Genomic DNA, 142,702 nt, shown 5'->3' on the forward strand with positions numbered 1-142,702 from the left:
GGAGCAACTGTTGCTGTCGTGATTGGGCGGGTGTGGGATCACTGATGACTACCGCTATTGTTGATGGTGCTTCGGCATTTGATTGGTAACCGAGTACCACTACAGTCGCGACTGTACCACAAATGCACCTGCCACTGTTAAGGGTAACATGGGGGGACTTTTGTCTAGGTTACCCTCTACCTTTAAAACCAGCCGAAAATTGCCTTAAACATTTGCAGACTAGCCTAGCACATGAAGGAGCTGACATGACGAGCACATGAGGTGCCTACAACATAATATTTGGTGCAAATGAACATGATACTAGAAGGGATATGTCGAAGTGTCTAGCGCACCAAATTCTCTCTTAACTAATATGCATTGAGGGGAGGGGCAGAGGAGTTGGAAGAACAATGGAGGGGGTACTCAGTCCCCCGAAAGTATATAAAGTAACGCTCCTTATTGCAAGGTTTGAGTGTGTCAGTGACGTATTTGGGCAGCCGGCTGTACATGTGTGACCTATGTATTGTCCGGATAGGTGCTTATGATTTTGTGCCGAACAGCGTGTTTAAGACGATGCCCATGTCGGCTACCTGCAATGTTCCACCTGTAACACTGCTTAACTCCCAAGGTCAGTTCACCGGCTCATTAGTGGCCTACGTGACCTCTCACATGCTGCGACACATTAACAATATTTTAATGGGGTGACGGGCTCTCACGTAATACCCATTTCGGCTACGATACACGCCACACACACTAGCGGTATTGAAGGTAGTGAGACCCATGGACTTCGGTGACATGTCGCAGAATTGGATTTGAAAAGCAAACTTGACGTTATCACTTGACCAGCCTGTTGAAATGTTTCAGTGACATATGCTTTACAAGATATTAATTTTTAAGGTCAGGGATGTAAGGAAGGTTAACAAGGTCGCAGTTTCCGAGCTTATTCGCGAGGTCGCGAATCAAGTGGCCGTTTGCAATTTTAGTAGATCCAGGGGATCGCCCGCCTTAAAATTATGTGGTGGTTTGATCATACCTAAGAAGTCACTGTATGCGTGCAAACCACGATCCGGTCCAACTTTCCAGACAACCCAGAAATGTCGCGACTTATTATCTGGTGATCCAAGTGACGTAGCAAACTTAAAAATCATGTGGACGTAATGAATACCAATAGACATGTGTGCAAAACCTGGCCTGAATCGGACATATCGTGCTGAACATGACTTGGAATTAGTCGTGAGATGGTTCAGTAGCAAGAAATTAATGTAACTCGACAAACATTTTGTTGCAGGTGAACACCGGGTGCTCTTGTCGCACGTGTGGTTCTATGGATTTTCGCCACAGTCATGACCGCTAAAGATGATTTTAAGAGCATCAAAATATAATACCATTCGAATATGACACAGGCATGCTAAAAGCCGTGTTGGAAAAAAACGTTACTATAATGCAATATCGTCCTCCTAGGCTGGAAATAAGAAATGCAAATCAATGCTCTGGTATGGCGCCTTTTAAGTGGACGAACTGAATCTCAGCCAACCTTTGCATTGTTTAAAAGACTCCACTTCCCAGCTCCGCTCTTTCACTGAACTGATAACGAAGTCCAGCAGGTCCATATATAGTCCCTATAGTCCATGCACGTCCATATAGGATTCAGACCTTTGGCGGAACTTCGGAGCAGACGATTTCTTCTAAAATATCTACCAAGGCAAGTGACAGCATGAAACGCTGCGGCACCAGCTTTGTTGTGGCAGTGCAGACCGGTGTGACACCAGCTTGGTTGTGACGGTGCAGACCGGTGTGACACCAGCTTGGTTGTGGCAGTGCAGACCGGTGCGGCACCAGCTTGGTTGTGGCGGTGCAGACCGGTGCGGCACCAGCTTGGTTGTGGCGGTGCAGACCGGTGCGGCACCAGCTTGGTTGTGACGGCGCAGACCGGTGCGGCACCAGCTTTGTTGTGGCGGTGCGGACCGGCGCGGCATCAGACCATATCACGGCACGGATGGCAACCCTCTGAATGCTGCCAGCTGTTTGGAGCAAAGCTATTTGCCAAGTGGTCCGCGCCTGTACTGTGTTGAAGAGGAGCCATGCCACCCGTTCTTCTGTTCACCCGGGAGGCCAGATGACGAAAGAGGAGTTGTCAGGGCCGCCGGGCGGGCGACGGCGCCGGCCAGGCTATTCTTGGCCCAAATATTCTTGGCGCGGCCGATCGGGGAGCGAGCGGGTGGCGGATAACACGCTACAGGCCTCGCGGCGCCACCCACACAACACTTGCATTCCTTATTTTCGGAACTAACGGCATGGTCCTTTGGCTCCACATGGTGACCGATGCCATCTCACCCGAAGATAAAGCGCGGTGGCTACCAGGCCGTATAGCCGACATTTTATGAAGGGGCGCGCCAGTGTCGAGTAACATTTCACAAGGCGTAAAAACCACAACACCGGTCCACGAAGACTTACGAGGACAGTCGCATTTCATCCAAGCCCCATTCTTATACAGCTATACATATTTATATCTATATTCATCTTGATATCTATCTCATCTTATATCATATCGAACCATATTTCTGCCGTCCAAAGGAAAACCCCATATGCTCATTTCTGGCCATTTTGCGTTTTTTTATGTCGTCTGCTTCATCTTCTCATGCTGAATTCAGATACTTAAACAAATGGCTCAAATTCGCACGTGCTTTTAGCTAAAAGAATGGGTGAAAATTGCTTGTGAAAATTTAAACTGATGGTTTTAATGACCGAATTCAGCATGAACAGACGAATCAGAGGACATCAAAAACGCAAAACGGCCAAGAAGTAACATATGGGGTTTTACCTTTGGACGGCAGATTTATCTTAATATCATTCAAGCCCCTCCCCGTGCATTTAACGGATGTGATACCAATTTCTTCGTGTGGTGGTTTCACTCATGTAATAGGTTCCGTTTCGAAGGACTTTAAACGAAGGTTTTTCCACCCCGAGTTCCTTTCAACATTAGGCGGCCTTGATACTCCATATCATGAAAGGGGCGGCCTCTTTTTCTCTCTCCCGCATCTTCAAACAGGAAGGGAAAGCGGCCGTGCAGTTCATTTTGACCCCTCCTCTCCAATGCTTTTGACATTAGGCTTGATGTGTCACTGCGGGAGGAGGGTTTGGCTCAACATTTGAGTGTGGTGGGGCATGACCCCGTTAAAGAGATGTCACTTCACCTATGGCCCCAAATATAACGACAGTTTCCTTTAGAGCCATGAATGTCCATATTGTCGGAGGCTGAGTCTCGTCCAACTTTACCCTGCTGGTTGAATGAAAGCGTGTTTCCAAAACAGATAAAATAACTTACATTCATCGTGGAAATAAGGTCATGCTGCTCTCATGCAATTTTATATCATATTGACGACAGCAAACTTGTATCGATAACAGAATTACGATGCATTGAGCTCAACGCGGCGGGGCCATGGGAACCTCTTATGAAGAGCGAACCATTTTCCGCCACGAAATTCGCCCATTACCGCAGCATCACGCTTCATGTATTGGGGAAGCTATGTTTGCATAGACTCACCAGGCAGATATTCGTTTGTGGGAAAAGCGCTCAAGTCATTCACATTTGTCCTCCAGATCACCCAAGCACACATAATGACATGAGTGCGTGCTTTCCATTAATAACATTTCCTTGGACGTCACAGGCGCCTATTCCAAACATTGAACATCTCACTTTTCACTTTTCACATAATATTTTTTGCGCACAGCCCGGACGCTCCAAAGGTCAGACGGGCAGCAGCGCCACGTATCTTGGGAATGTTGTTTCCTTAATTATTCCTGATAAGTTGTCACATTGAATCATTCAAGGAATGGTCGAGAGCAGGGGTGTCATTTTTCTAAAATCGGTTTGGAGGGATCAGCCGAAAACATTGATCTAACCGGCCTCCAAAACCTGATTGCTGCCCGCATTTCGGTCGCTTAAATTTGCATCCTCCATGCAAAAATTACAAAAAATTCAGTATTAAAAACTGTTTTCCTGCAGAGGGATGACTTCCCATTTCAAGACAATGTTAGCTGCTTTCGTGAAAAACTTATGATGGTACGTAACTCACAGAAAAAACATCCAAGCAAATTTGAGTAAAACTCGTTGATGACTACTGCTGTCGCTGATAGTGTGACATAGCCACCACAGCCACGATTATGCAACAAATACACTTACGGCTGTCGGTAAAAGATGTGTTAATTTTTATCTGGGCCACCCTGTACTTTTAAAAGCTGCCACATGTAGTAGTCAGTTGTTCTTTGTTCCAATCCAGGCGTTATCATTAGAAAAACTGTCAAACATGTGCAGACTGGCTTAACAGATGAAGGAGGTAGGATGGTCAAAAAATAGGTACCTACATGATAGCATTTGGTACAAAATCAGCGTGATGATAATAGTGATGTTGTCATGTACCTACTAACTAGTATACCAATACTTATTGTAACTGTTCTTTTTGCATTCGACCCAGTATTCTCTCTTTGCTCGCATGCATTGAGGAGGCTCAGAGAAGCATGGGGGGGGGGGGCACGAGTCAACATTGGGACTCAAGCTCCCCGAAAGTGTATAAAGTAGCGCCCCTGGTTACGAGGACATAATTGTTCATCTACGTCATTCTTGTCTAAATCTGACGATCTTATCACTTATACGAGCCCAGTGATGCAAAGTTAGTTGCACATGTAAGACTTCCACACACGCGGCAACCAGCAACGCTCCAAAATACTTGGCTGAGAATCACGCTCCAGCTACGCAGTTACTCCCAATGATGGTGTAACATATTTTTCCACGCAATGGCAAAGATAAGTCGAAACAGGAAACGTGCATTTCGAACGAAGCGCCCAGGCCAATCTGGAGGGCCCCTGAGCGATTGGAAGCGTCCTGACAGCTGGACATGTAGGACGCGTAGCAACAGCGTGGGGTCCTTCGATCAGAGCAGAATTAACCAAGGCCAATGCGACGGCATCCTGGGTGACCGAGAGTGGCAGGATGGAGCAACAGAAATGGCTTCGACAGAGACCCACGCAGATAGAGCACATGGGAGGTTCTTCAGCACATCAAATGTCTCGACATATTAACTTAAAGGCCCACCGACAGCAGGCCAGGATCTTCCGAGCGAATGGAAATAGTACAAAACCAACGGAAAACAGCTGGGGCAACCTGCTTGATGGACCTCAGTCACATTTTCCTGCGGAACAGGGGGGGGGGGGGGGGGAGTAGGGAGAGTTGCATCGGTTTTTAATCTGAGCTTCCTCGTGTTCTAACTAGTGAGCATAGGACTGACATTCTTATATCTGCAGACAGCTATGACCTTCATTTGCACATATAGCGAACGCGTTTTGGAGAACACGTCTTCGCGTTTTTGTACGAGATCTCTGAATTACCTCTTTTGAAATGGGCCACCCTGGGGTGAATTGTACAGCATGGTGGGGGAGTTATGGTTATGTTTTTGTTGTTGCCATACATTGATAGAAATATCTGCACTTTAAGTTACATGATTCGGTACCAAAGCAACACCCTGTTCAGGCATAATTTTACACAATGGAAGCAGGAAAAATTTCATCCTTATCTGGGAACCCGAGGTCATTAGGAGCTGAATAGAATCGTTTTCATGTTGCTGATGAATGATCGTACAACTTGTGGTAATATTATTCCCCATAAAATGATACGCTGATCCCTATACTATAGGGAAAGTCTACAAAATGTCCTCAAATTTCTCCCACTGATTGTGTTTTGATTCCAACCAGTTTTGGTTCCGTGGAATATAATGCTTGCCCGCATAGATTGCGTACAAATCGCCAATCAACCTGTCATCAACGTATTCACAAGCCGTGATTCTGTTTGGCAATATAACAACATTGCCAACTCAAAAGCTTATGCTGACTTATAAGTTGACTTTAAAAGTCCAAGTATTTGTTTCCAATATAACTCGCATATGGGATTCTGTGAAAATTGGTTAAAAAAGTAGACTTTGACTCCGCTCTCCAAACTATAGCCGGGGACATTTTCAGGTAAGTGCGATACATGTGCATGGAAAGAAACAGATCCAAAATCGCGATAGGCTTTCCTTTTAGAACGCTGCGTTCCTGCTGATGCCATCGTATTTACGCAATAACGGCATTGCTGCAGGCACCTGAGAACTAAATCATTGGATTTTTCAAGAGTAGCATTCGAATTGGTCTTGTTTTTTGACAGTACTGTACAATCAAAGGTGAACAAAACGGAAAAGTTTGAACTTACCTCTTTCGTGGTCCTCGGTTTTATTGATCGGAAGAGACGCACGCACCACATCCGTTGGCTCTCGCGTCAGCACTACTTGTTCACGCGCGCGCGTAAAGTGGCGCTTGCGACTGCAATTGGGGTACAATTTCTTGTGCACTTTCGGGCAGAGGATCTCTTGACACCGCTGCGTGGAATGATTTTAGCACTGGGCAGACATTTTTGTTAGTAGGTTGGGGAATCTTTTGACGCCAATTTGTAGAATTATTGTATTTTATATCGTTATTTCATTTTAGGTTCGGTGTTGGCATCAAAGACGATTGGGAACAACCTAATGCCTGAATGTTGGCATATTTCCATTTTATGTAGGTGAGTCAGAACAAGGGTCAGAATAAAGATGCAACGCTCATAAGAGTGCGGCGATGCTCTGTTATTAGTTCGTGCCACGGAGCGAAACTTTAAATATGTACCTTTTATTTACCATTAGAGGGGTACGACTCTATGCCGTCAGGTGGCTGCACATCATTCTAACCGCTGTCACGGTAGTCGCATGATTGTTTTCGTAAGACAGCTGTACTGTACCTGTCAGTATAATCAAATGTGTCAGTATAATCAAATGCGAGAATCACAGAGTCATTTAAACCCTACGGTAATAATGATTCCAGGATCAACAAAGAAACATTGGTTTATTGCATATAACGAATTAGAGAGTAAGTTTTGCTTTAAAAAATGCCTATGGCAAAATGCAAATTTACTCGCGGCAGTAATTCGGGCTACACCACAAAAAGCCTAGTGCTTAATTTTCTTAGTCATCCGTAAACAACTAATGTACTAAAGAATATAGGACCTCAAAAACATCCTTTTTCAAGAAAACACCGTTTGCATGCACAAAATTGGAATTTTATGGCATCAGCTGACACATTTATCAACGAACACCGAGCAGACTTCATATATTCATTTGTATGTACACTACCTTAAGTTGACACAGCGGGCTCATCAGAGTGAGGATCACCGAAAAATAAAGTCGCACACAGTTACGAAAGAGAACAATGCAAGAGTATTTAAGGCTCATGAGTACCTAAATAAACTATTACCGTGACTTTATGGTCTGCCAATACTCTGTCATGACACTTTGGCCTAGGCTTCGTGCTTGGGTTCATTAGATACGATGATAATCTATACACAAAAATTCACCCATATTAAGACTGCAGGAGACGGCAAGGACGAAGCTTGACGTGTCTGACACCACGAAACAAGAGGTCTTCGCTCGTGTGACCGTCCCCCAGCCACCAACACACGCCCAGTCCTCACGCCGCTGCAGATGAGCAGCCAAGGCTGAAGGCATTGATCGGGAGCAGCCGGATCGGCAGGCCCTGGCTGCTCGCCACCAGGAGCTGCTTGCCATGCCCGACGACGAGCGCACGGTGTTGAACCGCGCAGAGATTAGTCAAATCACGAATTTCCGCCTGACTTTCGAGACTGCTGAACGGGTGCCAGGGCTGAAGTGAAGGTGCTGTCACTTGGTAAGTGAGAGTACTTCAAGACTGACAGTGGCTGCGTTGGAAGCACCAATTGTCCGGCTGGTCGGCCGGTCCCACAATGTGAAAAAAGAAAAAGAAAACGTCATTTTTTTCTACAGAACGTACCTGCAAGCATTCACAGTGACTTGTACAAAAAGCTATGTAGGATTGGGTAATCAATGCAAAATTATGTACGGTAGATATGGATGTGTCCACAATCCTGAAGGTAACACAGCTCAGATAACGTTCAAAACATGGCGGCGTCATGCTACCACAGGGCTCTGAATATAGCATTACCATGGTTTTGCGTATTGGTCACTGGTAGCCACACCAACACTAGTCAAAGCCAACATGGTCATCGGCAAGCTGGTGGACACAGTGGCCGTCGCGCAAAGACACGTTATCAATAGGAAGATATTCATTTATCTCGGTCCTTCCAGCCATGTTTACATAACCACCGCGTGAGAGGATGTACGGAGAAGATGCGCAGGGGCCGTCGCGAGAGGCGGACCCGGTAGACGCAGAACGAGAGCGAGCACCACCGCCAGATAGCCGAGTAACGCAGCAGGTATGCAAAAAAGAACGAGTAGGTGCGTGGGCTAACCAGCACCAAGCTGCGCCGATGGCTGTAAAACATGCCGTCTAGTTTAGAGAGCGGCAGCAGCGGCGGCGGCGGCAGCGGCGGCAGCGGCGGTAGCTTGCTGCTACTCGGCTGTCACGGCTGCCCATTGGAACAGCCGCATGAGCTCGCGGCCTCTCAGTCCAGCGGCGCTGTGGACACATGAGGCCATAGGACAGTCACTCAACCGATGGTGTTGATGCAAAACGTTGGTTCTCAGTTCCCTAACAACATGTGAGGAATATTTTTGACATCATTTGCCATAATTATATTCATAGGTGTGCGCAAACTTACACTTTTGTGCTGTTAAAGGCGAAGCCAGAATAAGTATAGCATGGGTTGCGGCTTTTAACAAATAAATACCAAGAATCCATAACGCCATATTCACTGCAGACGCAGAATCGCCTCAAATGCGATACAAAACGAGCATACAATTTGCTTACCATTGGATAGAAATAGATCAACGTGCTAACAAACTTAAACAACTCAGCGCACCAGTAACATCCGGCAGCCCAGCGCACCAGTAACATCCGGCAGCCCCGTTTCTCACGGCAGTGACGCGCTATGTCTTCGGGATCATCCCAGCAGACCACGCTGCTGAAGACCATCAGTATCGTTGGGATCTCTCTTCTCACCACAGTCCAGCATATGGTCGATTAATGAGGTCCATGGTCGTCACCAAGAAAAAAATAAACATTTGTCGATTTGTACTCATTTGGGTGGATCACAGCCCCCCCCCCCCCCGTCCAATTTGATCCCCATTTGTGAGTATGACCTCTCCCAAACTTCTGGAGTCTCGGCATGTACTTGCAGGACATTAAAAGGCGAAAGCTCAAAGTTATATAACTTTTAGAGGTCTCCTATCATCGTTTCATCACCTGATCTCTTTATCACCTGATCTCTTTCAAAAAAGAAAGAGATCAGGTCAAACTTTCAGAGTTCTACCTGTACCACATCTACTGCACCATTTTCTGTTTTTGCTACATTCTGCATGTTTTAACTCCACAATTAATATGTTTTGTTACCTCTGATCCAGTTTTGTGATATTACCTGAGTGTTTTGGCATTATTCAGCGCTGTTTAAATTTCAAGGGGCTGCAACAAGCTGCATTCGCCGTGATACTCTGCCACGGCGTGTTATCGGAGGGTTAAAATAAGCCGGTTGAATATGAGCACCAAAAAAGGGTGGCAATTTACTAGCTGCTATGTTCAGGAGAACACTTAAAATGTGCCAACCTTCACTTTGAAGTCAAAATTCAATGAAACAGCTACGAAAACCTGATGATCGACACCACGTGACTAAACTGACAGTGGCAAGCGTCCGACAGTGATCAGCAGAACAACACTAGGCATTTCGATATGCCTGTCGCGAATGCTGCGTTACAGGCTGAAGCCGCCTGATGGCTACCTGACGGGGTTTCCCTGGCAGCCTTCAACAGTCGCGAACATCAACTTGCCCTCTACATTCCCGAAGTCATACACGTCCCACAACGTTTACAGGCGCGTAACATCGACCTTACGTCGATTATCGAAACCTGGTTTCGACCATCCAAGCCGAACAAAATGATAATAATGCTGACAGCAATTCCCGCCAAGACTGTGCGAGGAAATGTACCGGAGCGGGGCTGTGGTTACCTGTTCAGCTGGGAGAGACTCTAGCTCTCTAATTTTGAGGGCCAAACAGGTCAAATCCGGGAGAAAGACAGTTTTTTACTATATTTTTGGGCCGGTTTTGATTTCGCCGTTCAGCGCTCAAACCTGTTTTGCGAAACTACGCCCCTGTGGAGGAAGCTCCATGACCGGCACAAGCCACGGATTCGCCACCACAGTTCCTCACCATCCAGCTCACAGCTCCGTTCTCAAATGGAAAGCGTCTGAGCCAAGAGGCAAGTGGATCAAAATCACCGTGAGGTGATCGACAGCCTACAGTAACCACGTAACGGTACCAAAATATTCTAGGATTTTGACCGTATTCAAAGCAGTTTATACACTTCATCTGGTTCTCACATTGCACATTGCACAAACATGGGGTGCCGAATGAAAGGAATTGATATCTGCAAAGTTGTAACTTCGGATTCAAGAACGTGCACAATTAAAACTCATGAATCTGAAGACAACATTTTTGGAAAACAAAGTCATCAAATTTGGATCCATTTTTCAATGTCCTAAAACACCAGAGTGTATATCACTGAGACGAGAATGACAATAGAGCGTCGCTCAAACTAATAAAAACCTTCTCCTTTCCCGGAAAAGGGGGGATCTCGTTCGTGCTCAATCTAGTGAACCGAAACGAGACCAAAATGAAAAGGCCAACCCACGTTTGCCCAAGGACGTCGGCCTTCTCGCATAACCGAATAGTGAAGTAACTTACACAAACAAGTTTTAAGCCTGCGCTCGCTGTCTTAACAGCAAGAACACCGATGGGCACCGGGGTGCGGTTTTCATCAAATCGAGCGGCGTTGTTCACTGCAGATAACACCAGGCGTCGCGGGCCGGGTGCGTGAGAGCGATTGTGGCGAAATAATCATTTCAAAAACCTTTCAAAATTAATCTGCATAGTACAAAGATAAGCTTGGACACGTGCTTCACCTATATATTTCTTAGGTTGACCACCGAACAGCTTAATGGCTACATCAACACGAAACGTTGAAATTTTGCCCGTACTTTTCCAGTCCTACCCCCAGATTACAGCACCATTTCTCTGTGCTGGAAATTCAAATTCGTTGCTCTTGTCAATCTAAATATTGTGCAGGTGAAATATTTGTCCGTAGGGCCTTCTGAACGTACTGACTGATGTCCTAAAACGTTCAAAGGTGCTTTTTCAGATGGGTAGTCGTTTTCGTCCATCCGTTGGCCACCGCCTAGTGTTGGCCAATAGCCGACGCCGTGCAGCTTTGGGAAACTGCAACACTAGGGGCCGTTTTTTGTCCTGTTATCCCGATTTTTGTTGTTCACGATAGGTGGCTTCCGATAGAACATTAAAAAACGGCGTGGTGCGCGCTCACCGAGCCCTGGGCTTTTGCTTTAAAGGAGGTCGTCCACATTTAGATGTGGTTTTAAATTGAAAAAAGCCATTTTGAAGACCTTTTAATGCTGCTAACAATCCCATACTACTTAAGACTTAAACCCCTCTGGTTTCTGAGTTAAACGCCCGCGAAAATGGGGAAGGTATATCGGGGTGGGGGGTGGGGGGTCTTTTTAAACTCGCCTTGACATTCATGACGTCATAATAACTTCATTCAAATCCTGTCATTCTGTAAGCAGTGTGGTGATCACGGCCCAAAATAACTGGCTAGGCGTTCATATATGACGTTTGTAAGCGCTTTCCAGATAAAACGACCGCCAATTCGCTGTCAATTAATGTTGTGCAAGGTAAGCTATTGATCACGTAAGCTAACCACGATGCATTGAAGAGCATACTTACTAAACATATAATTTTGTTTTCTGCAGCAGTTTTCACTTTCCGTCATTTCTTATCACCAAAACATTTATTTACTACAGTGAATTAGTCCAAGGGGGCATTGAACGGATCCCAAAACCTTAATTTTAAGGGACATCATGATTTCTTTGCTTTCCATCCTGATCAAATTCTGCATCAACCCCTTTCGCAAAGAGGCACCACAAAACCATTATTGCGAAACATCACAACTAGTATGTAAGCAGGCCCTCGATTCCAGGAGACACTGCAATAGATCCCATACCATTTTTTCAAAGAAGCAACAAAGTTCAGGGGCACCCCGATGTTTGCACCTCCCCATGGACAACATCCACCATCGGTCTCTTCGGCGATGGGTCACCACAACCTTTTTTGAGGCACCATAACCTTTGTTTTTAGCAGGCACCAGATCCAAATGTGTCATTTCAACAACCCCAACATCTCTGCTTTCAAAGCGCACCAAAACAACTTCTGTGCCTTCCACCATAACCAAATCCTAAGTAGGACCTCTCGTCGAAGAGGACCCGATGTCCTTTATTTCGGGCATCATGATCTCTATTTTGAAACGGCACTTATTTCTAGGGTGACGCCACGAATGCCTCCAAGCGCTTAAAGTCCGAGGGGCGTCAAACTCCAGAGGACACAACAGCGACCTCTCTTTTTTATTTTCACGAGGAGCCGAGGACGCCACCCTCGGTTGACAGTGACACGCGCTACACCTGGTTGCCTTAGGTTTCTAGGCCCCGAAGTTCCGAGCAGCCATTTGGGCCAGAGGGAACGACGATCAAGGTTCCGATCGAAGGGTCCGAAGGGCAGGCCGGGAGGATGAAGGGACCTCAGCCAGTAGGCAATACAGAACAATCCGTCCCCACGCCGGTCTTGCCCCTTGAAGCCTCTTTCCTAAGTCGAAGCAGGGCTTGGCCAGCAAATGTTGATCCGGAAGATCGTGCATTGGTCTGGCCCCTGTGCTGATCAGTGGCCCACAATGCCCAGCAAGGGTGTTGTGTTGTGTTGGGAATGAGCCCAATGTCGACCATGGGCGCCTCTACTGAAGAGGGACAGGAGTGGGATCTCGAATGTCAAAAAGCCTCATGCGTTGGTCAGGACCCTCTTGACAATGACAGGAGACATGAGAAATGGTGATGCAGCGATTTGTACTCACAGTGAGACAGTAACCTGCGCCAGACAGATGTCGCGTGACCGAGCGAGGGGCCCTCCGCACCCTTTCAACCAGGAGCCAGGAGCTAGCAAGCGGAATTGGTGGCTCGGCGCCCATTGCACACTGGACTCCCTGTGCCGGTAAGGGGTCCTTTTACGTCAGTGACATGTCCATGTGCCGATCCTGTATCAGGTGCCCAGATCAGAAGGACCTGCCGCATCAGGGATGGGACCGGTGCATGATGTATCTCTATGAGCGCCTCCAGGTTGATCAGGGCACCCCGGTCTCCGTATCGCCAGAATACCAGTTGCTTGTTAATTCGAGCTGGGGCGAAAAGGCCCTTCAGCTCCTAACCAGGACGACTCATCTATGCAATTTCAAGGTAGAATTTCAGAACGGATTAACAGTAGCAGCATCACGAGAAACCGAGATTACGCCATCGCGTCATGAGTCCGTGATGCTGTACAGGCTAAAAACAATATGAAAATGCGTAGGCAACTGTGTCCGAAATACGCACGTATTGCGTATTGTGTGTTATGTATACTACACATAACAATATATACTCCTTTGCAAGCTTTTACTTTTTTGTGCTACAACTAGCCTATAGTTCACATACAAGACAACTTAACGTGCCTGGTACGCATTGTACCTAATATTCTAGTTTTGAACATCTACAACTCATATTGTTTATTTATCGTTTGTGTTATATTTCTCAATATGAATGCGAGAAACTAGTGAACTCCTTCAAGACGCTCAAAACATGCAGTACAAGATTTGAATATTTTCATGGTAACACACTAAAGCATGTCAGCTGTATGTTAGGGAACTGCTCGTATGTTTTGCTCCAAGAAAGAGTAGCGCGTCAAGTCTACGAATTTTAGCAGTTTCACCGCTTTTTGTTACCACCACCACCACCTAAATATTCGCGCATGACATGTCACTCGAGTGGCATTACGGGTTAGACAATGTGCACAAGTCAATGCTTTTACGTTAAGCCATTCATGGTGGAGATTGATTCCCAGAGTTGTCCGCCCTCTCTGCCAGGATGACAGATAGGCGTTGCTACGTAGTCTCAGAAGCACGTTAAGTCCCAATAACGCACGAACATTTTCCGTGAAGTTAGCGGCTTACAAACTGCAACTTTCTGTGAATTTTGCAGTATCTAAATCATTACAGTAAGTTATATATATATATATATATATATATATATATATATATGTAAATATATATATATATATACATTCATTTATCTATATTTATATCTATATATGCATATATATATATATATATATATACATACGTATATATCATGTTATAGTGTCTTTCTTTTATACTAAATTGTGATTCTCTACAAAATCTATCATTACCTTTACTTCAAAGGACTGATATACCGGGAGCCACGTTGCATACTGTGAAGGACAAGCGAAATATATCAGAGCAGTGGACCAACCATATATTGCGAGGGAACAGTCCAGCATTGGGGGGCCCAGCCCAACATTGTGGATCCAGCTCAACATTGGGGGACCATGACCCACCAAAGAGAGCAAAGTCCCACCCCTGATTGGATCCAGAACTCAAGCATTGCCAGAACTTCCGCGCTGTTATTGGGCTCTAGAGTTAGACCCAAGCAACCCGATTATCGCGCCACGAAAGGATCATGCCAGTCCTTTCACTGCGGTCCTCGCTGGGATTTCCACAGCATTTTCACATGATACAATACAACAACGTTCAGAAATAAAATAACACGATTAAAATTCACAACTAAGTAAAGTGAGGGTCAATTTATAGGATCAATGTCCATCCCTACGTATAGTCTGTACGTGTTTTGGCCTAATTCAGTTTACTTCAGCATTACTTTCTCCTATACAACACTCTGTTCACCAACAGTTATTTTAGGTGAAGATGAATTGCTTTCTAAAAAGGTTTATGTTATAACTTCAATCACTTTAACAGCTAGAAATTTAAGTTTTGGCGTATTATTTTCTGTAAACGTAGCGAAATGTGTTGTAGTTGTATGTTTGGCAATCTAGTAGCTTTGCGGAGGATATTATTCGTTCTTTTCACCGGAGACCCCATGACCGGCTGAGAAGTGCAGTGCGGGACCCGGTCGTCAAGCTAACAGTAAGCTTTAGAAAAGGGTCCTGTGGCATGCAAATGTACTTGATAGCTGCTGCCTTTCAGTGTCATGATTTGCTTGGCTATAAGAGTAATTTTGACGAATGATATTGGCAGATTTCATTCCGGGACCTTTTCTTCGATCTGTCGCAGCTTCGTCATAACTGTCTTAAAGCTTTTTAAGCGGAGATCAATATGCATCTCCGTGCTAAATTGTGAAGATTGTCGTAGAATACTGTTTAATACTGTGCTTTTGTGCCAGGCAGTGGTGTTGTACTCTGCTGGGACGATTACCTGGCTCTTAGCCTGGGTCATAGCATTGGAAATGAGGTCTCAGGCTTCAGTTGTCTACCACCATCTGTAATGTGCAGATCTAGAGAGAAAGTAAATGATGTGCTGAAGTCAAAAATTTTATGGCATTTGAAATTCATTAAGCAAAACCAATTATACTTGTACCAGAAGGGACAGTTGTACTGGAAGACTCTCTTTATCCTAATATTTAAGACAAAGTATATTGTATGGCCTCAAAATAAGACATACAGGGTTTTATATAAAAAGAAATAAGGCCACCAGTCTGTCATTCATGATGGATTTTGACAGGGCCTCATGATGGCACAACTTGGGTGGGGGCTGTAATGCAAGGCAGGATGTTAAACTACAGAGCTGGTTTTGGTGCATATTGGTGAAATCTGTGAGAATGGATTGGGGCCTCAGGGCAGGCAAAATGAAAGCGATGTGATCATTCCATGTTAAAGAATTCTGCAGGTTTCCCCAAAATAATTGTTCATAGCTGGGGCTCAATATGTTGATACTGCCATGATCACTGTAAAAATGTGTGATATTCTTTATTTTCAACTAACTTAACACCTTTTGTGTCTCAGAATGGTGCAGTGTTTCTTACTTCAAGTAATTAATGTCATAACCAAAATGTTATAATTATTTTATGCCAATAGTTGAACATTGTTAGCAAACTTGGCAAACATAATGAGATATAATGCAAATCATGAGGGATATATGGTGTAGCAAGGTTCCACAACATTTATCCCAGTTATGAATGATTAGCCAGTTAGTCAACTGGCTAGTCACGTATTGAAGAATAAGTGTACCTTATCCTAAGGTATATTAAAACTTGAGTCTTTAAGGTATCCTGCCTTATCTGCAAGCTGTAACCTCAGTGTTGTGTACAAATTACTCTTTGTTCAAATAATAATTTTGCAGAATCTAGATGGAAAACATGTTTTAGTGAGCTCTTTAAGGTTAATCTTTGGTAGCAAAGGTTCAATCATGTGGACACAGTATGCTGGCTTCTCACAATACTATGATCCCAGCCCAGTACATTAACATTATTAGCTGCCTGGCTTGAATGTACCTCACAGCATTTCATAGGCTGTTCATTGTTAGCTCATGACCATTGACAGTTCTGCATGTGTGAGTGTCTGGGCATATGCACTGGGAAAATAAACATGTCAAGAAAAACATAGCAAAAAACTTTTTGCCACACATGTGACCGTTCTAGGCTCTTTGGATGTGTAATTATGTTTGTTTTCTGGTACATGAATTGCTATTCTGGATGTTGCATATTATTCCACCTATCAAGCAGAAAGATCCTCTTAAACATTTAAGTGTCATGTTCCAATCACAGGTGGAATGTGTCCTCTTGTCAAACAACATCTGATACTGCTCTAGACACCAATGAGAAGTATGGACTGGAACAGTGTATTGTTCCACTTTCATCTTCTAAATGAGCTCAACTGGCTTTCATAACCTGTGACTAATTTACTGTGTCATTGTTGGTACTGGGTTTGAGGAGTTAACATGATTGAGCTTGGCAAAAATTGGTCAAGTTAATTTTTCACTTTTTATCTTGCAGCAAGATCAGCAGTTGCAGTCGGCACCCCAGAAAAGAATTTTTGTGGGCTGTGAGTTTTTTTGTGTTATTATGGGCATATGGCAGTGGCTATTGCAATGATATAAACCAAGGATGGCTGGAGGGGGTACTCTGCATATTAAAAGATACATGAGGTTTACTGACATTCATATTATCACCCACCAAAATGTTACTGGCTTCCATGTTTTGGAACAAACCCTCTGAGTGGTGCACCTTAATGACCATGTGTGTCATCTGGTCATGGCAGTGACTTAACTGTGTCCACTGAAAGGTGGGTTGTATTTCTGCCTGCAGGCACTCATCATGATCCGCTCAATGTTGGACACGGCCCGCGCCAGCCCGTTCCCGACCGTGGCCCAGTGTGAGCCGTCGGCGCCCCGCCGTCAGCTCGTCCACGGCCGCGATGTGGCCGCCTTCAGCACCGCAGGTACGGCACCCGGACGCCAACAGCAAGGGTCAGATATGGGCACTGGGACGTCTGACATGCTGGGGATGGCACCTGATGTTGGTTGCCGCACGACCGCGTTATACGCTCTCGTCGCCAGGTCACGTAATTTGCTACGGTTCATCGCTTCTGCGGTGGTCGCTAACCGACGTCCCCATTATCCGTGCATGACCATCTGACCACGTCTCGATGCGTACCTTGGCAGTGAGCTGGCTGATATCTGTTTTGCAGAGCCCGAGTACAGCTGCGAATACGGCTCACCCAAGTTCTTCGCGATCGCCGGCTTCGGCGGTATCCTGTCTTGTGGCATCACACACACAGCCATTGTGCCGCTCGACCTGGTCAAGTGTCGTCTGCAGACGAATGCCGACAAGTACAAGGGCATCTTCAATGGCTTCAAGGTTGAACAATACCAGTTTTTAACTCTTAGAAATAAAGTGGGCTCTAATTTTTACTACCTGCTGATGGTAGTTGTGACAACCAGGTCATGGCTGTTTGTGTTAGTTGAATGGAATGTTTCCTTAAACTGTGTCTAGCAATATATTCAGTTTGGCCTAGGATAATTTTTTGTATGCTTCTGCAGTGGCAATCTGGCAAAGTCAGTTTCACATCCATTGTTGGGGTGACGTATGTCTTGCCATGGACTAGATGAGCGATCAGTAGTAGAGGCAATTATAAGTTTTTAGGCACAGCCCATCTGGCGGATCACGTGTCTTATTACATCCTGATCTGTGAGTTTAGCAAGGTACCCAGTCAGCGCGTCGACGACAAAAGCAGTCAGCCGCTCGCAGCGGTAACTTTGGCTGAACGTTTCTTATTTTTGTTGTGGCAGTAGGCTGCTCGAGGGCAAAAGCACGGCTATGAGCTGTACTGACGGCTGCGTCCGCCCACTGCCTGCGGTGGTATGTCCGCTCCGCTGCTGACCATCCGCTGACGGCCGTGTGTGTGCTCCGCAGGTGACTGTCCGGGAGGAGGGCTTGCGCGGTTTGGGCCGCGGCTGGGCGCCCACCGCCATCGGATACTCGATGCAGGGCCTCTGCAAGTTCGGCTTCTACGAGGTCTTCAAGAACCTGTACTCGAACATGATGGGCGAGGAGAACGCCTTCCTGTGGCGCACAACGCTGTACCTGGCGGCGTCGGCGTCGGCCGAGTTCTTCGCCGACATTGCGCTGGCTCCCATGGAGGCCGTTAAGGTGAGGCTGCCAAGCTGGTGTGAGTGTTAATTGCGGCGGTGCAAGTTGTATGCACGGGGATTATTGCCCGCCAAATAGCGCGTGAAAGCTGCGCGCCGCTGTCGTGTCTGCACCCGAGTGTCGCGTCTCTTGACCGCTGTTGGTGTTTGGTGGTGCTGCTCACTGAGCGTGTGTTCGTGTCGGCAGGTACGGATCCAGACCATGCCGGGTTTCCCAGCCACGCTGCGCAAGGGCTTCCCGATCATCATGTCGCAGGAGGGCTGGTGGGGCTTCTACAAGGGCGTGGCGCCGCTCTGGGCCCGCCAGATCCCTTACACGATGATGAAGTTCGCCTGCTTCGAGCGCACCGTCGAGGCCCTCTACCAGTGAGTCCGCCGGCCGCGTGGTTGGCACGCTGCAACTGAACGACCTCAGGGATGGGTGGGGTGGCGAGTGCGCACGGCTCGCCCGCCGACCCGCACACGGCGTGCAACGATCCGTACGGAGATCGTTCACTGACGAAAACCAGCGTGCGCCTCAATCACGATGGCTGTTCAATGAGAAATTGCCTAATGACTGCATTAGACATGAGCTGAAGCATGGCAATGCATTTAATGGCCACTGAATGTGATTAGGCATCATGAAAGATCTGAAATTGTGCTCGCGCTGCTCAGGCCTGCTGGCTCTGGGGACTTCGTATTTCGCAGGATATAAAGATAGCCTAAACGTCACTAGGCAGATGTGGAGGTGTGCGATTTGTGACGCGTGACCCTCCGCATGTGAAACGAGATCAGATTGTAACAAAGGCGAAATGGGAATTTGTCATGGGCGCAAAATGACCACAGTAGTCGGCGCGCCCTAAAGCCCCAATCAACAACAACAATGGGAATTTGTCTGCTTTTTTAGCTTGCACGTGAGATATAGACAATGCTGTGTTTTTTTCCTTGGCTGTGTTTACTTGATAAACGTCATTGATTATAAAGATGAACGAATGTGGTCGTGGTAGCTCTAAAAGATTTGACTTAACATTGCGACCCATGGCCTTCTTCAGCCTTGCTTGCACTGCTTTCCATGTAAGCCATTTCTCCATAGAACATAGAATGCAAGTGAGTGCTGCCATAAGCAGTTCAAGCAGAGCCAGCTAGCTGTGTATTGTGCTTTGTGAGGTGTGAGAAGCCATGTGCCGCGGGCTATATCCATTAGTCACTCTCCTAGTCCTCAACCCAACATCGTCCACCCCGCCCTTGGCTGCGGAACTGAAAATGTCTTTTGTTTGTGTGACGCGAGTATGTGTGAAATGACAGACCCATCATTACACCCCGCAAAAGTTACCTACAATCCGAGCATGCCTCCTCCCTCCACTTCCTATCAACACACTTCCAGCGACTGTTCGTCATATTGACGCCGATTTGTGTCAGCGAGACGGGGTCGGCTATAAATAGACAACATTCCAATGCACCTTGAGACTAGGGCCACGCTATCTCTGATTGTGGCCAGCTACCATCATCCTATCTATAGCTCAAGCCAGGCGAGTTTCATAAAACTGAACATACAAACTTATCATTCGAAAAGCGCGGCGTGCCGTCGAAAATACAGCCATCGCTGTCATCGTTTTATTACGTGTGTCTAAAATTGTCATCATACGACGCGATTTCAGCGCTTTAAGTGCATTCAGTTACCTGGATATAGCCGTTCCGTCTATGCCCGTATACCCATTATACCATGACTGACCCATGTGACGGTGACCCGTGTGATCATGCGCCTGTCTCTGTTACCTGACTGTGCCGTCCGCCTCTCAGGTACGTGGTGCCCAAGCCGCGCGACCAGTGCTCCAAATCCGAGCAGCTGGTGGTCACATTCGCCGCCGGCTACATCGCCGGCGTGTTCTGCGCCATTGTCTCCCACCCAGCCGACACCATCGTCAGCAAGCTCAACATGGCCAAGGGCTCGTCCGCCGTCGAGGTGGCCAAGAGCCTCGGCTTCATGGGCATGTGGAAGGGCCTGACGGCACGTATTATCATGATCGGCACGCTGACGGCGCTGCAGTGGTTCATCTACGACGGTGTGAAGGTGGCTCTGCGTGTGCCGCGGCCGCCGCCGCCCTCCATGCCGGAGTCGCTGCGGCTCAAGCTGGCGGCCAAGCAGCAGTAGTGGGCGGCGCCACCGGCCCGCGAATGTGTGAGAGCGGCCGGGTGGCGCCACCACCCCGGGGGCCGTCCGGCCGCCGAGAGCTGTGAGAGCGGACGGGTGGCGCCACCACCCCGGGGGGCCGCCTGGCCGCCTAGAGCTCTTGGATGCGGCGCAGCGGTGACCGCGCGGCGGCTGGCTGACGCGTGTACACTGGGCTGGCCGCCGCCGAATATAGTTATCGGATGCGGGTCTGACTGGCTTTGACTGGTGCTGGAGCCAGCGGGTGGAGCGGCCAACACAGAACGGAACACGAGGTGATGTTCGTCGGTGTTACACGCGGTAAACGGTCCGGGGGTGATGCAAGATATTGCTGCACCTGGTTACAGGCTTGCAACATTTAAATGGCCGTTTTAACTTTTATTGGAAGGGTAGTGCTGTCTCCAGCAAGGAATAAGTGAGCAAAAAAAAAAAACATGACACGCGAGACCAATATCCAGTATTGAGCTGAAGGTGAATACCATTTTGTTATGCTGCAACGCGAATGGGTCCAGATTATTTCACCAGCATGCGTTCGACAGGCGGTTGTCTGTTGCATTACATTGGTATGCATGGACGAGCCGCGTTGAGTCGCCTTCCACAGCAGTATCGATTGTCCCGCTGCTAACCATCAGGCAGTCGGGTGTGTGGTGAGACGGGACACCACTCAGTCACGTGGTGGTCACGAATAAGAGGTTAACCGCGGGGTGGTGGAGGAGGGGTTGATCATGGGGCGGTCACGAGGGAGGCAATCGAATCGGGCGATCACGGGGCGGTCACGAAAAGAGGGGTGGACAGTCCGCTGCCGCGTTGCGCGGCATTATTTCAGGACACGCGACACTAGTGCATTTAGAATTGTCCCGACAAAATTCAGATGAGAATTTAGAGAATGCAGCCTTTAAAACCTTACAAATGTCATCGAATGAAGACGTTACCACGCATGAAGAGCCGCTAAATGGCGGGAGCGCGCGGGCAGACGGAACTAGGCCACTGATCTAGGGCGTATTGACCATCAAATTCTCAGCTGTCTTGTGTTGCCTGGAACACGCTTGGCAGCGGCGGTCTTCTCAGTGGTCAAACCCTCCGGCCGTGACCGGGGGACACGCCCCTATTTTCTTGCGGCAGGTTTATGGGCGTACTACCACCTCATACATTTATTGCGGATAGCTCACCACTGTCTGAATTCGTTCATGACATCGATGCTGCTAGTGTTTCATCCGAAATACGCAGCGAGCGCCAGGTTATGCATACAGCCATGACACGTACCGCTTTGGTTGATGCCATTTCCGTAGCCAGCATCTGTTAACGGAATTTTAGGGCGCGTCGGCCGCAAACGGTCATGCGGCAGCATCTCATAAAGGAGCTGTATTAATCCTCAGCTCATCACATTACTGTCTGCCGCAAGTGGCAAGTTGCGGCATGCCATTCACGCCAGTCCTGCTACACTCGCTATGATCCAGCCGTCCGGCGCTTTTTCTTGCCTTTGCTTTTCGACTTGGGCGCTGTCGTCTGGTCATGTGCAGTCTCGCTGCCCGGTGCTCTGTCAACACGGAGCTGGATGGAGCCCGATCCATTGAGTCCGTGGTGCTGGTCGGCCACCGCGTCACCACCACGGTGCGCGCTGAGGAACAGACCGGCCAGGTCCAGACTGTCGCTCGGTCGCTCCTTCGTCGGGAGAGGCGCTCCTCTTCGCTCCTTCGGCGGCGCTGAGGTCGCAGCGACCGAGGTCTGCCGCGCCACCGACCCGGCCGCCTGCGACGGAGCCCGCCGTAGCGCCTTCTCTGCAGCCGGCCGCGCAGCTGGCTCGGCCGCCTTCGCTGCGTTCCGGTGTGCCTTCGTGTCGGCAGTTGCTGGTTGCTGCTCCGTTTCAACAGCTGCCCGCCGCGGCTCTGTCTTGGCACCGCCTCGCCGCGACTCCTGGGCGGCGCCTTGCTGCTGCTCCGTCTCTGCGTCGTCGAACAGAGCGCGGAGCGAGAACGGCGCGCAGAGCGCCTGGCCGAGCTGGCCGGCGTCGGCGCCGCCCAGTAACAGCGGCCACCAGCGACCCTCCTCGAGCAGGCGCACCGCCTGCAGCGCCTCGACACCCAGCCGCCGGCTCTCCTTGGCCGACACGTTTTTGGTGACGTTCAGCTCGTGGTCGAGCGGGTTCTGCACGTACAGCTGACTGTCTGCCGGCCGCGGGAAGTCGCCGGCGCTCACAACCGACAACGCGCGCGTCTCCACGTCCTGCTCGGCGTAGAAGGCGAAGAAGCCGGCCAGCAGCTGCGACAGCGTCTCCGTGTTGGTTGTCGGCGGCAGAAGATTCGGATCGCGCAGGAACGAGTACACCGTGCCGTCCACCTCCACCGCGTCACACGGCCCTGCCAGCACGACGGGCGTTCAGACAGGGCACACGGTCGTCATGCCCGCCGCCCGTCGAAGCGAGCAAACGTCTAGCTGCCAGAGGACGGGGTTTACAACTGATTGCCACTCATTTCAAACTGATCGTGAAATCCTGATTACCTGTGCACCACTCTCGACTGCTATTCCGCGCAGATACCAGCTAAATCTCGTGCCGGGCTGTCATTCTTACAGGCTCAAATTTAAAACTTCCATGACTTCCACCGGAGTGAAAACTGCACCATTCTTTCTGATGAGTGCTCGGGTGCTTTCTCGGGGTTCTCCGGGTTCCTTTGGATGTCGACTCACACGGCAATGTGCTGCACCACGTGAAATCAACCAAACATCGGCCCCACCATCTCGTCTCCAGCTGCAGCCACGAATGTCCTACTGTCTCGACCGCCACCCTTCCACTACCGTCACGACGGAATATCACGTAATATTCCCTTCGTACGTATGACAAGTCTAACATCATCCGTCAACAGCTGTACGTGATCCAGATTTAACTGTTCGCCGGTAGGTGTCTGCGCAGTCAGACACTCACTGGCACGCCGCATCAGCTCGTTGACAGAAGGCAGGATGGGCACGGGCCGAGTCTGCAGGAAGTAGATAACCAGCAGGGTGACGCCGAAGTTGGAGATCCAGCGACCCGCCCCAGACGATCCCGATATGGCGTTGGTAAGACGCACCTGAAAACATCACAGCCGTCTAGCGGGCGCAGATGCCATAAGGTCCTGGTCATGGTGTGAACGCACCGTATTGCACTGTATCCCGTTACCATGCCGACGGGCTTACCGATGACGAGAAAAAATAACAGGCAAGGGCAAATCTTATCGCCCAAGGCTCAAAATGGCGCAAAGTTCAATATTCTAGAGCCGCAAACCACGCTGGAGGACAGATGACACCATCAGAGCTGCAATGATACGCAATTAAAACATCTCAGCAATACGTCCCTGTACTTTACCCACAAATGCTATTCCTCCGACGAGCGGCCTGAACATCTCATCACCAACCTCTCAATATAATGATTGACGGATTTCTACACAACACAACAGATAGCATTCATTCCAAACGCATGCCCCTACAACCCATAGGCTTTTTCGACGCACATATTGATGCGAATATTACCCAAAGAACTTGCAGCACATACAGCATGGACGGCAACTGGGCCTGAGGGCTGCTTTGAAGGGAAGTGACAGTGTTGTGGCCAACACGCTGTCGGCATCTATGGCTAGCCGGGCGCCAGTGGCGGGCGGCCGGGACGGCCGGACGACAGGATGTCCGGTCACTGACGGTACCTTCTCAGCCCAGTGTCGGACGGCGCGCACCAGCGGCGCCACGCGCCCGTCCAGCTGATCCCATATGTACAGCAGCTCCGCCATGTGCAGACCGCTCCTGGCAACGCAAGCACGCCACTTGAGGAGGTCATTCAAGTCGGGGGACATCAGATTCAGAGACAAACAGTCCGTTCGGGTCAGACCGGTGCAGACAATACCATGTGATGAGTGCTGGGCTGTGCCGAGCTACAGCCCGTCTGAGTCAGACCGGCGTAGACGATCCCACGTTCTGAGTGCTGGGTTGTGCTGAGCTACAGTCCGTTTGGGTCAGACCGGCGCAGACGATCCCACGTTCTGAGTGCTGTGCTGAGCCGAGCTACAGTGTGTCTGGGTCAGACCGACACAGACGATCCCATGTGCTGAGTGCTGAGCTGTGCTGAGCCGAGCTACAGTCTGTCTGGGTCAGACCGACACAGACGATCCCATGTGCTGAGTGCTGAGCTGTGCTGAGCTGAGCTACAGTCCGTCTGGGTCAGCCCGACACAGACGATCCCATGTGCTGAGTGCTGAGCTGTGTTGAGCTGAGCTACAGTCCGTCTGGGCCAGACCGACACAGACGATCCCATGTGCTGAGTGCTGAGCTGTGCTGAGCTGAGCTACAGTCCGTCTGGGTCAGCCCGACACAAACGATCCCATGTGCTGAGTGCTGAGCTGTGCTGAGCTGTGCTGAGCTGAGCTACAATCCGTCTGGGTCAGCCCGACACAGACGATCCCATGTGCTGAGTGCTGAGCTGTGCTGAGCTGAGCTACAGTCCGTCTGGGTCAGCCCGACACAAACGATCCCATGTGCTGAGTGCTGAGCTGTGCTGAGCTGAGCTACAGTCCGTCTGGGTCAGCCCGACACAAACGATCCCATGTGCTGAGTGCTGAGCTGTGCTGAGCTGAGCTACAGTCCGTCTGGGTCAGACCGACACAAACGATCTCATGTGCTGAGTGCTGAGCTGTGCTGAGCTGAGCTACAGTCCGTCTGGGTCAGACCGACACAACCGATCCCATGTGCTGAGTGCTGAGCTGTGCTGAGCTGAGCTACAGTCCGTCTGGGTCAGCCCGACACAGACGATCCCATGTGCTGAGTGCTGAGCTGTGCTGAGCTGAGCTACAGTCCGTCTGGGTCAGACCGACACAACCGATCCCATGTGCTAAGCTCAAAGCAGACAATCCAACGGCCGCGCAGCTTACAACTCACTCCATCAAGACGACGTTTCACCGAAGACTCAACATGCTAATCCAATCATGGCGTCGCCGTAGCAAAGCAAGCCATCTACACATTGTGATTTTCCCCAACACTGGCACCAACCTCTTCATACACAGGTCACAGTCGACGCCAGTTAACGACTGAGTAAACTTGATGATCGGGACTTTTGCCCTCAGGATTCTCCGCACCTGGGAAAAAGTGCATCAACAGCAGCAACAAAAAACACTGCAAGATATACCTTAACTTGGCTATCAAGTTCTACTACACTGTCCTGTTGCGATTATAACCACCAATTCACAAGAATATCTAAGTGTGGGGAAGCACACCCTTACTTTCATTCCCGTTGCCCAAAATTGAAACGCGTAAGTTGTTCAGTGCATTAGCGAGGAGCATTATTCACATAGATATGACAGTAGTATTAGCCTTATTCCTCGGAAAAATCAGGAGAATGGAGATAAAATTATGTTGATATTTCGGCAGCATGCATTTATCGAAAAAAACCTTACTTACCAACTTACTAACTAGAACTAATTTACTTCTGCTATTGTTTCGATAAAGGCATGTTGCTGAAATACCAACCGAACTATATCTCCATTCTCCTGTTTTTTTCCGAGGAATAAGGCTAGTACTACCGTCTTATCTATGAAAATTAAAAACCACAGAAAAAAATGGTGTATCATCATTTTACACGAAACCGAGCAAAACGCAGGCGCTCGATGGCCTGAGCTGATATGAACAATGAACATGCCTGTAGTGCTCAAATGTGCACCTCCAGCAAATCGTAGTCGAGTATGCAGATCCCAACTGCTAATCACTAACCAGGACCCCACAAGATGCAGGTTAGTTCGAAATGAGCATGAGGACCTCATCTGCCGAATTCATAGGATAGCAAATGCCATCTGCCTCCCTCTGACCGCCACACCAGCCTGACCGTGACTGCCGGACTCAAGAGGGCCAGCTCCACACCGTGCACTGCAGCCCCCCCCCCCAATATATCCTGACCGTGACTGCTGGACTCACGAGGGCCAGCTCCACACCGTGCACTGCAGCCCCCCCCCCCCCCCCCAATATATCCAGTGTGTCAGGCGGCAAGCTTTGACTGGGGCTCACCTGCTCACAGCCAGGCATTAGGTTGGCCATCAGATCGCTGATGACGGACAGGTAGCGGTGCCTCTGCACGTGGCTGTCGGACTTGGTCGCCATCGCTTGGAACGCCAGCCGGTCCGCCGCCTGTAGTGACATGGGTCGGGTTATCTCCGCATACGCCCTAGTGAGCTCCATTCCAGTTAATAACATCCAGTTCTTGCGAGCGAGAGCGAGAGCAAGAGCAAGAGCAGACAGCGAGAGCGAGAACGAGAGCAAGAGCAAGAGCAAGAACGACAGCGAGAGCGAGAGCAAGAGCAAGAGTGAGAGCAAAAGCAGGAGCGACGAGAGCGAGAGCCAGAGAGAGGGGGAGAAAGAAAGGGAAAAAAGAGGGAGGGGAGAGGGTAGAGGGTGAGGAGGGGAGAGGAGAGGGAGAGGAGAGGTAGGGAGAGGGGGGCGGAGGGAGAGGGAGAGGGAGAGGGAGAGGGAGAGGGAGAGTGAGAGGGAAGGGAGTGAGAGGGAGAGGGAGAGGAGAGGGGGGAAAGGGGGAGAGGAGAGGGGAGGAGAAGGGAGGGGGGGAGAGAGAGAGAGAGAGAGAGAGAGAGAAGAGAGAGAGAAGAGAGAGAGAGAGAGAGAGAGAGAGAGAGAGAGAGAGAGAGAGAGAGAGAGAGAGAGAGAGAGAGAGAGAGGAGAGAGAGAGAGTAGAGAGAGAAAGGAGAGAGAAGAGAGAGAGAAGAGGAGAGAGAGAGAGAGAGAAGAGAGAGAGAGAGAGAGAGAGAGAGAGAGAGAGAAGAGAGAGAGAGAGCTCAGCTTCGGCTCGAGGCTGCTGTCGTCGCGCGTGCGCGGCGAGAATTGCCTCTCAGCTCTGCTGAGCGAAGAAGTAGCGAGAGTCGCGCGAGAGCGCGCTTCCGCTCTGCGCCCGTAAGAGCCGTGACTCGGTAGAGCGCGCTCTCGTCGCCTCGCTGCTTCGCGCTCTCCGCTGAGAGAGCCGCTCGCGCCTCGCTCGCGCGCGCGCGATCGAAGCTCGGACGCGCGCTTCTCTAGCGCGAGCTCTCGCTCGCGCGAGCCGCGCCCTTCGCTGCCGCGCTCTCTGCCTAGGTCCCGCGCGAGCGCGGAGGAGATCGCGCGCTTCGCTCTCCGAAGCGCTATCGCGGAGCATAGACTAGGAGTAGATAGAGAGGGATAGAGAGAGAGAGACCAAACCGATTACACAACTTATTGACAGACAGGTTGAAATGGTGCACAACATGCCATAACTTATCATAATAAATACATAAAAAGTGTTAACAGATCTACCATGTCTAGCAAACATTAGTGCGAACCAAAAATGGCCATATTGCTCTCACACCATTGCAACATTTGGACCTGACAGCAGTCCATAGCCCAGTGCGGTTCTCCAACACGGCACCATTACACCCCTCGAGAACACCGACAGCCGCTCCGCCGCGCGCCACCACCAGGCCCGGCTCACCTCCGCTGGCCGCGGCTGCTCCAGCTCCAGCACCATGTCCACGTCACAGCCGTACCGGCCGAACCCGTTGGCGGACGAGCCGAACGGACGAACGCGCGCGTGCGGGAACAGGCCGGCCAGGCCACGCTCCAGCAGCTCGCAGGTAAAGTAGCGCAGCCGCGCACCCAGCTCGGTGAGTCGCGTCAGCTCGTAGTGGCGCAGCAGCTGCGCGTCCAGCTGTCAGCGGCCGCGGCATTAGTCGCACGGCGCGGCGACGCCCACTGCTGGGCGACAGTCGGCAGCAGACTGCGCTGCACTGAGGCCACGCATCTATGACAGTCGATGACTCAATGGACGCTCATCACGGGGCTAAGTAAAAGGAAGTGGAGTAAAAACGAGTCTAACACATCGGAGGTCCACAATTTATGCCAGTAAGGGCATGGGTGAGCAGCTCATATCAAAAGTTCCCTCATTGGGTCACATGCCAGTCGCCAGCCCGTCACCATCACACAAGCATAAGTATATACATGACGCAGGCTGGACTTCCCCGTATTGTAATAACCACTTGTCGACCGCGGAGGAAGCAAGTGGAGCGCGTCAGCAGCCGGCGCGCGTCTCCGCACCGTGGGACACTCAGTGATCTGCCTGGCGAGCTCGGCGTTGGTGCGCGCCACCTCCTGGATGACACGGGGCGGCGGCGGCGGGCCGTCCGGTCCGCCGCGGCCCGACGGTGAGCCGTCGGCGCGCAGCCAGAGCAACGGCGAGGTGACCGGCACCACGGAGTCCGGGTCCAGGTGGTGGGCGCGCGCCAACACCGCCTCCGCCTCCGCACGCGACGACAGCTCCACAAACAGAAAGTTCTGCCAGTACAGGTGATGGTGCACTTGTGAACATGAAGTTCCACTCTTGCAATCTCAGTGGTATGCAAACACTTTTGTCCACACAAGCCATGTCACCTCAATAAACAGACTTTCACAGATAGAGGCAACACAGTTTCCACAGACAAAAATATCTGCCAACATATGCAACATCTCTATAGAGAGAACCTTCTGCATACATAGTTGGGAACATCCTATGAACTGAAAAGTCTATCAATATTATCAGCTGATGGAAGTGACAACAACTCCACAAAGGAAATGCCTGCTAATGCATGCAATACTTTCTTATCAATGATCTGAAGATGCCTGTCCACCTGGACTACCTTTTTGTTTGTCTTGAAGTGAAACATCTTGATGATTGTTCCATATTGTTCCAAGTAAGATTCCAGTGGAACAGCTGAATTCACAGATTGAACCTGCACCAGTAGGCTTTGCTTTGCCTGCTTACGATGCAGTTCCCCAACCTCTTCAAATGTTAACAGCTTTCCAGGTCTACATGATGAGAATGTCTGTCCTTTACCTGAAAAATTGTAGGCTTGAAAACGGGCATGACATAGTTGCTAGGTTTAACATTATACCTCAGGCTTCCTTGCTTCCCTTATATTACTTCACTGCCTCGCATCATCTGCAAGACACATTAAGCATACAGAGGAGCAATGAAGGGACACAGTACCATTCATTTAGGGAACAGTTACTACATGCAACATGGTCATACAGGTATATCATGAGGGTGTGTTATTCATCATCAGTTTATATGCTAGTCTTCTTTATGAAACTTGGAATAACCTTCACAAATAACATTCTGACTGATAACACCACTACATAACCACACAACATTTTGGTCCTTTAAGTATGCAGTCATTTATATCAACCTATATTGTGTTTGTTGAATGAAAAATCTAGAGCAGTATGCCCCAGTCTTTTTAGGCTCATGTGCTCAAAGGATCAATTAAATTACTCCTTTCCTGGATCAAATTATTCACCCAGAACAAAACAACAAACCTCAATCCACATAAGCCATGTGCATACTTCCCTCATAACATGAACAAGGTTCCATAACCAGCTTAAAAGTCCAGAGTCCAGTCCAGTCCAGTCCTTTACATAGAAATTGTTTGCAAGCAACACACGTTAATGACAAAATTAAACTCTGGTATATCTCTAATGTTTGAATACTCCAATATCTGTGGAAGACCTGCACCTCTCTTTGGTTATTTTTGCAAGCAATTTATGGCTCATTGCATGAAGTGTACAAACCCACAAACGCTCGTGTCTAAATAATTTTCCAGCCAGCACTAATTTGTTAACAATGTCTGGACAATTATCTCTCTAGTCTTAAATATATGTTGACTGCTTCATGATAATTTAAATGGAACTCCCTCTCCCCCTGTTGAGACCTACTAATATAGGGCATCCACCTGTAATGTATATCAGTTTGATTCTAATAAGTACAAAGGCATCAATGGTAGCACATACATGTTCCATGGATACACAAATAAAGTACTCAAACCTAATCCAATATCTCAGGATCAATCATCCCTTTCACCATCTGTGGAAAAACATTAGCCAAGATTATGAATAAAAGAGTTATGTTGTTATCATGTTTCCAAAAACACTGGAATTATGAAAGATAGGTATTACACATTAACCTGACATGTTAAATATTTCGAAAATATTTCAACCGTAGATACTAAAAATACCATCACTGTTGTATCTTTATCCCTGTAATAAATACTAATACAACATACCCACTAGACGTACAGTGACACTTCACACCACACATAACATGTAAAAGACTTACCCCAGTTTCCCAGCCTCAAAAGCAGGAGAGAGTATCGGCGGTAGCAGGTTTGAAGGGCCATCACACGTTCTCAGATATGACCAAATACGCTTTAATCGAGACATCAGCCATCAAAACAAATCCAGAAAACTAGCCTAATACATCTGATGCAGTATAATATACCACACCACCACATGACATCTTGGCTATAATCTCCACACGTTATTTTTGAACCCCCCTCGTCATTCCCATATCAACGCTTCCTACCATCACACTCTAGGCACTAAACACATAAGCGAGCCGCATACAATGCAACAAAAGCGTCACAAATGTCATATAAAAGAATTCAGGTATTTCAGAAATATTTGGATTTAAAGAAAATTGTCATTTGTTTTCCCAGCTTTCGGTTTATGTGCTTCGTTCTGATTAAGAACATTATGAATTACTGTCATTTTTTGCATGTAGATTTTCTACTTATCCACCACGAAAAAGGCGATTTACAATGCAAATGGCACTGACCGAGTGAAAGCAGCGCAGATGTTTCAATTTCCGATCTCATCACCGTGATAGTCGCTAAATGGTGAAGGGTACCAAGTGAGGGGTGCGTGTACGCACGTTTATAAGGGTAAATAATACCGACATGGTTTTTGTTAGTCACCGCCCTGTGAAAGTTGCTGGTGTGAGTTTAAGACAACTCGCCAATCTTTTGCTAGGACTGTTTTAAGTCAGTCCTTGCCAAGAATGGCCCCTCGAACACACTGACAGCCATCGATCCTTGTCTCCATATAATTTAAAGCTGGCTTATTTTTTCCACAGTCTGTTAGGAAAGTATTTAGTACAAGTGTAATTATCTCAAGTGCATCGAGTAACTTAATTTTAACACATCATGCCATGCACATGATGTGCTAAAATTGGTATGGTCATGCACATGATTGCCTGGTGGTATGGCATGGACACTTATAACAACATTTTGTGCAAGATTAAACACTGAGCATGGGTTCTTGGATGTTGACCAAATGTGTATGACACTTGCAACCATATGTCTAGCTGTATGCCCACTGGGCTATTAACCTGTGGTGACAGCATGTGTCAATGAGGGCTTCCATTTTGCTTTACTCTCATGCCTGGCCTGAGTTATTTGTTGGGCACATTGCGCCAAGACAATGCTGGTTGAGGTCCTCATTATATTTGGGCAGTGGAAATATTCTCAGGAAAGCTTAGATCTCAGTCTGCTATCTTGCCACCATGATTCCTTCTGGTCTAGACCTTATAATGGATTGGTCACTTTGCTGCAAATCATCCATATTATGGCAGATCATATTACGGTCATATAGCTGTTTAACTTAGCCTGGTGGCCATTCATTGTCAGAACAGATCATCTCATTGGGATTTGTAGTCAAATGTTAGCAATTATGCTAAGCTGCCTGATTGGCCTTTTCAGGATCTGATTGATTCAAGTTTGCCTCATCTATAATAGGGGAGCCAGGAACATCTCAGCCTAACGGCTCAAGAGATGGAGGCAACTGAAGAGCTTGTTGGATCGGAGCTAGGCACTAAAGAGTTGTGAGTTTCATTCCACATTCAGAATTATCTTGAGCATTTTTTGTATTTAATGAGCCAGTTTATGTGGTTGTATGGTAGTATGTGTGTATAATAGTCTTTCATGCTTGCAGTATGCACAGAATACATATCATTGTTCTCCTGTTTTTTTCAGCTGGGATGCTACATACAGCCTGGAGATTGACAACTTTAAGTCGCACAAAGATGTAGGAGAAGTTTGGTTTGGGGAAGACTGCATGGACAGAGTCATCAGGTGTGCCAGAATCTACTCACAAACTGCTTTCTGTTGTCCATACCAACTTCATTTCCCATGAAGTTGGTAGTCCCTTGAAGTCCCTTCATGAAGTAGGGATGTGATGTACCAGCCACTTTTTATAATATTTTTGTAACAAAAATGTGTGCTTAAAATGTCTTGCTCCATGTTCAGGCATGGGGCAAGCTCAATGGCCAAAACAGTCCTTTCAGCAGTCCTGTCACCTTGTCGCCTTGTCTTGTCAAAGTCACCTTGTCTGCCTCATCCAAGGCGAAGCTACCTTTCTCTGTTGTGACCTCATTGATTAAGATTATGGTCACCCCAAAAAATCATTTCAGTCCACCCACTTGTATTCTGGGCACCCAAATGATGCTGCAGTTGCAGTATTCAAACCAGCCAATCCTCTGAAAGCCATGCTGCCATGGGATATATAGTATGATTCACCCCAAACAGACATTTACTGGGCAGATTTACATTACCTTTTTGGTCATTATAGCTAAGGGTGGATAAGACCATGCTACGATACTCGGCTAAAGGTGCCGATAGGGAACAGTTGCTGTTTATATCAGAATCAGTAGCTGTGACATGAGTGAAGATGACATTGAAACAGTGGTGTGTATGATGATCCCTATTTGAAATAGCTTTAACCTTATCCTGCTCTTTCAGGTATATTGAGAATAGCAGTGAAATAGCAAAAACATCCTCTATTTTAGACATTGGCTGTGGTAATGGGATATTTCTAGTCGAAATGGTGAGTAAATAATGTCCAGATCAGCTACATGTAAATGCTGATTAAATGAAAGTGTTGTGTCATGTTAGCAATGAGTAAACCCATTAAATATACAGGCATTGGCAATCATCATTGTAAGTCAGTGCAGTGATGATCTACTGGTGATTTAAGCCAAATGACCTTTTTGGTGATCATTGATCATGAAGTGAGTGCTCTAGACACTATGCTTTGCTGTGGACATTGTGGGCTATTCCTGACAGCCTTGATGTTTGTTCAATTGGTTCATTCCTCCTTTCGTGGCAGGCGTGTGCCGGTTATACAAACCTGACTGGGGTGGACTACGCAGAGGGTGCCATACAGCTGGCACGTATGGTGGCACAGGACAAGAAGGTGGACGTCACGTTTCAGGTAACATCTCACTGACATGTCTTGCTGGCATAGGGTCACTGGAAGCTGGAGAAGTGTCTGTATGCTTTGTGAGATATACATGACAGTGTTTGACGTCCATATTCACGATAATGAAAGCGATCCTAAACAAACACACTCTGCTTAAGAGGATACACAAGGCCGCGTTGCATATACACCGTTTACGAGATCTGAATTGTCAATCTGAAATATACGAACAATTAGGTATTCTTGTAATGCTATAAGTTGTGCTTAAAATGACGTATATCAAGTGGCCACCGTGCCTGGCTGGTGGTTGGCGCACAGGTGGCGCCATGGGCTGGCTGCGTACGGCGCCGACCTCGTCATGGAGCCATTCGCTGCCACAGGCGGCCAACTTCATGAGCGATCTGTCTGGTACGGAGCTGCCGGCCTGCCTGCAGCTCCAGTACGACGTCTGCCACGACAAGGGCACCTACGACGCCATCAGCCTCAGCCCGGAGCGGCCCAGGGAGCAGCGGCTCAGGTCAGTGTCGGTCCTGCCCCGCCCCAGCCGGGCCGGCCGCGTCCATCTGCGCGCTCCCTGGTATCACCAAACCAGTGACGAGCGGGGCTTCAGTTCGACGAACAACGTTCAGTTCAACGAACAATGGTCAAGGGCTGTCCACAAATTACGTTACGTGCCTGTGGAAATTTGCGACAAGCCGTTGTCCTTTGGTACCGGTTACGCCGGGCGAAACCCGGCCGCCTGGCTACGTTATGTCCCAAACAGGCAATGTGGGTTTAGTCCCAACCGATCTCGCAGCACGAAGTAAAGGCAAGCCTGTTGTTCATTTTGAGAGGAAGCCAACGATATCGCGCTTTAAGGTTTTAATGTTAAAAACTCACGTCAGGATAGAAGGTTACGCCCTATCATCCCTTCTGTATAATCTCTGTAAGACTTCAAATCGCCTCGTCACCGAGCTGGGCGCACGCGAACATGTGCAGACGATTTCGCCCCGCCCAGTTTGAATTCACCCAGAGATGTGTGACGCTCCATCACGCTTCATAAGTCATGGCGAACGATTTTAGCGTGGCACGTAACGCCTTGATAACGTCAGCCTTGTCCCAGACCGGCTGCCTCGGCCATTGTCAGCTGATGGTCAGACGGTCCACTCAAGCGATATTTGCGGGGCGTCAACCTGCGCACCTGCCACACATCATATTCAGTGTCAGGCTCCAGTGTGTGTTCTGAGCTGCTTGGACAACTTTGGTAGCGAAAAGCGAAGTGATTCATAACTCACATTGTATATTTTATGGAGGCGCATTGCACAGCAAAAACCTGGGAAGTTGAGCTTCGGCGGCCTGGCCACCGCTGACTCAGCCTCTGTATCCACGGCTTGCAGCTCCGAAATGGTCCCTTGATGTCGCGGTGATAAACCGCTAACTCACTTTTATCACTGTAATGCCATCTCACGCGCAGCCATAAGTAAAATGGTCAAATGTACCCGACTAGCCCCACTGGGCTCATTTGATGCGTTGGGTATTAAAATGCCCCCTCTGGCGTGGCCCGCCGCTTCATCAGTAAGCGGCTGGCTCGGCGCGCCTGCGCCGCCTGACTGCGCTGTGTCATGCGTGTCCAGGTACCTGGACAGCGTGCGACGGCTGGTGCGGCCGGGCGGCCTGCTGCTGCTCACCTCCTGCAACTGGACGGCCGACGAGCTGGTGGCGCACTTCTGCCCGGCCTTCAGCCGCCACCACACCGTGCCTGCGCCCAGCTTCTCGTTCGGCGGCTACACGGGCAGCGTCGTGTCTACGGTGGTGTTCCGCAGGCCAGACTGATGAGCGCCGTCGGCCCTGCGCTGCTCGGGTGGCGCCAGTGGGGAGCGCGCCGGCACCGCACACTCCGGTGCGGCCGTGACGTCCCAGGTGCACGGTGTGGGCTCGGCGAGGGCGCGCATGGCGGGACGTTGGCGAAGCCTCGGTTCGTAACAAGTTGAGTTGTAGACACGCCGGGACATCGGTCTTTACATGTACGTGCTAATGTACCGGAGGATGTGGAAAACAGATTGCGCCGAACTGAAGTACCTCTGCCCTATAAACAGCACTGCCTAAGATCCAGCTGTGACGCTAACTATCGCGCTGCGTGCAACGCCCGGCGGCCCAAGGTCCAAACATGGGTTTACCAGGATTTATAAATATTTAATTTTCTTGGAACGAGGATTACATTCTGATTCCAGGAAAAGTGTATCAACCTTGTGGTAGCCCCAGACACCTGAGGACGTCTGGAAATTTCGAGGACTAAGATAACGGGACGAAAGCCTGCTGAATGTGAGGTGTATCAAAATAGCCTATAAATATTGATTAGGAAATGCCTTAACCTCGTAATGAAGTGCGTGGCCGTCATTTTACGTTTGCAGCATTTCATGATTTCGTCCCACGCCACCAAAGCTGCACGCGTCAAAACAAGCAAAGGTACATGATGACGAAGCAAAAACATTTCCGTCACAAAATTTACCCGCTCCTTTGATAGACCTGACGACAAACAATGGACTTCTTCCCTGTTTATCCTGATGTTTGCACATTTGGTACCAAATTGGGTCATATTAAAGTGTCAGCATGAGAAGGCCTACAACGGAGCACTCGTCTCTGTGTTTGGAGGTCACGACGCAAAGAATGACACTAAATGCATGAGGACAAGCCTCAAATGTCTACATAATCGGCTTGAGCGAGACTTCGGTACGCGGCACGCATTCTTAGTTCGCAACGTCCGGGTGGTACGTATGTGCTGTTTCCAGAGATTGGTATGAGTTTGAATAAACAACCACTCATTGACCAACGTAAGGAATAGCTAGACCAATCCTGATGAAGACGCTCTTAAATGGAATATTCTACGTTTGAAGGTATCGAGGCAAGTATGACATGTGATGGGAAAATCCTCACTTGTAGCTTTTCGTATGTTTTTTTTTTAGTGCAGGCTGTTTAATAGAACGTGATTCCACTTTTGAATAAATATGCTCCTCATTGCGCCATCGTCAGATTCGTCATGGAGCGTCTCTATAAGGTCGAAGTCGTAGTCAGTCTTACCGTGTCAGAACTGTCTCTGCAGCGGACGGGCACTCATTTGCAGCACTTCAACTCGCTGCATGGTGGCTTGGTAATTTATGCGTGTGAAAACCCATGATCGTTACGTGCGCGTGTTTTGGCCCATACTGGTGGTGTTCCATACAGCCATTTTAGTCTGCGTGCCCAAAAGCCCATATCATTGTCGACGTCATCATAATTGTGGTGTTCTTGTATATTTTTCAGTGCCGATGTTTTTTAATTTCATTTGCATCCTCGGCTACGGCGCTTTTCTACGGCTACGGCGCTTTTCTACGGCTACTCTACGGTTATTTTACGGCGTTTTTCGATTCCCAACCTCATGTCCGTCAAACGGGTAAAACCGCCCAGCTGTTTTGTATAAAAAAAAAACGCTGCCTGTGACCGAAGCCTGCATTTAAGGCACGAAGCTGGTGCCCGTCGATGAGGCTTCGTGCTGACGTATTTCATGCACGAAAAAGCCGGTGGTCATACTTTTATTGACCTTGAACATAATATGGCCATTAATGAGGCGGACTTGTGTGGCATTTCTACGGCGTCACACATCTCTGGGTGAATTCAAACTGGGCGGAGCGAAATCGTCTGCACAAGTTCGCGTGCGCCCAGCTCGGTGACGAGGCGATTTGAAGTCTTACAAAGATTGCACAGAAGATTACAGCAGATGTACAGTCTTACAACTGTGAATTGCAGGAAATTGTCTTGAAAATGGCTATCTCAGTTCAAGGCCCTATAAAAGGTGAAACGGTGCCTTTAATGACGTGTTTATTTATTGTCACTTTATATATTTATTATATCACATATTTATTGTCACGCCACTCACTCCGCTTGATTCATCCTGTCCAAGTAACATTGATTTCGGCCGTGATGTCCCTTCGCTGGCCAGATGCGGAGATCAGTGAGTCATCATCACACACGTCAGGGGGCGCAGCGCGGTACTCTGCCGTAGTTTGGCAGCAATGAACGGAAAGAAAGCCTGCCACTCACAATGCACGTGATATTCCAGTCACCACCGACGCTCCCGCAACATTCATAAAATATGTTACGCGTAATCTGTACCACCAGCAGCCAGACTACCCGCGCCCACCTGCCAGTGACTTGCAGTGTGCACCGTTTCTATCACATAGTTGGACGCCCATGTCACACTGCTCACATGTCCCAGCCAAACGCCATCACAGACTATGGCGCGGTTTACAAACGCTGAGGAAATGTTGCACAATGTGCCTGATTAAACATGACTACATGTAGGTAAATGCTTCGGCCGCCCCCTGGCCGACACCGGCCGCTCCTGCCAGCCCGGATCACATCCTATGCCGACCGTCGGCCGTCAGCCGCTGACCTGGGGCGGGCTGTCGAGCGCGACGGCACGCAGCTTGGCCAGCAGCGTGTGCGTCGGGTCGTCCAGCGGCTCGGCGCTGGGCGGCTCGGCCGGCTGCTGGCGGCTGATGCGGTCGAACACGCCCAGCAGCTGACTAGAGGCCGACTCGACCGGCTGCGGGCGGCGGGCGAGGGCTGATCCGACCGGCTGGGCGGCGATCGTGTATACAGCACTGCAGACACTGCCTGCGCGTCGCGATGTAAACACCACACACGGACCAAGCTGCTCACGGTGGAGGCGCCGACCAGCTGGTGGAACGGTGCACGCGCCGGTCAAGTTGCAAGCATTGGACACTGATCACTCCATAAACAGTGACACTGGCTGTTTGGCAGACCTAGAGACAACAGGCCCCGTCCACACCGCCTGCACAGCATGCACGGACGAACTGACCATGGCTAACCAGCGGAGGTCCGCGGTGTGGCGTGGCGGGGCCCGTCCGGCTGGTACTGACCTGAGGCCGCAGCGCCTGCTCCACCTCGCGCACCATGGTGCGGTACCGTTCCTGCGCCGCCTCAGTCAGCTGCATCAGCCGCTTGAAGTTGTCCTGCGACCAGAGTGTGGCGTCATGCTCTGCCCCAGAGCAATCTCACGCTAGAAAAGGCACCGATACCACCAACTGCGCCCAGGCCGGCGTGCAGCCGGCGGGCCACCCCACACTCACCTCACTGCCCTGGTAGTTGAAGATGCCCACGCAGCTGACCGGCACCGGCTTCTTGCAGGCGTGTCCGAGAGCGCGCCGCTTGAGGGCGCAAACGAGTGGCACCTCGCGCTCCGAGGCCCGTGTCAGCAGGCTCTGCACCGCCTGGTCCAGACCGCCTGCCGGAGGCGCCGCCGGTCAGCCGTCTGCGCGGCCTGCCGGCGCGGCGCTGTCGCTCGCCGCACCGAGCGCCGCGTGACAAAGCGGAACATGCGTGACGGAGCGGACCGAAGGTGCGTGACGGGCGCGGGCTAAAGGTGCGAACGGGGCGGAGCTGAAGATGCGTGACGAGACCGGCTGAAGGTGCGTGACGAGATCGGCTGAAGGTGCGTGACAGCGTACTGAAGGTGCGTGTCGGGGCGCGTTGGAGGTGCGTGACAGAGCAAGCTGAAGGTTCGTGACGGGGCGGGCTGAAGGCGCGTGACAGCGTACTGAAGGTGCGTGGCGGGGCGCGTTGGAGGTGCGTGACAGAGCAAGCTGAAGGTTCGTGACGGGGCGGGCTGAATGCGCACACGCCATGCTACTGGGCGCGGCTCCTTCAGCCGCCGGGCAGGCGTGGGAGCGATGACGGTTTGGGGTTTCGGGCGCACGGACAACGCAAGCACGCGGTGCCAGAGTTCAGCAGCGAGATCACTCTGGAAAAACATCCTGAACTGGTTGAGCAACTTAGAAAGAAAAACAGGACCAGGGTTATGAAAGCAGCACGCCGCATTCTGGCAGGACAATGAATTTTGTAATATGCGAGTACAGCACAAAATGAGCACTTGTCATGTACCTTCGTTTTCGATTTTCTCGATGTTCGGGGCCAGAATGACGCAGGCCAACTTCTTTATCGCCAGATGCTTGGAGACCTCGCGCAGGCCATAGACGAGCCGCCGACGCGACCTGCGCGAAAGCCACACCCCGGCTGAATCAGGGCCATGCTACGCGTACTCTTCTCGATCACAGCCGTAAAGCCATCCTCATTCCGTTTGCAAGGGTTGGTGTTTGGGGTTTAGAGCGCCTCCTCCATACGTTTTTGCCCTAAAGTCATCCTCAATGTAGCCGTCTCGTTCTGCATGAGGACGATGCCCAGTTCTGGGCTCACGGCACCAGCTAATAACAGGACAGGTGACGCTCTAAACCAGATATTGAACATTCCAGCCGTCCACTTCATCCTCGGTCCCATGTACGGCGACCAAGAATGATAAAAACATCGAATTAACTCCCGAACCTACGGGAAAAATACAAAACGACTATTTTCATGCGAACACAGGGAGACGACCAAAACCAAGCTCGCACGGACCACCGAGACCTGGGCATGTCCGGAAACACCTCCCTGTCGCCAGAGGCGCATCGCTGCCGGGATTCGTTGCTGGTATGCTGGCTAAATGGTTAGTGTAACAGGTGCTATTGTCCGTCGGTAGTAAGTACTGGCCATAGATAAAATTGTGGGCCTTAGGTAGCATCTGCATGGTGATGACAAACGCTGATGATCTACACGGGGAGCCGACTCCGCTCCATCGGAGTTGAGCAGGTGTCTGGTAACATCATATCTTGTTTTGACCGCCGCTACACGAGCAGTAAAACCGCTGAACGTGCAGGTTCCAATGCGGTCTTTTTGCAGCTCGTGACCGGTTTAGGTACCTCTTATTTTTGACACGGAAAGGACTCCGCTGGAATTCATTCAAATAAGCCGCATCCTCTCGACTTGGAATCGCAGTCGGCTTGATGCTGGCTTGCGCTAACGGCCAGAGTTGGAATAAGTACAACGCGCTTTGAGGTGTAGTCGACTTCGCCGGGGCGGAATCAGGCGCAAGGCTGATGGTCACCGCCAGCATTGGCTGGCATTCGGCCCTGAATGTTAGACACAGAGCCACGAATAAGGCCTGTCAGAGCATCAATATGCGGAGGGTCTCAACAATGTGATAATAACTAACGGCCCAGAACACAGCAAAGCACCTCTCCATGGCTCGAGCAGTCTCCGCGCGCGACAGCTACCACACGTGTCACAGCAAGGAGCGAAGCAGCTCGCTGAGCGGTCTCGCTCTGCTGGCAGGGACCAGTGCGTCAGACTGTGGCTACGTTCGCCGGAGTGTCGACCACGAGTGTCGACCACGCAGTTTCCCGAGCGGGAGAGGTCCGTATCAACACGACAGCGCGCGTCATCCACCCCTGCGCCTTAACAAGAGTGTCAACTCCACATTGTCGAGTAGAGCGCAGAGCTTCCCAGTCTCCTGCACGATATCGTCTCCGTCCGCAGCATTTAGCGGCGGTGTCGGACAGCAGAGGGGCCGATTGCGGCTCGTTTCTCAGTCGCCTCGGCGGTATTCCGTTGGCGGCAGCTCGTTAATCAGAGCCTAGCGGCCACTATTGCCGCCGCCAGCTCCCGCCGGCTAACGACGTCGGCCCGGCTCGCCTCACCGCACCCAGCAGCTGACCACCGCACTGCGGCGCGCTCCGGTGTGACGGCTGACGATACTCACCGAGCCCAGCAGTTGACCACCGCACCGCGGCGCGCTCCAGTGTGACGGCTGGCGATACCCACCGAGCCCAGCAGCTGACCACCGCACTGCGGCGCGCTCCGGTGTGACGGCTGGTGATACTCACCGGGCCCAGCAGCTGACCACCGCACTGCGGCGCGCTCCAGTGTGACGGCTGGCGATACCCACCGAGCCCAGCAGCTGACCACCGCACCGCGGCGCGCTCCGGTGAGACGGCTGACGATACTCACCGAGCCCAGCAGCTGACCACCGCACTGCAGCGCGCTCCGGTCCGACGGCTGGTGATACTCACCGGGCCCAGCAGCTGACCACCGCACTGCAGCGCGCTCCGGTCCGACGGCTGGTGATACTCACCGGGCCCAGCAGCTGACCACCGCACTGCGGCGCGCTCCGGTGTGACGGCTGACGATACTCACCGCCCAGCAGTTGACCACCGCACGCGGCGCGCTCCAGTGTGACGGCTGGCGATACCCACCGAGCCCAGCAGCTGACCACCGCACCGCGGCGCGCTCCGGTGAGACGGCTGACGATACTCACCGAGCCCAGCAGCTGACCACCGCACTGCAGCGCGCTCCGGTCCGACGGCTGGTGATACTCACCGGGCCCAGCAGCTGACCACCGCACTGCAGCGCGCTCCGGTCCGACGGCTGGTGATACTCACCGGGCCCAGCAGCTGACCACCGCACTGCAGCGCGCTCCGGTCCGACGGCTGGCGATACTGAAGCGCAATATTTTTCGTACGTTGCCTATGCAACGGTAATCCCCTTATAATCTCTCCAAGCAGCGGGACGCAAGCTGGCGAGCAGGTGAGCAAGAAAGAAGAAAACATGCCTCCGCGTGACGACGGAGAGCCACGAATAACGTCTGAAGGCGAGGCCTTCGCCAGATTTCCGTCCGCGCGGCCGTTCGCGGCCCGGCTCGGCCGGCGGTGCGGGTTGCTGACCTGGCCTTGATGGGGTCGCGGCTGTAGAGCCGGTCCTGGAATCGGGTGAGGTCCTGCAGCAGCAGCCGGGCCGTGTCGTCAATCTCGGGACTCAGGGTCTGCTGACAGTATCCTGGCCGCCGGGCCCGCCGGGCACGCACCGTCAGCCCACACACGCCGTCAGACGCAGCCACGCATGCACACGGAGACGGCAGGTACAGCTGCTGCTGCCGACCACTTCTCGAAAACGGCACACGGCTTAGTGGATCCTCGGGAATGGTTTAGACCTACGGCAGCTGCCGGGCTACACACACCCACACCGATACGTGTCCGGCTGTGGTGGCAGTCATTGTTACACCAGCGCTCGGCGCCGGCGGCCACTCACTCCCTGAACTTGCGGCTGTGGATGAGCAGTTTGGGGTCGACGCTGAGGGTCGGCTCGTAGCTGGGACCGCGGCTCGGCGGCGCCTCCTCGTCACTGTCGACGTCCGCCGCCGGCGGCTCTGCCAACACCAGACACACCCGGCCTGATGGACTGCCTGCAGACCATGACGCACACAACACCGAAGCATGGGGCTCGAACATAACAAAACGCACAGAGGGGCATGTGCATTGCTGCACTGCAAAGATGGTACATCCTTCGCAAACCTAGTGCATGAGACAGTACAAGCCAAACACGATGTTGCAAAAAACACGATGTTATACAACGATGCTATACGATACAACATCCCACGATGTCATACAAAAAATAAAGAGAGCACGCCAGGAAATTGTTATTTTTCGTTTCTTCCTGTACACTTTCATTCTGTGCACCAAGCGGGCCATAACAGACCTGATAAATTAGTCCTGGTAATAGGCTGTTGGTCCTCCACGGGGGTTGGCCGCTCCTGCCTGGCTGCGCTGGCCGGCTGGACGTTCGCTGGGGTCGACTGCCGCTCTGTGACAACCGCTTGCGCTGCTGGTGATGCACACTGCTGTGCCGCTGCTGGGTCGCCCTGCTGAACTGGGGTCACAGGCTGTACTTTGGCAGGAGCAAACGGCTGCACTGTTGCCGCATTGGCCTGATGCGTTGCAGTCACCGGCTGGGCTGTTGCTGTGGTAACTGACTTGGGAGTTGCTACGGTAGCTAGTTCGGCCGCCGCTGGAGTGAGCCCGGGCTGAGCCTTAGCCAGTGTAGCCAGCTGAGAGTGAGCAGGCCGCGGCTCCGGCGCCGGGATTCCCTGCAGGGCCGCCAACAGAACACTCTGCTGGTCAGCTCCCGCCGGCGTCGGCTGCTCGACCGGCGCGACGGCGTCGGGCTCGTCGCCGCCAGCCTCGGCCGCCGGGCCGGCGCGGCGGCGCCGCCGTTCGGCCCGCTCGCGCAGGATGACCCGCTTCAACAGCGACGGCTTCTTCTTCTTGGGCACGAGCCGCTCCTTGCCGCGGTGGCGCACAAGCACGGTGGAGTCGAGCCGGTTGGCGCCGGGCCGCGTCAGCTGCACCGGCCGCCGGCTCGGCGCGCCGCCGCGCACGCCGTCCCGCCGCTTGGGCCGCGGCGCCGGCTGTCGGCACAGGCCGGACCGCCGTCACACAGCGCCCGACGCCGGCACAAGGCCTGCGCCGGCCACAGGCCGCCCGTCCGCACGCAATGGACACGACACACGCTGGCTCCACATCGGTACGCGCGTGGCCAGGCTCACAAAAAAGCTGGCTTAGGTAATACACTCAAAGCGCGCGTTCGTTTCATATAATTGCAAGAGTGATACTGTTGAAGAGATCTAACAGAATAAGGGCGACGCCGATGCAAAAACCTGATGCGTCATGCCTGCGCTACCACCATTAGTTACGCTGCAACTGCCACTAACCGTGCGATCCGCCAGATCCATGAGACTCATCTCAATCGGTGTGCGCTTCTTCGGGTTCTTCTTCTTCGTCTCCACCACCAGCACCTCGATGCTGTCCTCACCGGGTGCCGGCAGCTTCTTGGGCAGCTCCCGCAGCATCCTGCTGTAGGACTTGGGCGCGCTTTGCTGGCGCCTGACGGGCGGCGGCGACGGCGGCGACGCACCTTCACCAGGCTCGTCCGGCGCGCGCACCGGCGCCGTCGTCTCCTCCAGGCTGGGATACTGGTCGGCGGCGCGCAGATCGACCGCCTCGGCCGGGCCCCGCGCGCGCCAGCGGGCCGCATGTGAACCGTGTAGCCGCTGGAAGGCGTGCGCCGTCACCAGCTGCACATGCGTGTCTTTGCTGGCGTTCATCCGCGCCAGGATCAGCTGGCTTTCTTTCTTCTTGGCCTTCTTCAACGCCCGCTTCTCCTTCTTGCGGGCTGATGCCTCGTCCGTCTCGGCCTTGGCCCCGTCGGCGGCCGCCGGCTTGTCCCCGCCGACCACAGCGGCGGTGGCGGCGGCGGCGCCCCCGGTAGTGGGTGGCTCGGCCGGCGCCGGCGCCGTCACTGTCTTCAGCATGGCCACGTCCTCGCGGATATCCTCGCGGACTAGGTCGCGCCGTTCCGACTTCCTCGTCGCCTCACGCTTCGGCCGGCTGCGCGACACCGCCTCCGAGTAGTTGACGGCGCGGGTCGGCGCGGGCACCGGCGCCGCTGGTGGCGGCCGCAGCGGCGGCGCGGCCGGCGACGCCGCCGGCTCCGCCTGCTGCGCCATCGAGCGCAGCGACTCGTCCAGCTTGAGCGCCACACTGGCGCGGCGCCGCTCGCCGCCCGGCCTGCAGGCGTCGCCGTCGTCGGCCCGCAGGCTCGGGAAGTCTGCCTCCGAGCCGAGCGGCAGGTCGAACTTCGGCATGGTGAGCCGCGCGCCGCGCCGCAGCACGGCCACCGGCCGGTTCGGCCGGTCCGATGCCATGCTCATGGGGAACTTGGCGCCCAACCGCGACCGGTTGGCGGGCCGCGATTCCGGCTTGCGCGGCTCGGGAGTGTGGATCTGGCCCAGCCGGGTCAGCGCGAAGTCCTCGTCTCGCAGCATGGTGAGCGCCTGGCGGGAGCGCATCACGAGGTGCCAGTCCGGGTCCTTGCGCTCGGCTCGCTTGGGCGGGCCCGGCTCGTCCTTAGTGGCGCGCTTCTTTCGGGCGGCGGTGTCCTCCGCTGTCGAGTCCGGCACGGGCTTGGGGTGCTGGGTGGCGTTCCTGCGCGGACGCGCTCCCACCGTCATCCAGTCACCGTCGTTGTCCGGGACATCATTTTCGGCCATTCTGAGTGTTTGACTGAACTAAACCAGGAGTCGTTAAGGCGAGTTTGCCTTCAAATGGTGCACATATTCCCTCAAAATCTGAAACGGACAAGGGCGTCGATTTGTATTCAGTTGTAAGGGCCATAATTGCCGTCCCCAACGTTGAGCTGAAACTCAGCAATGTTGGCTTGTCCTCCCCTCCCCCCATATTTTTGTTCGGCCGGAACATTACAAAGGTAAAGTTCGAAAGAGAGAAGTTAAAAAGAAAGGCAAAATTGCAAAGGAAAAGTTAACGATCACCCCCAAGACTATCATCCTTAGTCCTCCAGCGCAGTGGCGTTCCCATGGAGGGTACAGCGGGGTTCCTTGACCCCGCAATTTCAAAATAAACCCCTCAGATGAGGATGACTTAAGATATTGCGGGTAAATCATTTTGTAGCTGACTTCTTTGTTTTGTCCGTCCAACGCGAGCCCAGACGCCTTTTCCCCGCAACATGAATACAATATTGACGTTACTGATTCACCGATCTTATGGACTCACTTACGAGCAGCGACATTTTATCTGCTACCCACCGTAGGCTACGGATCTAACACTTCCTTGAAACACAAATTTCTTTGTTGCAAAATCTCATGAGAAAACAACATCGGGTGACAGAACGTCTGCTGTTTTGGGGGCACGGCACCGTTAGTTCAGATTATAGGTACAGTTCAGCTACAAAGTGAGAACAAATACCGAAGATATCAACTGCTTGGACGGATTTTAAATCGGATTCCGTGCTGAGCTTAACTTATTCCTAGCGCTTCGAATTCACCATCTCCTTGTTCTAATGAAGGTTGAACGGGCCCATTTTGTTTGCGGCCCTTATCCAAAAAACGGGAAATCTTCGTTATGCTACGCAACTACGCGACTCTTGGTCGGCCTGTAACCAGGCGGACACTGCCATTCCAACGGCCGAAGGAACCTCTTTGACGAGCCATGTACGAACACATATTCAGGAAGGCAAATCTACTACCACGCGCTCCATCAAATCATGAATGTGGTCACCAGAACTTCAACGTTCTACCGAAGTTGGGCTCCGGCAATGCCGATTGTGCCCGAGCAGAAAAATACATCCTGTTTATGCGCGCATTTTACGTGTTCCAGCCAGCGGGAAGGTTGATAGGTGATGTCTGTAAACTGCCACTTCACTATTTGTGTCAAAAGATGTCAGCGCCAACACGTTTGGGGGCAAGCCTACGGCAATGGTTGAGTTTCATCTTACATGCTGTGCCCAATTTGTTTTAAACTGCTCAGCGGTATTAATTCACGTGTTCATGGAACTCATCGATTCAGATTGACACCCAACTTTCTGACTGCAAGGGAAAAGAGCATCACCGTGTGCAACAGAAAATGACACCATTTAACGATGCGCAATTTTACATATGAAGTCAAAGTTATTTTGTAGGCTGGTCTATTATCACCTTGAAATAGTAGGAGAGTTGAAAATTGTGGGCAAAATGACCTCGGCCATCGCGCGCTCATAAAGGGAGCACTCCACGTTTGTACAGGGCTCCACGTACGCTCCCGTTTGATCTGAAACAGCCATCTTCAAGAACATTCGGTGCAGTTCACAGCTCTGCCCTTCTTAAGCCCTAAACCCCTCTGGTTTCTGAGCTACGCACCCAATAAGAAGTGCGGAATATCTCATGCAGACTATCTCAAGGCCACCCTCACATCCAGACGCCTTGATGACGTCATTCAAATCCTGCCAGTCTATTGGTCATGCGGCAATCAAGGCCACCAAAATATAATTGTCGAGTCGTTCATGTCTAGCGTTCATGAGCACGATTCCTTGATATAACGGCCGTCAATTGGCTCTCAATCAATGATGTGCCTGGTACGATGACGCAACCAAGCAATGACGTATGGAGGATCATATTAACTGACCTGAGAAATTGTGTTCTCTGGAGCAGTCTCTTCCACTTAAAAGCACACCAATAGTTATAATGGAATTTGCTTTATAACATATGATCCTTGATTCAATATCTTCAAATGCGGAACCTTTCCAATATCTTCAAATTTGGAACGCTTCTTTAACTCCCTGTCACTGTCACTGTTTAACACTGTCATTCTTATAGCTCACATTAAAGAGCTTGCGTAATGACATATCTACATTGAACGGACAATTATGCGCACCTCAGGCGTGCAGCAACAAGTCAATAATAAGTGTGCCGCGGCGACCCTGCTAGAAGTACACACATTTCCGCATCACAGCGCCAACAAACGTACCCTCACCGCTGTTTTTAAGACGCATTTTTATGCATCTAGTTAACGCAGTTTGCGAAAAATAAAGCGGTCACAGAATCGAGTTGGAATGTGGTACGACGCGAAATGCAGGCCAATGTTTTTTTTTTACAAGCCACTTGCACATTGTACATAAATTGCAGCTTACATAAATCAGCATTGTTTCACGCGGGAGGTGCTATGATCCTGAATCCAGTGACGAAAAGGACATGAGAGTAGTTCGTGTAATTTGGTAGCATAGTTTGAGCCCAGATCATGTAGGTGAGTCTGTGGGTCCGCGAACACGCACCCGGGTAGCTGGTTGAATACCCTTCGCTCGGCTGGGAGGTCAATTTGGCGTCCTGAAGATTTTTAAAAAAGATAAGAGAACTAGAGACACCAAGACACCAAACTTACAAAATGTGTTGACCTCTACGTGAACTCACTTGTGTCACAATTTGAAATGCCTAGGTATTGACTGCCTGGTCAAATAAGGTCAAACAAGACCCAACTCCAAAATGGTGTCCAAAAAGCCCCGGCCTTCTCATGTAAACACCGTGGACCTAGATAACTGGTCTAAGCAAAATATTTAGGTTCGGAGGATCACGCTGACCCGTACCCAAGCGCGTGTTGATGTAGTCGGATGCTTCGTACCCCAAAGAAACGTGTGTTTGTCCTATATACCAGCACACTTACCCACACTACAACGCCCGTTTCCCTCCTAATAAAGTGCAGGGCTCTCATCGCCGGATACCAATCGTAACAGCTACGCGGATAAACGATGCAATAAACTGCACACCTACGACCAGAAGATGCACAAAAGTTTGAGTGGGTAAACTGGGAAGCTCCGGAGTATGTGGATAACCTAACCTAACATGTTTAAAGCTGACACTGTCCCCGTGCCATGCAACAACCAAAAAAACTACGTGCCTCCGCTTATGTGCGCCATAGAAGACCGCCTTTGGCACCCTTAGGCGGCCTCGAAAGTGGCGTCTTTTCCATCTAACCACAGCAGGCACATGCTTTCAGTGCCCCTGCCTGCCCCCACACTCTCGATCTGCCCCTGCCTGCCTTTACACTCTCAATCTGCCCCTGCCTGACTATGATGCCGCTTAAATTAAGTACTAAGGAGTCTTTCATGCATGATACAACATAAAAATCTCTATCATCTTTCCACAAAATAAAGTGGGCTATACATGTTGAAAGACATGGAGAAGGGGGAGCAGGTTGGTGAAGCCTTGGCTCACTCTCCTTTCATTTACAAAAATTGACATCCCTGGTAACAGATGCATAATGCTGGCCACCAGATACTAGCATGAACATCCTAAACAATCAGAACTAATATATGGGATATGCCATTCATTTTGACATTATGTCATGATTACAATGGATATTATTTTTTACAAAGGCAAAAAGTTAAGCTGTTAAGCTGAGTGCATTTTGTTGCCCTTCAAAACACATCTTGCTTTCTATAGTGATGGGACACATTAGCTGGTATGGTAGTAACATCACTCTGTACATTCCATCTGCTGGCAACACAGGCAGTAGTTATGACATCACAACTACTTCAGTTCACCTATTTTTGCACTTGCAGCAATCTGAAATGGAACATTCAATATTCTGGTACATTTGAGCTTTTAAATTTACATCTAAGATGCATATTCTCATCATGCCCATCAAATTTGGTTCCTACCCAATTATGCCCCAGAAATGCTGCTTCGTTAATGTTGCTACAGAGAAATGCATTGTGGTCTGCTGCTCCACTTATTGTTAGGAAATAATTGTTAGACAATTTTAACAAAAAATTACTCATCACTCCCTTGCTCCATCCGCACATTCCTCTTGATGTAACCTTTAACATGGTATGGATTTATGCATTATTGTTTAAACTCAGCATGATACCTGCGGCCAGTACCACAAATTTCTCACTTCATGAAAATGATGATCATTGAGACTTATGTTTTCTTCAGTGGCATTGTTATAGCACAGCCCAGTTTTCCCACCAGAAAGCACCACCTACTTGAAAACACCACTCACAAGGAGGTGTGCAAGAAAGCAATCCTATCTTTAATATAATGCTTCATACCAGTTTCACAACACATAACTCTCATGACAGTTATATATTAGCTGGTGGATGCAACTGCAATGGATCTGCCAAAAAAGGGGCCCCCATGCTGATTGTCTGCAACATTGATTGCTCTATTGTTAGAAATACCAAATGTATTCCAAAGATACATCCAGCTGATACTATGATGCAAGACAAAAAAGATACTGATACAAGATAACCAGTGCAGTATAAAGTACACATGGCTTACCTGTGTTTTGATGCATGATTGATACACCTGGCATGAAGGTGTCTACCAAATAGTACCAGGTAAACATACAGCTACTTTATAGAATCCTAGGCCTCACAATTGTCCAATATTGCCTCTGCTTCTAAATATAATGATAAAGAATAAAAATATGTGCAAAAATGCAGCTTAAAATCTGAGGGTATTTCTAACTGTGCAATTATCATGAGGCTGGTCCAGACAAATATTTATCCTAAAGGCAGGTTCACTGTGAACCCAAAAATTTCATAACTGTAAAATGCAGTCAGGAGGTTCAAAGCTAGTGAAGTATGTCCTTCAGGTGATATCAAATTTTTTAGTTGACTGCTCCACATCATTTTTCAATGTAGTATACTCTCATTGCAATTAGGGACCTTAGCCCAGAAGTCACCATTGGGCATACACTCAATGTTTTTCTTCAGTTACCAATTCTGACTGACCCACAATGCAAAGTCTATTCTGATGCTGAGTTCATGGGGTGAAGCCAAACTTTGAGTTGACCAATTCTTACTCAATGAGATGAAGCGGCCAAGCTGATAAGCTTACCTGTTCCGTGCCATTGAATAAAACCCTGCATATGGCACATGTGTGACTGGTAAGAGAATATTGCATCTTGTGTTCCATTCCCTTCATATCTGGTGGCTGTCAGAATGTAGATATCAGTTGTTGCTCTATTTTGTGTGTGCTCTATTATATTTCTGTTCTTGGTGTGGGTAAACTTATCACTAATCACAGCATGAAGGATTTACTTATGAAGCCTGTGAATGTTGTGACCCATCAACAGTATTTTTCTTTGTCTTGGCTTGGCCGATTTCACCATCAAGTGGTTGACAAGAGAGTGCTTGGCTCTGGCAGCATCTGGCTATTATCGTAGTCCGAGGGAATGCAGCCTTAGCAACATCCAGTTTAGCTAGCTTAAAAAAAGCAACTGTACACGCCCATCACAAAGACGGCATGTTGAGACAGCTTGCAGCGTCGTCAAAAGAAGGGACCATGGATGCCAAGACTCCCAAGAATGATATTTGCGGTGGAGCGCGGCCTGCAACACGGTCATTCGGCCTTACGGTCTCGGTCTCCAAAACATGACCTGCTGCTGACCTAAGTACCATAACTCGAGGGGTTTATGGTCCCACCACACGCATGCTCACCTGTAGTCGCATCAGCTGACCACCTTAGAACCTGCTAATTTTAAGAGTGTGTCCGTAACCAAATAGGCTTCCCTTCCTGATAAATATAGGCATTGGATTGCGTCCACAACACATCTACGCTATTTCGATCATGGATATGGTATTTTGCCACATATGTGCCATGATACCACCACCATTAGGCTACCAAATAGACCTTCGGCTTTTCGAGATGCTACGCCATTTCATCATACATGTCCACGAATTTGCATGATTGTCCTGAACCACTATAAAGCGTAACAGAATTACTACGGTCCGCCACATACAACGCAAGTTGAGCAACTTAGTCAAAATTGGAGTTGAAATACATAGTTTTCAGACAGCGCAAAAGTACCCCGAGCTTGCAATGTCCCTAAGTCGCACAGAGTAAGCAAATTCGCAAATTAACGGTACATGGGCAAACCAGAAACAACAACCCACTCTCAAAGGTGCATCTTGAAACGCTGACCGATTTACCATGGCTGCCTGAAAATACACCACAGACATATTGCGAACACCACTCATAAACTACATATTGCTGCCAACTCCCGCGAAGTTCTGAAATTCTTCGCCACGCAAGCAAGACGGGAAAGCAACAAGCCGGGTTGGCGCGCCCTGAATGATGGAACCGGGAGCAGCTAGACCCGGTCGTCTGACCAGGTCCGGCCGCCTCTCCGTCGAGCTGCCCATGGATTAAAGCTCGAGCGAGGATGGCGGCAGGGCGCGGCCCGCGACACGGCGCTCGGTCTTACGGGGGACGGGACTCCGGAACATAGGCAATGCATGTTTTATGAACGTGGCGCTGCAATGCCTGAGCAGCACCCACGCTCTGCATGACTATATCATGCCAGGCAGGTACTGGATTAATCGGCACGACTACCTCCGCCATAAAAGGTGCTCTCATCAGTGTATTTGTCATGCTAATGCGAGACCAATGGAAGAGCCCAGAACTCGAAGTTCGTTGACCTGTTTGTCGGACAGCCCATGTTCACAGTGCGGTGCATGGTGTGTGGTGCATGGCGTCTGCCCCGGAAGAATTTTGCTCGGGTACCACCTGCCGCGAATTAAACGTGTTGATCGGGAGAGTCGCATGCGTGATCGCAGGGCTTGCTTTCACAGAGAGCGTACTTTAGATATCACAGGGAGCTTCCAAAGCTGCTTCGCGGGTGATGAGAGTGTGTTTTCACGGGAACATTCCTAAATGTCACGTCAGCTGCTTCTCACTGTGTTGTGCACCGCACAGGTACGCTTGCGCCTATGCCACCTAGAGATCGGGCACGGAAGGCCCGACCATGCCTCAATCCTCATAACCAACCCTCCGTCGCATGTGCTGCGACCGTCCCCCCCCCCCCCATCAAGTGTGGTGCACCGGCCCCAGGCCGCAGCCTCCACGGCCCCCGTATTGACCGACGCTCCTCGTGCGCTGCCTCCCCGAGCCGCAGGCCAATGTAACTGTTCCCCCGGAGTCGGTGCTGACCGGCGCTGCCGCCCGCGCCGCCGATTGTCCGTGCCGGGTTCAGTGTCGGGCCCGTGCTGGAGTCCGTGCCGAGTTCTGTGGACGAATCCGTGCCGGGGTCCGTGCGGGGTCTGTGGCGGGTCCGTGCGGGGTCAGCGGCGGGCCCGTGCCGGGGTCCGTGGCGGGTCCGTGCCCGTCTGCGGCCCGTCTGCGGCGGATTCCGTGTCCAGGTCCGGCCGCAGCCGTCCGACGGATGGCGAGGTTCGAGCGCCGGACGGTGCGCTGGTCACACCGCAGTGTGCTCGCACCCGCGTCAACAAATCACGTACCCATGCATGTTCCTGTCGCTGTTGTGCCGGCTGTTCATTACACGGGTGTATCGACGTGTGTGCAGCGTCTTAGAATGAGAGCCCTGCGGCAGCAGCGGACGGATTTCTTATTTCTCCGGTCTTAGTATTCAGCTATACGATGGAAACGCCATTCAGAATGAATGGCGGGCGAACGTCTGAGGCAGAGTCGCCGCGGGCGCGGATAGCGCGTTTTGGATGTACGGATCGGCAGTGTGCCGTCGACACACGAGTCAGTGTACGAGATATACGAGTATCTTAGACAATGTAGATGACATCGTATAGCACTATTCTATATTTAGTGGATACAGTATAACGCTTATAGCGTTGTTGTCGAGTTACATCAGTAATCCGATGGCTGGGATAGAGGGGGGTCAACCGAACCAAGAACTTCGTCCCAATTACAAAACCTATGTCGATTAGCACTTAAAAGCTGGAAAAACTGGGCTTGTTTGACCAAGCGATCGGTTGTGATTCGAAAATCTTCGCTTCGTTATGACGGCATCGAAGACGTCGCTTCACCTGTCAGATTTTCAAATCGCCTTACCCTCACGCTTGACTTGCATCTCAGATTTGTCATGAAACTGATCAGCGACAATCACGCGCCAGAGTTCCATTCAGTCGAGCCGCGTCAGTCCCGAGTTCCGTTCAATCGACCCGCGTCGGTCTCGAGCTACGTCTAATCGAGCAGCGTCAGTCTCGAGCTACGTTTAATCGGGCAGCGGCAGTCCCGAGTTCCGTTCAGTCGAGCCACGCCGGTCTCGAGTTCCGTTCAGTCGAGCTGCGTCAGTCTCGTACACAGCTGCACGCAGTCCCTGACGCATCAGAAGACGCGGCCGCTGCCCACCGGCTCTCGGGAGCCGCCCAGCAGCGTCCCGCGCGGGAGAGTCCGGAGTGCGGCGTACCAGTCTCGTCAGTGGCGCGCTGCCACCGGGCCACGTGAGGAGTACGGCCGGGGCGAGCCGCCCTCTCCCGCAGGTCAGCTGGCGGGCCGCAGGTCAAACGAACGCGCGCGGCTGACCGGCGGCGGGCAGCGCAGTGGCGCCTGCGGTCGGCCGGCACTGGCCGGCAACGCGGCAACCGGACGCGCTCTTCAGCCTGGTTGGGCCCGGGAGGGGAGAATCCGGGACAGGGTCGGCAGCGGCGGCCTGGTCCCACGGCAGGGGGGGGGGAGGGGAGGGCAGACCGACGTTGGCGGACACTGGCACATGAAGCGGGTCAGCGGACAGGCCGGTCTCACTGCTCGAGACCCAAGCATGGGGAAGGACGCACGAGGTCCCACAGGTATTGCTGGTACGAGCGATAATGAAGCTGTTGCGGACACTGCAAGAGGAGCCGCGATCGCTTCGGGGCAAGAAAGGTATGGGCCAGGAAGCAGCACCGTTGCTGAACAAGAGCTACAACTTGTTCCGAGGAAAAATGGCATCCCCTGCGAGGAAAGTTTGTGACCCACTGCTTTTTAAGATTTAGCCAGAACCTTTTCATTGGAAAGCTTTTTAGGATCAGCGTCCTCACGAAACAATGCTTGTTGCGTGACCCCTGACCCCACCCATCCGATCATGTTCCAGGACACCGGCAGAATGATGACGAGTTTGACGTGCCGCAATGCTCGGCACGGTTCGTTCTGCCTTTCGTTTCGTTTCGTTCACCTGAGCTTCATTGCGGCTGCTGCCACCGGACCGAGGCCATCCCACTCAGGGACAAACAGCGAGTGCCTAAAGCGACTGGAACCTACCCCAACACGGGTGGAAGGATCAGACTGTAGGCGCTCTCATCAACTGAGCTGTCGGGACGGACAATGATGATTGACTGGTAACATAACTAACGATTTAATCGCTCTGTGTGGCAATGGCGGGGACAGTTGATGAGGTTTTCTGGCAACTTCAGGGGTGGCATAAGTTAGGAACTCAGCCTGCATATTTGTGGAGATGACCTTAAGGCTGGGGGTTAAGGACCGGCCCGGGGAGGTCACAGAACCGCCCAGCCACTAGAGTGACACAACTGAATACACATGAAGCGAAGCTAGGGTACGCACAGACCACGCTAAGAACAAATGCCAACGCACAGGGAGAGAAGGCCGGGCAAGGGAAAGGAGGCAAAAACCAGGCCACGCATTACATTACACACGGCGTTCGTACGTGCACACAAGTAGTACATGCACGCATTGTATTACAATATAAAAATTATTACCGTCACGATAAAGCAAACGATGTACAAGGATAAGCTCGTTTACAAGACGCGTAATTAGTCTCTCCTGAGTCGGGCTCCGTCGACGCCCAACTCTGAGGAGCAGGGCGCGACAGTCTGGCGGACTCCACTCCAAACTCCACTCCGCACATAATCGGAAAAAGCATCTTCGAAAGTCAAATGCCGCACAACTCCCGAAGCTTGGGCGTGACCCGGCCCGAGTCGAGAAGTCCACGAGCCGGTACCAGTCCGCAGGGTCCCGCCGCACCAACGGACCCCAACTCCGTCGTCCGTAGCAGTCCCCCGGCTCCAGTCAGCGCCCGCGTAGGCAACACGCCACAAACAGACCGGTCGGCCGGCGACCGGGCACGGCGGTGCCTGCCGGAGGCCGGCGGCGGCCCGCCCCTGCGGCCAGGCTGACACCGCCGCCAGTCCGGCACGCTGCGCGAGTGTAGAATGGGACGCGATCACACCATTGGTGAGCTTCACAAAACATAACAGCCTGAATCCTTTCCAAGGGCACGTCCTATACGCAGGCCTGAAACAGGACACTTTGGCCTAATATTTCCATAGACGATGAAAGTGAGTAGTTTTCGGTCCATGCGTCCATAATATGCCCATAAAAAGTGTCACTTCGAGTTGACTGACTTCAGAGCGCTGCGGCAGGATGTGTGCCGGTCCTCAGATCAGTGCCCGTCAGCTGCGATTGACGCCGCTGCATGCTTCACTGGCCTGACGCGCCGCACGGCGTGAGATATTGCGACGCTAATGACTCCAGCGGCGGCGGTCAGCAGGCCGCTGTGACGGCGAGGAGCGGCGGCGGCGGCGCCCATCGCTCGAGCCGCCAGCGCCAGCCGGTGCCCCGGCCGCCGGCGGTCGCGGCACCGCGCTCACAGCTCGTCGTGCAGGGCCATGCAGAGCGGCTGGCGCCGGTGCGGACCTGCGTTCTGCAGCACGCCGTGCGGAGCGCAGACCCAGGGGTCGTCAGTGCGCCACTGCCACGCCTCCAGCTGCCGGCGCAGACGCGCGAACGTGGCCTGCGGGCACGCAGCCCCGGTCAGGGCGGGCGCGCCGGGCTGGGGCGCTGAGATGCAGCACCAATTAGTCCCCGGGGCCATTACAAGTGCAGCTTATGTGGGCTTGGTGTCTAATCACCGAAACAACAATTTCGGATCGATGCGGCTTTTCCTGGGGTCCACATGCAGAACAGGCGCCGACAGTCTGCAGCGTGCCGTGACAAAAAAACAGAAGCCTAAAAGTCGCACCCGTCACAAAACAGAAGCCCACAAGTCGTAGCTCGTCACAAACAAGACGTCACGAAACAGAAGATCAAAAGTCGTAGCCCGTCACAAACAATTGGTTCCAAAACAGAAGCCCAAAAGTCGTAGCTCCTCACAAATAAGTCACAAAACAGAAGCTAAAAGTCGTAGCCTGTAACCGGTCAACTACCAGACACTGGTTCTTCGCTGAGCTACCACTCAACTACCACATGCCAGCAGAATTTTTAAAACCCGCGCTCTAGCCTACTCGGCAAGCACGTCTGCGGCAATGTAATAATACCACGGCCGAATAAACTAACTGCGGAGAAAAAAATAGCGGACCGACTGCTGATAACTCAATATGGGAGACGCGCGGTCCCACACGGGGCAAGGTCAGCAAGTGGTCCCACCACGGAACAATGCAGAGAAGGACGGACATTTCTAAGGCTAGGGGCCCTAGAGAAGATACAGGCAATCCCGCCCCTGGACAAACTTTGCAGGGACCATGATGCGGTCCATTTCTGGGATCAAGTGCACAACAGGCCCTTCTAAGCACCACAGTCTCAGTTGGGGACATCTCGGAAGACGATGGAAGGAAGTCAAATCATGCAACAAACGATTATAATCATGAGTACGTCCACAACCACACGGTCGGGGGGGGGGGGAGAGCTAGCGCGGGTCAGCCAGTCGAGCGCGTGCAACGTCCACAACCACACGGTCGGGGGGGGGGGGAAGCTAGCGCGGGTCAACCAGTCGAGCACGTGTAACGTCCACAACCACACGGTCGGGGAGGAGAGAGCTAGCGCGGGTCAGCCAGTCGAACACGTGTAGACGTTCTACGCCAAACAAACAATCTTATAGCACTAACGGGAGGAAAAATAATGACGGCCACCAATACGATTGGACGCGTCTAGCACGTACACGACAGTGACTGACTACATCGCTAGTGGACACAGCTTTTCAGGATCGCTGCAAGCCAGAAAGACCAAACTGATCAGAAACGACCGAGACCCGGTGCTGTTGGATGGCTTCCCCTCCGTTCTGATGACGAAGATGCGACGTACCACTCATTCGCTGACTGACCTGGTACGATGTCTTGGACGCCACGTTGTTCAGCTCCCATGGGTCCCGCTTCAGATCGTACAGCTCCCATTCTGGCCTGTGGTAATAGCCATGAAGCGTCTTGTACCAAGGCAGCTTCTCACCGGACAGGGTCCGATTCAGCAGGTCCTGTCAAACGGCCAAACAACGGTAGCGCGACGGCCAAGACGTGCCCGTCTGACAGGCCGACAAGCGCCGCACGAACGGAAACGTTTTGGGATTAGCTGGCACTCAGCGCCAAACTAAGCTGACATCCCGGCGTTACGGCCAAAGCACGCCGGTCTGTCCTCTGGCGGTCAGTGGCAGACCCAGCGGGTCCGGAGCACCAGTACCATGTGGGTTCGACGTTCACGAAATGTGTCGTATTCTCACACGGAGGGGAAACCTCTACCACACGCGGCCCTGTCGCTGCTTTCACTGCGCGTTACAAGTTAAGGCTTGTGCACAATGCGTGTCTTGAATCATACATATAAAAATGACATCTAGTTTGGATTTCCGGCAGGTAATATACCCAAACAGATGATACTTGAGTCAGCAAACAGCGATGTGCGTCTCGATCTCGGCCACCAAGCAGCCTGGACCCCGAGTCGCGTCTGTGCACCGTTGCGCAGCAACATCGCGAGCGGAGATCGTGCGGCTTCCACTCTTCTCTGCGGAGTTGGCCGGCTGCGGACGCACCGGGCGACCCCGGCCGTTGGCCGCTCGCCACCAAAGGAACACCGATCTGGATAGCACGACTTGTGGCGCGCGAAATCGACGGAAATCCAGCGCAACTAAAATTGACCCTCCGGGCAAAATGTAATACAAGGGTACAGAACCCTAAAGCGGGTATAAGTCGTCCAAGACAGCGCTGATGCTTATCAGGCCGCCATTTGCCACACGGCCGAACATCAGTGGAACCCAGAAAGCCGCCCAGTGGAACTACCGGCCAGCGCGCATCGACTCCAGACAGTGCCGCGGTGTCATCGACTCCAGACGGTGCCGCGGTGTCATCGACTCCAGACGGTAGCGCGGTGTCATCGACTCCAAACGGACGGACTCCAGACAGTGCCGCGGTGTCCCCGGTAACGGGTGGACAGCGCAAGCTGTTGCTCTCAGGGCGTAGCGACCCTGCCGGTACGTGAGCTCCTACTCCTTGTCCCGCCCGCTCCTTTCCAATTACCCGCTCTCCCGCATCCGGCCCTATCACCACTCCTCATCCTCGTTTTATCGGGGTGCCGTGCCTCCTCGCCCGCGTCCCCGGATTGATTGGATCCTGGTGACTGAGGGGCGCGTTGTGCGGGTTAGTCACGGCGCGTCCCAACGCTCCACTTTGGCCGGGATATCCGGGGGCGCGGAGGGGGGGGGGGGGGGCGTGGGGCTCCACACGGGCCTAGCGGCTTGTCGCTCGCGCTTCGGCTGGGTGCTCCTTGCGGGTCTCCGCTTGGGGCGCCTGGCCGCGCGCAGCGGCTTAAGGCGTTAAGGGGCGGCGGCGCTGAACCACGGTCAGGACGGGGAGGAGTCTCCCCGGGTACACGTGGCCATGTGGGAGGCGTCGTTCGCCCCGTATAGCACCGGAGTAGCCCTGGCGGCGACCACCTCCGGAGGGAGTGTTGGGCCGTCCCCCAGTTGCGCTCCGAGGTGGATGGGGAGCCCCGGTGCCGAGATGAAAAGCGCTTTTTATGGCGTCTTCTCACCTTGAAAAACCCTTCCTACGAAAGGTAGGCGGACCTCGACAACCCCAGGGTGCAGAGAAGAATCTGCGCCCCCCGGTCCACGGATCCTGATCTTTGGTAGTGATGAGATTAAGCTGGCTTCCCTCTCACCGTTTCAGAGGCGGAACGGCCGCGACAGGTTTGCGAAAATCACCAGATGTGACAAACTCAGGGATGGAAAAATAGCAGTAGAGTTCGCTAGTCGTCCGGAGGCGAGCAGGGCTGTGGCAGCCAAGGAATTTACGTATAGTGTTCGGGATGAGACTGGCATGCATGAAAAGTCGGTGTCCATATCAGCAATACCACATAAGACCAAAAATTCGTCCAGGGGTTCGTTCGTCCAATTCGTCCATTCGTCAATTGTTTCGATCTTCGTGGCGTCGCTGAGGACGAGACAGTTGAAGAACTCTCAGAGTTTGGCGTGACGAGCGCTCGCAGGATTCTCGTCAGACGGGGAGGAGACCTGTTGCCCACCAACAACCTCATTCTGACGTTTAGTTCCACTGATTTGCCGGCCGCGTTATGTGTGGGATACGCTCGAGTGAAGGTTCGCCCTTATGTGCCTAACCCCATGCGGTGCTACCAATGCCAGCGATTCGGCCACACCAAGCTTCACTGTCGTAACCGCCCAGCATGTGGTAAATATGCGTCATCCGACCACCGGCGAAGGATTTCATCCACCGGGTGACCGGGGAGAGACCGAATTCCCGGCAAGAGCCCTCGCTAAAAAGTGCACTCACCTGGAACGTAGGGGATAAGTAGAAATCCTGGTCAATCGGGAACGGCAGGCGGTAGTTGAGGTTGTGGATCAGCTTGGTGTGTGAGTCACGCACCACTCTCATTGGGTAGGTCATGGTTACCTCATGGAACGTCTGGCTGGCGAATATACTCCTCTCAACTTTGACCCCTGCAATACAGGCCAGGCAAATGTCAACGTGGCGCCAATCACATGGAAAACGACAAGAGTGGAAACGATTACAGGGATCGCAAGAGCAGAGGATGATTTCAATTCCAAAGATGATTGCACGAAATGTGTTGCCTTTGTATGAGAATGCGAAACGAGATAACCAGATCATAGGGCACTAAAAGATTTACACAAAATGCGTCTATTGTTAGTTTCAAAACCCTACATTTTCTCAGGTTGGCGATTAAGCTTGCTTCAAAGTTGCTTTTAGTTTGTTCCCGCCACATCCCCGACAATCACGCCACACAAAAGCCCCTGCCTCATTCAGAAATGTCAGCACCACGGTTGACGAAGGGCTCCCACGGGTGAAAAGCCCCCTCCCCCCCAAAAAAAACGAATTTGATCCACTTGATGTCAAGGTCCTATTTCCTTCGCTTTATTTGTTACCTTCTTCAACTGAAGTATAAACCAGAAGCTGCCAGAAGAAGGTACTGTGTTTGTATTTCGAAGCCAATAGATTGGAGGAAGTATGCATTAAATGACCTTATCGAATAAACGCTGACCCCAGACATGTTAAAAGGTTTAGTCGGCTGTTTCTAACTCGCAAACAATCTAGAGTCCCTGGATTTTTCGATGTTCTACAATGGTATTGAGAATCCCGTAGATTGCATGTAGACCAAAATGGGTCATCTTACATAAGACTTGATTAGCGGAAAAATGATATAGCACAGCTTTGAGCATACGCGCTCGCAAGTAACGCCTTAGAAACAAAAACGCCGAAGCCCGACGTTGCAGTCTCCATAGGCCATGCGCGTCATGAACATCCGAACGCTCTGTGAACTCAGTTACGTTCGGAATGTATTCCGGGCCGTATATTTCACCCGTGGAATTACTAGATTGGTACTCGCAACGGATTAGCATTAATAGCAGCACGAACTCACGTCATGGTCGAATATCTATTGTTCGTATTGCCGTAACTGTAAATCCGTTCATAGGGCATCCCCAAAATGGTAGAAGTGTAACATACGCCTCAGGTTAACCCTTAATCGGCACGAATCGATAAGGAACTTTCTAAGGCATGCCCTGCCACATGGCATTTCACGCGCGCCCGCAGTCCGCTGCCTGGTGTTAACTGGCCACCAGCGGCGCGCGGTTCAGTAAAGACTCCAACGTCAAACGAACGGACGAATTATATAAATCGTGCAGAGGAAAGTAAACATTTCGACACAAGGCATAGTTATTAAACTCCAGACATGTGAACATAATATAAGTAACCATTAGTCCAATTCTATATGACGCGGAAGACGTCTTGCACGGAGAGAAATGAGCGAAGCAGTTATTGAGCTCAGGGTATGTGAGCATATCATTAACTGATGGCCACTTATATAGTAACCGGTGAGATGTCTTGCACCGGACGACATGAGCCCGGCGATAACGGCGTTATTACCATGTACATGGTACGAAACCTAACTGAACGGAGTCAGACACCTTTGAGGTTGAGAACACGTACGGCTGGACCCTACTAACGCATTGGGATGCCCATCTTTGTTTCCGCTTAGCAGGCAAAGCATTGTTTGCCTGCTAATTCACAAGCCGCATAACTTGATAACTGGTTGCCACGGGCCCGGTTCAAGGCCACGGAAGAACCGCTGAAACGTCGATTAAGTGGTCTGGACAGGCGTGTCCAGCTCATTCGAAATCGGTGAGCTTGAGTTTAGTTACGGTAACTGGTGAAGTTCTCGTTGACAGTGACCAAACTATTGTAAAACGCATGTATTTTGGGTGTATAGTCGTCACAGTGAACTGAACTACACGCCTGCGTAGTCTGCGCGACGCAGTCTCTTTCGGTCTACGTCACAGCAAGTGCACACGAGTTAGGATTAACCATCTTTGTGGTCTGAAGGAAAAATCCCACCGCCTCAGTTAATTATTTGCCGCCCCCATGGCATGGGGACAGCTGCTCAACTCATTATGGTACGGCACTGAGCACCGGCCCAGCGTGGGCACATTGCTTGACCCGGCTTACTGAGGAAAGGTCAGCTGGCGACTGGTCGACGTGGATACGCCCAGGCCCCGGGCGACAGAGCCCCAGCAATATGCGGCACGTAAAACCGCTCACGGCCCTGTCACTCAAAAGGCTGGAAAGAGAAATCATTCGTCGAACCGGAACGGCACAACTTGGGTTTAGGACATCAGTTACAAGATTCGCTTAGCCAGAACCCACAGCCACCCCCGCCAACCTATTCGGAGTTTAATTATAAACAAAGCCGACGTTTTGCTCTTCCCCGTCACCAACTGGCGCTGCATGTACAGCAGCCGGCTGTCTTGGATCGAACGGTGTCGAAATCTCTGTGTCGCAGTTCAGTTGACGACAGCTCAGTCAACTGTACATTCGCTTACATCATGCATCTGGTTTCGCGTCTCCGCCTGCTCTGCGGTTCGAAATTCAATCGCAACAATAAGGAACACGAGAAAAGCACGGACGACCGACCATTAGCGGTTGGGCGCGCGAGATCAGCTGACCTAATACACTAACACACTTGCCATGACGTGGCTGATACCAAAGCCTATGCGAATGCGGTTATACGCTAGGGGAAACCCGTACAAAGTTTGTTTTGGCATTGCGGTGAAACATCCGTCTTTAAGACATGTTTTAGAATGAGAACCAGTATACCGAAGTAGATTCACTTGCACATCCACAAACAAAACGGCTTTTACCTAGATGATCGTAAACATAAGCAGACGTTCAATTCTTGCACCGAAATCCAACCATTCCGTCTGCCTTACGTTCTCAATGTTTGCACATAAATCATTCACAGGAGCGAGGCGAATTTTTTCCGTTGATGATTAATGCACGTTAATTTGCGTCTAATATGAAGTGATCCAATTTGATTACGTCTAGCCGCGGTCCATTCCCTGTCCGCGCCGGCTGCAGCGGGCTGTAGAGGGGATCAATATTGAGAGCGGCAGCACCGTCCACTCCTCGGGCCATGGCCGTTACGCCTCACATCGGCCGGTCAGTGACGGGGTCGCCTGGTCATTTGACGGCCCACACCATGCAGTTGGCTGCACAGCGGCACTTGCTCTGGCTGACGGGATAAGAGACCAATCCTGGGAGGAACGCCTCCAAACCGGTGGGCTCACTGCCTGCCCTCGCGTGTCAGTAACAGGCTGCGGGATGAATAACGTCCTGACTTGTTCTGCCCCATCAAATGGCATGCGCCTGTTGATGCTGAGAGGTCGGGTGGACGACATCTGCGTCCGGTTTCCACCCGTGTTGTGCAGCTCTTTCATGAGATACTGAACTCTGGTGATATTTCGATGTGGCGGGAAAGTAATCCTGATCGAACAGCCTAAAATAAAAAGGGCTGGCAGTGCCTTGCAAATTTTCAGTATGTTTCTTGTTGTTTCAAAGTGCATGAGGTTAGGGTCAGAGGCTGCAAATGTATCAGCCTGAGAAAGCGCTGATCAGTCCGGAGCGGATCGCGGTGGGCCGGGACGGCCGGCTGAATCTAAAAAAAAATCGGTTAGTTGACATCCATGCACCCTCGGCCTGCCGCCTTGCTCGTAATAATTATGCAAGTCCTGGCCGCGACGTGAAGGTGCTCCAGTGCATGCTCCTGTTCCTCCAGACCATCTTAGCCTGGCAACACAAGTCGTCAGCTATTCCATCCGCTGGGCGTTCTGCGACGACAGCCCATCGCCGCAACACCATCCCACTGCTCTGAGCCCTCCGGTGTGAGTTTAATACCACTCCGTCACCGTCCGTAATTGCCCCAACAGGGAAATCAGCCGATGCTGGCGCTGGAGCGGCAACATCGCAAACAGGTAGTCGCCTGTCTCGTCGACAGATGAAAGGCCTACCTTTGCGCGCCAGCGGCAGCAGGCTGCGCCCGGTGAGCCTGACGGCGGCCGAGCGGTTATTGAGGTGGTAGCTGGGGTAGGCGAGGTCCAGCCAGTCGAGCGCGGTCGGCACCAAGTCCAGCAGCGAGACGGGCGTGCCGAGCCGGCGGCCGCCGCGCTCGCCCGGCACCCGCAGCAGCAGGGGCTCGCGCAGACCTGCCACGCCCAGCACATCCCGGCGTCAGCCCGGCCGAGCTCTGCCACTACAGGAGACGGCCACCACCCGCGGCCGGCGCGAGTGGGCAAGGCGGCCAGCGGTACAGCCAGCAGGCCAAATGACGACGCAGTGCGTGGCGGGTACAGTGGGTTTAAGTCTCAATGCCCAGATCAATGTCCTATTGTCAACAACACGATTCCACTGCAACCCAATCCAACCGCACTGCAGTAAATGACCGACTAAGCCCATTCCAAATTAAAGGAGCCACCCTCCAGCCAAGTCGCAAGAATCCCTCGCCGTTCTAAAAGGAATGCAGTCACCAAAAGCACAACGACTCCTTCATATCTCTTAACTGCTCGAAGTCCTCCACATCCGACGAGACTCGGCTGCCGAGGTCCGCGGACTGCCGGCCGCCTTACCGGGCTCGTACAGGTTGGTGCGGCCGGCAGGGAACGGGGCGCCGTTGTCGGACGTGTAGACGACCAGCGTGCTGTCGCTGTAGCCGGCCCGGGCCACCTCGGCCAGCACCAGACCGACGCCTGCGGCAGTCAGGCGCCTGTACACAGCGGTCCGGACACGGCGAGCACGGGCGCGGTATGCAGCGGCTCGGACACGGCGAGCACGGGCGCGGTATGCAGCGGCTCGGACACGGCGAGCACGGACACTGTACACAGCGGCCCGGACACGGCGAGCACGGGCACGGTACACAGCGGCCTGGACACGGCCAGCACGGGCACAGTATACAGCGGCCTGGACACGGCGAGCGCGGACACTGTACACAGCGGCCCGGACATGGCCAGCACGGGCACGATACATAGCGGCCCAGACACGGCGAGCAAGGGCACAGTATAAAGCGGCCCGGACACGGCCAGCACGGGCACTGTACACAGCGGCCCGGACACGGCGAGCGCGGGCACTGCACACAGCGGCCTGGACACAGCGAGCACGGACACTGTACACAGCGGCCCGGACACGGCCAGCACGGGCACAGTACACAGCGGCCCGGACACGTCGAGCACGAGCACAGTACACGGCGATCCGGACACGGCGAGCGTGGACACAGCACCCTGTACACACTGTGCACACAGTACACTGAGCACACTGTGCACAGCGGCCCGGACACGGCGAGCACGGACACTGTTCACAGCGGTCCGGACACTGCGAGCGTGGACACAGTACACAGCGGCCCGGATACGGCGAGCACGAGCACTGTGTGGCGTTCGATGGTTCAGGGGCCCCGCCCGATGGCCAGTCAGAGGCAACGGGAAACTTGTCTGTCCTACCAAATGCAAGCGACGCACTTGGAGCATGACGCGTCGTTAGAACATGGTTGAGAGCACAGAAGGCAACGCATTTATGCAAATGCGGGCCAGTTCAGTTGTTAGGGGCGCGATCACGTTGCGAGAAACATCCCAAAGATGCTCACGACAATAGGTGGGTCACCTGCCCGGAATGCGGTCGTGCTGAAAGCGTAGGGCCTCCGCTCCACGAACGCTCGGGCTAAATGAGTTGAACCGGAATAGGAGTTGAGCCCATAAATATAAATGCCCAATTTTCGTTTCAAAACGTTTTAGATTGCCTGCGAATTGATGAACTCCGTTTTCGAGCTAAGTGACTCCGTCAGCCACGCAATCTGGCCAGCTCAAAACAAGACTGCCCGACTGACGCATAGACAGCAAGCTACGGAAACTAACCAGGTCGTTGCCTCTGCAGCGGTTCAGAGGCACACTCGCGGGGAGCCACAGCGCATGCTCGCTGACGGAGCGGGCGCACGAGTTCAAACAGCCGAACACAGAAGACAGCTATCTAGTTCAAATTGTAACTTCAGATTGAATGGAATGATGGCGGCAAAAACATGGACTGGCACCGTCACGTCAGTCGCCACACTCCATACTATCGACTGTAAAGGTATGGTTAAGGTCTTATTGCAAGACCTTAACCAAAAATTATTTCGAAGTGGTTCAATAATTGATTTGTCTTAATCTCAGATACTGCCCACGTGTCGTGATGAGGTAAGTAAAGTAGCTCAAAATGCGCGAGAGCCTCCCGCCGCTGTCATTCTGAGCTAACCAATACGTCCACATATTGATGCATGACACAGAAGGCGGCGCGGTCGGTCCATGCGGGCGTACCCTGGTCCAGTCGCGATATGGTGGTGTACTGGGCGGCGATATCGGCGCGGGCTGCAGGCGTGTCCTGCACATTGTACGGCACCTCCACGGAGTCGGCGCTGCAACAGGCGCGCGCACACCAGCCTGAGCCATCCATTCAGTCGCGACACAACGGGTGAGGCTCACTCAGAGATGTAATCGGTAACGCGCTCGGAGAAATGCAACATGACGGCTGGTACCGCGCTGAGAGATACGATATGACGGCGGCTACCGCGCTGAGAGAAATGCAACATGACGGCGGGTACCGCGCTGAGAGAAATGCAACATGACGGCTGGTACCGCGCTGAGAGAAATGCAACATGACGGCGGCTACCGCGCTGAGAGAAATGCAACATGACGGCTGGTACCGCGCTGATAAATTCGATATGACGGCGGCTACCGTGCTGAGAGAAATGCAACATGACGGCGGGTACCGCGCTGAGAAATACGACATGACGGCGGCTACCACGCTGAGAAATACGATGTGACGGCGGCTACCGCGCTGAGAAATGCGATATGACGGCGGCTACCGCGCTGAGAAATACGACATGACGGCGGCTACCGCGCTGAGAAATGCGATGTGACGGCGGCTACCGCACTGAGAAATGCGATGTGACGGCAGAGAGCGCCGCGGTGTCGTCGTTTCATGACGACGTATGACGGCGGGTACTGACGCCATGACGACATATGACGGCGGGTACTGACGCCATGACGACATATGACGGCGGGTACTGACGCCATGACGATATACTCGCTCCATATATTTTGATGTCATGACGATATCCCCGTTCGGGCGCCTAGCGCGGCGCGTGCCAACAGTTGTTCCCACCTGTACCAGGCGGGCGTCCAGTCGGGGATGCCGCCGTCGGCACCGAACCGCTCGCAGAACTGCCCCAGCTCCGGGTGTGTGTGGCCGCACCGGTGCGGGTCGTGGAAGCCCACGTACAGGAACCAGGGCCGGCTGGGACCGGCGGCCGACCGAGTCACATGCCAGCCAGGGAGAGGGGCAGAGATAGGGGCAGCGGGGTGACGTGACAGAGGCGTGCCTCTTCCACAAGTGTTTGATGATCTCGACCAGTGCTGCGCTGAGTCAGCCACGGAGGCGAGGAACAAATGACGAGGAGGTAGCGTGGGGCAATGACGCCATTCTAAGTAACAGGAGCAAGCTAGGCGGATGTATTTACTCGACCCATTCCAAACGTCACAAGTGACGTGACATAATGAGTTGGATTCTGAACAGCCATTCCCGACCATTTTCGCTATCAGCACCCTGACGAGCTTAGTTCTATGAGCTCCCTTGTCATTTCACCTATCCACAGCAGTGGTGAAGAACCTCCTGACTAGCTGCCGGATCCTGGAGATGTTACGTCCCACCTGAAGGATTGAGTGGCCGTCTTCTTCAGTGTACGAGAAGTCGAACGGGTACACCCAACCAGGGCCCACGTGCTTCTTTCCCACGATACCTGCAATGAGGCCATTCAGAGGTACAAACCACCAGTTTGGCAACCGCTTACGACTGCCAAACGACTTTTCCGACAACTGAAGCGGCCAGTTTTGCGATGAAGAAAGACTCAAACAAACCGTCTCACCATGACATACGACAAATAGTATTTGAACGGCACTTAGAATATCAGAATACCGAGAGCCGAGTCGATGACATAACTTCTTGAGCAAAAACACGGGGAGGCGACTTTCAATTCCAAGCCCACGATGCCTGGCAAACATTTGTTCCGAGTATTTTCAAAGCCTTGCGCGTCAAGTACGACGCCATTTTTCCATGTGAGCTTGGGCGGCAGTGTAACGTCCGTGATCCAGCTCACATCCAGTGCAACCAGCGCCGGAAGTCCCTGTGACCGGAGCGCCACCAGACCGGCGCGGCGGCGGCACCCACCCGTCGTCAGGCCGTGAGCGCGCAGCAGCGCCGGCAGACTCAGCAGCCCGTCGAACGAGTTGAAGTGATGTACGGACTGGTGCAGGCCGTACATGCCGTTCTGGTGCGACGGCAGCCCAGACAGGATCGCCGAGCGGCTGCCAGCACCAACCACCGCGGTGAGACGTCACGCCGCCGCTCCCTCTCCCCGCGGGCCACGCCAGCGTTCGGAGACCGCACCTGCGGCCTACTGTCACGTCGCTCACGTCACTCCGCCGCCCCCTCTCCCCGCGGGCCACGCCAGCGTTCGGAGACCGCACCTGCGGCCTACTGTCACGTCACTGCGCCGCCCCCTCTCCCCGCGGGCCACGCCAGCGTTCGGAGACGGCACCTGCGGCCTACTGTCACGTCACTCCGCCGCTCCCTCTCCCCGCGGGCCACGCCAGCGTGCGGAGACGGCACCTGCGGCCTACTGTCGCGTCGCTCACGTCACTCCGCCGCTCCCTCTCCCCGCGGGCCACGCCAGCGTTCGGAGACGGCACCTGCGGCCTACTGTCACGTCACTCCGCCGCCCCCTCTCCCCGCGGGCCGCGCCAGCGTTCGGAGACGGCACCTGCGGCCTACTGTCACGTCACGCCGCCCCCTCTCTCCGCGGGCCACGCCAGCGTTCGGAGACGGCACCTGCGGCCTACTGTCACGTCACTGCGCCGCCCCCTCTCCCCGCGGGCCACGCCAGCGTTCGGAGACCGCACCTGCGGCCTACTGTCACGTCACTGCGCCGCCCCCTCTCCCCGCGGGCCACGCCAACGTTCGGAGACCGCACCTACAAGTGGCAGTGGCTGAGTTTTACGGCGACGGGTCAGCCGCGGTTATTAGAGCTGGTTTGTTTCGACGTTACCGTCCGACGTTATCTGTTTGCACTTGACCCGGATGGCCCAATGTCAAGTCAGCCCCCCCCCATACAAAAGACGGGACACGTCCTGTCCACCCTAAGCACGCCTCTCAGTTAGATGGCAAGTCAGCATGTCTCAAGGCTGAGCCTTTCAGGCCACTGGGAGCTGTATACGCTAGTGCGCGCCAGCATACTTCTGCACACACACTCTTTTTATGTCAGAGATATTTGGATGCTCCAATGTAAGAGACATACATACAGGTATTTAATGAGCAGCTTCGCCGTTATAAATTACCGGGTGTTGAAGGTTAGTCATGCGGTTTTTAATTCTAGCCACAAGGAAGTGGGTTTGAGACTTCCTGCCGCCTGTTTTCAGTGTAACACACGACACTTGAGTGAAGCAGTGATGTAGGAGCCAGCAAACGAGCGTTAAGGAGGGAGAATCGGAGGCGGTAGAAGCACAAGGAGTGATCTCATTTAAATGGGGTCCACATCAATGAGGCCCGGGATAAAACACGACACGTTTTCACCATTGGCAGCAATGCTGCCCCAGGGGAAAAGACGTGGCCTAGGAGGTCATATCATGGAAGCTTCGTCTTACCTTGGCGAGCAGCTGCTGACAGAAGTGAAAGCGTTGTCGAATATCACACTTTGTGACGCCAGGTGATCCAGATGGGGTGTTTTGCACACCTTGTTTCCATAGGCGGCTGTCTCAAAGCCGGCATCGTCCGCTGAAGAACAAATCAGTGCTGCATGATGGCGAGCTCCTCATACAGGCTCAGCAAATCAAAGTCGGTGTCACCACGCACTCAGCTGTCCACCAGTTATTCCTGGTAAAACCTTGGGGTGGGGCCTCCTCGGCCACTTATCCTGCATGGGTTAAAAGTTGATCCATGGTCCTATGAGAATCACTGATCATGGAACATGCCAAAATATCATTCGTCTAACATGAAGCTTTTGACGCATTTACAGAACCACCAGCATGCCATACATCAGAAAAAAAATGAGCCAAGGTATGCAACTTATCAATGATAACCCATTTTTACAAGGACATTAAACACGTGTACGCGTGGGTGACCACTAGATACAGGTATTTCGGGACTTCATAGCCGTACAAAGTGCGACATTTTGCAATGCTGGCTTCCGCTTAGGCTTCTCGTCTGCAGTTAGCTTCGGCTTCGGGGTTGTGACATTTTCAACCGCTAGTTTCGGGTACGGCTTCGAAAATATAACAATGACCATCACATAGGCTTTGTGCGATTTGAAATGCCTGGCCAGCTTCGGGCTTGTAACGTGATTTTGTTTCACTGCAGTTACAAAAACCGTCTTGCCGATTCTGTCACACGAATCCAACGCACATTTTTTCTCAATAGCAAAGCATATACAGCTGATAGAAAAACAGCAAGAAATTCTTAGGAGCTAGTAACACGCGCTTAAACGGGGAGGTCAAATTGAACCCCCGAAGGTTTTTCCAGAATGGTTTCCGAACCGCGCGGTGTAGCCGGGCCCAATTTTGCATGGCTGTAGACGATTGAATAGTTAATAGTTTAGTATCAAAAATATAGATGTACCTAATAAGGTAGCTGACCTACGACAGGCCAAAGTCAGGCCATGGGTTCAGCGAAGTAAGTTTCTAGGCAATCATTGAAAATGATGCAATAACGAAGTGCAGACGAAGCCATACATATCTGAGGTACTTTCTTAAACCACACAACAATTGAATGAGCAAATTCCATTGACCTGGGGTCAGGTATGATAGTCAGACCAGGGTCAAAACCAACCTGATTTATTACTCTGGGGCTCGCTGTGTGGGCGGTTTCTGATGCTCATTTCAAATTTATTGATAACTGAAACCACACTCAACATCCTCCCTGAACTTCCTAAAGGTCAGAATAGGTCATTGACCTAAAATGGCCTAGGCAAACATTGTGTTATTAGGAGCACACCGCCCGGCATAATCTTTGTTGCCTGTTCAAATGCAAAACCCGTAGCAGTTTTGCATTATTTTGGTCACCATGGCCTTCAAGAGGTCAAAAGGCCGCTGACATGAAATGGGCCCGTGACCTTTTGCTTAGAACAGGCTCAGGGGGCACTATGAAAACCAACCTGGAGTTTGACCTTGTTTGACCTTGTTTGACCCAAAGGTCATTGCCTAGGAACCTCAAACTGGACCTTAAATGAGTTTACATACAGACCAACACACCATGTGAATTTGGTGTCTCTAACTCCCTTAGTTCCTGAGATCTCAGGGGAGTCAAATTGACTCCCCCTCCCACCTGAGTGAAGGGTATCCAACCGGCCACCCAGGCACATGTAAACACCAGATCCAGACCGGAAAACTAACAATCTGATATGTTGGGTGCATACTAACGCAAACACAAAGACGGAAGTTTGAAAAATCTCCAATTCATAATGGTTGAATTCATCACAACCCTTTACCTATAATCCGCCATCTGTGACTCTGTTCCAAGCACTCTTTAAAACCTTGATTTTGTCTAATGCCATACAATTTTAGCAGCGGTAAAATGCTTTTTGTTTCACAAAAGGCCGTAAAATAAGCTTTGGTTTCATCATTGAGGCTTTAAACCGGTGGGGTCTGTTTAGGCTTCGCGTTTATTAAGCTTGATGTCACTGATTTTGGCTTTGTATGTACAGCTACTCTGAAACTGCTGGCTTCAAATTCAGCTTCACATTTCCAAAACATGAAGCCACTGGCTTCAGCCTGAGTATCAAAATCAAAGACTTTGCAATTTCAGACTTCAAGGCCACTGATTTACGCTTCAACTTCCCGCCACTACTTTCTGCTTGGATTCAGCTTCGAAACAGGAAGCCTAGCTTCACCTCCAATTCAGATTCAGGTAGTTTCTTGTAACTATGGTTCTAGCATTGAGATAGGGAACAGTTAAAAAAGATCTTATATGAAAGTAAATTGAAACATTGGAAGACATTTTATTGAATCCAGCGTACAAAAGACATTGGTACCAAATTTGTGCCTCATCCAATAGAGATAAGTACCAAATTTTAGAGATCCATATACCGTCTGCTAGTTTTGTATACCCTTTGTGAAGTTTGTAATTGCATGTTTAACATGATGATGATGATAATGATTTGGGATTTTGGGGCGCATCGACCGCTGTGGGTTATTCAGCGCCCATAGCTGCCATTTTATGCACAGCCGCAAATCAGACAAGTGCATCAATCAGGTCACCGTAAAAAGCCTTGATGATCAGGCCTAGTATCATGATGAAAAGATTATTGGGAAGTCTACAGCGCGAACGAACTGGAACACTTTACCAAATTCGGCAGCGTGCGAACAATCCCCTAAAAAGTGACCTAGCGGGCGGCTCTGGACGTCGTGTCCGAAAAACGGCGCTCTCGCTGCAGTCAGGTGACGGCAAGCGACGAGCACGTGACGCACGGTCAGCGGGTCAGAGCATCGACTGCAGCGTGGTCTGTCGCTGACCAAGAACAGGTGACGGCAAGCGACGAGCACGTGACGCACGGTCAGCGGGTCAGAGCATCGACTGCAGCGTGGTCTGTCGCCGATCAAGAACAGGTGACGGTGCATGACATATGTGTGACCTATGCGTAACCGGCAAACGGCAACTTCCTCCCTCTTATTGTCGCGAAAACACGACTGCCATAGTCCAATAAGGGGTTTCACGGACTTCAGCTCGTTGGCGCTCAGCGAGTTCCAGTGGAACTGCCATCGCTTCTGCATAAACGACGACACTGCGGGGTACGTGTCTCAAGCTGGTAGTGGTGTATGAATGCGTGTCCCTGTCGTAGCGCGCTTTGCTGCCGCGGCAGCAATATCAGTTCCGCAAATCCCCACGTGACTTGGGATCTAACGCAGTACGACGTTTTCCTGCTCAATCCAGCGAGCTAAGACACGATCGAATGTCCTGGATCAGTGGATTGGACGAGGAGAAGCCATCAACAGCAAGGAGCCTGCTCAAGGAGTCGGAAAGAATCAAACGCAAATTGCTATCGTCAACTTAAATGAAACAGAGAGCTTTGCTAATAGCTATAAGCTCGGAAGGGAAGACCGACGCGTGTGCAGGCAATGTGAATGACCGTGTTGTGGATCCACACACAAAAGCGCACCCTACACCTGCATCCGTCTTTGAACCATTCGTATAAATCATCACGTACCCGTCAAATAAGGCTATGTGCTCTAGGGCTGCGTCTTTAAGTTCCGTCATGAGAACGCGTTGCTTTTGCATGTTTGATAACGAAACATCCACTCTTAGCGAAGACTGCCCCCCAAGGAGCAGTCTTCATTAGTTTAGGTCTGATGACATGTCGTAGGTTGAAGCCGCTCGCGTCTAGAAGTTCTCACATTCGTACACCAAAGGGAGAAGTTTGTGGTGACCGTTGAAGTAGAAACAGTCTTCGTAAGCTACGCGAACACACTGCTTTGTAGGCGGGATGATCTGGGAACTGCGCCAGCTTGCACGTGTAGCGCAGTCCCAGCATCTGCCATGCAATGCTAGTGGGGGCTCGTGGGCCTCCACAAGAAGACTACCTGTGGGCGATGTTCGAAAATCCCCCGTGGCGATACGTAGTGCGGCGTGGTGCACCGTGTTCAAAGTATAGTTATAGCTGAAACAGCCGTAGTCAAGTTTTGAACGAATCAGCGAACGGTATAGGAGAAGAGCGTCCTATCAACACCGTATGACGTACGTCCCACGGATTTTCGGATGTCAAAGGATTTTAAACATTTGTCGCGGAGACTTCTTATGAGCTCCCGGTATGTAAAGCGTCGGTCAAATCGCATGCCGAGAAATTTCACGGTATTCTCAATGGCAAAGTGTTGCCCATACAGCCTAATTCCCATTTCAGGACAGTGATGGCGAGGCCGACAAAAATGAACTGCGGTTGTCTTCAATGTGGAAAACCGGAACCCATTGAGAGCACTCCACTCCTTCAAACGTGTGACCGCCAGCTGCAGCTGTTTCATCGTGCGATTGGTCGATGAGCTACACCAAATAACAAAGCCGTCTACGAACAAGATACGACTGATCCCATATGGAAGTGTGTCCCCTATATCGTTTATCATCACTACAAAAAGAATGACACATAATACGCTGCCCTGAGGGACACCATTTTCCTGCAGATACCTGTCGGAGTGACAATAGCCACCACGCACCCGAAAGAATCAGTCGGTTACAAAGTTTTGTAAAAAAAATTTCATGCGACCGCGGATGCCACAATCGAATAACTTCATCAAAATCCCATGTCTCCATGTGGTATCATAAGCTTCCTCTACGTCAAAAAAAGATGGCACTGGTATGACGTTCACGAATAACCCGGCCCGTGCTGCGGTATCAAGTAAGATGTTGTCAATCGTGCCCCTGTTTTTACTCATTCCACACCGAGCATTCGTAAAAGTTTTGACGTTTTAAAGTCCATGAAAGCCGCACATTCACCATCCTTTAAATGAACTTACAAAGTGAAGATGTAAGGGCGATCGGGCGATCGTCGAGGCCGTTCATTCCACTTTTCCCAAGCTTTAAAATAGGCGCCACTATGGCCTCTCGCCAGGTTGGCGAGAAGCTACCTGACTCCCACATCCAGTTGAAAAGTGCCAGCAGCGCTCGTAGTATGCGGGGAAGAAAATGCCGTCCATGTCATTGTGACTGGGGTCGGGCCCCTCCATAGCACTACGCAGTGAGCGAATGACCGCTTGAAGTTCCCTCATAGTGAAATGCTTGTTGTATGCCAGTATGTCAATCGTATGAAAATTGACTTGCGAAATTTCGCATCGCGGCCTGTGTCGCAAAAAGTGGATCACGGTACCGAACCCAGACCGGAAGATGGTCAGTTCCGAGGGGTCCTCTGAAGCATAACAAGTGAAGTGCGGTACTAACTGCGGACTACAAGTGCTCAGGTCTAGCACTGACGATCGTACTAATGGCAATGTAAAATGCGTTCTTCCTCCTGTATGTTAAGCACATAAACCTTCGTCACGCAAAAAGGCCTCACATAACTTACCGCGAGTGTTTGTTGCAGCATCCCCCCCCCCCCCCCCCAGTATGAAGTGCATTAAAATCGCCTAAAACCAACAGAGGGGAGGAAGTTGAGAGACTCACTCTCGTCGTCTTCCACATGAAAACCAGGCCCCAGGTGGTAAGTAGAGAGAGCAGACAGTTGTGGTGCGGCGGTTGAAATTCACCGTTGCTGCGACGGCTCGCAAGTCTGTTCTTAATACCAGACGCTGTGTAGGTGCTCTTTGGTGAACAGCTAACAGAACGCCACCGTAAGCAACGGTGTCTGTTGCATTTCAGTGCGGAAGGTAGTGCACCCTTTCAGGCTGAAGGCCGCATCAAGCGCCAACTTCGTCTCCTGGAGATACAGGGCTACCGGGCAGTGCGCGCTTAAAACTGTCTAAAACTAAAAATCGTCTAAGAAATGTCTGAAACTAGAACTAAAAAATTGCAAGTCCTGTGTGCTTGAGGTTACACCTCCACAGTTTCACTGTAAGACCAGCTGAATGAGGGGGGCTTTAAAAGCACTGTAATGTTTCAAAAGAACCCATCAGCGATGGAGCCCGCCCCATAGTTGTTGGTCTGTCTTCAGAACCCGTTCCCAAAGAGATCGGGCGGATCATGGGGCTAACGCCATCTGTTGGCGAAATCGGCCGTAGCGGACCACGCTTTTCCGGGCGCCCCGTCCTAAACGGGGCCGGCGCCCGCGACGTCGTGGTCCTAGGTGGCGGTGATGGCAGAGGACCCATAGGCGGGTCTCTCCGCGGGTCGGACGGGCCTGCGGGAGCTTCCACACGCTTTCGGGGCGGCAGGAGGGCCTCCCTCGTTGGAGCGGTCACCTGGTCTGCTCCAGACAGCCGGTTGGCTGCCTTGGCACGCTCCTGGTCTGCCAGGCGTGCCCGCTTTGCCTCACGGGCGCGCCTGTCTGCCTCGTGACGCTCTAGCGTCCCTGCCGTTCACGAGCACGCGCTCGCCAAGGTTGCTTTAGTTGTCGGGCTGGCAGACAAAGGGGCAGCCGACAGCGCCTGGTCACCCCGGTCACGCCGAACCACCGTCCATCTACCGTCTCCTACCAAAGACGGCGAACCCCGCGGGGGGGGGGGGCGAGGAGGTTGGCAGCATGATCTCTTTCGACCGCTCCAGTAAGGACGGCGGAACCCGGGCTGCCAGATTAGAGCCCAGCGCCCGGCTCGTCGATACAACCGAGAGACCAAGACTTCAAGAGCACAACAAACTGCGCAGCAGTCATTTGATCAGTGCAAGTCGGACGTGCAGTGAAGATCTTACCTTTTTCGGCTTATGATGCTCGAGTGTGGCTCTCGTCAGTGTTCCGGCCTCGCGAAAAGAGATGTTGCAAGTGGTCTTAACCGATATTTTTTTTTTACTTCACGTAAGCTGGGAACATGCGGTCGCAAGTTGTGTGCAGAGCCTGGTCTTTGTTACAGCTAACGCAACACACTTTCCCTGAATCGCAGAATTCCGTTGTGTGCTCGGAAGAAGCGCATTTCCCACAAGCAGACTTGTTGCGGCAGTACTGTTTGGTATGGCCAGATCGCTGGCAATGGAAGCATCGCATGGAGTGCGGGATGAAAAGGCGTACCTTGACACGTGCGCATCCAACGCGTATTTCAGAAGGCGGATCCGGGCGATTGAAAATCAAGATGGTGTTATTTGTCGGCAGTTGTTCACTTCATTTTGTAATGGAGATCCTCCGTGCAGCAGTCACGCCGACAGCTCGTCAGCGATCTCTTCTTCACTAACGTCACGCAAGTCGAAGCAGTCAATTATTCCCCTCAATGCGTTTTTTGTCAGGTGTGGTGTTACTCGGATAGGCACAGAAACGTCTCGTTTACCATCCTTGTCCCGAACGCAGCACGTGAATTCGGCCGCAGCCCTCGCACGATCAGCCTCTGCCCCGCTGACGAAGTCTACCTCTAACCCTCCATCACGCAATTTGTCGCACCGAACCACATTTCCAAATCGATCACACCCGTTCTTCCACTGAAACGACGAGAGAGACGAGAGCCTCGTCTTATCACTTTGGAAAACCAACATTTGGGGGGATGGTGAAGATTCCCCGCTACTTTCTGTTATCAACGTGGTTCTTCCCCTTTCGGGGATCGGGCGGTTTTTTTGGTTATAAGATGTCATGCAACTTTCAGTGAAGCTTCGGTACGGGGGCTCCCCACCCACCACGGAGCCCAACTGGGGGACAGTCCAGCACTCCCTCGGGAGGTGGTCGCCGCCAGGGCTACCCGGTGCTATACGGGGCGAACGATGCCTCCCACACGGCCAGGCGCAGCCGGGAAGACCTCTCTCAGTCCTGACCGTGGTTCAGCGCCGCCGCCCCTTGACCCCTAAAGCCGCTACGCACGGCCAGGCACCCCAAGCGGAGACCCGCACGGAGCGCCCAGTCGAAGCGCGAGCGCCCCCGGATATCCTAGCAAAAGTGGAGTGTTGGGACGCGCCGTGACTGACCCGCACGACACGCCACTCAGCCACCAGGATCCGATCAACCCGGGGACGCGGGCGAGGGGGCACGGCGACCCCGATAAAACGAGGCTTAGGAGTGATGGGTGGGCCGGATGCGGGAGGGCGGGCAATGGAAAGGGAGCAGGTGGGGCAAGGAGCCGGAGCTCACGTACCAGCAAGGTCACTACGCCCTAAGAAGAACAGCTTGCGCTGTCCGCCTGTTACCGGAGCTGGGACCGGAGAGGGCATTAGTCCCCTGCACCGGCCAAAGCCAGTGCCCCTGCAGGAATAATCAAGCTGTGTAAGCCAACTGCCCATGTTCACTAAAACCTAAGAATGCAAAAAGATGGCAGGTGCCTTGACAACTATTTCTTTCAATCTGCACAATAACTCATCCATGTTGCCATTGTAAACACTCAAAAATGGATTAACCATCAACAGGTTGCCCTCCATGCAGCCAGCCTGACTATACATACCAACCAGAAAGAGAACATTTCTGATCTGTTTTACACCATCAGCAACTTGAGATGCTGAAAGAAGCAGAAATAGGAATTCTGCCCACATCCACATTTTGGGTAATTAGCTGGCTGTGCTCTTGTGGCAACCTGAAATCAAATAATCATCAAAACAATACACATACCACCATTTACACAGACCAGTGAGACTACTGTATGACCAAATTCCACACTGGCAGTGAATGCATAACCTGGGAATGGGATCTAATGTGCTCTCGCTTTTCTCCCAACAACTATATTGAATAAGAATTACAATGGAACAGGTACAGTAATGGTCTACATTAGTCCCTTCTGTTGCAGCACAGATTGTTTCTGAACTGGCGTTCCTAAGACATCATACGTCTTAATTAATCAAAACAGACGCCTCTTAAGCATATCGTATCACCTCACCTCGAAAACATCGCAACTACAACAGACAGGTCCGCACCACACGGATCAACACGGATGGCACGATATTGACGCATCAAGGCCATCCCGACGAATCAACCAGCGATTGTTTTGGGAGGTGGGTTTTGCTCAAGGTTTTGCTACTGTTTGTCAACTGGTCGACATACCGTCTAAATATGACGTCGTATTGATGGGCTTTCACTGCTGGAGCAGCCGCGGGGGCGTTGGGCGGTGTCAGGTACGGTGTGTGAGAGGCGGGGGTCTGTGGCGTCAGGGGTTAGCTTGCTGTTTCGTCGTTGGGGAGGGGGCTCCAGTCCTCCTAAAGTTGCTCTAAAGCCCCTCCCCAAATTTGAAAGGACACATGCTGGATCAAATACACATTTTAATTTAGAATGTGCATTTCCTTCTAGCTGTGCTGCTGCAAGCTAGAAACTGAGGATTACAACTTGATATTCAGCTGTCTGGCAATTTCTGAGACCAGCTAGTGAGAGATATTTGTTTTTCAGCTACTGATAAAGGATGGTCCTGCAGTGCCTGTATATATTATGCAAACTTGCAAGACTTATTTTGTTCTTGACATGAGCTGTGATTTTACTATTTTGTTTTCGCTCCCCTAGAGCAACAACCAATTTTGAAATGCTGCTCTTTTGTCAAAAGGCCACTACTGGGTATCAGGGCATCCTATTAAGTGGTAATGATGTCCATTGCTGGATAGGGATGCCTACTTGAAAGGATCCTGTTCTGACTTAGAGCCTCCTCAGTGCATAAGAAGGCTTTTATGGAGAGGAAACCCTGTTTCATCATCCAGAAACCTCTTGCCAGATCAGAAATCCACCTTGTGTTAGTGAGGAAGCCCCTTTTTCACCTTTAAGTGTTTCATTATCTGGTCTTGTCTGTCATGTGAATGTCAATATTTGTTCATGTGCTTATACCCCTGGGTCCAGTTCACTGCCTGTTTCCCTACCCTTACCCAAAATCATCCAGTCAGCATGAGACTGGCAGTGGCCAACCCAACATCCAGGTGCCTCAGCTTGAGGCTGGATAAATGGGCTGAGCCGGTAGGTAAAATGTCTGGGTTTGAGTTTAAAGAACAATAGATTTGACACTGCATCTACCACTGGTGCTCCTCCCTTGAATATTGCACATATAGGAGGCCTCCTGGAAATGTCTGCCACCAGTTAAAGGTATGTGGCACTGCCACTGTCTGTTGATGCATGCTTGGCAAGGGTAGCAACTTAATTGATCTTGTGTCATTAATCATTCATTTTATATTGCCTTATAGTGATCAGAAATTCTAAAGATGATGTTTGACTGTCCATCTCAATATCCTTGACCTCCTGTTCTTGTAACTGGACAATCTCATTTAAGGAATGTGTTTGCATTGGAATATTGTGCATGGTATCAGTGTGAGTTGAAGGTTAAATTCATGGGTGTAGGAACAGGGGGTCCATGGGGGGGGGGGGGGGGCAGCAATGTTAACTGCCCCCCACCCCACTTTTCAGATTAAGGTTGCATTTGGCTTACTTTTGCTCACTCATGAAACATTCATGACAATTTACCTGGTTCACCACCCATATCCCTTTACATGCATTATCTTTTTTGTTTGCTCATAAGCCATCGCATGGTGTTACAGCCGTACAGCCCATGCGGCAAGGCCTGGAGACTGCAGCGCTGGGCGTCGAGGCTGTTGTTACTTTGACTCGCGAGTGGCGTGTCAAGACCACATTGCACAGTTTTCTGTCAGTGATCAGTTTTGACAGGATCTTGAGCATTTTTAGATGAGCATGGGTTAGCCATGTTAATACAAGTTAGGAACCTGATTTCATTCACAGTCTATGGTCAGGGAGAACTTCATATCTATGAGGAACACAGAAAAACACAGAACTGGAGTCTGTTACAATTATTGGATGGCCTGCAGTGATCAGGGATGTTGTCAGGTCAATGAGGGTTCCTGTGTTGATCTGGGGCTAACTGCGCGGGTCAGAAGGCCTCCAGTGTCAGGGATGGGAACAGTGTGATATGATATATCCTTCTAATGGCCTCCTCATAGACCAAGAGATCCCACTCCATGTCAACAGAATGGTAGCCAAAAGACGCTTCACAATGGGACAGATTGGCCCTTCAGCCCTTGACCTGAAATGGTCAAGGTTGAAGGTGTTCCCCTGGTGTTCTACTCAAGAAGCCCCTTGCCTGGGAGGAAATAAGGAGTCATTATTGTTGAGGAGATTAGAGGTCTCATTGTTGAATAGGGTGGGTCTAAATGAGCTTTAAAAATGAGCAGTTATGCCATGTTTGCCTGAGAATGTTTGTCTTTTTCCGAATGTATTATTGAAACAAATAACATCAAAAGGCTTGAGCATGCCTGCCTGCAACCTCGAGAGCAAGAACAAAGGTGGTTTGGGTCGCAACTTCCGTAAAACCGAAAAGTTTCGGCCGCTGCAAGTGCCACCAGACGGCGGGCGCCGTGTTAATCTGTCTTCTGGATAGATAAATAGCTGCAAAAACATGAAAAATAGAGATTCTACCTTTACTCTTCCAGTTCAACCACCAGATTCCAGCCCCACCTCGCAGTGCTTTAAGGGCTGATCTGCTCTTTTCATCAGTCTAAAAATTGCACATGTGAAACATGTGCTTTGACTGCCCTGTAAATGTAAGATCTGGTGTCATGAAGCGTTCAAGGATGCTTTTTTTCTGAAGCGTCGTCTTTTTCGTCCATCCGTTGGCCACAACTTAGTGTTGGCGGCTAAGCCGACGCTGCGCGAACTACGGGGACCGCAACGCCTGACGTCGGGGCTTGTGTTCCTAAGATTTTCGAGTGCGCATGCTGAAAATGATGTCACATGACTTGTATTACCAGTCGAGTAAAGTGTTTAAAGGTTATTATTTCAGTAGCGTCATCATGTTCGTCCACCGGTGAGCCCAACTAAGAGTTAGCTACTGGACGAACGCTCAGCGGACTATGGAGACTGCAACGCCGGGTATGGAGGTTTATGTTGCTAAGATTTGCGAGCGCGTATGTTAAGAAACCTGTTACATAAATTGTATCACTAATGGATTCTGTCTGAATGGTGAACGTTTTCAGACAAATATGGCTTGGCCATGTTAATGCACATTGTTGACCACTCGATCTGCAATCAAATTTTCATCTTCAAATTTGGATCAAACATATCGATCTTCGATCTACCTTGGCGATGTCCTTAATGTCTGTAGAACCCAGCTTAGAAAATTCTGACAAAGCTTCTGAATTCTCTCGGTGTAGAAAAGTCAACTAACCATTGCAAGTTAAAAGTGCCTGTGATTTATTCCATGCAGCCGTTCAACACCAGATTTCTGCGGTTTTTTTACCTCAAAATACAAACAGAATTAAGCCCACGGTAGCTCCTGGTTTCTGTTCTGGTTACAACTTAAAAATAACAATAAAGCGAAGAAAACTGTGTCACTTGTTAACAAGTAAGCTATATCCCGGGATTTTTTTTGGGGGGGGGGGAGGTTGGATCACCATGAGATGAGCTTTTGTCAACCTTGTGTTCCCCCTTGGCAAGGCCCTGGCTACGCCCCTGCCTACACACAAAAGCAGATCAAGTTGTATACGTTGCATGATGGGCAATGAAATGTCCGTTGGGTCATTTCATACCTAAGGCAGACAGCTTTCCGGAGGCTATTTTTCTGCGATGGTGTGGCGCAAGGGAAGATAATTTGAAGAAAAGACGCGGTTGCAGGTGTCTAACACATGTTTCATATACCATGTAGTGGTAGCACTGATCCAAAAGTATGCATCAAAGCAGCCATGCGACCAGTTCGCAGTCAGTCATGCGGGACACATGCGGGCCAGGGCAGCGGCCACCGACGGCGGACGGGAGCAGGGCCCAGATAGCAACATATGACAGATGGACCTTATTATGTGGATCGGTTCTTAGAAGAGAATCTCTAGTCGTATGACTTAAATCACATTGTTTCTGGTAGTTTCAAGCTCCCGAATTGGTTTCCGCCTAAAATGCTACTACAGGTCTTATCTCTTGAAAAACAGTCAGCGAAATGAAGGCGATGAAAAGTTTGTCGCACTGTGAGCCATCGATCCGCTTTCAGTATTCTCACCAGCCTATATCCAGGCCGTATTTTGGCATTTACACTGCGGAGGCAGATGCTTCCTCAGTGACCCAAAATGCCTACCCGCTCGTGGAATTTCGCCTCCCCAGGAAAGATGGCGTTAAAATGGACGAATAATCTTAGGAAGCTGGATAGCCTTATTTGCCAAATGACAGATCATTCGAACAGGCAATGTTGTGCACGGTGAGAACAGCTCCAGATGCATGTCTAGCATAGTAGCCATGCCATTCGAATAAAAAGCGATAACAACCTGCATCACTACCCGTCCCCTCCCCCCCCCCCCCTACCCCCGGATCATCGGGCTCGCTTTCCAGAGAAAGTTGCTGAAGTACACCCTGAGCTTGCCCCCCCCCCACACACTTCTTGAAACGTTACCACGCCTAGGGCTAGATTTAGGCCGCTCAACTGCAGTTGACAATACTACTGCAGGTGAAAAAGCATTCCAAACATTTACAATCCAGGTGCTGAGTTCTAAGGGACAAGGGCTCCAGCTTGAGGTTTTTCTAGCTTCCATTGGTGTCCTCTTGCCTCCCAGGGAATGTTGCTTGTCATGAACTCATACCTAACTAGTAGGAAACGTTTGTGAAAAGTGTGCCTCTGTGAAACATTTGGAACACTGCAGCCATGTCTCCCCTGTGATGACAGCCACACAGTTAAGGCAGCTGGGGGAGTCAGAGCCTGTCAGAATGTGGCTGGTACCTCAATTCTTGGACAAGATGCGTAGCTCGTCGTTGAACCCGCTCCAGCCTGACCTGATCCAGTTTGCCAGATAGCCCCAGATGCTGGTGCTACACCTTAAAAATGTGTGTTCCATGATCCTTTGCAGCAGTGGCAGCATGAAAACGGCGATGTTGGCGAATGACCGCTAGCGTGTGGTCGACCAGGGTTAAAACCGCCTGTGCCGTCTATTGCAATTTGGGCATGTGGTCCACGAAGATTCCGATCTATTTTTCTGTGTGCTCGACTGCGATTCGATGCCGTTCAGGAAGAAGACCGGTCTCGGGTTACGGGTGCCGATGTGTATTACTTTACATTTTGACTTGTTGAATGGGATCAACCACTCCTCCGACCACTTGAACAGGGTGTCGAGGTCGGTCGGTAGAGGAGAGGTAGTTATTGACCTTGGAACATGGCAGTACACCGTAGTGTCATCCGCGAACATCTTAACCGCGCTTCGCACTCGATGTGGTATATCGTGAACGAAAAGGATAAAACAGCTTCGATCCCAGCACCAATCCTTGAGAGATGCCGCTTGCGACGTCGGTCCAGTCAGACTGCGAGCCCTGGACCCCTGCGACGTCGGTCCAGTCAGACTGCGAGCCCTGGACCCCTGCGACGTCGGTCCAGTCAGACTGCGAGCCCTGGACCCCTGCGACGTCGGTCCAGTCAGACTGCGAGCCCTGGACCCCTGCGACGTCGGTCCAGTCAGACTGCGAGCCCTGGTCCCCTGCGACGTCGGTCCAGTCAGACTGCGAGCCCTGGTCCCCTGCGACGTCGGTCCAGTCAGACTGCGAGCCCTGGACCCCTGCGACGTCGGTCCAGTCAGACTGCGAGCCCTGGTCCCCTGCGACGTCGGTCCAGTCAGACTGCGAGCCCTGGTCCCCTCGGCATTGTGCATTTCCTTGGTTAGTAAGGATCTGATTCAACACAGGTAGACCGCCTGTCACACTGTAAGCACGAAGCTCGACAAGCTGTCGGTTGTGAGGTACCAAGTCGAAGGTTTGCTGAAGTCAGTGTGCATTACGTCCACCGGCCCCCGATCCCCTTCCGTGGCGCTCCACTTTTTCATGACCTTTATAGACGGGTGTAGCAGGAATGCTTCGGGGGAAACCCACGTTGGAGAACATGAAGGAGATCCGTCTCTGAGAAGTGTTTAAGTACGCCATCTCTGGCAAAGGATTCAATCTCTTTGGAAGGAACAGCAGTAAGGCTGACTAGATGCTAGCTCGCTGGAGACTGTCAGCTACCTTTCTTGAAGATCGGGACTACCTCACCCAGCTTCCATTGCTGGGGGAGCCTTCCAGATGCCAATGAAATTTGAAAAAAAATCATGCTGAGGTGTACTTCCAGGGCATTTGTCAGTTTATGAAGAAACCAGGGGGATGTACACCGTCTGGTACAGGGCTCTGGGCCATTTCAGTGAGGCGAGTTTCTTTACCCCTGCCTAGGTAGAGGTGCTCACGTCTTTCAGTCTGTTTAAGTTGCAAAGCATCACAGGCAGGGCCTCATTCCCTTCGTCCGTAAAGACTCTCGTGGAGAATTTGCAGAGAACTTTGGCCTTCCCTCTTGTGTGCCTTCCCTACTCCAAATGTCTCGCGGATCTGTTGTCTCCCTGGCTAGAAGAATTTGGATAAAGTAGAATGTGACCAAATGCATCCTATAACATGACTGGCTCACTTTTTCTCAGGCCATCAGCATTTGCCTGGTACCATGGGTGATGAAGATGACGATGTGATTTTCACGGTACGTGGGTTTGATTAAAATGCATGCTATTGTACAAGCTGTTTTTCTGCAGATTGAAGCATAAACTGTTGGCGTGTGAACAAGTTAAGATGCAACAGTTGACAAAATAGTGAAGTTCCAAAGCTGCCTTGGTGAGCATGATGTTCTATGTCGCTTGTCACCTGATGTTGTCACTTGAAGAGTGCCAACATTATCACTCTTCCATTGACTGATATTCTTGTCTCCCCTCTCCAGAATACGGCTCTTTACGATCACCTGGTATCCAGCGGATACAATGATTTCGAGTCAGCATCGTGTTTGGGGGATGTCATTGATCAGTCAGCTGAGCTCACGGCGCAGTCTCATCAAAAGGTCAGGCAGCCTGGCAGTGTTTGACTTGATGTGATGTCTGAGGATGATGCATTGGTAGTCAGCCTTTCCCATTTCCAATCTTATGTGATAGTCTTGATGTTATTTAATGATGTTATTATGCATTATTCGATCTGATGATGGATGAGACCACAGTCTTACAGGCATTGACTATGTTCGTGACTTGCATGTAAACTTTTGCCATTTGTTTCTAGTCCTAGTTTCCTGTGCCTTGGTTGCTGCATTTTTTTTTTGCATCGTCACCATGTGCTGAAAAAAGTAGTACAGAATTGAAATGAATGCAAAACTGTGAAGGAATAAGAATGCACTCATGAGAACATGGAACTACAAGCCAATAAAAGCAGCATTGCATATGGTTCTGCAGAGAACAACTTTGCAACAACTCTGCAAGCCGGTGATCACCGGTCAGGCAAGTCACGCAGGCGTCTGTCTCAGCTGCTGTGTGTTCACACGAGTCCCCGTGCGCCGTGCTCCCCCAGTGTGCCCGTGATAACACCCCAGCCGGCGTCGGCAGGTGGCGCGGCTGCGGGTCGGCGCGGTGCGGGCGCTCGACTGGCTCGGGCTGCGGGCAGGGCCGCTGCTGCTGCCGCAAGCGCTGGCCGCGCTGCTGGACGCCGGGCTCATGAGCGACCGCGATCGCGCCATGGCAGCGGACCTGAGCTCGGACCAGCGGCCGCGCGCCGCCGGCGCTGGCGCCACCGGGTGAGCTGCCCGTAGGCCGCCCCGCCTCGCTCCTTCTCTGCCCCCTCCCCGCCCCCACCGGGTGAGCTGCCCGTCAGCCCGCCCCGCCTCTCTCCTTCTATGCCCCCTCCCCGCCCCCAGCGGTGGATCTTGAGCACGGAAAGACGGCCGTTGATGTGACGTTGCCGCGGGAGCGTGCCGAGAAGTGGTCCGGTTTGTCCAAGTCTCGCAAACGCATTGCGTCTTGGTTCAAACGTGCGTGTTCTGTCACCGGTCATAGCTATGTCTAGTGTACGACAATCTTTCAATGATGCAACGTTGTGAAATCGCTTATGGTGAACGGCGTGTGCGTCTGACGCCGTCGCATTCCTCCGTCGCAGCTCGTTTCTGGCGGCGGTGTTGGTGGCAGGCTTGGCAGTCGCCGTGTACCTGCCGGCCCCCTGGCTGCCGCTGGGAGCGGCGCTTGTGTCTTGCGCAGGTGGCGCTGCCATCGCGCACTTGCGGGCTGCCGCCGGCCGGCGCCGCGTGCGCGCCTTCTGCCGAGCGGCCGCCGCTCTGAAGCGCACCGGCCTCAAGTGTGTCCGCTTGCTGCACGAGTCGCACCTTATGGCGCGCGGCGTCACCCTGTGAGTGAAGGCAGCACGGGCGCGCCAACTCCGGCCGACCGGGCTGGGTAGGCCCTTCGGCCAGCTAAGCTGCTGGGGGCATGTAGCAGTGTTTTGTGATGAAGCAGTAGGCAGATCGTGCAACACAGGTTGTGTGGGCTGCTAATAACGAGCACGGCTAACGATTTTGTTTTAAAGCAACGACAGCTTACTAAGGCTGTGTAGATACGGGTGACGAAATGTTTTCTTGTGTGCCGTGTGTCATTGGATATTTACGACTCGTTCATTTACTGAGGCTATGTGACGTCGCCCGTCTTTCACCCTGACAAGAAGAGTTGACAACGCAGGAAATCGAACCCCTGTACCTCGGGCTTCCCAGATGAGCAGCTCAGCCACTACGCTGCGGGAACCCATTCTGGTTGTTGTTTTTTTTTTGTGTTGACGTCCCACTCGATTCGCATTGGCCTCAAATCACCGCAGAGTTTACTTTTCGGCAAGTGAAGTGTGTGATGGTGTGGCCCGGAGCAGTTGCTCATGCTCATTGAACTAGGCAGGTTTCACGCACGACGGGCGGTTCCGGCTCAGGCGACCCAGATGTGTGGTCGGTGGCGGATGGCTGGCTGTTGTGGTGGCGCGGACAGCTCACGAGATTAATGTGCTTCGGTTGTAAATGTATCGCTGATCGTAAGCCATGCGCGTTGAGTGGCACGGTAGGGTTTATGCATCATCGGCCACGGCAGGAAATGCAATTCAGTGGGCGTCATCTCCGTGTGCAGCAGCGAAACGCGGAGGCAACTTGCCTGCCGCTAAGGTGAAAGAGGGGTGATCGCAAATATCCTTCACTTCACGGCGGTCTCTGAGTTACACTAACGTATAACCGCACTGAGTTAGCGCAAAGGTGGTTGCCACCTCTGACTAAGGCAAGGTCGCTGTAATCATCGAGGAAGCGATGACAGCATGCTGGGCTAAAAGGCGACTGACGTGGCGATAAAAAACGATCGCATTGCGTAGACCTAAAAGGCGATTAGCTTGACGCTTCAACACGTTTGCCCTACATCTGTAGCCGTTCTCCTCTCCAAAGTCTCCCGCTTGGCTTTCGTCAGTCGTCAGCCACTCTGCCCTCAGTCGTCAGCTTCTCGGCTCTCGTCAGTCGTCAGCCACTCTGCCCTCAGTCGTCAGCTGCTCGGCTCTCGTCAGTCGTCGGCCACGCTCCTCTCAGTCGTCAGCTGCTCGGCCCTCGTCAGTCGTCAGCCACTCTGCCCTCAGTTGTCAGCTGCTGGGCTCTCGTCAGTCGTCGGCCACTCTGCCCTCGTCAGACGTCAGCCACTCTGCCCTCAGTTGTCAGCTGCTCAGTTTTCGGAAGTCGCCAACCGCTCGATTTTCAGTTGTCATCCGGCTGGCTCTCGTCAGTCGTCACCCGGTCTGCTCCCGTTAACCGTCAGCCGTTAGTCGCTAGCGGTTCCCCCTTGCAGACCGGCTGTCGTCAGTTCTCAGCCACACCGCCCCGGCCGGTCGTCAGCCACTCGTCCGCGTCAGTCGTCAGCCGGTGCGCCCTCGTCAGAGCGGCGCGTGCCTCCCGCCGTCATTGATCAGCGCCATTGTGGCGCGCCTGCCCGGCGGCCGTCGGCGCGCATTGTTCGGCTTTTGGCGGCGAGCTGAGCTCTAAAGGACGCGCCGCCGGCAGCACAGCCTGTCGGCGGCCCGGGGGCCGGGCCTCCGCCCAGTCGGCCAAATGGCGCCGCGGGCCGGGAGTGACGCCGAGCCGGCAGGTTCGGACGGGCGCGTTGGGAACGTCCTGGCGGGGCCGGTGAGGCCGACAGCGCCGTCTGACGGCCAGCGGTGGTAGACCGGCCGCCTGGCGGTCGTGCTGGTCGTCACGCAGCGCCTGGTGTTGTCTGGGTGGGCGGTATACTCCCCCAAGCTGAGCCCACCCCTGGTGTCTCCGGATCCAATGTCAAATCAGGACTTGATTTGCAAACACTCGCGAGTGGTGGCAAGTCGTTGTCTCGTGCCTGTCTCTTCCAGTTAAGTGCCACCCGTGGCTGCAGTTGTTGACGTTAACTATTAACAGGAGTTGCGAACAGAAAATTTGACGAGTCGTTCTGCGGGTCGGGTTGCCAGCCGCGTTTCGTGAATTGCGAGGCGGAATCAGTTATGCTGTCGTTATGTAGCCAACCTTATACCTGAAATTAAAAGAACGAAACTAAGTTGTGTGCTTTTTGTTGAACATGTCAACATAAAACGTGCACTTAGAACTCAATTACAAGCACAATAAGACCGTACGAACACCGTTCCTCGTCGTCGGTGGCGGCTGGCGGGCCGCGTTCGCGGACGCCGCCGCGGTGTCCCTGTTCGGGCTCCGGCGCGGTGGTGCTTACGGCGGGCCGCCGCTGGCCAGACCCAGGCCGCGCCGCATTGTGTCCGGCCGGCGACGGCGGCGAGCATGGCGGCCGTGTGTGAGCCGTTCAAGTGCCGCGAGCCGCCGGCCCCGATGCGCCCTTTGTCCGCGGCCATGTTCCGTGTCCGGATTAAACAAGCCGGCCGCCGGATGAAAGCCAACTTACCATTTGAAAGCCGGCCGCTGTGTGGAGAACCGATTACGGGACCATGAATTCACGGACGCCGCGCCGCCGGCAGGTCGAGCGGCGATCCGGGCGCCGAGGCGGCGTTCGCGGCGCAGTACGGCGAGCTGCTGCAGGTAGCCGGCGCCTGCCTGCGCGCCGCGTGCCGCGCCTATGGCCACGCGACGCGCCGTCTGCGCCGCGAGAGCCCGCTGATGGAGGGCGTCGACCCGGCGCTACACTACGTGGCCAACGACGAGCCGGCGCTGGTGACGCTCGCTGACCAGACGTTCACCGTCAAGGACGTCAAGGTAACGAGGCCCGGCTGCGGCGCGTGGCGCATGGGGAGGAGTGGTTCCATGGCTTCAGTACAGCCGGGGCCAGTTGTCGGGATGGTCATCCACAAGCACTGTTCACGGCAGCTGTCTGTTACACATGTTCTCTTAATCTAACGTGTTGCCCAGAAACGAAAAAGAAAGTTGTACTATGGTCTGCGGCCCACCGTAAAGCTTCTGACCAGGCGCGCCCCGTGCCGGCAAGGAAGTAGCCCAGTCCGCGGGCGGAGAGACTCGCCGCTGAGCGGCGTGGCCGTGTTGCAGGCGCTGCAGCAACTGCTGGCTGAGTGTCAGTCGGAATTCGTGCGTCGCTGCTGCCTCGGTCTGAGCGTCGACCTGCTGCCGCCTGAGGCTGGCTGCCCGTCTGTGCCCATCTGTGTGCTGGCCGAGCTGAGCTGCGTTCTGGCTGAGCAGGAGCACCGACTCAGCGTCGCCTACCGCGCACATGCCGCGCTCTGGGCCGAGCCGGAGCCGCGGTCGGCCGCCACCGCCGCCGCCGCCACCGCCACCGCCACCGCCCGCTCGGAGCCCGAACGGCTGTACGTGGGCGTGCACAGCGTGTGCCTGCAGGCACAGGTGGTGGCGCTGCGGGCGCGCGCCCTGGAGGAGGTGCTGGCCGGCCAGCAGGGCGATCGCGCCCTCTACGAGCGGCTGCGGCGCGAGCTGGCTGAGATCGGGCAGAGGCTCGACTCGGGCCAGCTGTTCTGCGAGCAGACGCTGCTCCAGCTGAGTCGGCTGTGCGGGGACGAGCCTCCGGCGGCCGCGGCCGACTTGGCGGCGGCGCCCGCGCCGGCCGCCCCGCCGCCGCGCGTCGTCGAACTGCCCGAACCCGAGCTGGTCGACCAATTCTTCGAGGCGGTGGTGGAGAGTGGCGGACAGGCAGAGGACGACTGGGAGGACGACGTGCTCTCCAGGGAGGAGCGACTGCGACGCAGGCTGGAGCGCGAACGCTCGCGGGAGCTGCTCAAGGAGCTGGACGTGGCGCTCGCGTCGAAGCGCGAGGAGTGGCGTGTCCGGGAGGCTGTGGGCAAGGGCGAGCCCGTCCCCCCTCCGCCGCCGCCGCCGCCGCCGGAGAGCCTGGATCCAAGCCCCCCAAAAGCGGACGTCGCGGACGAATACGTCGTGAACAAGGCCGATCTGTATCGTTTCAGCGACTCTGAAGAGGAGGAAGTCGCGGCGCCGCGTCTTCCGCCGTCCGACGCCGTGGACAGCCGCGGCATCAGCGACGGCTACCGAGTCGATAAACGGGAGCTGTGCCGCTTCAGTGACTCGGACGGCGAGGCGGAACCAGCCGCCGCTCTGGTGCTGCCACCTGTCGCCGACCTGACGCATCTGCTGCCGGTGCGACGGCGTGCCAGGCCGCCCGGTCGTCGGCCGCCCTCCCGGCCCGGTTCGATCGTCGGCCCGCCGCCGGGCGACAGGTGCGAGGCGGCGCCAGTTGACCAGGGGAGATGCTCTCCAGCGCTGGAGCCGGACCGGTCACCCTCTGACGGCGCCGGACGCCCTCCCGCTGCCGACCGCGAGCAGCCGCCGGCCGCGTGCAGCGCGGCGGACACCACCAGCGTCGCCGCGCCGCCCGCCGTCCCGGGCTTGGCGTTCTCGCCGGCGGCGACGGCCGGGGGGGCGCCGCTCGGCCGCCGCACTGGGCCTGCCCCGCCGGGTGGGCTTTCCTGCCGAGCTGTCGGCCCAGGCGGTGGCGCTGGCGCTGCGTCGGCGCCGCCCGGTGGACCCGGATGAGGTGTTCGGCGAGGTCGATTCGAACGGCTCGGACGCCGCCTGAGGGCCGGGTTTGTCGCGTCATGTCAGTGCCTGTCGCGCCACCGTATGGCGTTTGACGTTCGTCCAGGATCGGGCTGTTAGTTGCTGCACTCACTAGCTGCTGTGATGTCAAGTTACTGCTGTGACGCGTTAGGCAGGAGAGTTCTATGTTTTGTAGTCCGAAGACGTTCTTGTTAAGCTGTTACAGAGAGTCTGTGGCTGCTATAGCCTTGTGGCCGTCGGCGCGGTGTACTCAGTGCGGCGCGGCATTTCTAGCCAATTTATTTAAGCGTTATTTAGCCAACGCAGCGCCCTTAGCCAATTTTCAGAAGTTGTAAACACCTCACATATGAATGCTCAAACTTGGCTGAGGGCTTGCGGCCCTTGTTACTGTTGGTAGTCTGGTAGGTTTGCGGTGACTCATGTCGACTTTAACTAGGCATGGAGTTACCCATTAAGAGACGTGTGGCATATCTAGTGTACGTTGAAGGAAATCTCTTGAATGTTTTCGACAATCAAAATGTTTTAGCGAATGCTATTTTATGATATGGTATTAGTAAAGAGTAATAATACATAGTAATAGTTAGGTGTGTATTTTTGAGACCCCGCTCTGACACGACAGTTCCCTAACTCCACGAGGGTTGTGACGGACTGGACCAAGACACCGTTCTCGCACGTGATCCCTCACTTGTGGGGCCGACTATTGATAAACGCCTTCTCAATCGACTGGAGTTCGTCATGCATTGACAGCATACATTTAGCTAATACCATGGATCAGATTCCACCTCTGTCGTACCAATCCGGAAATTTCCAGCGTTCGACACATAGGGAGATCGCGTGCTGGTACTGCTCCCTTGGGCGTTATTTGCCTCTCATTTGAAGCATTTCCCGTCTCCCCACGCTCATATTGGGAAATAATCATTTCGACGGCAGGAAATTACGTAAAATTCATACTTTTATGCATACTTTCCACGTTCGTTATAACACTTTGATGGCTGGCGTGCTCTGCGCCCATTTGTCACCGCAGCGGTCGGTCCACTCAGCACTATCAGTGATAAGCCTTTGTGGTCATAAATGCATTGCGACTTTTTGAGCTCGTTAAGGCCGCACCGCTGTTACATGGGCGACACTAAATGTCCCGTGATAGATTTACGATGTTTTTAATGTCGCCCACTTGGTGACGCTCCTATCGGCGATGCAGAGAGCGCTAATTGTCAGGCCCGTCCAGGGCTACATTAGCGCGATTACCTGACTCGCGCGCGAGCCGCGCCGCCCACCGCAGATCGATCGCGCGGAAGCGGCGCGCCGCGCTGGCCGGCCGCGGCGCGCCATTCATCAGAGGCCGCGCCGCTTTTGTCGCCACGCCACCGTGTTTGCCACCGCCGGCGTATCTACCGCTAAATCATCGAGCCCCGGCGTGCCTTCGCTATTAATTGTGACCGAGCAAACAGCGGCACCCGGCGGTGCGCTGCCGTGCCACGGCATGTGATTACCGTCAAGTGCGCCACAATGGTCGGCCGCGCGCCGGTGATTTAGGAGCGGCCATTACTGGCCGGTGTCCGTGGACGGACGCCCCCCGCCGCCCCCGTAATGAAGTGGTGCTTCGCTAGCAGACAAGCAGTCAACAGGCGGCTGGCAGCCGGTGCGCCCGTGACCAGCGCCGACCTGCCCTCGACAAAGTGGTGGCGACACGCGAGCGGGCGACGCCTGCGTCCTCTGCACACAGCCGGCCGGTCGCCGCCGCGCCCGCGTGACGTTTGGCGGCCAGCCGTCTCAAATGCGTGCCGAAACGGATTACGCTGCTGCCCATGTTTACTTTGCACCTGCGGGGTTTGGACTGACGCTGAAGGTGTCTGCAGTCAAACAAACGCCGCGCGACAACTGACGCGAAGCGCACGCCCTGTCGTGCGGCGTTGCTGGCGCGCCATCTGTCACCGCCTGACGGATGGCGGGAGATGCGGACGTCCCTAGTATAGGTGTTCGCCTACTTTTTAAAAACTTTTACCTTTTCTTCATCCGATGGGATCATTTAGGACGCCATCGATCTAGATAATCATCCCAATGGTGTGGTCATCCCAAGCAAAGCGCTATTCTAACACAGTAGATGTGTTTTTTAACATTAAGTCCGGTATTTTCTCAGGATTGATTTCTGGGAACAAAGCGCGTGCTTAACAGGGTTTGTCACATGAGCGCTTACCCCACTATCCAGCTGCGAAATTCAAAGTCAGCGCTACAATACTGTGGCGAATGTTTAACGTGCTGTAATGATGTGTACGGTCCGTCTTACCCTTTGACGTCACCTGGCCTTTAACGTGGCAGCTGCCACCGGCCGAAGGCCATCTTAGTCGAGTGAATAGCGAGCGCTTAAGGCCATTCAAACCCATCTCACCAGGAGTAGGTGAATCGAAAGACAGATGCTGTAGCAATCTAAGCCATCGGAACGGAAAACATGTACATGATTTGTCTATAATTTCATTGGGAACGAAATTGACTTTGCCATCCCACTTCATATTGAAGTGCTGCCGGCCCAGCCTGGGGATTGCATTTCGCTCCATAGGATAAACTGTAATAATCGCGTCCAGCCGAAAATGTATCCGGGCATACGCCTCTGCGGTAGACCAGTCTTGATGCTCGCAGGGCTTTTGCGGCGGGTCTTATAAAAAGCGCCTAAGATGGTGAGAGTTTGGGTGCATCACGCTTCGTGTGGTTTCAAAACATTTCTGCCTGCTCCCTGCCGCTGTGCGTCTGGACTCCCACCATTTCTGCTTGCCCCTGCCGCTGTGCGTCTGGATTCCCAACGGAGAGACTCCGCCCCAAGAAAGTCCGGCAACAAACGCCTTAGCGCGCCAGCAACTAAGCACATCACGCATGCGCGGGCTGACGCCGTTTGGGCGCCGCCAGCTCCGGTGTCGTTCTGTGGCGCCCGCTGGCACGTGCTGCCGGCCACGGCGCCGACAGGCCGCGCGGCAGAGCAGCGGCTCGCAGCCGGGCTGCTGCACACTGGCGCTGCAGGCTCGGCGCGCCGAGCTCATTCACGGCCGGCGCTGACAATCCATACCGCGTGCTGCCGGGGACGCGGCTGTCGTCGCGCCGCGCCAGAGGCTCAAAGGTCATTAGAGTGACTCAGCGGCGCCAGCATTCCATCGGTTCCGGCGGCACGGGCGAAAATAGCAGGCGGCTCGTGTTCCTCAGCGAGTTGTGTGACTATACATATTTATATGATACGTTGACGCGGTGTAGTAGCTAACTTCTCTTTCACGTCTGATTATGGTTCACACTGCAAACTGAGTTGGTTAAATTTGAGCAGCGTTAGAATTCTTCACTGGTCAGAACGGTCCGGCTCGGTCCGCCCCGCTCGGACCGGGCCTATCCACGCTCTTTAGTTAACAGCACGGTTCCATGTCGCGCTAGCAAGATGGAGCGCAATGACGAGTGCAGATTTAGTCATTGTTATTTTTTGGGCATTTGCACGCAACCTTAAAACTTTTAAACTGTGATTTGTCTGCAGCACTGATATTTTGTCCATATCGTATATTTCATAAACATGTAAAACATGAGATACGCTCATCATTGTGAAAAGGCTGGAGCGCACTTTCAAAACCCTGCTCAGATCGCCCCGAACCCCGTCAGAGCGACGCAAAGCAAACACGCTTTGACACAAGAGAGAACGAACAATCATATTGTCAGAAGGGCGTGTCGCTGTGAGCAGCCGCATGCGCTCCCTATATTCTATCCGACCTAGGGTGGCGACTCGTTCCCGCTCCCCTTCCGTTGAAATAAACGATGCATTCGCCCGTTTTGTGGCGTTTTATGATTGGCGTCAGATCTCGGCAACCCTGGCATACAGGATATGAGCCCAAGTGCACGGTGTGGGTGAATATCGCCTGTAGGCCTTTACCCAACCATATCGCTGTCCGGCGCACGGCAGAAGCCGGCCGGGAATCGGCTAACGATGCTTCTGCCTACGCGGGTCTAGAATGAACACCCTGCTGTCTAAACAGTAATGCGCTTTCTGTCTGTCCCGGTAGCTCAGCTAGTTAGAGCGCCGGCCTTTGGATTGACCTATGACCTATGACCTATGACTTCCCAATTATGACCCACGGGGTGGGCTCGAGCAGGTTTGGGCGGTCACTATTTAATCCTGACTGGGTTGGTGTGCGCACGTTGGCAACGGCCGCGCTACAGGTCAGTTGGCGTCAGGGGTAGGACGGACCGTGCCGTGCATTACTGCATGGCGCGCTCTCGCCGCAAAATTTCGCCGTCGATCCGAATTTCACGATTGGATGGGAGGGGTCAAGGCTCATGTGGCAAGCAATGATAAGCGCACGCTTCGATCTCAGAAATCCACCCATTCCATAGGTTCTGACTACATCTTAAAGAGAAAAAAGCATGTTTTGCAAATAGGTGACGTTTCTACCTGGGCATGTGGTCACGAGTCACTCGTGACCATATATATATATATATATATATATATATATATATATATATATATATATATATATATATACGCTTAAATGCAGTAGAAGCAAAACTCGATCACCAAGATAGCAATCGTTATCATTTATACCTGCACCAATTGGTCAACATTGCGATAGTCTTGGGTATTATCATCAGCCCAGAAAATACATTCATACACAGTGAGGGGACGAGTCGACATTTTAGAAACGTCACTAGGTCATATCGCATGTATCTTTCATGGAAAGAAAGTTCATGGGCATGGTTGACACAATTAAGCGGGAAGTGAACACAATGAGCACAACACTTATCTGTACGCAAACAGATTATCTTTAAAAATACGAAATCACGCGACGAAGTATATTTTGGGGCGTAGGAGTAAAAACAACTCAATCACTTGCAAGGGTATGCAGATCTCATGATATTTAACGGCGGTTCCTTTCGGTGGAAAGGAAATATGTCCTAAATCGTGAGATCGAGAGAATTGCTGTGTTGCCCTAATGCGGAAAATTTGTTTATGTTAGAGTGTCAGTGTGTCACACAGAAACGAACGATCTCGGATGGGCAAAAGGCCTCAGGTTGGAGAGTATGGTGTCTGTATGGTCAGACCTTCCCAATTTTGCTGCGCTCTGTAGTGCAGACTCCGCAGGGTTGAGGCTACGCACGGTGCTCCACACGAACCACGACGGCTTAGATGACTGCAGAGACAGAATAAGTCTTTCAAGGAAACGGCTTCCCATTTTAGATAATAAATACTTCTATAAAAAGCTTCCTTGTTGCTAGACTTTTAGGCTTTATGTTGCGCTATGTTGGAAAGCCGTCGATACAAATAGCCAAGGGCTTGTAAGCCTATTACAAGTTGTCTACCCCTTTCTATACCCATGAATCGCATTAGTGAGTTCTTTCACTTCAGGATTTGTTTTTCAAGTTGAAATACAAGCTTCTCAAATATTCCGTCTCTGCAGCCATTTATAACTATTGTTATGCTTCGAGAAGAGAATCGTACGTAGCCTCAAGCGTGCGGAGCCGGTGTTGCAGAGCAGAGCAACATTCAGAGCGGTCTGACCAAACAGGTAATGCCTTCTCCAACGCAGTCACTCTGTCCATCCGAGATCATTTATTTATGTGTGATGCCCGCTATAACATTGACAAATTTTTCGTGTTGTGGTAATGCAGCAATTCTTCTGATCTCGGGGCTTTAGAAACATGTCATATTCACTGAAAGAGTCAGCCATAACATATTATGGAGTCTGCATATTCCCTGCAAATTATTCGGTAGGTATTTTTAGCGTACGGAGCTTAAGATAAATTTAATTGCATGGCCTTGCATGGAGTGTCGATAAGTGTTGCGTTTGCTTTGTTTACTTGTACAAGTCAACGATATCTGATACCACTATAGATAACATACCAGATGCCACACCATAAACACCGTACCATATACCATGCCATAAAAAGCATACCATAGATACCATGCCGAATATATCACGCCATAGATACTATGCCATAGATATCTGTGGTGCAATCATGACCATGAACCTGCTTTTCATGAACAAGACATGTGACAGGGATGTTAATTTTTGGTAAATGATAGGGGGGCGAGCCAAGTGCCCGACGGCCTACCCCTCGCCCCATTTTTTTCTCAGCGGATTTGGCCCAATTTATTTTGACGAAAGGCGATTCATATTTCGAGTGTCATGTCATCAAAATAGCACTTAATCTAAAAGTACTTAATTTAAGCAGCATGGTAGTCATTTAGGGGTGGATCGAGAGCAGGGGGGGGGGACATTGGAAGAAAAACATGTGCCGCTTCTGATCGGAAAGTGAAGGCGTACCTCCAGAGGCCGCCTTAGGGCGCTTAATGCACTCTCTATGGGAGCCATGAGCGGCGGCACGTAGTTTTGGCTTGTTCGTTTATTGTTTATTTGTTTGAGGCGTTTCGGCCTGTTCAGACCATGTCACGCCTGGATGATGTTATTTTAAATTGGTGTAATTATGTTTGTTAAGAAAAGAATTATTTATTTACATTTACAGAGCTTGAAGCAAACCGGTAAGTGTGAGAAAGTGAAAGACAATGTTAAGCAGTTCAGGATGGTCATCGCCAAGGACGTTTTTAAAAAAAAAAACTCGATATTTTGATTACGACAAAAGGCCTGCATATCTTTGCGGTGCTGTTGATATTTTGTGCACTCAACAACAATGTTTTTAACCGAAAGTGGATGATCGCACGGCTGACAGTGAGGACGAGGTTGACTTAAGTATATATAACTATGTGCGAGTGTAGTGTGTCCGATTCGTAGACGGGCCAGCACCTTCTCCTCCAGTCGGTCTTTACGATGCGTTGATGGCCAAGGGGTAATGTCTGGTTTGATATCATGAAGTTGTGTTCTGGTAGTATCGGTCCATCGTTGTTGCCAAACATGTCTTGTCATTGTGCGAATGGAATGTTTTGTAGATGCATGATCAACAGGGATCTCCATGATGTGTGGGTCTGTCAAAGCTTCCTTGGCTAGTTGGTCAGCCCGTTCATTGCCCATGATGCCTGTATGTCCTGGAATCCATAGAAATTTGATATTCATATCCTGTGTGTGTAATATATGATAGAGATTGACGATTTTAACAAGGAGGTGGTGTGTGAAGTCTAGGTCATTAAGAGATTGTACAGCTGTCTTTGAATCCGAACAAATCACTATTGTCTTCGTTGTATGGGTGTGTTGTTGAATGTGTTGCAATGCAAGGAAAAGAGCAAATAATTCAGCCAAATATACTGAGGTGCCATCTGGTAACCGACAATTTTTATGGTAATGCTCAGTGCAAATAACTGCACATCCGGTGTGGTTATTGGCCTTGGAGCCATCGGTGTAAATAAAGCTGCTATTTTGACTTTTGAAAATTAGACGATTCAATGTTTGTTGAACATAGCTTGTTGTGAAAATGCGTTTGGGATCATCAGAAAGAAACAAAAATTTCCGAGGGGTCAACTGCCATGGTGGCACTATTAAAGCAGGTGGCACGGAAGAAGGCGGTAAAGTAAACTGAAGAGTGGTACAGTAGACAGTGGTTCGAGATGCTATTGTAAGTCCTGAGCGACGTTCTGCCGGTACTACGTAGTTATGGTGAATGTGAGATGAGATATGTATGGATTCAAATGCTGGGTGACTGGGATTTTGTCGCACTTTTGTTATGTATCTCAATGTGTGTTCCATTCGTCGGAGGGCAAGAGGCATAACGTGAGCGTCCACTTCAAGCGCTGAAATCGGGGAAGTACGCAGAGCTCCTTGGGCAACTCGCAAACACATATTTTGTATGGTGGATAGTGGTTTGAGGGTGTGTTGACTACCTCCTGCATATACCACGGAGCCATATTCAATGATGGGAAGAACTAAGGATTTGTATAGACGTGATAACGATTGGCGGTCGGCACCGTATCTTGACCCAGAAATGCATCTAAAGGAATTTAGTCGTTTTAGGCATTTGGAGCGAACATGCGCCACGTGCTGTCGCATCGATTTTTGGCTTTGTGGGAAGGAGACTGGGTTAGTTACGGATGACAGGCCTTTCCCGTGCCCTGAGGCTTTTCAGTTTAACCTCTCAAACCTTCGCGCGCCTTATGGCCCTAGGTGTATATAGCTTATTGCATCGTTAAGTCGCTCAGCAGTTACGGTTTTTATCTGGCGGTGAGAACAAATACGAATTTTATTACGAGGGGAAGAGTGGTGTTGTGTCGGCAGATGCACTGCTTTATAGGATGAACCTTACGGTTTCTGCCTATGGAGCGGTAAACATCCGCCTTCATTAACAGGCGCCCGGGTGGCCGGCTGGATGTCCCTCGCTTGGGTGAGGGTCAATTTGACCCCCTGAGATCTCGGGAACTAAGAGAGCTAGAGGTACCAAATTCACATGGTGTATTGATCTGTATGTGAACTCACTTAAGGTCAAGTTTGAGGTTCCTAGGCCATGGTCTTTGGGTCGGATAAGTTCGAAAAGGCTAAACACCAGGTTGGGCTCTAAAGTGCCCCCTGAACCTGTTCTAAGCAAAAGGTCACATAGGCATTTTATGTCAGTGGGTTTTTGACCTCTTGAAGGCCACAGTGACCAAAATCACACCAGACTGCTTTGCGTTTTCATTTGAATAAGCGACAAACATTACGCTTGGCAGTATCTTCCTAAAAAAATGTTGATCGGGGTCATTTTAGGTTAGTGGCCTGTTCTGACCTATAGGAAGTCTACGGAATGTATATAATACGGTTTCTGTTATCAATAAATTCGAAATGAGCACCAGAAATTAGCTCATTTGACTCTATGACTCTAAGGCTCAAGCCTTAGAGTCAAACATGTTGGTTTTTAACTTGGTCTGACCTTCATACCTGAATCAGGTCAATATGGCATGTTCATTCAGTTGTTATGTTACTTAAAAAAGTATTTCAGAGACGTATGGCTTCGTCTGACACTCCGTTGTATCAGATTGAACGATTCTCTAGAAATCGCCTTCGTTGAAACCATGGCTTGACTTTGATCTCCCATAGGTCAGCAGCCTCACAAGGTACATCTAAATTTTGTATGCTAGGCGATCTGCTATTAAATTGTCTACAGCTATGGACAATTTGGCGCGGCTACGGCACGCCGTTCGGAAACCACTCCGGGAAAACCTTTCGGGGGGTCAGTTTGACCCTCTCCCACCCGAGCGCATGTCAACGGATCCAGTTACGGAGTTTGGCGGCCAAGCCATTCGGCAAAATTACGTAACCAATTCCAATTTTCTTGCTTGTCTTCCGATATAGGGCACAGTGCCCCATGTCAACAGCGGCGCTTTATTTAAGTTGCGATTTTTGCGTGACTCACGAGCGGCGTGCGAAAATTCTGGACTGAATTTGGCGTCATACCACAATTAGTCTCGCTTTTTATATACTTTGAATGCTATTTGACAGCCACCTGAGCTATGGCACATATATCAGTGACGCAGTTGAAAAGCGTATGGGCGTCCAGATCGGTCTCCGCCACCTGAGACATTTCCTCCCACGACGAGTGCTGCTGACCGGTCTGTAGGGTCTCGTCACCTCGCGCGTGAGATACTGAGCTTAGAGCTGACCGGTCTGTAGGGTCTCGTCACCTCGCGCGTGAGATACTGAGTTTAGAGCTGACCGGTCTGTAGGGTCTCGTCACCTCGCGCGTGAGATACTGAGTTTAGAGCTGACCGGTCTGTAGGGTCTCGTCACCTCGCGCGTGAGACACTGAGTTTAGAATTATGGCCAGGGGTCAGCTGTTAACAAGGTCAGACTCGCCTCCAGAGTGGTTACTGGCCTCCGAAAGTACGACCACGTGTCTCGCGCGCGGGATGAGGTGCACTTTGCCACGCCTCGTCAAATGTGTTCGGTGCAACTGTTATCAGTGCGCGCAAACCTCATGAGCAAGGTGAGTCTGTAGACCTTGTCTCTTTGCTTTAAATATATGCCGACGCGCGAACCAGTGACCACTCCGCCCGCATGGACCAAAACCTACGCCTCCCCCCCCCCCCTCCCTCCCCCCAACGGTGCGCACGGCGGCAGAACAGCGGTCCTTCGCAAACCGAGGGGCTCCCTCTCATGAACGAGTTGCTGGTGGATGTTAGCCAACTGGATTCAGCATTTTTCAAGCGCGCCGCCAGGTAGTTTTTTGTGCGGTAGGATGTCCTTTTTCTGATAATGCATTCATAGATTCATATGTTATTATTTCTTGCCCCTTTCCTTTATTTTTTTACTTACTTTTTAGATCTCAGATTAATGGCACATGAAAGCCACGTATGTATGTGCAGTGTAAGTTTATGTCAATTTTTTCGATTTAGCTATGCAATAGTATCGATATTGCAATTAACGACATAATCATCATTATTAATGCTGAACAGCACTCAGGTATGTTCAATAACTTATGATGGACAATTCGCATTGATCAACATTTGCATTGAACTGAGGCTTAAAGCAAGTTGCTTCAAAAAGATGTGTGAGATGCAATGTACAAATAGCGGTAGGGATGAGTTTGTTGTGGCTGTGTTGTAGGCAATGCATGTGCTGTTAATAGGAACGTCACATGCATATTACTATTAATTCGCTGTCGCGCGCCTGAGGTGTGTGTAAATTTCCGTTGAATTTATGTACGCCATATCATGTAAACCAGGTATAATTTCGTGAGGGCTAGCTGTTCATGAGCACAACAAAGTGCTAAATGATTAGCCTACAAAATAAGTTTGACTAAAATGCGCAAAATTAACTATCAGTAAATGGTAGTCTTCTCTGCCGCATACAGAGGGCCACTTCTCCCTTGCAGTCTGAAAGTCTGATTTAATCCACTAGGGCCTCGCCACCATACTCAGCTGTTGGATGCTTATTTATTTTTGCACAGCTCAAGCAAGAGAAATGGCAAAGCTTGCACCTTGTCCCGCGCGTTTTTAACGCAGCGTCGTATACAACATGCGTCGAATATTGAAAGAAGTATCATTGACCCTTCTTTCCTCACTATCGCTTCATCTTGCATCCACGCGACGCCCCATTTATTAGGGGCTCCATGCACTAGCCATGAGTGCGCTCCAGTGCCTACCTAGCGGGACATCGTGCGAGCGCAGAGTATATGCCCCGTATGGCTGTTGGGCAAAACATTGAATGGAAAAAGTCAAACAAAAAAAGTTGATTGCAAATAGTCGAATGGGATACAATTTAGAAGGGGCAAAAGTCGATTGGAAAAAGCCAAACGAAAGTCTCGAAAGGGATACAAACCGACAAGGATAAAATACGAATTGGGAGAAAGTGCCAATGACAAAAAATCGAAAGCGTTGAAAGTCCCTGGAGATAAAAGTGGAGACGGAGGCAGTCAAAGGACAACGTGCCAAAGGGAACATGGTGAAAAGTCAAATGGAAAACGATGCAAAGAGCAAAAAATATACATGAGTCAATATGGATTGATATAGAGAGCAACAAGCATGTAATGAAAAAGATTTAAGGTAAAAAATTCGTCAGCATTCTGTGCGTGGTATAGAGGGGCATCATCTTATTGCATTCGGATGTATTTGTAGATTCAATGGGCTCAACCACCATGCGAGCATTTTCCAATGTATGAACAAAAATATTTCGTCACGGCCCAATGTCTATGTCGGCATATTTTCACTCGTGATATTTTGCATGTTCAGTATTTGGTGGGCCTGGACTGTTCCGAATGTTGAAGTTGAGGGTTTATGGAAAATTTGAATATCAACTTGTCACGTATGCAACGGCCGGCGGTGTGCCGAGCCAAAAATCTCTATACTGCTATGAGGTACCAGAGTGAACCCCCAAGAGATTCCAATAATCTGAAAATCTTAAAACCTCAATAGAGCGTAATGGCTGTAGAGTTCGTGCAAGGGATGAACCACGGCCGTGCAGTCATGACCCTCTCCCCATCATTCTAGCTCATCCCCATCACTCAATCATCCATTGGCATTATCGCTGCTTTAAAGCTGTTATTATTATTATTAGTAGTAGTAGTATTGCGAACCTTGGCGAGATCCAGCGAGTGGCTGTTCTAAAGCCGCGTCAGTAAACATCACATAGATGGACACAGAACACGCAACACGTGCAAATGGGACGCAACGCCAGCGATACATGTACGATGTTATAAAACATGAGCGACTTATGATACAATCAGCACCTGCACGTTATGGCCAGTTGGTCAATTTAGGTATGTTCTCTGATGAAAGACATTGCTTTCGCCCTTGAACTCAATTAAGTTTTTGCACTGGCGCGTGGCGCGTGGCAGCAGAAAGACGATTCCACGCCGTCACGGCTCGATAGGGAAATGCCCTTTTCACGCACTCTAAGCGAGGATGTTTTACAGCGCTCGTCTGCAGAACAGTTTCGTCATCGGTGGCTCTGATGTGTCGCTAAGATACTTCAGATCGGCGCCTGATCAGGTTGCTGATAGCTTGTGGCCCATCAGGCGGTTAAATGGCGCGATGCAAGCATATGCAGTCGCGGTGGGTGACAGTCTCGTCGAAATTGGAGCAATTTAGCTGTTTTCGGGATTCCGTGATGTGACCTCGTTTGCGTTTGCCGGCAACAATTCTGACCCATGCAGGTAAACAATATCTGATGTGAGAGAAGGCCAGTGACTTAACTAGGGACTTTATTGTGGAGTTGGGAGGCACATGCCTAAGCTTGTTAATAGCTCTGAGTGAGCCAAAATAGCGCTGAGTAGTTTTGGCCGTTTGATGCTGCCAGTTGACACTTTTATCGATAAGCACCCCTAGTATTTTGATGTATTTTGAAGGAGACGGCTGGGAGTTATCAAAACTCATGCTCAGCCTGGCGGCTTTGCGGATGTTGGTGGGTGTGCCAGCAACACTGAATGTAGTTTTTGATGGGTTGATCTTCATGTCATTGGGACGAAACCATACAGAGACTGCAGTCAGATCGGACTCTACACAAGAACGCAGATGTGCGAAACCACCACATAACGCATTAAAGAAACAATCTATACGTTTCATGCATTCGGGTCACAAGGATCATTTGCCCGCTCGAACCTTGCTTTCACTTTCGTCGTTGTGCTAACATCGGCGTTGGCCTTTATTGGAGAACAACCCGATGTTATCTAAAAGGCGATACGTGGGTAACAGTGACATAAGAACCGTACACACGCACACACACACACGCACACACACACACACACACACACACACACACACACACACACACACGCATATATGCATACATACATGTATATATATATACATATATATATAGGATATTTTATATGTTACACCATTCCTATATATATATATATATAGGAATGTAAGGAATCTAGCTTCATTTTTACTAATGCCACCATTGGTTTCTGCATTTTCAGTTGTGTTTTGCTAAGATTCCACAAATACCCCGCAATACGTGGCATCAAAAACGCACGAGACTTGATACGAAATTCGTCAACAATTTTGCCATAGTGAGTTGAAATAAATCGAAGTCCAGCAGATGACTCTGATGGCGCAACCGTGCCTCTATAAACCAAGACCGTGCACTAAGATATGATCACCCAGGGTTTTTCCGGCACTTTCCCTTCACTATTACAGTGACGTCACAAAGTCGCAGCCTGGCATCGCTGCGCCGCCTGCATCACCTTCGCGTCTGCCACACCGGAATACCTACGAACAAATGCATCTGGTGATCGCCACAGCACGCTTCAAGAAGTACTATGAGGAAATAATGAATGGGGATCAGACATCCACGCTGGGTGCATGATGACGGACATAGGCATAGGAACCGAGAGCCCGTCTACCATGGCACTCCCACTTGCTGACGATGCCAAACATTGAGCTTATGGGGATGCATTAAAATTAGCCAGCCTATGGCTGCTCAAATGGCGAACCTGCTTAAGGTCTAGCCACTGCCAAAGAAGGAACTGAGGCGCACCAGGATCATTATCCGAACTGCCGCGCTGAGCCTCAGCACTATACATAGTGTCCCGTCGGGTTGCACTGGTGTGCGATTGAGGCAGTTTGAGACGACGGAGGTGATGTGTTGCCTGGTAGAATATAGGACATTGTGGACATTACACCTCGTCAACCATGCCACGAAGCCTCCGAAGGTCGTGGCGCGTGGCATCAACCAAGATCATGTCCGTCACGCCATCCAGTGAATCCATTGAACACACGTATGACGCATGATTCATCGTATTTTACTAAAACGATTCTTGCGCACAGCATACACTTTATTGTGCACATTGAGTTGTGCATATACTTAATTGTACACATTGTCTGAAACAACCCAAACGTTTATCTGTGATGAAACCGTCTATGCGTTAGACAGGCACACAAACATATAAGACAAAAAAGAACGCACAACGATGCTCACTTAGCTTACTTACCTGTGCTCACATAAGCACAACGATATTTACTTCGCGCTGTCCACTTGTTGTCGCATCTGTTTGGCTATGCGTCTGGCAGCAGTCCGCTCAGCCCTAGGCTGAGTAAGCCATCTGAGGCGCAGATGGATGCGCGTTGTTACCAGCTTCCCAGCGATCCGCTTGTCCAGCGCAGAAAACTTTTTCAGCAGGAGCTTTGAGGCGGTCGAAGATACCAATGTCTCGACCCATGCCTCAGCCCATCGACAGCTGGAACACGATCTCGAAAGCCTCGACAACGCTCATGACGTCATCGCCAAACGTTAAGAAGCCGCCCGACCGGCCAAGTCCTTAAGCCGTGATGATGGCCCCTGGTATGAACGGCGGAATTCCGCAGCGGTAAAAAAACGCAGCTACAAAATAAAACACATGGCCACAGAACCCCAGATGAGGCTCAAACTTCCCCAACATGGCTCTGAAAAGTGCAAGACAAGTCAGCATTATAGTTCCAAGTAAATGTGCCATGCATTTATCAAAGTTTAACTGTGCTTGCTTGCCTTCAAGGTCATTTATGAAATCTCTTGCCCGGTTGCCTGGTCGCAGGGCAGCCGACAGTCGTGCAGTCGTATTGCGCGGAAAAGGTCCTTTCGTAGTATTTGGATAACGGACCGAGGAAAAAGGGATCCGTTGAACTTGTATTACAATAATGGGTTGGTGGGTTCGGAGTACTGGCCATGAGTTATGTTCAGCATGGACTCATATTAGAAATCCATCTGAGCATAGTTTGCGTTTAACCCCTTGTTTATCATTTTGCAGCTGAACTGGACCTATAATCTGGACTAACGATTGCGCGCAAAAATATGCTACTCGATTTTGCTCTCTCATGAAAACTTGCAACAAAGCACTTCTAGTTTCAACTTTAACTAAACAAGTTCGTAGACCACCATGGGTAGGGGATCAAATGCCGTTTGGTATAGCAAATGCCACGAGACGCGTTAATTAGTAGCGTCACTTTCACGTTTGTGTTGCGGTGAAAAAGGCGTGCGGGTTTACGTTTGACAGACAAAACAAGAAAGCCAATTAAAAAAATTGTTCGCCGTCTATGTCTTAAGTTACCCACCAATTTTGATCAAATAATTTTGGATTGTAGGATCATTCAGCCCGCTGCACTTAACATGGCGATGCCATTACCAGGAAGGATTGCAGAAGATGATCGTTGTGTGATGACCAACTTTTTCTCACGCTTTTATAATATTTCAGGGAAAAAATATTAAGGGGCCAAGCCAACGTCGGGGGACCCAACTGAATATGGCGGGGGGGGGGGGGGGGGGGAGCAAGACCCTCACAAAAGGACACTCGTGATATGCGATAGGACCTTGCGATGTTTGTTAAATGGCGCATTGCCTCCTCATTATGTGAGAATATCTTAGGCATCATCATCACCTCTTCTGGTGATGATGCCCAAGAGTGTTGCAACGTTTACCGATCGATACATCCATAAACAATAACGACTGCTAACTGGGTCATTCAGTTTTGGCTTTTGCTAATGATTCAAGGATGCTCCATCTATGAGGCTATATTTACGTTGGTATACATGATTTTTATAATGATGTGATATATGATATATAAATGTATATGAAGACGGCGATATATGTAACACATGTGTGTGCATAACTCACAACAGAGCATATATCAATCGATCACAACATCTTGGTAAAATCATTAACTACTGGCGTCCTAAAGGCTGGCTGTTTTCAGCATGAGAACACATAGTATTGTTACTTGGCCACAGTTAGAAAACTTTATAAGTGATTGGACATTAAGCACGCCGCACTGCGTAGCCGGCTCTGGTGTCGAGACGTTTTTGCTAAACAGACATGCGCGAAGCACAGCGAAGTGGCTCAGTTACTGCTTCAGTTCAGCAACGCATGGTGTCACCGACACAGCACAAGTACCCGCCGCCAACTTGGTGGCGCCGGAGCTCCACCTTGTGGGCCGGGCCCGATTTCACACGAGATTGCTTCAGCTGCTGCTTACGGAGAGAGTTCAGCATTCGTTACTGAATAAGGGGGCTGAGTATCGCCGGAGCTCCACCTTGCGGGCCGAGCTCGGTTTCACACGAGATTGCTTCAGCTGTTGCTTACGGAGAGAGTTCAGCATTCGTTACTGAATAAAGGCCGAACATTTGTCCTGCTTCCTTTCATGTCGTCATGTTATGTCGCACATTCCTTGTTGTTTAAAGAGAATGTTTCACATTTGAAGACATTGAAGCAAGCACCAGATTTCATGAAACAAACTAACTTTTAAATGTTGCCATACCTTAAGTAAAAAAGACCGCTCTAGACTACACAATTTCTCTGTTTGGTGAACATGTTCCTCAATAAGTCATTGTTTCATTGCGTCATAGGACCTTGCACAACATTGGTTGAGAGCTGATCGACAGCTGTTATATCTAGGAATCGTGCTCACGAACGCTAGATATGAACGACTCGACCAGTTTATATTTTTGGTCCCGATGGTCACATGGCTTATGGAATGACAAGATTTCAATAACGACATTATGACACTATGAATGCCGAGGAGACCTCGAAACAGTCTCCCCACAATTACTCTCCCACATCTCTACGGCCTTAAAGCTCAGGAACCAGAGGGTTTTAGGTCCTAAAAAGGGCATGATCGTGAATTGCATCGAAAGGTCTTCAACATGGCTCTTTCAGCTGAAAACCTCATACCAATGTGGAACACTCTCTTTAATGTCATGGACTTGTAGATACCCCGTTGTCGTGAAATGCTGTGTAGGTATATGGCTATAGTTGGTGCATTGCTCAGCCTTTCACTATCCATAGCAGGGTGTGTCATCGAGGGGGGAATCTCTTGGAATCTGCTGAGACAAACTTTTTCCTTGGCACACGGGTTAATGATAAGCTTTCAGGTGTGTCGCATCGCACCGATGTTGATATTCGTGAGGCGAGGGTAAATTTTCTTTGATAGGCCAAGAAAACCGCACTCGATACTAGCGCCACCTTTCGTACGCACTGGGATCACCCTCCAACAAGCCTCAAAGCTGCCACTTTCCACACTACTGGTACTTGGCAAATTAAGTGTAAAATAATATCATGAAGAGCATCTGTGACCATGCCGAAGGCTACGCGGTCGCCCACAAAACATTTTGTGACAGGCCATCCGGCTCTTCTGTCTCACCACCAGCTGCCGACTACGGGAAAGCCTTGAGTTACATCAGGTGACTGAGTGAATCGAAGAGGAATCTCACTAACACCATCTTAAGACCGCGACGGTAGAAATCAGGGCACTGTGGACCAAAAAAGCGACCGCTGTTCATGATTTAAAATACGTGGCAAAATTAATCGAGAGGAAATGATATCCTCCCAACAGAGCTGTCACCAAGAAATCAAAGAAAGGAAGACAGTGACACAGCAACGCCTCCACCGCGAAATTCAAAAAGCTTCTTGATGTCGCGAAATGCCAGTGCAAGCCTCAGTGCAGCTTTCCTGCCCAGTTGCCTGCACAGTGTATCAGGACGAGGTTACCATGATGGACCAGCGCAGGCACCAGAAGCTTACCCTGGGGTCGTATGACCGGGATACGATTGTGACTAGGGAGGCTCGCGAGATGCGGAGGGTGGCCAGACAACTCCAGGGGCGTCGTGTCTCGGCCGCCAGTGAAGCGGTGTGTGTTGCTGAGCCTGAGTCGCCTTCCCGCCGACTGCTGAGCCCGCGCCGCCTGCTGAGCCGGCGCTGGCTGCTAGTGCTGACTCCGAGCCTGCTCCGGGACCAAGTGGTCTCAGCGCTGACGAGTCAGCTGAGTGCATGAATTCATGTACTTATTCACGGTTCCGTACATGGTGGAATATGGCGACGACGCTGATTGTTCGTTCTGGTTGAGACCACTGCCACTATAGACTATAACGTTAACGGTCTGACTAACACCGCCCTGGCAGTTGACAGCTACGGTGGCTCAAAACGGGTCGCTGCTATCATCGCCTTTCAACAAGACAGTAGAGATGGACTGGCTACTTGAAATCAAATATTGTAGATCCTAAGAAGATCTGCCGCGCAAGAGACAGAAGGAGAAAAGAGACGGCTCGTCAAAATGGTGGAGCAATCCACGACTCAGGTTTGACTGTCCTCTACTCCGACGGCCGCGAAGGCAGGAACCACATGACCCACACGGAGCCAGACGAATGCCGTCTAAAAACACGTGGTTGTCATCATTGGGCCAGGCAACTGCTACGTGACTTGTTTTACGTCCGAGTTCGGCCGCGCCCTGCACTTGTTCAACGAGCAACACGTCGTGAGCCCGCAGTGCGACGGTCACATCAATGTGCTCGGCTGCGATGGCACGGCCGTCAACACCGAAACGATAGTCGACGTGCTCCGGCTGTTTGAGCTGGCCACCGAGTCAACCGTACACTGGTTCAACTGCCAGCTGCGTGGCAACGAGCTGACCCTCCTCCATCTGCTGCTGAGCTTGGACGGCACGACCACGGGATCGAATTTTTTTCTGGACCCATCGGCAAGACCTGTGCCGGAGATGTCTGGGAGAGCCGGGACGTTGCAGCATTCAAGCCTAGGTCGGGGCATGTGCCAAACCTGCCGCTCGACCTGATTCAGCAGCTGAGCACCAACCAGCATCTGCTCTGCCTTGTGGCCTCCGGCGTTCCAAGTGTCTGTGTCCGAAACGTGGCAGCCCAGCGGCGCATCGGACCATCGAACCATGTCAGGTAAATATGAAAGCGTATTGTCTTCGAATTTATAACGAGTGTTTAAAGTCCATCATGTATCAATCGGTATTTCATGTGCTCACTGTTGAACATTTATTTATTATCATACGTTGTGCCGCAGTATTTCGCATCATTTGCTGGTTGGTTCATGCTTACTAGCATATTTGTTGATATGTATTCCGTCACATTTGAGAACTCTGGATATCGGCATAGCTACATACACTATAAAGAGGCGCAATAATTTTTGGATGATCCAATGCTCAGTCCGTAGCGAATTGTTCTAATATATTCGCTTTTGTTTTCAGATGATCGACACTGGCCGCTGGTCTCCTCCTAGTTCACATCTCTAGCGAGACTTCCAGCAGCGCTCTCAAGAACCTCACCCAGTGCTTAGCCGGCCACTGTGTGTCGGTATGGTCCACCATCCGGCAAAACAGCGGCTGCGACTTTAGCTTACGCAACTTGTTCCGGAGCATCACGCTGCTCCGCGACCTGACTCAGCACACATAGGCCACAGTGCAGCCAGTTCTCCAGGGTGTCGTGTACTGGGTCCGTCTGGAACAGCTGCTGCTGGATGTGGTGTGGGATGAGAACCGCACAGTCCGCGAAAAGGCGGTTCCGATCGTCGCGCCGCTCGTGAGCAGCAAACCGAGGACCTTCTTCACCCCAGGGTCTTCGCCATCTCAGCGGTAAACTTCAAGGCCATGAGATACACCGAACTGATTCCCTGGCACGGACCACTCACACAGCCCCCACTGCGAGACCTCAGCGACTGCGTGCTGCGGAACAAAGTGCAGGCACCGCTGGCCATCTTGCCCATCTGGTTCACACTAGGAGTGCGATGCAGCGCCGCACTGCCGAGGACGTCTGGTGCTGGAGCTGGAGCTTCGGCAATATGTGGAGCCCAGCTGCGAAGGTACTTCCGCTGCCGTACGATCTCTGCCAACACGGGTTTTGGGTTTTCGGACTGTAAAAAATTGCTGTTTGGGCCGGCGCATCGACTGCACAGGCTCGGCAAGGAGCAAGATGTGCATGGAGCCACCTTACCGTCTCCCCCCCCGCCCCTCTCTACGTCCGTGTTGCAGGCTGCAGAACTTGCTGTGGGTATTAAGTTGTCCACCAGACGATATATTCGTCCGTGTTGCAGGCTGCGGAACTTGCTGTGGGTATTAAGTTGTCCACCAGACGATATATTCGTCCGTGTTGCAGGCTGCGGAACTTGCTGTGGGTATTAAGTTGTCCACCAGACGATATATTCTGAGTCGTATCCTATACATAGTTTTGTTTGTATCACGTGAGTTGTCTTAGAGAAGTGAAAGTTTAAAGCAATGATAATTAGCATATTCATAAGAGTTCATACTCAACGGCACATAAAGTTTCTGCCAAAAGGCAATCAATCGAGCAATGTCTGGCCCGCATATTACATATGCGGGCCAGACATTAGATAGACCGGGACATTCTCGCACGAGGGCGCTCATTAGCATCGTTTCTTTATGCAAAGGTATTTTGTGTCGCTTGTCGCCCACGGGTTAGAATTACCTGCGCCGGCGGGCGTCGCCCAGCATTGGGTGACTGCAACGCCGGGCGTCGGTTTTCGCGATATTTCGATCGACTCACGCCTCACGAATTGAAGTTTTTGGGAAGAACCTTTGCTATGCCGTGTACTTTTCGGCTCCTGCGCCAAATGATTTTTTGTCTCACTTGGTTGTGCTGCTGATGACACACCCTTATCCACAATCCTTCACTCAATTGAAGACGCACGAGTCAAAAAGGGAAAACTTGCGTGCAAATACATAAGAGAGCATCAACTCATTTCACGGAAATCCTAATCGCAGAAGGTCTGTCTTCCAGCTATCAGCGCATAGCACGTTACAGTTCACAACGGCAATGAGCGCCTTATCCTGGATTTGCCCACTATTGAGGAGCCGTGAACAGCGTCGGGAGATTGGGCCGTTGTTGAGCGCCGCGTCGGCCGCCTGCTGGAGTCAACGGCTCCGGCTGCTCCAGAGAGTTGCAGAAGCTGACGACAGGCGCGTTCGGACTGCAGCAGCCGCGACCGTGATGTCCTTTTCAGACCTGGTTTTCCATTTCGCGCCACAAACGCTTCAATTTGCTGCGAGTCAACACAGCGCGGCGCGTCAGAAAGCCGGGCAATTTGGCGCGCCACAATGGCCGCTGGCCCCCCGGGGCCGCAGCGGCGGCGCCCCCTAATGAGCTGCCTCCCCGCCGCCTTTGACTGCAGGGACGCCGGATTACGCGCGCCGCGCCCACTTGAGCCGCCAGAAGAGCCGTGTAATTTCGCTGTTGACGCGCGCTGGTGTCGCGCACAGACAGCCCGTCGACCATCTGACGTCACCGCGTCGAGACCGACGGCGCTGGGGGGGGGGGGGGGGGGGAGGGGGGGAGCAGTATCACCATGGCCGAAGGGGATGGGACTCGGATAGGCGGGGTGATCAGCTGGCGACGAGCGAGCACAGGATGTACCGGATGTGAGTGGGTGTGGGCCCATTGTCTCGTGAGGAGTGACGATGAAAAGATGGACATCTGGTTGTTATGCTTGACCACAAAACCAATTGGGATGTCTTCCAGGACCGCATTGCTTATCTTCAACAATGCGCTTGCTAAGTTCGCCCAAAATTTTAAAGAAGTTCATTTCATCTTTAAAAGGCCATCCCTGCATTGTTCGCGATCTGGGCGTTGAAAGCCATCTATTCATCTGTCGAAGATGCCATATCGGTAGCACTGATGTGATAAGCCGGCTCGGCGAGGTTACCGAAAGAGACGGAACTAAGGCTAAGGGAGAGCGCGCTTAGGCTAAATGCGCGCCGCGTTCGTCTCAGACCAATGTTCGGCTCGGTCCCCTGCTGTCACATCGCGCCGCACTGTCGTGTGCCCGCCGTCGGCTGGCGGGGCGTCTCCGTCCGCCAGTGCTACGGCAGAGCAGTCGTGTCTAGCGGCGTCCTCAGCCGGCGCCGGGGGACACGCCGCCGCGGCGGGCTGCCAGCAGACACCGCCGGCGGCCTAATGACGTCGGACACCGACGGCGTGGTGCTCTTCCGAACACGTGCTTTCAATTAGAATAATCAGCGGCGGCCGGATCTGGGCGCCGGCTCGCCTCGTTCGTCGCCGCAACTCACCGGGCGCCGGCCACCGTCGGCACGGCAGGACACCTTCCCAGAAGCTGCAATAACTTAATTGACCGCGTTGCCACTGCCGTCCCCGACTACCAATGGGGGCGTTTGTCAGGGTTTACGGCGGTCGACTTGCGCCGGCGTTCGATGGCCGCGATCAACAACAAATTAACTCGTCATTATCGGCGGCAATTAGTGGCGCACAACTGGTCGTGGATAGCGGCCCGGCTGCAGGTAATGACGGCTGGGGCCGGCGGACGGCCAGCTGCATTATTCAGCCGGGTTTTTGTCGGAGCTGATGAATCTTCGGGGGCTCGCTGACCGACTGTTTGCACCGCTAGGTTAAATGGACAGCCGATGAGCTCGAGCCAGAAACGGACAGTGGCGGTAAACAGCGGCCCGGCGGGACCATCGGCCGCCTACTGCAGCCGCCAACGACGGCCGGTCCGCGGCGCGGCCGTCGGCGTCAGCCGAGCATGCACGCTGTGAGGCTGTTGGAGTTGGGCGCCAGCTTTCCTGCGGCACTCCAAACTGCTTTCGTGCTATTTTGTGCGGAAAGGGCACAGACCTTGACGTCTATCCCAAAACTAGTGTGGTCGTTTGGGTGGTATCCTGCATGCGCCGGGGGGTAGTTACGCACATGACGCACACCAGCGCTGAAAACGTGTGGACATTGAAAAGAATGGCAGCGCCCTTGACACACAGACAGGCGGCATAGAGGCGACAGGCCGCTGCACTATGTCACGCGTCACTGAGACCTGTTTGGGACTTGCTGTAGGTGACTCAAAGACAGCCGCGGGACTCAACAGCCACCGCCTGTGGAGGACGGCAGGGCTGATGGAGGGTGTCTAATGAGAAGCCGGGCTGAAGTCACAGTCAGCAGGGCGCGGGGGGGGGGGGGCTACTATGCACCTGTACAATGTGCTTCATTAAGACGCCTCCTTGTACCTGTGTGCGCCCCCGCTCGACATGAGTGGTCAATCCATGTCATGCCATGCCATTCCGTTCGTGGAGGGTCATTCAGCGGTTCGCATTATGTTTGGAGGTATATGCGCATGTATGTATTTCATTTAAATGTTGGATGTTGGCTCCATGCTGCATTCATAGTTTTACAAAAATGTTTCGACTTAAAGGGAGTGTTCCACATTGATATGGGGTTTTAAACTGAAATAGCTATCTTGAAGACCTTTCAGTGCCGTTCACAACTCTGGGCTTATTAAGATCTAAGCCCCTCCAGTTTTTGAGTTACACGCCCGCGAAAATAGGGAAAGGTATATCGGGAGGAGTACTTTAAAGTTACCTTTTGTATTTATGACGTCATAATGGCATCATTCAAATCATGTCATACCACAAGCCATGCGGCGATCAAGGACAAAAAAAATATAACTGTCCGGGCGTTCATATCTGGCATTTGTGCTATTTCCATTGTGCCAATGCCATTTCCAGATAAAGCGTCCCTCTTTTGGCTCTCCATCAATGCTGTTTAATGATTTGCCTAGATTACGATGAGGGAATCAAACTATGACGCACTGAGGAACGTATCTGCTCGACAGAAAACTGTTCTGTCTAGAGCAGTCTTTTCCTTTTTAAGAAATATAGCAATAATTATAAGCAAGCTTGTTTCATCATATCATTTTTTGCATCTAGGTTGCATCATATATGTCCGTACCAATGGCTCAGTTGGTCACAGCGCCTGCCTTCCGACCCACCCGCCTGTGGTGCGGTGAGTTCCAGTCACTTTAAGCGCTTGCTATTTGTCCTTGACAGGTATGGCCTGCGGTTGGTGGCCGCGGCCACGATAAAGGTCAGATGACATCGGAAGGCAAGACATTGTGCCTAGCATTGTGGCACGTTAAGTTTTTGCCGCCAAAGTCTGTCGTTGACATGAAATTGCGCGATCGGCTGTTGGGGGTCAGGGCTTACACAAGCACTACTTGGCGTTGGCTCTAATCCCAGAAATCCATCCATTCAAAAGGTTCGTATTAAATATTTTTAAAAATGTGATGTTTGCCGCAATATCTTTAAATGTGAATAATATTCTTAAAGGAGCGAGCCACCGTCAAACAAGGGCAATACAAGAAACAGGAGAAGCGCATCTTCCTTTGTGTATGTAAATGTTAGGCTCTTGTGCCTCAGAAACGGTCTTTGACACACCGAGTTCTCTTGATACAAATAAGGCAGTTTTTATTAGTTTTGACCACAATGAACACTTTATCCACATTATACGTCATCCCGCTCCACATTTCCACCCTGCAAACCATCTCATCAGGGTCATGAAAGCAGGAAACGTCGCAGAAATGAAATTTTTCATATTGTTTATGTTGAAGCGAATATAGGGCTTTAAGCCGGTGTTTTGCGAGCAAAACACCATCCACTGTCCAGAAACGCGGAACGCTTTGATTCCCGTTAGACGTGCTCTGTCCCGTGACACCTGACACCACTGTGAAACTTTACCGAGCCATTGGTTACGTACTGTTTCCTGCTTTTGTTCTGCTTTTCCTGCCGCTTTGCCCAAATGCGCTTTCTACTGTCATTTTACAGAAGTCGCAGCGTTAAACATGGCACTCTTTTGCCTTTTTCATTTGCATGGTTCTTCATTTCTCATATGTTGAGCTCAATTCATCCAGAAAAGCCAAACACGCCGCGTTCCTCATCCGAAACCTTCTCAGTCTAAGACTACTTAGCATGATGCAATAATCTGAACATGTTTTAGTGCTTGTGCATGGTAATGTATGCCAAGTATTTGATTGTAGAGTTACTTTCTTATGATAGCCTCATACGTTTTTGGCTTAATTCAGACGTATTTTGAATAAATTTTCGGTCACGAACCTTGCTCAGAGTCAAAATGTATAAATGTTAAACAGACACCAGATGTCAGCCAATCTTGACAACACATACACCATTTTTTTCTGAGAAAACGCGTGTATAATTAGTGGAAGGCCACCCCTACCGCAAAATATGTGAACCGATCCACATACGCAAACTGAAGCCATAGCGGCATCCTAACAGCATCAAGTTTTCTTTGGCAGACACCCATATGTACCTTTTGGTAGACAAAAGTCGGCGAAGCATGCTTGTAAAGCATGAAAATGGAATGTAGTGGGCCGACCGTAGGTAGTTCTGGCTTACAATCTGATTGTTCCGTGTTTCTGAGGTGAGCCGCGCTGTAGGTGAGAAGCGTGACATCACAAACGTGCCTGGTAGCAATCGCGCCTTCTGGTAGACCAATACCTACCCTCTACCAAGCATCGACTAGCACACCAGCCAGTGATGTGCTATTGGAGTATAAAGGTTAACATAGGATAGGTTGATGTACTATGGATGATGGCAATGTAAGATGCAAACTTAATAACATTTGCCAACCACAAAAGAACTGTGTCAAAACAGGTACTGATCTGATTTTATTCGGAGCGCAGGTAATAAAGCCTGTTTGTTCATCTGGTTAGTGAATTTGTAGTGCATGCCTGTCAGGTTTTAATACTAAATATATGGCACCTGGTGTAATGCATGTAATAATATATTCAACATGTGAGAGCAGGGGCGAAAGTGTGTCGTAGGTTGGTAAATCAGAAACACCCGCTCGGCTACGTTTTAACGAGCACGTTTTAGATGCAAAGAAGACGCCGAAATTCCCATTGGTCGTCATGTTCTTTCTACACACCAAAACTATGATATTTGATGTAATAAGAACCCTTGGCTGTTAAGATTTCACAGAAAAGGTATAAAAACCACCCCCTCCCCAACGAAAAATATGTGAATTAATGCACACACATGAACTGAAGCCTCTGCAAAAACTATCACTTTGCAGAATCATAGCGTTCATCTGTGCAAAGCTAGTGTATTTCATCTTGTGACTTCTTCTAGCTTGTTGGGTCAAAGTGTAGGTAATGTGTATCATTTTATTACGTGTGTTCCGAGGAAAAAGATGATATGACCGTCGCCAACAATACCTGGCATCTGTTGTTTGCTTGGTAAGTGTCTATTCGACTCTGTGAGCGAGGGCCGTAACCAAAAATTCATTCGAAATATATCTTACTTGACGACTGGCACGCATATAATTTTTGTAGCGCCATTTGTATTCAATGGAATAATAAATAAAATGACAGTGCGTTTCACAATATTACAATTCAAACTAATGGATTTAAAGCTATTCCAAGAGAACCAAATTCCTTGCCTTTGAAACGAACCTTCCGGGGAGCATTCAGCGTGCCGACGCCGCGCGGCCGCGACCCGGGCGGTGTCGTGTTCCCTCCTGTTCCGCGCCATTACCCGTCGAGGGCAGGTTCGCCGACGTGAGCCGGACCGGGCGTCGCTCTGTCTGTCCCGTCACTGCCATTCACCGCGCGTCAGCCATGTCACCGTCTCGCCGACGCCGTCATCAGGCGGTCGGCGTCCGTCCAGCTGTCTGGCCCGCTGGGCGGCGCGCCCTCGACCCTCGTCCGCAGGAGGCGCGCCCGCTAGCCGCGAATCTATCGGACAGGGGCCTCGCCTCCCCTCACACGTATTTAGCCGCGCTCTGAGCGGCTATCATAAGCTCGTTTCCGGATTTGGCGCCGCTTGTTTTCGTCGGCAAGAGGCTCAGATTATCATCGCGACATTGTGCGCCGGCCGGGACAAATGCGACAGATCGAGCCGGCTTCCGGCGGCGCGCGGACAGATCTGGCGCAGCGCGCGGCGGCGCCCGGGCCGCGTCCGGCCACGGGGCCGCAGTCACCCCGGTCACGGGCCGCCTGTCACGACTTCCGGCGGCCGGCTGCGGCGCTCGTGGCGCGCCGCTGCCGGCCGGCCATCGCAGTGTCACGTCGACGATTACCGGGTCCGCCGCAGCCGCCGGCTCAGCTTCAGCTGCCGTGAGCTGGGCCGCGAGGTTCGCCGCGGCTGTCGGCCATACACGCGCTCTGGTTGGGCTGCTGGTGGGCTTCGCTTCAGATTGTATCTGACGGACAAGGTGGCCGTTTCGATATGGATGTGTTCACTGCTGTGTTCTGTCGCGGTGGTGCGTCTAAAGATGCGCGTACACGACCATTTCGTCAGGCTGGCCGGCAGCCACGCAGTCATGGAAAGGATGGTAGTGTGTCGTGTTGGTTGCGTGGGTACGCGATGGCACGTTATGGAGATAATTGATCTAGATATCCATCGTGTCGCCGCTATAGCAAGGAGTCACTCTCGGTCACGGAGTCACGACACAGATGTTCACGGGAGCAAGCATGACGAAGCGTGCCGTCGGTAATCATCAGATTTGTTACGGACGCACGCCGTCGCTGTGGCCATTAGCCCCGCCTCGCCAGCCAGTCGGCCCTGGGCAGGAGAGCTTCCAGAAACCACATCAGCCTGCCGCTAGTTGCAAGATGTATTAGCAGCGGTGTGAAGCCGAGGCTCGCTCTATCGATGCGTCATGACAGACTTAACCCCCCCCCCCTCTTTTAGATATGTCAGGGTATCCTCTTTGATTGCCTTAATGTGGAGGTGCCCACCGGTGTAATCACTCAGGAAGGGAGGGGCTGGGGGACATTGTGCAGAAATATGATTATTCCCCTCCAATTTTCCCATTTCGTGAACGTTTTTTCTTCTTTTCTTATTTCAGATGCCATGAACGACTTGGATTGTCCCTTGGCCTCCAATCCCGCTTTGCCCTCACCCCCATCTCAGAGACGTGGTTGCACCCATTGTGATGGCCATAAGTGGAGCATCATACATGTTGTTGCGGGCGAATGTCATGATTTTCCGGTTGCATGCATATCTTTGCTTTATGGTGACTTCTGTCCTTTCAGACTCCCATTTTATCGCAGACATTTTTGTCATTTGCAGATATGTTCTCACCAGATAGGTACCGTTACACTCACCAACGTTCATACCTTGTCCTAAAAGCGAATGATAGTTCCCAAGCGTAGTTCAGAAGGCTAATGCACACGCTACGCCTAACGTGCAATGCATGCAATTAGGGCTTCCGGCAGCAGTGCGCCTAGGACATGCCTGGTCAAACTTCTCTGGCAGGCCCTGTGGATAAGAAGCGAAGAGCATGGGCTCCAGCTATGACCTTCATCAGAAGGCCACGGGATCCGGGCTGCTAATGGTACGGCTCGAGCTCGCCCCGCAACCTCGACCTGCGCGATGACGTAACGCCCGGCTACCACCGGGCGACGTGCAGACACTCTCCGCGTGTCGCGTTGGCGGGGGGAGCACGACTCAGACCGCGACCAACGCACAGTCCCCACCCCTTCGCTCCACGAGCTGGGCTCGGAGCCAACGTCGCTGGCCCAGTCCAGGTGACCCCGCGCAGCACCCCACAGTCACGCCCGCGCGCGGTCTCGTGTCACCACACGGGCGGAGGGGAGGCATAATGAGTCCCGCGCCGGCTCGGTGACACCGCGCCCGCCGGGGCCGCCTTCTGCGGCGGTGAACCGGCGCCGACCCTCGCCGCGGGAGAGCTGCCGGCTCTCAGCCAGCCGTGACGGGCGGCTGCGCTGTAATTGGCCGCGGTGTGGTGTGCACTTATCGACCGGCCGCGGCGCACAGCATGTGTCTGGCTGGGACACAACTGCTCCAGGTAGCCGGGAGGCCTGTCGTTTGTTGGTGCACCCGCCATATGGAGACTACCTGTCAAGCTGTGTTCCAGAGACATGGCGGCACTTTAAAGCTTTGATTTCAACATTTAGGACTGTTGCTCCTTTGACAATAAGGCCACAACCTTCCATCCACCTAGATGATGTTGGACCTTCGGCCACCTGCCAGACTTGTGAGCCGTTTTTCTGTGTTTACTTTAAAGAAAAGAAAGGAAAAAGAAAATGTTTGAGTAGGGGTAAAGCAACGGGCCTGATATCCTCATAATCCACTAATTGTGGAAATGAGCTGCAAATCAGATGAGTGGGGAGCATGGGAAGAATGAAAAGTGCTCCGAATCAGAGTACGATGAACCGCAGCGAGCGGGCCTCTCAGGTGGAGTACGTGAGACTATGGTCAGGGAAAAAGAAACGCATGAGTAAAAAGAGCTGCTAAACCAACAGTGCCAGCTGCGTGCATACTCGCATAACCTTCCGCCAACCACCGAAGCACAGTGCTCAACACATGCCCACGGTTTCCGTCGCTCATCACCATCCGTCAGTGTCCATGGCTTTGAGTTTACAGCGGCGGCCGTTCCGCAAACAGCAGACCAACAGTGGCCGACAATGCCCACGCGAGATCGATCGCTGTTGATTCAGTGATTCACCACATGAGCTTCGCGGTGCAGGTAAACAGTGGTGTGTTCCCTACCCATTAACGATGCTAGTTACCGGGAGCAAAAACGCGCGATACAACCGCCGTGTACTTCGTGCGGCATTTGTCCCCTGTGCCAGCGCTGGCCTGTTTGTCCGCCATCAGTTCCGCTAACGGCAACCGGCTGCGCCAGTGCACGAGCTTCACTGAAAGGCACCGGGCAATATGCCTTTCTATGAATTTCGTTTCATTTTGGTGAGTATTTTTTACAAAGCTTTAGGCTTGTAACCATTTTGTTGTTTCCACGACAGATTTTCTTTGTAAAAGTCGCTGATCTATGCTCTTTACTATAAAAAGAAGACGCATTCCACTGTTCGTCTTCCGCACCACTATTCTGGAACCGTTGGGGGGGGGGGGGGTCTATCAGAATTTGAGGACGTCCATTTCTCTCGTTTTTGTGTCGACATAGGGGCTGGGCATCCACTGGATATCTGTGATACGCTTATCGGTAAGAATGGCAATGAATTACTTAAATTTGTGTTGGCATATTATCAAGTTACTCCTTAGATTAGCGGCTCGTCACGAGCTTTGCATTTCGACCGCTCATATAACAAGGATGTAACTGGGAAATGCCCATGCAACGAGCAAACAATAACGCATTTCGCACTGTGGAGCGCTCAGTATTACTGCTGAGTGCTGATCAATGAGGGGCCTGGCAGGTATGCTTAACTGGACGTCGGCTGCCAGTGTAGCCTGGCCCAGTAGAGTGTAGGGCCGGGGAGGCCCCGTCGGCGGGTCATCACCCCGCGCCTGTCCCGTTCACGCACTCCCAAGGACCGTTCACCTGGTCCCCGGACCACATCAAAGGCGCGCCGGCCGCCTTCCAGATTACGCTGCCGATAGGGCGACCGAGGGAGGAGGGGGCGGCACACCCGCGGGGGGGGGGCTTACTAGGCTGAGGCGTCGTGGTAATAAGCGATCATTGTCAGAGATACGGCTGCGGCACCCCTGGATCGGCGTCCTCTACCCGGCAGGCGGCGGAGGGGAGGGCTACAGCTGATCAGTGGCCTGACAGGGAACACAGGTGGACACGTGGGCTGACACACCCGTGAAAAAAAACTGCGGAACGGAGCTATTAAAGCGGAGGCGAATGACTTCAATTGCATAAGAACGTCATACGTTCAGGGGCTATGATATGTTACATGGGATCTGTAATGTGACACTACACAGCAAACTGACATGATCCTACGATACCTTTATTGGTAGTGTTAGTTGAAAGCGAATTGATAGATCAAAGGGTTTGGGAACCATGAACGTGTTACGGGTGTTGTAATCCCTGCTAAGCCTGTCAAAGAAGGGAGGAGCGTTTGTTTTATCCGATTAAGATTTAGATTCCGAAAAAGAATGCCTGTCATGACCGTACTTATTATGTTCTAAGTTTACTCGCTCATGTAGGGTTAAGATACCACTCAATATAGTTTCATACAGTTCCCAGGCCTTTCTCTGTAATCATACATGTACTTGCTCATATTTACGGCTAAGAAAGACGATCTAGAAGTTTTGCTGCTGGGCAGGGGCAGATGGGGTGGTGGTTGGTGGAAAACTCCTCGTTCGCGGGGTATTCGCGAGAGAAGGAAGTTTTCTCGGTTGTCCTTTCATACAAATACGGTCAATAATCACCAGCAATCAACGCCACAGCGCCGAGCATTGAAACACGCAGCCACGAGGTCTGTACAGCTGTTCAGCGAGGTGTCCATCAATGCCGGCTGCAGATGGTGTCCCAGCGCGCGTCTCCCGGGCGACCAGCGCCGCACGGAGCGCGTCTCCAGCAGCGCCATTCACAATGGCGGCCTCGCTGCCTGGCGCCCCTGTGCCGCTCCGCGGGTCCCCGCCGGCCTACCCGCTGCCATGTGAAAACGAGGCCACTTTGTTGTCGAGCGCTCCGAAATGTCGGCGCGCCCAGTGTTCACTTAGTGCGCACCAGCTGGTCCCAATGCAAGCCGCTGGCTCGCTGGATGACTCTTCAAATCCACTTATTATTCTTTTTCCTCCTTTTCTGGTTTCTTTCACTGGCGGGCCGAGCCTTCCAGTCTGGCGCACTCAGTAAATCGCGGCGAGCAGCGGGGCAGCGGGTATCCCGCCGCTAAAATGTCAAATAACCGCGCCCGGTATCAGGCTATTAGCAGCGGACCGCAACCGCGCACAAACCGCGTCGAATAATTGCCGGGACTCAGGCCTTTCTGGCGGCCAGCTGACAATGCAGGGTGCCCCGCGGCGACGGCGGCGGCGCACAGCCGGATTAGGACCGGGCGGTGGCGCGGTGCCGCGCCTCCGCACCGGCGCCGCGCTCCACTCGTGCCCGCCCGATCACCCATTCGCGGCGCGCTGGCTCTGCAGTTGGAATCAATCGGGACGGCGGCAAAAACGGCGCGCGGCGAGACGAGGACGTGATCGGCGTGTCCGTCGGCGGCGGCGGTGGCGATCGACCGCACTCCGACAGCCCGACATAATGCGGGCCATATGTTGCGGCCGCGCCGCCGGCAGTTAGGCAATCAGCCGGCGCGGCGTGTCGCGCCCGCTCGCGGTCGGCGCACGCCCGCCGCTGATCGGCGGATAATCGGCGCCAACTGTCATCTGTCGCCGGCGCGCCGCCACGCCGTAATGGCCGTATCAGAGCGCCGCCACCCCTTTGTTGGCCGACGGCGCGCGCGGCCGCTCGTTACTGGCGGCCACGCGGCGGCGGCGCGACTTTTTCGCCGCCGTGTCACGTCGTGCCGCTTGAGATGGCTTTGATGTGCGGATCTGACGACGGAGGAGGCGGCGTCGCCGGCGGCCGAGCCACTTCACGGCGCCGGCGGCTGCACGGAGCACGCGCTCGCGCACAATCAACTGCGGCGCCACTGACGGCAGGCGAGACGGACATTCCAGTAATGGCTCAAACTCGATCCTCTGACGCCGCTAGTGTGTGGTCTGTTCGCATGACGGCTAGGTATTATTTCCTCGCAGGATAAGCCGAGTCAGCTCTGCTGGGAAACAGTGTCGATAAATGAGGTAGATCCTCTCCAGTCATCATTTTATCATGTCGGTTCTGGCTTTTTAATGCACACCTAGTCATTTATATGTCGACATATCTGTTTTGTCATCTGCTGGCTCACTCAAGTAAGCAGCGCTGAAACAGCTACGATGCAGAACGACCCTATTCAACGTGGCTAAGATAACAGTGATACCGCGAACCGCCGAGATCACTGCTGCTCTCAATTTAACGGCGAAATTCGCCGTAAAGGAGAGGCGGCCCGCATGGAGCGTGCCTCGTTGGCGGTTTCCGCTGGAAGGGCCGCGCCAGCCACCGACCACCCGCCGTCCTATTCACTCCGCCCCACTGCTGCAGGCTTCCGCCGCTGAAAACTGAAGCGCGTTGCCAGGCCTCCCCGCCACGCTGCCGACTTCAAGCGACGGAGGCTCGATGCCGGCGGTGGAACCAGGGTCGGCTTCGCACCGGGATGCCGCCGGCAACGAGCGGGGTTTTAGCAGGGATAACTTCTTGTCACGTACAATGCCGACTTCTTGTCACGTCTGCGAGGCTAGACTGTGCCGGCTCACACCGAGCGCCGTTGACTTCTTGACTGTGCGCGTAGGTTGCGCCGCTCTACACGCGTGTGGTGCGGGACGGATTGGCGCCTGTATTTCAAGGCGCCAAGACCAACTCCGGACTTTGCTTTTGACCTTTAAGGGAGTGAGGGTTCCACCCCTGGAGCATGTTTCAAATGCATCTTCTGATCAATCCATATGACATGCCACTTATATTAAAAGACGGTTTACTACAGCTGGGTTGCCAACAGGACATTATTAGCAGAATATTTTGTTATTTGTGAGTCAAATTATGCGGTCGGTATTTCGGATCGGCGTTGCCCTTCTTTCTTTTTCTAGTAGCCCCAGATTTCGCGCATGCATGAACAATACCAGCGCACGCAAGAAAGGCAACATTTGCCAAGATCAATTTTGCTTTATTTCTGGGTAATTGTTGAATTTCTTGCCTGATATGTTAACTGTAAACGTATGCTGGCTAGGTTCAATATTTTCCTCTTTAACATGCAATGGCTAGATTTTCACATCTAGCCATTGTATCGCTGCACAACAGTGACAGATGAACATCATTTACACTCCTCATTTGCGTCAGTCAAAGACAATAACCAAAAGGCTGTGATTTGATACCATGATGTACCATTACTAGCACCTAAGTAGTGAAAAAATGCCTGTCTCAATTATCGCTGGCCCTAGTACAATGTTAAATGCCTATTCTTACCCTACTTTTTATTTTTTGCTAAGTCTTGTAAGCAAACAACTGGACAGGGTAAACAGAAATCATATGAACATGCGCCATTTTCTGACACCAGTGTAGGAGTTCAAAACATTGTCACGCTGTGATGTTACTAGGATGCCAAACATAAATGTGGTTTGCTGAGTTAAGTAAGCGCGCTAATATTGTTGCTTCATTTCTTTAATTTGGCTGGTATTGAGTATGTAATGATATCTAAAAAAATAAAACCAAAAATATTGCATAGTATAGCAAAGCGGTGGAAATATTGCCAAAAATATTGCATAATGGTTCCGGCAGAACAATATGTAAGGCCAACGTTTAAACATTGGATTAAACAAAGCAATCAGTGGCTGTCATCTGGCATTATTCTGAGCCATAACAGCACTCAGGCAGAAAAATAAACAATTTTTTGTTTCTATGTCTTCGGTCTGATTGGCAATAATCAAAGGGATGATAGATAAATGGATAATGAATGTATAGAATGAATGGGTTCGGCTGAAATGCTGTTAATGGGTGATAACTGATTGTTTGCACATACATGATATGTACTTGAGCCAGGAACGTGGAGACAGGGAAGTCCAAAGGAACGTTCATAAGGTATTTACAATGTCATGCTCTGCATGCAATGGCTTGCTTTCACCACAAAAGTGCGTGTGCAACACTTGTAGTTAACATTGCATATCGCATGATATTTAGAGCAAACGAAATTTCCACAGCCTGCATTGCAACATATGATCAGAGACTCCAATCGGAAGTTGTCGGCTGACATCAAAGTGAGCCCTTCACGTCACGAGCGTGCGAATACAATGTCTTTTGCAATATTCATATCCCATCAGTACAGAGGAGAAGGCTGCTGCATCTGACATGTATCATTTTTTTAGCTTGTCAAGTGAAAACTGGACAGATTCAGCTGAAAAATGAGGAAGGTATACATGGTGACAAGAGAGTGGGAATTGCAAACATTGTGTTTTGCTATTACCATCATAGAAAACCTAAAATTGGCTCGCTGTATTGAGTATGGACGTACTGTTCAACACGTATTGTTTCGGGAGTACAATAGGTCAGTATAGCTCTTTAGACACTATATTATATTTTACGATTATCTGTGCACTTGAGCCAGGTCCTATCCAGCATTGTGGGTGCGACATCTTTGAAGTCAGTATCTGTGCTCTTTAACCAAGAAGCCAGCTTATTTCTGACCCGCGCATTATCAATCCTGGTTTTGTTTTTGCACATCCAGTGCTCAACTCATTTCATGGTCACCACCAATGTAACAATGATGGTCTTTTGAACAATGGTCTGTCAAGTGAAATTGGCCAAGACGTGCTCACTTAATGCTAAAATATTTTGTTCTTGCGTTTCAATCTCTTACATTTAAGCTACTATATTCTTATTTGCCAATCGTTCAGCCTCCTGATGTGTTCAAAGTGTTGCAAAATCCCACTTTTGTTTCGTGAATGAATTTCTAGGCTCTGTTTAGGAACAAACACCTTGTTTGGTACATCGAACCTCTTTCCTCATGCTGCATTTGCTTATTTTCTCATATTTCACCAATTTTCATGGTCGACAAAGGTGTAGCCATTACCGGGATGAAGGTGGTAGTAAAAACATGTTGCCGGATTTAGCACAATAATTTTCACAGTCCTGCTCTTTCATATTTTCTGCACGGTGCATGGTTTTTGCATCTGCAAATGCAAAATTGCCAGTTTTAGGCCCGTTTCGTTTCAGCTTGAGTCCCACCCTTGCATTGCACTTTGTCGCTCCCTTCTCAGGCGTAGCACAACATTGATGATACCATTTAATATCAGGTAAATGTGGTCTGCTGACCGTGTGACTGTTTTATGGCACGTTATAGCCAAATACTCTCATTTATGTTAAGAGCTCCTTTAAACCACCATAATTGTAAATATAAATATGATAAATGTGGCATTTGTGTCCGCACTGGGTATGAATGACGTCAGTAGAAGTGAACGCTTGTGATTGGCGCAACGGGCAACGTACGCATTTAGCAAGACGTACATTGGTGGATGTTGGAATATGTGTGGAATAATAATATATGATGCATGTGTGGAAGTTGGAATAGGTGATATTCCGCTTGCATATGCCCGTTTTGTAAATACAGCATTGCAACGAACTGAGCATCGAAGCAAATAATGCTTCACAATGTCAATGTACCCTTCGAAATGAATCATTGTGCCAGACGCAACAGGTGAGGAATTAAAGTCATAATGTGACATTTCGTTGAGCTCTCGCAATAATGGCATATTACATGGATATGGATATGCATGTGATATAGATATGCTTTCCGAAAACAGAGAGTTTTAAACTCATCGGTCTTAAGCTAGACTCGTGAGTGAAAAAAAAATGAAAGAAAAGAATGGGAACTCCCCCTTTAACCCTCGCCTTGATTTGTTGTTTTTCGCAACGTGGACTGATAGAGGGAGTCGATGCGACCCCGTCTGCCTTTTCCAAATTAAGAAAGGTAGTCTCTCGTGGAACAAACAAAGAATTGCTCTCGACGGCACTTTGAGATTGGTAAAAATTCGTTCGTGTCAAGTTCAACGAACCCACTGCGCCTGAATGAAGGCATTCTTTTCCTCCTGGCTCCAACCACCGTGACCCCACTAATGGCTACATCTTTGGCAACCATTTTCCTTCCCTTTTCCTGAAAATTAACATTTTTAGCTTTACATGTTTATGTCTACGAAAACATAACATTTAGCAGCATGTCACTTACAGAAAGGTGTTCGCTGCTTAATTGTAAGTAATATCATATAAAGTGTTACGCGTTTTGAGCATGTATTTATGGTATAAAGCTCTGTTCATGTGACAGTGTTGGCGCCACGCGCGCCATCGGCGGCTTCGCTGGCTGCTGTCCGCCGTCCGCACCGACCGTAAATCGGCTTGCAGTGTTCCTGAAAAACGTCCCTTCTCAGAAACTAGAAATGTGGGAGTCACATTTTTGGTGTCAAAATTTGGCCGCGATTTTGCAATATGCCGGAGAGTCACTCAGAAAACCTCAGCGGGTTGGCATCGCCCCCCCCCCCTCTCTTATCAGGGCGGGAGTTAAGACGCTGAGCAGCGTTGTCCAAGGTTGCGTACATCATCATCCAAGATGAGCGCGGACACCGTCTTAGGCCAGTCGTAGACATGGGTGTAGAATGCCAATAAAAATTAGCGCGGCAGAGCCGCCGAACAAGTATCTTAGCTGTTAAAATGTTCGGCCTATTGCAATTCAAGGTGATATGGCCGCTGGCATGCCAGCTTCATTCTACGTTCATTATTCTTGAGCAGCTTAATGTGGTTCCATCAATGGTATTATGCGACGGAAAGATGCAGTGCTGGTTCAGTATGCTATCTCATCATCTAATGCACTCCGCTGCTTACACAATATTGAAGTTCACTAGAGCTATTACGGCTGTGCACGACGCAAAACACTGCTGAACAGCTTAAAGTAACATGACTACAAATCGTTCTTTGCAGCTTGCTTTTGCCCTCTGTAGCGCAAACATATTCGTTTTCACAAAGCCTCCTTAGAGATACGACTGATAGGCAGCGAAGCACGTGTGCAAGTCTAGGCTGCCTTTATTGGGGTGTCAGTGCGTCACCTCTCCGGGTATCATGCATGAAGTATTTTGCGAACTCCGTCGCGTCTCTGTGACTTTCTGCTGTTTGTGCCATCTTTGTACGTTTGTCCTGGCACGCGCTCGGTGGAAATAAGTGCAGTATACATTGCCGCACGCGCGGCTGGCGTCCGAGTTCCAGTAAATACCAGCCCGCAGTGACGTGATTGGATATCTACACGTATGCTTAAACGACCGGGCTACCAAAAAAGTTTTCCTTTTTTAAGGGATGATCCATCTTTGGGGCATATTTCAAACACATACTCTAGTGAAACCTCGGGATTAGCTACGTCTAGCCATAGCACTGGGTAGTGCCACTGCAGCACCGTCAAGGGAAAATAATACACCAGCAATGCTTTGTAACAGCACCACGGTTCTTTCCTGCCGTCGCGACCACCGTCGTCATGAGAATAATCGTGCGCACCTCTACTAGTGCGAACTAAAAGGAGTGTTCCACATTTGTATGACGTTTTGAACTGAAATAGCCGTCTAGAGGACCTTTTGATGCAGTTCACGGACACGTCCTTTATAAGACCAGAAACGCTCCGGTTGCTGAGCGACACGGCCGCAAAAGTGCGAAAAGGTTTATTGGGAGCCCATTTCCAAGTTGCCTTAGCATTAATGACGTCATAGAAACGCCATGTGATCGGAGTCACACTACAGGCTGTTTTCTGCTTATGGTCAAAACAGCATGGCAGCTGATACATTCGCAAAAGCGATGATGCGGCGCGTATAATACAATGCACGGAAGGTGATTGGCTGTTAGCAAGATTTCGCTGCTGAATGCGTGTCGCGAAAGTAAGTGTGAGCAGTTTCGGGTTGTGCGGCACTTGTGAGCGGGCATTTTTCTTTATGTTTGGGCCATAGGTCAATGTTATAAAAAAGACTGACACTGTCTGCAAAAAAGTACGACACCCAAAATCGGGCATTCTCCAGAAAGTTATAAAACAGAATACGCGACGGCCAATCTGTCTTTTTCCTCTGCTGGCGTTTTTTTTCTTCCACTGATGCATTTCTTCCAGACAACTCGGCTGGCGCCTTGTGTGCCGGTGCTCAGAACCTTGCACTGGTCTATGGGGTAGCAAGGCATTATAAAATTAGGAAAACATTACAGTAATTTTAGATACATATTTTATTGAATGTTTCACACATATTGTATGACAGACTTCAATCTCGAACAAAAAATTGCGTTCTACAAGTACAACCTCTTGAGCCGCATTACCATGAATCCCGTTGGCACTTTGTTTTAAAAGGAGGTTACGGTGAAATGTGGTCCTATAACCAAAAATTTGTGCGGAAATTGCGAGAAAACCTTCAATTTGATAGTTCCACGAACTGTGCAAATGTAAGATCACACGTATTTGGCAAAAGAGTGTGAACCGTGGGCTTGAAATGTGTGTGATCACTCGTGATGTGTGCGAGTGGCTTGTATTGATCTTGATGTGATGGGGAGTGCGCGTGCGAGGTTTGTATCCCTGAGAGGGAACATTGTTTTGGTATTCTTTAAGTTTACTGACTGACAATAAAATATGAAATATCAATACCTGTCTCTCTCTTTATGTTTGTGTTTGAACATGACAAAGGAGTGCCGGCAACCTAAGAGGAACACTAGCACCCATGTTGCAGGGGTGTACAAAGGCAATTTGGCACTTTATTATAATCTTGCCAACATTCTTAGGTATTGAGGTATTACAGCATGTAATTAATCCACTGCATGTCATTATGTCAGCAATTTATTTTGGCAGTAGGGGCTGGTGTCTGCAGCTCATCTCTGGGCATGCTCAGCATAGGCTCACTTGATACGGCTTTGCAAAAAAATTTTTCCCCCCAAAATTGCGAAAATATAGAACTGTATCAATAGTGATGCACATTCTACTGTCTTAACAAATTTTGTACGCAGACGATCATTGCTTGTGAAACATCTATGCCATAGTGACTGCAATTTGCGTGAGATGCTGGGTGCTGAGAAAGGTGGAAAAGTACTGCTGCTGGTGTCTTGGATAGCACGCAATCATATTTTTATCATGAGCCTTGTGTGCACTGGCAGTTTCATCACTTCTTTGCATTTTGCCCATCCAACCATAACTGCATGTACTTGTCATGTCTCCATTTTTGTGCAAGGTCAGCATGTTTGCAGTGTCATTTTAGCGCGCGTAAAGTTTTCTCGTTATTTTTTAGTGAAGCACCCTGATGGCCGCAGCATGTTGAATGACTGGAAGTGGAAGATGTGCTTGCGTCTTTCTCACCTTCATTTTGTGGATTCCAAAAACAGGCTGAGCAAGTGATGTCACTTATTGGTTGTCTGCTTTACTGAAAGTGATTGGTGTATTGTACCATGTGTTTTTGGTCGGTCATATGTCAGATGGGGAGTCAATGCAAGAGTGCACGCTTGACCCATCTTTTCATGATGGAATTTATGATGAAAGCAGCATGGCTTGCAGTACAAAAACCATATCGTTGTTCATTATGTGACGCCACAGTACAGCACTGACGTAATGCCACAATGACGCTGTTGACTCGAGTCATTACACAATGTACCACATTGGTTGACTACTCTATGTTAAGCATTTGAGACAGCAGCTTATAATTTATGAAGGACTGGTAACAACTGACTTAACAATGCCAAAGAATTATCAAGAGCAAGAGTGCTATTGCATCGCAATGGGTATATCAGGGTGAACTATTAATTGTATAAATAATTCCAAGCAAGAAAAACATTGTTGGTAGCCCGACCTTACCATCTTTACCATTGCAATACCAATGTTTTGACAATCAGTTCATAGCAACGTTACAAATTTATTAATTTTCGCATGACACCACATTTTCAGTTACAAACAATAAAAAGGTAACTACTGTGCACATCACATGATATCAATGCCCGGACTACAGCACTGCAGGCAAAGATGGGTCGACCATACAGTATCGACAAAATCGTTAACAGCATAGCAGCAACAGCAACAGCATGGCATATCGTGGTTTGATATTAATAGTCTGCCATAAAAGCTGGCGATTGCTACGTTGCGTATGTCAAACAGTCCATCAAAGCTTTTCTTACGGCCAGCACCAAGACAAAAAATCCACAAACAAACCATCCACTAATCCGTTGCCCGACACAGCCTCCGCAACGAGAATGGCCGGCTGGCGTCAGCTTTCGTGTGCTGCGAGGTATTCTTTAGGTCTGGCTGCCAGATGCTGCCAGGTATTGCTGTCGTCATAAAACCATTCCATGACGCCATCAGGTAATGACGTAATGGGGCGCATTTTGACAAACTTTGAAATTTCGGTGCTTAGCGTCATTTTTTAACCTCGAAAGCTTACCAATAGTTACAAGAAAGTTTTTCCCATCATATCTCATGCCTACTTCAATATCCTCAAATGTGGACCATGCCCTTCAAATCACGTTTCTGATTTACCCAGTGGGCAAGGGCCTGTTACCGAGAAATTGATTAGCTGAAGTTTGAACCAGTGCGTCACATGGATGATGTGAAAGCCAAAGTGCGCCTCGAAAAGAGCCACTGTGGTAAACGCTGTAAGGGAGAATCAAAGTCATAGTATGACGTTTCGCTGAATTCGCAGGCTAGCAGCTTTACGTTTGCATACATTTTTATCTCAACAGTGTTTCAAGCTTCCATAGCATGCATTACACAAACATTTTGATACATAATTGCGTCGCAGATATTAAAGACCACACGCGCTGAAAAAACAAGGCGAATGAAATGTATTGCTTGCATAGTGGTGAGCAGAGCGTCAAATGGGACCTCTCGCGCATGGTCGGCTGCTTCAAATCAAAATTTTGAGCTTTTCAGAGAATTTTTGAGAAAAGCGGTATTGCTGATGAAATCGTACGCGTCTGATGTAAAAAATGAAAGAGAAAAACTGCGTCGCTCCCTTTAACAAAACGTGCTGAAAGCACCGACAAAAAATGTTTTTAGTCTCGGATAAATTACAACAGTTGTATGGTCACTTTTGCTTTTTGTCCCGAACCGTAGCGTTATGGACAATAGCATTACTGCAATGAATATTACAGGCTAATACTCTCCTCCTAGTGGGCCAGCATTAAGTTCAAAACTTGACGGAATATTCACAGCACAAATATGAACTTCCTAGCGAAAAGAGGAATGTACCGAATGAATGTAATGGTTGTGGTGTACTTCTCACCTATTTCACTCCAGATTGTTTTAGGTAGGTTCGAACCCCCAATCCTTGAAACGCATTCGCATGATATGCAGGGATGATCTAGGGGACCAATACACATAGATACCAAAGCCGATCAAATACAATATGTTTCACTCCTTCGGCTTGGCCGAGTGAAACCAATCTTATCAGGAGAATGAACGCGGCTCTAGTATGGTGGGAATATTGTTCTGTATTGTGCGGGCTTGAGATACATTGCCCCAGTGTCCGGGCCAATTCAGTGTTTATTTGATCAGCTACGCTATGACGGATCAACATGTGGACATGGCTGCCTCCAAAGCTTCTGGAGAAATGCATTCAAACTTTCTTGTCAAGACTGCCATCTATCACTTAACGACGGCCTCACTTGAGAATAAGGCTCAATGCGTTCAAAAGACAGGCAAAAGGGTGGAAGAGCCGATTCAGCAGCCGCCACTTGTTCACCATGATTCCAAAACTGCGAAAAGGCACAGAGTGGTGAGCACATACATACATTGTCAGCAAGTTAATGGTGCCTGCAGTACGTGTGAATGTCTAAATTGTCAGTATTCAACGCGATCTATTTCACCTCTGATAGCTTCGGAGCATGACAGGAAAGGCAAAGACTTTTTATCCAACTCATGCAGATATACTTTTAATTTCAAGTCCAGATGACGACGCAACGGACAAATGACAGAACTATACACGAGGCGGATACACCTTTTTGCGAGCCTCGGTCCATTGAGGCAATGCCGGCGGTGTGCGCCGACGGTTGCCGGTGCCGGAAGCGAGCCGTTTCATCGGCTGAGCGGAGCTCACGTTCGCTTTAGAGGCGGCGCCCGGCGGCAGCTGGCGGTGCTGGTGTGACACGTCGGCGTCCAAGCGGGGCAGGCGGCGCCCGGCGGGCGGCGGCGTCGGCTCACCTGGTGCCGACCGACCGAGCGACCGCCCCTCCCCCCCCCCCCCCTCCCACGGGAGCTGCGGACACACCGCCCGCGAGAGCGGCAGACACATTGTCAACGGGGGCGGCGAACACATCACCGACGGGGCGGCGGACACATCACCGACGGGGCGGCGGACGCACCGCCGACAGGGGTGGCGGACACACCATGGACAGGACGGCGAACACTACGCGAACAGGACGGCGAACACTACGCGAACAGGACGGCGAACACTAGCGAACAGCACGGCGAACACTACGCGAACGGGGCGGCGGGCAGTGGGCGTCCGCACGATACTGACGACACTCGAGCGGTCATGATGATCTGTCCGACTCAGTAAGCACTGCCGACGATGGGGTGGGTAAGAGGCGCAAATACAATAGTGCATCACTTGACAAGTCGCACTGGTCTACCAGAGTTGGTGGCCAGACCCAACAGATTGGCGCACATCTGATGCTGTCGATGGAGATATGACATACAGGCGCATTGGAACGGAAAGTCGCCTTTTGAATCCCATTGGTCTGAAAGGAAAACAGCTGAGCTTTCAATCAACAAGCGGAAGTTACCAGGGGCCCTTGCCCACCCGAAGGTGATCGTTTTCTCCTAGCTAGGAAAGCAAACCTTTCTACAGGGCGTTGTCTCAAAACGTTGCATAGCACGCTAGAGTGTTTTCAGAACTATGAAGTTTTGTCATGTTTATCGGAGCAAGGACGGTGAGGACCAAGCAACTATCGGCACCTAGGCCTGACAAAAACAAAGCTTCTACTTGTCAAAAGCTTTAGCCCAGAAATTATTAACCCAAACTGCGAACGCGAGCGTTAAGGACACAAATCATGTTAGCATTACGCATGTTTAAGTTCTGTTTAGAGCTGGAAAACCCCTGCTGTCCAGATATCATCTCTGTCTACCAGCCTGCCGTACGCTGAGACATTACCAGTGGGCCTCTGTTTCCATAACTTTTCAGCCACGGGCAGGTTCGTCTCCGGTTTCTGGTATCAAGTTATCACAACAAGCGCTGGCCATGGATCCGACTAAGCCCTGTTAAATGCTACCCACGTCGTCTCGGGTTTCTGGTCGCCATCCGAAAAATGAGCGTTCTGCCTTGCTCTCTTCCTCTCCCTTTCTCCATGCTCTCACCCGATATAATCTCATCGCCCTAAACATCTTGTCTACTTGTCTCTAATCCCCTATAATGCGTGTTCAACGAGCGTTGGTGCTGTTCAGGGCGGCTTTATTAAATGTAATCGCGTTTGGCGGCGGCCGCGGCCGGGTCCGTTTTCATTGAGCGAGTGGCGGATCAGCGGCGCTGTCGGGCGGATGTCCGCCGCACAATGGCCCAGCCAGCGCTCCGCGCCGGCCATGGCCGGACAGGACCACTCCAGGCCAGCAGCGGCGGAGCGGGAGCCAGCGGCGGCGGACCAGAGCCAGCGGCGGCGGAGCGAGAGCTAGCGGCGGCAGGCCAGAGCCAGCGGCGGCGGAGCGGGAGCCAGCGGCGGCGGAGCGGGAGCCAGCGGCGACGGAGCGAGAGTCAGCGGCGGCGGAGCGGGAGCTAGCGGCGGCGGTACAGAGCCAGCGGTGGCGGAGCGGAAGCTAGCGGCGGCAGGCCAGACCCAGCGGTGGCGAAGCGGGAGCCAGCGGCGGCGGAGCGGGAGCCAGCGGCGACGGAGCGAGAGTCAGCGGCGGCGGAGCGGGAGCTAGCGGCGGCGGAGCGGGAGCTAGCGGCGGCGGTACAGAGCCAGCGGCGGCGGAGCGGGAGCTAGCGGCGGCAGACCAGAGCCAGCGGTGGCGGAGCAGGAGCCAGCGGCGGCGGAGCGGGAGCCAGCGGCGACGGAGCGAGAGTCAGCGGCGGCGGGGCGGGAGCTAGCGGTGGCGGAGCGGGAGCCAGCGGCGACGGAGCGGGAGCCAGCGGCGGCGGAGCGGGAGCCAGCGGCGACGGAGCGAGGGTCAGCGGCGGCGGGGCGGGAGCTAGCGGTGGCGGAGCGGGAGCCAGCGGCGGTGGACCAGAAGCTAGCGGCAGCGAACGGGGGACGGCGGTAGCGAACCAGGGGACAGCGGCGGTGAGGCAGTAAACTGAGGCAGTGGACAGGGAGCGAGCATTGGCTGACCGGCGGTGGCCAGGGGGCAGCGCGACCAGGAAGGCGAGCTTAGTTCCAGGCAAACGAGAAGTTGGCAACTGGAAATGCAGTGATGTACCAGAAGCTTGTCTATTACGCTTAATCTAAAACATGAAGGAATGTGGCGTGCATCTTGCTTTTGTTTCATCCGCGCAAAAGCCTGCCCCCTTTTATCACTGGCAGTCGTCTGGAGCCGGCTGCTAGCAGTTTGCTTTAAAGCCGACCGGTTTCTTTTCCGTCCTGCCCAACACCCGCTCATGCCAGGGTGCCCTGGAGCTGCGCTGTGGTATGCGGCTGATCAGCTTCAGGGGCGCTGGTCACTCTTATCTCTTTCGAAATCCATGGCTTCGAAAAGACTCTCGGCCGACCGAATGAGAACCGAACGAGTTCCAACCATGTCGAAAACCATTCAGCCTGGTGAGTATGGATGACACACAATTTGCTTTTTATGATTTCCGAAACTGTTTACTGAATGAGCCCGCGGTGACGCTGGACCATTAACAAATGATTCTCTGGACGCTGTATGGCGCATTAATCAGAAGACGTTCCTTCTCAATTGAATTAATGCTTTCTCTCAGTTTTTGTCATTCGTTAGGCGGGCAGAAACAGTGTACTGAAATCATCTATTATGTATGGATTACTAAATTGAATTTTACGATCCAGTCCATTTCGCTCCAAGGACTTATCCCACACATGGTATTCATTCAATCTATGAAAAACTGCACCTACCAGTTGTGCTTCAACATTGCGGCGCAGTTTTCCCAGCGTAAAAGTATTGCATGGTGGATCTAAGCGTATTCTGCACGCATAGCAATTCTTCCTTTGGTATTCTAAAGCCAAGATTGGGAGCTACTTTAGGGATCATAACTTCCTCTCATTCACACAACGATAAGCCGGGACAAGCTTCGGGCGTGCGCAATGACACCGTACCCGCAGGCCTGTCGTCCTATCTGGAGCTCCGTCATCGCGCGCGTCCGTCGCGGCCAGCCGTCTTCGGCCACCGGCGGCGGAGCAGCCCTTTAACGGGGCGCGCCGGCGCCGGAAGTGGACCGGTGCGTCGGACAGCTGGCTGGTCCGTCGCCCCAGACCTCGCCCTGAACTTGGCCGCCGCCGCCGGCCCGCAGCTGCGCGGCAATCGGAGACGAGCCGCGCGCCCGCCGCGCCGCCCACTTCCTGTACACGCCGCGCGCGCATCAAAGCCCGGCGCGCCAGCCTGGCATTTACATGGCCGGAATGCGGCCGGTGGCGCATACCGGGTCGAGACGGCGCGCGCCGCCTCCCAGATGCCGCTTTGTTGCGCGAGCGCGCCGCGCCGCGTCGGGCTGGCGGTGTCTCTGATTGCGTTGGTCGTCGATCTTGGGCCAATTTGGACTCAATCATCGGTTATGGGCCAATCATGTGTCGGTGATTTTCAGCGACCGTGGGGAGGACGCCCGCACAAATGGGCGCTGGTGAGCAGTTCCGTCGGCCCTCCACTCGTCTCGCGCCGTCCATTGTGCGCAGACGGCCGACAGCCTGAATGAAACGTATCCATTTGCATAGCTGCCACATTTATGACAACTATTTACTGGTAGTCGCGCGACAAATGGTGCGCCGGCAGCGTATTGATGGCTCCTGAATAGTGACTGGCCAGCAACGCTCGCCGCAAAAACGCGGCGACAAGCTCGGCGCGCGGACAAGCGCCACAATGCCATGCACCGTTCCGGAGTGTCACGAGAAGCCACAGTTGATACGCCCACGGCCAGGCAATGCGCCAGCACGGGGCCGGTATGGAGCGACGATTGGCGCCAAACATGTGGGTAAGAATACCTTCACCCCATTCGCCCGCTACCGATGTGGTTGTATCCATGCCCACCCTCTGCCCATTCGTGATTAGTTGTATCCATCATTTGCTCGTACGAGTGCACTTTACAGCAAAACTTATCAGTGCAGTGTACAAGCTGAGGTGAAAACCCGCTTTTGATGTCAATAACTGCACAAATAGTAAGAATGGACATCATTATGACCAAAATAAGCGCAATAAGTAGTATCGTGTGGGGTCTGTTGAAGCATCTACCGAACACTTTTCAAGCGTCTTACCCATTCACCCGCCGGTGTTCATAACTTTCCCCAAATTTCTAACCAACCCAACCCGTTATCTGCGCTATATCGACTCGACACCCATGACCTTACCCCATACGTGGATTGCTCTAGTAATGGGTCACCGAACTTTCATGCAAATTAAACATGAAGCCTGTGGTGACGCATTGGATTAGCTGACATGAAGGGCATGTTTCACATTTGAAGAAATTGGGGCAAGCATGAGATATTGTGAGAGACTGATTTGTATCTATTGTTATACTCTACAGTGTACAAGGCTGCTCTAACCAACACAATTTCTCTGTTAAGTAAATGTTCTTCTCAATACGTTATTGCATGGTTGAGTCATCATACCTTGCACAGCATTGATTGAGAGACAATTGTAGGCCGCTGTATCCGGTCTTCACGTTCACGAACGCCAGATATGAACCACACGGCATCTATATTTGCCTCGCCTTGATCGCCACATGGCTAATGAAATGCCGGGATCTTAATGACGTTATTGTGGCGTCATTGATGACTGGGTGACCTTGAAATAGTCTCCCCGAAATAGCCTATACATCTTTGCAGGCGTATAGTTCAGAAACTAAAGGGATCTTAAGAAGGACAGAGCTGTGAACTGCACGGAGGACTTCAAGATGGCCATTTCGGTTCAAAACTTCATACAAATGTGGAGTACTCCCCTTAAAAAGTTGTTTGGCCCACCAGTATTTGGTACGGCCATAACCTGAAACTGAGCTTAACACGGGGTAATGGAACAGCGCCCACCGCTACTACACCCATCTCCTGAAAGTCCGTTGTTGCTCACTAAAATTGGGCGTGTGTCCATGATCTTTTCGTGCTGTTCCGCATGGCGAACGCGAGCTATAACGGCACTTACACGAGCAAATGATGCTCGATGTAGTGCGTTGAATGGAGTGTTCAGAAGTTGTGAAACACCTAGTATGCATTTCGGCAGGCAATTTAATGCTTTCGTCACTTGCTTTTCCAACTACACATTCGCTGGCGGATATCGGCGAATAGTTTCCCCTGGATTCATGGGTATTGCCGAGTCTCTGAGATTGAGGATAAACCATGGTTGTGGGGTTCATACTGGAGTCTGAGGGGGGGGGGGGACAGCCTGACATGGAAATGCCATTGTTAACAGGAAAACATTCAAAACGTGCATCCTACGGGCAAAATGAAGGGGAACAATATCTATGTTTGGGAAAAGTGGGGAAGGACGTTCTGCGCCAGCCCCAGTCGCCCACCTATGCATGAATTCACGCCTTTGCTGTGGTATACAAGTGAGGTCAAACGCTGCAAAGCCCAATTACGATATTTTGTGATATTTGACTTGAGGCATGTTGGAACAACATGAATTATGACAAGTATACTATCGGTAGATAGATCGATATGGTCGGATAACAACTCTTAAGCCACCTAGGAGCCATGATATCTTCAGAAAAGAAATATTTACACCAATGCAGCCTGTCAACAAAATTGCATCTTGTTGAGGAAAATGTTGAATTCATATCATCGGGAGTGTTCCACATTCGCGTAGGTTTTTAAGTGAAATAGCCATCTTGAAGATCATTCGGTGTAGTTCACAGTCCCATCATTCTAAGATCTAAGCACTTCGAGTTTCTGAGTTACACGCCCGCGAAGATTGCAGATTTGTCTGGGGAAACCATTTCAAGGTCTCCCAGGCATCCGTGACGCCAGAATAACGTCATCCAAAGCCTGTCATTGCATTGGCCATGCGGCGATCAAGGCCAAGAAAAATATAATTGTCGAGTCGTTCATATCTGCCACTCGTGAGCACCATTTCTCGATATACCGGCCGCCAATTTACTCTCAGTCAATGCTGTGAATGGTGCGATGACTTCACCAAACAATGGTATATTGAGGAGCATATTCAATAAACAGAGAAGTTTTGCTGTCTTGAGCAGCCTTTTACACCTAAAAAAATATATCGATTGTTATAAGCGAGCTTATTTCATCATATCTATTGCGTGCATCACTATCCTCAAATGTGGAACATTCCCATCAAATATTCAGGAAGCCTCGCGGTTGATTCCTTAAAAACGGTCTCACAGGTGCTTGCAAATCGAGTTAACTAGGATGTAGTAGCTCTACACGCCTGATATAAGTTTATGCACGGAGACACATGTCGTACAATTCGCTCTTTGCTTTTGAATTCCAATTATTTTTGCTATCTACTTCAACCTCCATTGAAACTTATTTGAAGTCTGGGACAGGCTGGAAGGTATGCAAGCAATTTTGGAACGATTTATTACATCTGTTTATATGTGTATTCTCTCAAATTTCAACTGCATGCGTGTAGAGCTGACACAGAACATGCGACATCGTTCAGTTCAAGCCCATACCAAAAAGTATTTGTTGCTTGATAATAAAAACAGTTTTTTGTATTTGGGGCTCCCTGACCAACTCCATGCCTTAAATACTTCCAAACTAATTCTATGAAGCTTAGGGGCAGCAATAGGGCAGATGCACCCAAACGTCGCACCACTTCCAAGGGAGCCCAGACACAAAACGGAGCAAATGCTTTGAAACGTTTTTTTCATGGCCTTCACCCGTTTAATTCACCAGACCTCCACTACCCCCGGACGGAGCGGTCGGTCTCCAGCGCGCGTCCGTCGCCCCCGCGGCCGGCGACGGGGGCCTGGCCTTGGCCGGACGCCGCGCCCCGTCCGCCCGTAATCGGCCGGGGGCGGGCCGCGCCGTCTGTCGGCCGCGCGCCGCCAAACGGCCGCCAACGACAGCGCGCGCGCACGCGCGTCCGCAGATATAGAAAGCGCGCATAATCGGCTTCCGGATTGAAAGGAAAACACATGGGCGCGGGTGCGGCGCGGCCGGCCGGCCCGATTGGTAGTTATTGGCCGGCTGAATGAGCTGCAGGGAGGCGGCTCGTTGGGCCTCATCTATAAACGCTCGAGTCGGATTAGTCCGAGGTATTAGATGGCGCAGCGCAGGAGATGTGGGCACATTTATGGCGCGGCTTACATTGGATGGTTAAACAAGGAGATTACATCTGATTCGTATGTAAATATACGTGAGTCAGGAGCTGGTGAGTTTTGCCGGAAGGTGTAGATGCTGCGTGGTTAATAAAGCTGATGAGGCTTTATGGTTTGATTATAAGCATTTTGGTCAAACTGACCGTGAAAATTATTCACAAAACGTCATTAAAACGCGAGAAGGAGCCTTGTCAGATGCTGTAAGGTACAGAGCGGAAGACAGAATTCTCCTGGCCAGGGGAAGCAAGTTATGCAGGTGCTACCTTGCTTTGTACCAATTTGATTTACAGTACATTCAAACATACAGGAAGATATCATTGGACGAACAAAGCTTAGTGGGGGAGGGGGGGGGGGGTAGGTTTTGAGAAGGATAGGGCTGTGCATTACACCGAATTATCTTCAAGATGGCTATTTCGATTAAAAACCCCACACAAATCTGGAACAGCCCTTCAAGCCGGCTTTGCCGTGCAGACATATGATAACTTTCAGGGGCTTTGATGTGGACAGGCTATGATATACCGTAATAGCTTAGCAAAAGTGTTCCGTGCCCATGCACCAAAAGCAAAACGTTATTTGACCCCGTGTTACAAGAGCGGACAGGTTAACCATGAGAACAGCTTAAAATAACTGGCGGGAAATTTAGGGTCGACACGATAGAGACTGAAGTGTTAGCCTGAATCGCCAGAGCTATTCACCGACATAAATTATATTGGACAGACTTAGCAAATGCGTTCATTGAAAACACGTTGAAGTTAGAGTCTTCTTTCGTTTGGGGGGTCTACTAATCAATTTCTTTTAGCATAAGTCCTGGGAGCATCGTTTTCTTTCCTCGAAATAGTCGGCATAGATGGTGATCGTAAGTGAAATAAATGTCAGAAGGAGCACTTCTTCTGCATTTCCCATACGAGTCAAACGACAAATATGGCGATCGTGTTGTCTTTGTACCTTACCAAAGCTGAGCAGGCATGGTATAGATAGGGCCACGGATTTTCAATAATCTTTTTCGCACATCAGTCGTATGCGATCTTTGAAACTGTGCTCTGCCGTCATGTACAGTCTCTGACACATAGCTCTGCCGCCTAGTACCAAGCTTCTGTGACCATGGCTTTATTCGCAGCGCACCAAGACTATTCTTTTCTACGTAACATTGTGTAGAATCTTTGCCGAGCGTGTTCGCAGTGCGATTCACTTTTTACATCTTCGTAACTGTCGTGATAATAACTGCGCATGCAAAACCACAATATTTTCGTTTACAGGCACTTTGAATGCTTCTAATAATGGAAACTGCAAATTAAGCTTCACGTATTGCGTACAATACTTTTTCATCACTTGTGGTCGGTCGTAATCACGCCAATAGCACGCCACGCCAAAGACCTGTGGATAATTCAATCTGTGGCGCTATTTCTGTCTCACTTCGATCGAATCGCAGGACAAGGCCCTACTCGTTCGGCAAGGATTCTACGTGACGTCAAGTGAACCCTTTGTCGTCTGGGTCGCTGCGAGCACCAAACAGCGCAGAATATGTAGGGTATGATGTCATGGCGACGTCGACGGCATAGATTCTGCGTCGCCCGAGTCGCTGCGAATGCACCCCATCTAACAGGTCATGTGATCTCACTGTAGTGCGATCACAGAACCTAGTGCTCCCAGTGCACTTTGAGTTCCCTTTTATGCTTAAAAGAGAGGGTTTGCAGCAAGGCCCGTGTATTGACATTGTGGCT

The 142,702-nt window shown here is 51.3% G+C and overlaps 5 protein-coding genes and 1 long non-coding RNA gene across 7 annotated transcripts; 3 read left to right on the top strand and 3 right to left on the bottom strand.

Moving 5' to 3' along the window:
• The first annotated feature begins 14,991 nt into the window (after positions 1 to 14,991).
• On the top strand, positions 14,992 to 20,933 carry LOC119112419 (phosphate carrier protein, mitochondrial). The gene is made up of 6 exons (XM_037236603.1): positions 14,992 to 15,053; positions 17,230 to 17,362; positions 17,612 to 17,781; positions 18,337 to 18,573; positions 18,760 to 18,938; positions 20,352 to 20,933. Exons 2-6 carry the CDS (start codon positions 17,239 to 17,241, stop codon positions 20,701 to 20,703), a joined length of 1,062 nt encoding a protein of 353 aa, XP_037092498.1. The 5' UTR covers positions 14,992 to 15,053; positions 17,230 to 17,238; the 3' UTR covers positions 20,704 to 20,933.
• Positions 20,934 to 21,864: 931 nt separating this feature from the next.
• On the bottom strand, positions 21,865 to 31,082 carry LOC119113022 (poly(A) RNA polymerase, mitochondrial). 2 transcript variants are annotated; one of them, XM_037237339.1, is made up of 9 exons: positions 30,839 to 31,082; positions 29,364 to 29,560; positions 28,786 to 29,022; positions 28,184 to 28,399; positions 26,740 to 26,859; positions 25,732 to 25,817; positions 24,396 to 24,492; positions 23,642 to 23,786; positions 21,865 to 23,078 (listed from the first exon to the last, which is right to left on the bottom strand). In XM_037237339.1, the coding sequence occupies exons 1-9, from the start codon at positions 30,897 to 30,899 to the stop codon at positions 22,168 to 22,170; spliced, it is 2,070 nt and encodes a 689-aa protein (XP_037093234.1). In that variant the 5' UTR covers positions 30,900 to 31,082; the 3' UTR covers positions 21,865 to 22,167. The 2 variants fall into 2 exon arrangements, with proteins under 2 accessions (XP_037093234.1, XP_037093235.1); XM_037237340.1 differs by lacking the exon at positions 28,786 to 29,022.
• A 282-nt stretch (positions 31,083 to 31,364) lies between these two features.
• LOC119111836 (EEF1A lysine methyltransferase 2) lies at positions 31,365 to 36,751 on the top strand. Its single transcript, XM_037235670.1, has 7 exons — positions 31,365 to 31,442; positions 32,260 to 32,380; positions 32,532 to 32,630; positions 33,297 to 33,381; positions 33,664 to 33,768; positions 34,134 to 34,270; positions 35,367 to 36,751. Exons 2-7 carry the CDS (start codon positions 32,331 to 32,333, stop codon positions 35,563 to 35,565), a joined length of 675 nt encoding a protein of 224 aa, XP_037091565.1. The 5' UTR covers positions 31,365 to 31,442; positions 32,260 to 32,330; the 3' UTR covers positions 35,566 to 36,751.
• An 884-nt stretch (positions 36,752 to 37,635) lies between these two features.
• Sbp2 (SECIS-binding protein 2) lies at positions 37,636 to 51,317 on the bottom strand. Its single transcript, XM_037237294.1, has 12 exons — positions 51,205 to 51,317; positions 45,003 to 45,562; positions 44,735 to 44,822; positions 44,507 to 44,653; positions 44,147 to 44,407; positions 43,135 to 43,777; positions 42,688 to 42,805; positions 42,324 to 42,434; positions 39,673 to 39,782; positions 38,862 to 39,016; positions 38,652 to 38,744; positions 37,636 to 38,314 (listed from the first exon to the last, which is right to left on the bottom strand). Exons 2-12 carry the CDS (start codon positions 45,482 to 45,484, stop codon positions 38,150 to 38,152), a joined length of 2,373 nt encoding a protein of 790 aa, XP_037093189.1. The 5' UTR covers positions 45,485 to 45,562; positions 51,205 to 51,317; the 3' UTR covers positions 37,636 to 38,149.
• Positions 51,318 to 56,099: 4,782 nt separating this feature from the next.
• Positions 56,100 to 77,871, bottom strand: Sgsh (N-sulfoglucosamine sulfohydrolase). The gene is made up of 11 exons (XM_037237296.1): positions 77,775 to 77,871; positions 69,741 to 69,870; positions 68,269 to 68,405; positions 67,687 to 67,840; positions 67,207 to 67,338; positions 66,360 to 66,457; positions 64,647 to 64,766; positions 64,032 to 64,226; positions 60,004 to 60,170; positions 57,552 to 57,698; positions 56,100 to 56,246 (listed from the first exon to the last, which is right to left on the bottom strand). Exons 1-11 carry the CDS (start codon positions 77,848 to 77,850, stop codon positions 56,100 to 56,102), a joined length of 1,503 nt encoding a protein of 500 aa, XP_037093191.1. The 5' UTR covers positions 77,851 to 77,871.
• A 762-nt stretch (positions 77,872 to 78,633) lies between these two features.
• LOC119111837 (uncharacterized) lies at positions 78,634 to 86,024 on the top strand. Its single transcript, XR_005095625.1, has 4 exons — positions 78,634 to 78,741; positions 85,018 to 85,073; positions 85,308 to 85,424; positions 85,957 to 86,024. It is a non-coding gene; the product is annotated as an uncharacterized LOC119111837 (long non-coding RNA).
• Positions 86,025 to 142,702: the final 56,678 nt, after the last annotated feature.

This window comes from Pollicipes pollicipes, unplaced genomic scaffold (assembly GCF_011947565.3).
Source record: "Pollicipes pollicipes isolate AB1234 unplaced genomic scaffold, Ppol_2.1 Scaffold_7261;HRSCAF=8764_pilon_pilon_pilon, whole genome shotgun sequence".
In the NCBI taxonomy this organism is placed as follows: Eukaryota; Metazoa; Arthropoda; class Thecostraca; order Pollicipedomorpha; family Pollicipedidae; genus Pollicipes; species Pollicipes pollicipes.

What these genes read in the sequence shown, in the direction of transcription:
- LOC119112419 (XM_037236603.1), top strand. Translation starts at nt 17,239, where the DNA reads ATGATCCGCTCAATGTTGGACACGGCCCGCGCCAGCCCGTTCCCGACC. An exon ending in GGCCGCCTTCAGCACCGCAG is followed by an intron (nt 17,363 to 17,611) that starts GTACGGCACCCG and finishes TCTGTTTTGCAG; the next exon opens with AGCCCGAGTACAGCTGCGAA. An exon ending in ACCGTCGAGGCCCTCTACCA is followed by an intron (nt 18,939 to 20,351) that starts GTGAGTCCGCCG and finishes TCCGCCTCTCAG; the next exon opens with GTACGTGGTGCCCAAGCCGC.
- LOC119113022 (XM_037237339.1), bottom strand. Translation starts at nt 30,899, where the DNA reads ATGGCCCTTCAAACCTGCTACCGCCGATACTCTCTCCTGCTTTTGAGG. An exon ending in TTTGAGGCTGGGAAACTGGG is followed by an intron (nt 29,561 to 30,838) that starts GTAAGTCTTTTA and finishes ACAATTTTTCAG; the next exon opens with GTAAAGGACAGACATTCTCA. An exon ending in AGATCACTGAGTGTCCCACG is followed by an intron (nt 28,400 to 28,785) that starts GTGCGGAGACGC and finishes GGCCGCTGACAG; the next exon opens with CTGGACGCGCAGCTGCTGCG.
- LOC119111836 (XM_037235670.1), top strand. Translation starts at nt 32,331, where the DNA reads ATGGAGGCAACTGAAGAGCTTGTTGGATCGGAGCTAGGCACTAAAGAG. An exon ending in AGGTGGACGTCACGTTTCAG is followed by an intron (nt 33,769 to 34,133) that starts GTAACATCTCAC and finishes TCGCTGCCACAG; the next exon opens with GCGGCCAACTTCATGAGCGA. An exon ending in CCCAGGGAGCAGCGGCTCAG is followed by an intron (nt 34,271 to 35,366) that starts GTCAGTGTCGGT and finishes ATGCGTGTCCAG; the next exon opens with GTACCTGGACAGCGTGCGAC.
- Sbp2 (XM_037237294.1), bottom strand. Translation starts at nt 45,484, where the DNA reads ATGGCCGAAAATGATGTCCCGGACAACGACGGTGACTGGATGACGGTG. An exon ending in ACGTGGCCATGCTGAAGACA is followed by an intron (nt 44,654 to 44,734) that starts GTGACGGCGCCG and finishes GGCGGGGACAAG; the next exon opens with CCGGCGGCCGCCGACGGGGC. An exon ending in TACCAGGACTAATTTATCAG is followed by an intron (nt 42,806 to 43,134) that starts GTCTGTTATGGC and finishes TGGTGTTGGCAG; the next exon opens with AGCCGCCGGCGGCGGACGTC.
- Sgsh (XM_037237296.1), bottom strand. Translation starts at nt 77,850, where the DNA reads ATGCCCTCTCCGGTCCCAGCTCCGGTAACAGGCGGACAGCGCAAGCTG. An exon ending in AGGGCGTAGTGACCTTGCTG is followed by an intron (nt 69,871 to 77,774) that starts GTACGTGAGCTC and finishes TTTGTTCTTCAG; the next exon opens with CGGACGATGCCGGCTTTGAG. An exon ending in CATATCGCGACTGGACCAGG is followed by an intron (nt 64,767 to 66,359) that starts GTACGCCCGCAT and finishes TGACTGCCGCAG; the next exon opens with GCGTCGGTCTGGTGCTGGCC.